At 43.5% G+C, this 144,179-nt stretch overlaps 1 protein-coding gene and 1 long non-coding RNA gene across 2 annotated transcripts; one reads left to right on the top strand and one right to left on the bottom strand.

Annotated features, from left to right (window-relative positions):
• Window positions 1-23,276: 23,276 nt before the first annotated feature.
• Window positions 23,277-69,259, bottom strand: LOC137349284 (uncharacterized). The gene is made up of 3 exons (XR_010969328.1): window positions 69,181-69,259; window positions 57,978-58,093; window positions 23,277-23,364 (listed from the first exon to the last, which is right to left on the bottom strand). It is a non-coding gene; the product is annotated as an uncharacterized lncRNA (long non-coding RNA).
• Window positions 69,260-69,343: 84 nt separating this feature from the next.
• Window positions 69,344-135,656, top strand: LOC137369796 (tyrosine-protein phosphatase non-receptor type 13-like). Its single transcript, XM_068031326.1, has 4 exons — window positions 69,344-69,651; window positions 110,217-110,336; window positions 132,439-132,608; window positions 135,570-135,656. The coding sequence occupies exons 2-4, from the start codon at window positions 110,222-110,224 to the stop codon at window positions 135,654-135,656; spliced, it is 372 nt and encodes a 123-aa protein (XP_067887427.1). The 5' UTR covers window positions 69,344-69,651; window positions 110,217-110,221.
• Window positions 135,657-144,179: the final 8,523 nt, after the last annotated feature.

Below are 144,179 nucleotides of genomic sequence, written 5' to 3'. Positions count from 1 at the left end.
GACAGCCAAAGGCACCTGCAAGACAGACACTAAGGGAAAGCACAAGGTTGAATTGTTGAATTTTGCATGTATAATTGGAAGTGTTGTTGGATAAAGTTATTGTGGAATGCTTCTTTTGTGATGTCTCTTATTTCAGGATTTTGGCTAAGAGGATGCCATGATGATCCATTGCAGAGAATTGTGGAGCAACAGTGATCTGGGAATGTCTTCAGGGGACCTGGAGCCTGATGAATCACTCATGGACAGTCCGTCCAGAGTGATGATGTCCAGGATGCCTCTTCCCCTTCCTCCACCTCCTGTGGTGTTTGCCCAAGGCCTGGTGGCAAGAGCTGCGTCCTCACAATTGCCAGGTTGTGTAGGATGCAAAGGACCACCACGAGTCTGGAGATACATCTGGTGAGTTTTGGAGGGCTCACCCTGAGCAGTTCAGGCAGTGACACCGTTGTCTGAGAACATTGATGGTCTGCTCCACGACGTTTCTGATCACAGTATGGCTTTCATTGTAGCAGCGCTGTACACATGTGGTCAGGTAGCAGAGGGGAGTCATGAGCCAGGTGTGGAGTGGGTAGCCAAGCAGCCACCCTTTGGTGTGACATGGTGGCGCGAAGATTTCGGAAACAGCTGGCTGGCACAGGAAAAAACATTGGGGTTGCTGCCATGATAGTAGGCATTCACCAACATAATGGTTTGTGTATGGTCGCACATCAACTGCACGTTCAGTGAGTGGAACACTTTGCAGCTACAGTACATCTCTCGGTTAAAATATGGCACCCACAGAGCCACAAGTATGCACCATTGGGAATCTCGCTACCCTGGCAAAGCCACATGCCCACTCATCCTGCTTCTCTCCGCTTAGAGAGAAGACAATGAGGTCCCCTCTACTTGCATACAGGTCCTCAGTGACTACGCAGATGCAGCAATGCACAATGAACAGAGTGATGTTGGAGATGCCACTGGCTCCAGCCTGAGAGGATCCCGCAACAAAGAAATTGAGGATCACGGTGACCTTGATGGCCACTGGCAGCACTGTCCTTGCCCTGCTCTGCAGCTACAGATCCAGTTGAAGGAGGAGGCACAATTCAGTGACCAGCTCCTTGGTAAAGCATAGCCACCTTGGACCCTGTGCCTGGCTGAGGTGGAGGTAGGAGAAGTGATCTCTGAATGCCCTGGATGGTTATGGCCTTCTATGAGAGCCCTCCTCCTCCTCCTCCTTCTGCACAAAGCTTCCCCTCTCTGCTGCCTCTGCACCATCTCCCTGTCATGCTGCAGCCCAAGAGGGACTCTAACTATAGTCCCCATAACTGAGAGCAAGCTTTGTGATCAGAGGCCTTCAAAATCCATTCAACTCCTTGCAAAGGTCCAGCATCCCTCCCTTCTGACAAACAACTTTTGTGAGCGCTTCCAACAACGTAGTATCAGTATTTCCATTCACTCTGCAAAAGCAAAAAAAAGTCAAATGTACCTCAGTTGAAAGTTGCATGGTGATGCCTTTAAATATTGTTATTGGGCGGGGCCAATGCTCATACACTCTGCATATTTAAGAGAGGGGACTAACAGGACCAGCTAGGTCCAAGAAACCAGGTTGGGCACCAAATCAACATTAAACGCTGACGGCCAACATGTTCTGCCCACTCTGCATGCTTCCAGCACACACACAGCACACCGGCGCTATCATCCTTCCTAACATGATTATCAGTGTAGGCCACGTCGGAAATCGTTGGAAGTGGACACCCCACATTTTTATCATCCCCAGGCTCCCATAGCGCTGAAACCAACTGTGGTTTTTTAAAATTATGTTGCACCAGAAAGAAACTGTTTCCCAGAACTATTTGTGCAGAGCATGAAATACCATCCCGAGTTTGCAGAGGGAGCTGTTGGCCCACTTGTTTTTCTTCTGGAACGCTATCATCTCTCAGTGAATGTACAGTGTGGGATTCAGTGATTTAATGCTATTCTACTGAATGGTACTTTGTACTGGACAGATCAACACAAGCCCTAATATGAAAGAAAGAATGATCTTAAAGATTTAGATTTAGATATATATCTGTTGAATACCATTGTAACTGTCACAGTTCAATTAGAGGATTAAAGACAGAATAGGCTAGGGGCTCTTTTCCCCGGAATAGGGAAGACTGAGAGGTGGCCTGATAGACGTCTTTAAAATTATGAAGGGGTTTGATAGGATATATATGAAGAAGCTGTATCCACTTGTGTTGGAATCCAAACCTCGGGACCATAAATAATAGATACTCACTAAGAAATCCAATAAGGAATTTAGGAGGAACTTCTTTACTTAGAGAATGGTGAGAATGTGGAACTCATTACATTGAAACATAGAAAATAGGAGCAGGAGTAGGCCATTCGGCCCTTCGAGCCTGCTCCACCATTCATTATGATCCTGGCTGATCATCCAACTCAGTAGCCTGTTCCCGCTTTCGCCCCATACCCTTTGATCTCTTTAGACCCAAGAGCTATATCTAACTCCTTTTTGAAAACATACAATGTTTTGGCCTCAACTGCTTTCTGTGGTAGCGAATTCCACAGGCTCACCACTCTCCGGGTGAAGAAATTTCTCCTCATCTCAGTCCTGAAAGACATCCTTCCCGCATCTACCCTGTCAAGTCCTGTTAGAATTTTATAGGTTTCTATGAGATTCCCTCCTCATAGAGTGGTTGAGGCAACTAGCATTAAGACATTGAAGGGAGAGTAGATAAGTAAGCATGGGGGAAAGGAATAGAAGGATATGGTGATAGGGTGAAATGAAAAAAAGGTGGAGGAGGCTCATGTGGAACATAGTCACAAGCAGAGAGCTGAATGGGATGTTTCTGTGCTGTAAATTCTATGTAGGTTGCACTGTTCCTAAGGGAAATATTTTGTTTCCATTATTGTTTTTCCAATTCAAGTTTAGAATTGGTATTTAAAACATTAGATCAGAAATTTCGTGAATTGGATTTTACGTTCTGAAAATTCACATATGACTGATCAGGATCTGGGCAGCCAATAGTAAACCTGGGAGGAATGCTATGGGTCCTGCAACAGCGGCTTTGGTGGTGTGCGGGGTGATTTAATCAAGTTCAAGTTGTTTTTTTCGGATTTCCAACAGTGGGATTTTTTTAGAGAAATTAAGTCAGCGGCATGTTTGTTGCTTTCCGGGACTCCCTCTGCATGCTGGCAGATTGCAGTTTTGCATTCATGTCATGAATGCTCATTACCCTACACTTAGTTCCAATTAAGTCTTACCTGCCAGATTAAGTAAACAATGAGCGATATTCCCGTGCCACCCGATTCATGTTCGTTTGAACGTGGCGTGGAACAGTCGGCTTTGTGCAGTTGTGTCTGAGGTCAGTGTTTTTCTTTCTTGAACTCATGGGCAAAAGGAACACCAACATTGGAAAGGATGTTTGCCACCAGGCTCGGCACCAACAAGGATGATTCTTCTCAGGGGATGGTGACAAAGGCGTGGGTGGGTCTAGTTGGAGGAGCAGGGGAGGGCACTCGGGGAGGACAAAGGGTGGGGTGATTGGGGGCATGGAGGAGCAGGGGAGGGAGGAGGGGAGCATCCAGTGTACGTAGTGGTTGATATTGCTGCTGAAGCTGGATGTAGGCAGCTGCGGGGGTGGTGGGCTGATTTGGGTATTACAGTCAACAGATGGTCATGAATGGCCTAAAGGAAAGGATGAGTGCTGTCAATGTCAGGGATCTGCGGGGTGAATTCAGGGAACTGGCTGACAGAGGGAACGGTCACAATCAATGAGGGCAAATGGATTCTGTCGGGGATAAGGCTGAGACTTAGGGTTGGGTATGCTATGGCATCATAGGGAGGGGAACAGAACTCAGCAATAATATTCAGGTGGATTTCAGGAGGATCAAGGGTCAGAGTGAGCATTTTGATGGTAATGGGAGCAGGAATGGGGGGAGGGGTGGCATGAATAAATTGATTATGACACTGTGCATGGTAATGGGGTGAGATTCAATGGTAACGGAGGAAAGGGTTAAGGTTACATTGGTTGGGTCAAGGGTGATGCATGCTGGCTGGAAGGTGGCAGGAGGAGGTTGGAAGGTGAGGATACTTGCCTTAAATTGTACATGCACCATTTTCTTGAATCATAATGAAAACCACGTAGCCAATGAGGGATTTCAGGGCAAGTGGGAGGAGACAAAAATGGTGGGTGGGTACTCAATCTAACTGCAATTTTAAGGCACATAAGAGAGAACTACTCATTGCCTCGATGGTTCAGCTGACTGACAGCAAAGGCTGAATTTGAACGTTCTACTCATTTCAGCAACATGGGTGTCTTGCACTCAATTTGTCTAATACCATGGGAAGAAGAACAGAGGGAACGACTAAGGATGGCTCTTTTCACTCAATGCATGATGTCTGAATGCCAGTAACAGGCGGAACAAGAAGGTGAGGATGCTGCGAATGACAAGATCCAAGAATGGCATTATCGAAGACGGGCGCTGGCACGTCATCGTATCGTCAGGACAAAGACAAATCACCTTCAAATGTCAGAGAGGCAAAGCCAGAGATGCCTAAGGATGTCAGGTAAAATGGTCACAGAAATTTATAGGATCTGCAACATGGCCTGCAACCGCTTGGGTTTGGTGGGAAACCTGTGCCACTTGCCCTCAAGGTGACTGTTGCACTAAATGTTTCGGCTAGCGGCATCTTCCAAGGATCAACAAGCGGCATATGTGACATATCACAGTCTGTGACTCATAGATGCACTAAAGAGGTGACCAATGCCATGTTTCATCATGCCAATGAGTTCATCTAGTTAGCTGTAGACAAGGACAGCCAGGCAGCAAGGTCTGCAGCCCTTGTCACCATCATTGGGCTCCCAAGAGTGCAAGAGGTGATCGACTGCACTCATGTGGCTATTAGAACTCCCTGAGACCAGCCTTCTGCATTTGTGAATCGCAAAGGTTTTCAATCTTTGAATGTACAACTGGTTTGTGACCACAGGAGGAAAAAAATGCAGGTTTACACAAGTTTCCCAGGGAGCAGTCATGACTCATACATTTTGAGGAAATCACAAGCTGCCAGGAGTTTTTGATGAACAAGCAGAAATAGACAGCTGGATCCTGGCTGACCAAGGTTACCCCCTGTGTACATGGTTGATGGCACCAGTGCGACATCCCCAAAGCGCAGCTGAAGGGTGATACAATGCTGCTCACACATCCACCAGAGCCATCGTCGAACACACCACTGGCATGCTGAAAATGCACTTAGGCTGCCTTGACGGTCTGGAGGGGCTCTTCATGGCACGCCAGAGAGGGTCTCATGAATAATCATTGTCTGCTGTGCATTACACAACCTGGAAATTAGATGTGGCAATTTTCTGCATGCGGAGGAACACCAGTCCTCCTCACATGAGGATGACTATGAAGAGGGTGAGGAGGAGGACAACAATACCAACAATGCCTTTATAGATATAGGGCCATGGAGAGACATGCAAGGGACATCAGGGAAAACCTCATATTTGCATGTTTCAGCCAACAATAAGCCACTTCAAAAAGGAACGTTGGGAGGAGAAAACAGACATTCTTCAAATATGTTCACATACATCTGATGTCTTAATCATTGCTGTAATCAAAAAGGGCTCTTCTGACAACAGCACATGAACCTGCAGTGAAGATGTGCCAAACAGTCCATATGCCATCCACTTAATTAAAGCAACATGCGTATTGTATTGCATCAAGGCATCAGCCTGCATACATAGGAAGTAAAACGTTGCAGCACTTTGATGTGACTGGCAGATCTAATGTTCACTGGGCTACGTCACAACAGAGAACACAACAATGCAAGGAAAGTATGGGTGTGACTGCAGATCCACGAATGGAAGACATGAACACAGGTGCAGGAGTAGGCCATTCGGCCCATCAAGCCTGCTCTGCCATTCAGATCATGGCTGATCATCTACCTCTATGCCATTTTTCCCCACTATCCAAATATCCCTTGATGTCATTAGTATTCAGAAATCTATCTAATTCTGTCTTGACCATGCTCAATGATTGAGCTTCCACAGCCTTCTGGGTAGAGAATTCCACAGATTCATCACCCTCTGAGTAAAGAAATTCCTCCTCATCTCAGTCTTAAATGGCCTACCTCTTATTCTGAGACTGTGTCCCCTGGTTCTAGACTCAACAGCCAGAGGAAACATCCTATTTACAGTTGCTCTGTCACACCCTGTAAGAATTTTATAACTTTCAATGAGATCACCTTTCATTTTCCAAAACTCTAGAGAATACAGGCCCAGTTTCTGCAATCTCTCTTCATAAGACAATCCCACCACCCCAGGGATTAGGCTGGTGAAGCTCAGCTGCACTCCCTCAATGGCAAGTATACCCTTCCTTAGATAAGGAGACTAAAACTGTACACAATACTCGAGGTGCAGTTTCACCAAGGCTTTATACAATTGCAGCAAGACACCTTTACTCCTGTACGCAAATCATAGCGTCATAGAGTAATACAGCACAGAAGCAGACCCTTTGGCCCATTATGTCTGTACCGGCCATCAAGCAACTATCTATTCGAATCCCATTTTCCAGCATTTGGCCCGTAGCCATGTATGCTATGGTGTTTCAAGTGCTCATCTAAATACTACTTAAATGTTGTGAGGGTTCCTGCATCTACCATCTCTTTAGGCTGTGTGTTCCAGATTCCAACCATCCTCTGGGTGAAAATGTTTTTCCTCAAATGCCCTATAAACCTCCAGCCCCTTACCTTAAATCTATGCCTCCTGGTTATTGACACCTCCGCTAAGAGGAAAAGTTTCTTCCTATCTACCATATCTATGCCCCTCATAATTTTGTATACCTCTTTAAGGTCTCCCCTCAGCCTTCTCTGCTCTAAGGAAAACAACCATAGCCTATCCAGTCTCTCTTCATAGCTGAAATGCTTCAGCCCAGGCAACATCCTGGTGAATCTCCTCTGCACCCTCTCCAGTGCAATCACGTCCTTCCTATAGTGTGGCGGCCAGAACCGTACACGGTACTCCAGCTGTGGCCCAAGGGGAAAAGTGGATTAAATTGGAGCAGGGAGTGGCCCCTTCGTCCTTTCCAAGTACTGTCTGTTACTATGCAAATGCCTTGCCAGTCAAGGGTCTGTTTTTTTTTTAAAAAACAAGTTCTTTCTTTACTCCAAGCAGCTAGTCTAAACAGTAGAGAGTTTCTTAAAGGGGAAACAGCGCAGAGTCAAAGAACAAGTCTTAAAGCAAGTTTTAAGCAAAAGAACAGCAGGAAGATGGATACCAAATTTCCAAGCATGAACTGGATGGCCTCCGATATCCTATCCGAGTAACAACTTTTCAAACATCCCTGTTGCGGAATCCGAGCTGACCCAGGCAAAATTGAAGATGCAAAGCAGATGCCTACCCCACAAGACAAGGAAGGCCAACAGAGATCTTTTGGATTTTTCAACTTCATTCCAAATTTTTCTGACAAAGCATCATCGCTGGGAGAAGACTGAAAGAAAGACGTACCATTTGTATGGTAGGAGGACCATCAGCATATGTATGAGTCTTTCAAACAAGCACTGTCAGTAGAAACCTGTACCCTACATTAAGCATCTGTTGCACACGCGTTCACTCACTTTCCTTTAGTGTGCACATATGACTGCAAGAGTGGAGATGACGCTTCATCTTTATGCCTTGAGGATCCTGCCTCGCCATCTGCGATTGCCCTGCTTCCCTGCTCTCTTACAATTTCTGACACCTCCTCCTCAGCCAGTGTCACTACCTGGATGTCAGGGACACCATCTCCCCTTTCACTTGCTTGCGCTGGTTGTGGGTATGCTTATCCTGCAGAAGACAGTGCAGATTTAATGACGTCAAAAGATGCATCACAACCATTGTATTCATGCATCGACATCACTCTTTCTGGAATGACTTTTAAACGACACAGCCAAATACGTCGTCATCTTGGCGCAAAATCATTTAGTGTATGCCACTAGGTCTGCTCACGCATTCCACTGCATGTCTTGTCAACCCTCTGTCTTAAAATCATGGAGCCAGGGAGAAAGACAATGGAGCAGCTTTGCAAGACCACTTACCCACACCGATCTGAGCAAGGCATTGATACATTTCTGACACTGAACCCAGGTTCTGTGCGTCACTCCACAGTTCAAGACCTCCTCTGCTACCTCCATCCAGGCCACCTTGATCAGACAGGAGGGTCTTCTGACTCCATCAAATTAGTCAGAATACCGTAGAGGAGGAATTCTTGGAGTGTATACGGGATGGTTTTCTGGACCAATACATTGAGGAACCAACTGGAGAACAGGCCATCCTAACCTGGGTATTGTGTAATGAGAGAGGAATAATTGACAATCTAGTTGTGTGAGACTCCTTGGGGATGAGCAACCATAATATGATAGAATTCTTCATCAAGATGGAGAGTGACGTAATTGATTCTGAGACTAGGATCCTGAATCTTAGGAAAGGAAACTACGAAGGTATGAGGTGCGAGTTGGCCATGACGGATTGGGAAACGTTACTTAAAGGGATGGCGGTGGATAGGCAATGGCAAACATTTAAAGAGCGCATGGATGAACTGCAACAATTGTTTATCCGTGTCTGGCACAAAAGTAAAATGGGAAAGGTAGCCAAAACATGGCTTACAAAGGAAATTAGAGATAGCATTAGATCCAAGGAAGAGGCATATAAATTTGCCAGAAAAAACAACAGACCTGAGGATTGGGAGCAGTTTAGAATTCAGCAAAGGAGGACCAAGGGATTGATTAAGAAGGGGAAAATAGAGTTCAAGAGCAAACTTGCGGGGAATATAAAAACTGACTGTAAAAGTTTCTATAGGTATGTGAAGAGAAAAAGATTGGTGAAGACAAATGTAGGTCCCTTACAGTCAGAAACAGGGAAATTTATTATGGGAATAAAGAAATGGCTGACCAACTAAATGCATACTTTGGTTCTGTCTTCACAAAGGAGGACACAAATAAAGGGGAACACAGGGCTTAGTGAGAGAGAGGAGCTGAATGAAATCAATATTAGCAGAGAAATGGTGTTGGGGAAATTGATGGGATTGAAGGCCGATAAATCCACAGGGCCTGATGGTATTCATCCAAGAGTACTTAAGGAAGTGGCCCTAGAAATAGTGGATGCATTGGTGGTCATCGTCCAAGATTCTATAGACTCTGGAACAGTTCCTACAGATTGGAGGGTAGCTAATGTAACCCCACTATTTAAAAAGGGAGGTAGAGAGAAAACAGGGAATTATAGACCAGTCAGCCTGACGTCGGTAGTGGGGAAAATTCTAGAGTCCATTATCAAAGATTTTATAGCAGAGCACTGAGAGAACAGTGGTAGAATCGGGCAGAGTCAGCATGGATTTACGAAGTGAAATCATGTTTGACAAATCTACTAGAATTCTTCGAGGATGTAACTAGTAGAGTTGATGAGGGGGAGCCAGTGGATGTGGTGTATTTGGACTTTCAGAAGGCTTTTGACAAAGTCCCACGTAAGAGATTAGCATGTAAAATTAAAGCGCATGGGAGTGGGGGTAGTGTATGCGATGGATAGAAAATTGGTTGGCGGACAGAAAACAAAGAGTAGGGATAAATGGGTCTTTTTCCGAATGGCAGGCAGTGATTAGTGGGGTACCGCAGGGATCGGTGCTAGGACCCCAGTTATTCACAATATACATTAATGATTTAGATGAGGGAACTAAATGTAGTGTCTCCAAATTTGCAGATGACACAAAACTGGGTGGGAGGGTGAGTTGTGAGGAGGATGCAGAGAGGCTTCAGGATGATTTGGACAAGTTGAGTGAGTGGGCTAATGCATGACAGATGCAATATAATGTGGATAAATGTGGGGTTATCCACTTTGGTAGCAAAAACAGGAAGGCAGATTATTATCTGAATGGCTATAAGCTGAGAGAGGGGAATATTCAGCGAGACCCGGGTGTTCTCGTACACCAGTCGCTGAAGGTAAGCATGCAGGTGCAACAGGCGGTAAAAAAGGCAAATGGTATGTTGGCCTTCATAGCAAGAGGATTCGAGTACAGGAGTAGGGATGTCTTGCTGCAATTATACAGGGCCTTGGTGAGGCCACACTTGGAATATTGTGTGCAGTTTTGGTCTCCTTATCTGAGGAAGGATGTTCTTGCTATAGAGGGAGTGCAGCAAAGGTTTACCAGACTGATTCCTGGGATGGTGGGACAGACGTATGAGGAGAGATTGAGTCGGTTAGAATTATATTCGCTGGAGTTCAGAAGAGTGAGGGGGGAATCTCATAGAAACCTCTAAAATTCTAACAGGACTTGACAGGGTAGTTGCAGGAAGGATGTTCCCGATGGTGGGGAGTCCAGAACCAGGGGTCATAGTCTAAGGATACGGGGTAAACCTTTCAGGTTTGAGATGAGGAGAAATTTCTTCACCCAGAGAATGGTGAGCCTGTGGAATTCGCTACCACAGAAAGCAGTTGAGGCCAAAATATTGTATGTTTTCAAGAAGGAGTTAGATATAACTCTTGGGTCTAAAGGGATCAAAGGGTATGGGGCGAAAGCGGGAACAGGCTACTGAGTTGGATGATCAGCCATGATCATAATGAATGGCGGAGCAGGCTCGGAGGACCGAATTGCCTTCTCCTGCTCCTATTTTCTATGTTTCTATGTTTCATCTGCAGGGAAGAGGATCTCCCACCTTTCCTTGGCAGCCTGGAGGAGAACCTGCAGGGAGGCATCAATCAACTGTGGGGCGGGACGCTGCCTGCTCACTGACATCGGCTTTGCTTTTGCTGCAGGGGGAGAAAATGGGGAGTTGATGCTGGGTTTCATAAACTAAGGGAGGAAAAAGCATTTTCATATAAGTTAAAGATTTAATTTTGGTGAATCTGATGAGACTTACATGACACAAAGGCTGCTGCTCCTTGAAGCTGGAAATACAGAATGCTTTATTTCCATGGTGATCATGGTGATTGACCCGGTGACAGTTGGTTCCAACAATGAAAGGCCATCCACACCGCATGATCCCATGTGTCTCCCATGCCCATTGCCCCACCATTCATTTAAATATGGAATCGCGTGACTTACAGGAAAAATGGCGGAGGCAGAAGTTACGCCAACTTCTGGCCCTGCCATCGGGAACGCGCGGGACTCATACAGTCCTATCCCGTATTCTTTCCAAATAACTGGATAATCACAAGATAAAGATAGATTTCATCTTCTCAAAGTGCAAATTCCTGAAACGTATTAAATTAAACTTAAATGGCACAACACAGTCTGACAAAATCACTCCTGTTAAGTGTTATGTTTTGCTTTGTTGTGAAAATTATGGGGTCAATCCAAATTTATTGTTTTTGGATCAAGATGGGGTAGGAATCAGATTGCACCTGATGCAATGTAAAAACCATATGATCATATAATTTCAGAAAAAAAATCATAAACATAATACTAGTATTCCACTGTTAGTTATCCATTGTTTCAACGCAACTTTCTTCCTATCTCTTATGAAAGTGATGTCTCATAATAAGGGAAGGTCCTGTCCTGACTGGAAAAGATGTAAATGAATGTTTAGCTATTGACTGTTGTGAAATCTATCTTACAATATAACTAGGTGAGGTTCAAAACAAAGTGTTCGGAGTAATTTTAGTTTTCTTTCATGCAGCAGTAAAAGTTATAATTATACACTTAAGGGTGTCCGGTACCCAACAGTAATTACCAAACTGTAATTTCTGTTTATTTCCTGGGAACATTACTGAAACATTTCCTAGATTTCAAGGCAAGCATACACAAACCAAAAGATTTGGGTACTTTGGACTCTCCTATGGCAGGCAACCATAAAGGCGGGGCTAAAGCATGGCAAGTCGAAGAGACTTAGCAGTTGGCAGGAAAAAAGACAGAAGCGCAAGGAGAGGGACAACTGTGTAACAGCCCCAACAACCAATTTTATCTGCAGAACCTGTGGAAGAGTCTGTCACTATAGAATTGGCCTTTATAGCCACTCCAGGCGCTGCTGCACAAACCACTGACCACTTCCAGGCGCTTACCCATTGTCTCTCGAGACAAGGAGGCCAAAGAAGAAGAAGATGAGAGTAGTTCTGAAATAGGATTTATTATCCAACTGCTTTCAATGGAACTGGTTCTGTAATATAAATGGCATTTGAGATGAACAGACTTGAACAATGACATGTAGTGGACCAATGAAAGTTCAAACTCACACTCTTTCTGGTTATTATAAAGTTCCCAGAAAGTTCCTTCAGCATTCCTTCCAGAAATTACAACTCATTCAAAACACCACTTTATCAAGAAGGCACAGAGATGAGCAACATACAAACCCATTGTCTAACAATGGCCACACCATCAAACACCATTTATGAAAACACAATGGGAGAGGAAGTTTGGTCACCTGACAGAAACCAAGTCTCTGATAAGGAGTTTTATTGAGTCGTTTTCTGTGCAGTGAAGGCCAGAAAGCTGGAAGCCAGAAGGGAGACCAAGAAGACAGTCCCTGCCAGAATACCATCTTTAAACTACCTACAGGCAGAGGTGAAAAGTGACCTTGAAACTCCCTACCTGAGAAATTGTAACAGGAATTTTGCCATTGAACTGTGGCTGAGATTTGACCAAAAAATTTTGCAGCAAAGCATCCGTTCACCTGAAACTTTTCAAAGTTTGATGTCAGTGAACCAGAAAACAGGAAAACAGGCCTGCACCATTTTTAAATCTTCCTCCTGGGAAGCAACAAGGTTTCACAACGAACTCTTTGTTAACACTATCAGACCTAAATGCATGCTATCTTTTAATCTCTATCTTTTCTTGTGGGTCTGCATGTGTGTGTGTGTATGTGTGTGTGTGAGTGGGTGAAGTTATGAATATTTTCAGGTATTGTTTAATTAATATTTTTCCTTACACCTACGAGAAAACCTGTCATTTGTCTGTTTATTGACCATTAAAAAGCTCAAGGGTTAAAACACAATGCTAATAAAAAGACTAAAATAAAATAAAATAAAATAAAATAAAATAAAAGCAAAATACTGCAGATGCTGGAAATCTGATGAAAGGTCAGAGACCTGAAACGTTAACTCTGTTTCTCTCTCCACAGATGCTGCCTGACCTGCTGAGTAATTCCAGCATTTTCTGTTTTTATTGCTAATAAAAACACGGTGGGCTGGATCTTGTGCTCAGCCTGAAGGCAGGTTTCGTGGCAAGGGTGGGGGAAGAGGGGGCAGAGAATTGGAGCAGAATCGCCCACCACGGAACCCAATGTCGTAATTCTGGGTTCCGATTTTCCCAGAAGTTCCATGGCAGTACCTTCGCTGCTCTGTGATGGGACTGTACTTTAAATATGTTAAGTACCTTTTTGCAATAATTAGAATGCAATTCACCGCGATCCTAGCAGCCGTTCGCAATCGTGTGCTTGACGTGCTTCACTCCTGTGCCTTCACTCTCCCATCCTTGAAAAGCTAGTGCCACCGAAATGAGGATCAAACTTCTGCTATCATGGGTCAATCCAGCAATGCTGCCATGGAGTTGCCAACAGTTCCACAGTTTAAAGGATGGGCTCCAAGCTCTGTGCAATGCCTCCACCAAGCTGAAGCTGGACTCCTCCATGCTCCTTGCCAGTGAGTGTAGGCTGTCTGGTAGTCCTGCCAAAGCACCAAGCATCTTGGTGTTCACTGTCACCAGCATTCTCCTGAATGTTGCTCCATTGAGGTCCTAACCTGAGCCCCCTGCAGCAGAACTCATCTGCAACCTCACCCTCTGGGGAGTTCACACATGAGCTGACCTTTCCCTCTGTCCTGGCTGCAGCTCACTCATGCCGATCTCGACTCTACACTAGCCTCTAACATCATGCAGTATCTGAGCTGGTGGCTGTGAGTGTAATGTCAAGTGGTGATGTCTCCTTTTCACCGTTGTGGGGTTGCTCTTCCTGTTCCTCATGGCTCTGTAGAAGTTGAGCAGGCATCAGTTCTTGACTATCTGAAAGCAAAAGCGGAAAAGGGGAAGGTTGCAGTGAGGGAAGTGGGTGTGGGGAGGAAAGCAGGAGTTCCACAGTCACACTATCTGCAGTTTACAGTTTATGATGCCATTCAGGATGAGGAAGGTACATAAGGCAGCAACTTACCATCATTCTCGAAGACCTTGGCAGCGCCAGGCGCCACTGGCCCTGTGGCATTGGTCCCAATTATTTGTTGCAGCATCTCCTCAAGGCCTCTGAGGGGATGCAGGTGAGCTGGTCCTTCAATGGTCCTCTGGCTTTCCCTCCTGTTGTGGGTCACCTTCTTCTGCAAGACAGAGGGCAGAATGTCAGTGCTTGGGTGATGTGCCTAACACAATTGAATAGCCGAATTGCAGAGGTGTGGAGAGGAGTGTGTGCGGCTGGCATGTTTGGAAGGTATGTTTGGGCATCGGTATTGTATAAGGATGGTAGGGGTGAATCCTGAGTGCCAGGGTATACTGCTGGATGAGTGATGGGGTTGTGGTGCATTGAGCAGTATGAGAGATGGGTAGTGTGGTGGAACCGAGATGTGATGGGCAGATCCATTCACTCACCTTGACCACCAGAGTGAGGTCATTCAACTTTTTTCAGCACTGCTGCCATATCCTCAGGCCGGCACCCTGGGCATTAACCAGCCTTGCACCTGTTCCCATTCCCTTCTGAGGGTGTGCCTCAAAAGCTTCCTGCCCACTGACAGAAACATGGCATCTCTCCTGGCCTCTACTTGTGCCACCAGTGGCCCCAAGACGGCGCCACAATCTGTGAGCCCTCTCCCTGGTGTGTTGCACCATCTCCCTTCAGCCTGAGTCTTCCACGGCCTTCACTCTATTAGTGCAGCCTCCCTTTTATACGGACTGTGTCTTAAAAAGGGAAAGCTGTCCGGAGCATGTGGTTTGCTCGCAATGCTGTTTCGCCCCCTGCAGTGCACAGAAGCCACTGGCAGTGCTATGGAGAGGAGTGCAGTGAGCGATCTGCTCAAGACTAGGCTACAATCATGGAAAGGCAGTGGGAGCATCAAAATTGCATGCTCCCAGCTTCCATCAGAAACGGTGCGGGCATGCCATGAATTGCAGCCCCTGTGCCCAAAAATGGAGTTAAACCAATTTCTAGCCATGTGTGCAGTAGTTAAAGACTTAGAGATGTTACAAGGCTCTAGGGCTGTAAGTAGTTGAGAAGGGTCAGGAAGAACAGGAAAGGTGTGTTGTGATGTCAGTTGGCACATAAGTCATATTGTGAATTCCCGCCAATACTCAAGACATCAGTTTCGCATTCCAGACATAGTTCACTAGAAATAACTGAAGAGCAGTGGCTTCAGAGGTTGAGGCTAAATAGGGAAGCTATGTCATAGTCGTGAACATTTCTGAATGTAGATCTCTAAATGCAATCAAATATCTCTATTGCATTTTCTATGTCAGCCAACTTTCTATCTACAGATGTATCAAGGAAGTTGCAGAGGCAGAACCAACAATTTCATTGCTTTCCTCAGTAACCTGCAGCAGCATTATAGGGCAACACAATTCTACAAGTTTGCTGGCTTTCCAGTGCCCCAGTGTTGCACCAAGTTGCCTTTGGTCTGCTGTGCACAATGCATTGTCCTATATGAACCATTAGTGTGCAGCTGGAATAGCACAGAATAATGCAGGAGAATGCCTGCTTCTCGGGGATCCCTCACAATGCAGTAATTCTTGACTTTGGACAATAGCATAATACGAGTGATAGTGAGTTGGCAGCCCATTTACATCTCTCCCAATTTTTACTTCCATTGATGGCAAACTGTAAAACAGGCTGCCAACTCACTGTCACCTGTTTTACACTATTGCACAAAAATTCCACCTTGATATTAAAACAATAATCTGCATCACCCTTTTTTGAAGGGAAAGAAAAAAAGATTATTCTAGAAGACAAGCTTACTCTCTGCAGCCATGGTTTCTGATGCTCAAGCACCAACCTCCAGAAGCAGAGGTACATCGATGTTCCTGCTACAACCAGAATGATGACTGAACACATCAGCTGAAATCTTGAATCAGCAAGTCAGATATCTCGGTCAGGAGTAGATCCCCCCCTTTGGTCTTACAAATAATTGTCATCTGCTAGATGTCATTTTCTTCATTCTTTCATGGGATGAGGGTGTCGCTGGCCAGGCCAGCATTTATTGCCCATCCCTAATTGTCCTTGAGAAGGTGGTGGTGAACCACCTTCTTGAACCACTGCAGTCCATCTGGTGCAGGTACACCCAGAGTGCTGTTAGGAAGGGAGTTCCAGGATTTTGACCCAACGACAGTGAAGGAACAGTGATATAGTTCCATGCCGGGATGATGTGTGACTTGGAGGGGAACTTGTAGGTGGTGGTGTTCCCATGTGTCTGCTGCGCTTGTCCTTCTAAGTGGTAGAGGTTGCGGGTTTGGAAGGTGCTGTTGAGAAAGGCTTGGCAAGTTCCTGTAGTGCATCTTGCAAATGTTATGTAACTTTTATCTGCAGAAAGGACTTAGCATAGAGCTTGAGGAACAGAATGCCAACACCATGTAAGAACAGGAATATAAAAATGAGAACTAGAATGTAAAGAAGACTGGTGCAACAAGCATTGTATGGAAAATGTCTCCCAATGCATGCCCCATTTCTTAATCCCACAATGCACACCTATAAACTGATTTCTCCCAAAGAACCTCTTACTACACCTCCTAGATTTTACACCCATTGACTTTGAATTGGCAGACTATTCCATCATCTATTTTCAACTCTTGCTTTGCTTCTGTTTTACTCTACAGCACAGTGGCGCAGTGGTTAGCACTGCAGCCTCACAGCTCCAGCGACCCGGGTTCGATTCCGGGTACTGCCTGTGCGGAGTTTGCAAGTTCTCCCTGTGTCTGCGTGGGTTTCCTCCGGGTGCTCCGGTTTCCTCCCACATGCCAAAGACTTGCAGGTTGATAGGTTAATTGGCCATCATAAATTGCCCCTAGTATAGGTAGGTGGTAGGGAAATATAAAAGGGACCGGTGGAGATGTTATTGGAATGTGGGATTCGTGTAGGGTTAGTATAAATGGTTGGTTGATGGTCGGCACAGACTCGGTGGGCCGAAGGGCCTGTTTCAGTGCTGTATCTCTAAACTAAAACTAAACTAAATACACTCAACACAATGTTTAACTTAAGTGCAATCTTTAGATTTTATCTAGTTTATGGTTTATGAATGCTTCAACATCGGGCTGAATTTAGCCTGGAAATGGGCACTGTTCCCGTCTGTCACGAGGGTGGCCACCCCACCGCGATGCCGTTTTGCATATTGGAGACTCGGCCTTCCACCCCTATCACCTTGAGAAGGCAATTAGGGATGGGCAAGAAATGCTCTCCTTGCCAGCAACGCCCACATCCCATGAATGAATTTAAGAAAAGGCCAGTTAGTTTAACATCAGTGGAGGGTAAGGTTTTAGTTGCTATAGCCTATAAATGCTAGGACTGTCTGTATGAGGGTAACACCACATAGGGCCCCTCTATAGATGCCACAAGAGTTTCCCTGTGCTCCACTGCAGTTTGCACTCCAGACAACTGTAAATATCAGACTTGCCTCACAGTTAGAAGATTGCAGGTATAAGCCCCACTTCAGTACTTGAGTACATAATTTCAGCAGACATTTTAGTGAAATATTGAACAGAACTGCTCTGCCTGCTCAGGTGGGCATAAAAGATCCTAAGCCACTATTTGAAGAGGAGCAGGAAAACTCTCCCTGGTGTCCTGGCTAATGTTCCCTCTAACTTCTGCTGTGCATGGCTGGTTTGTCATACTGCATGCCCCTTTAAGACTGCTGCATGGTCTTGCATGAGCACATCTTAATAGAAACATTGCTTGTGCATGGACTGTTTGTTCCCTGTGCATCACATTCGCGATTGCTGTGTGGCCACACACCCACACAGCTTAGAGGGAACATTGGTCCTGGCCAACACTTATTCCTCAACAATCACCACTAAAACAGATTAAGTGGTTATTCAATTTCATTTCTATTTTGGGACATTGCTGTGAGAAAATTGGCTTCCATGTTTACACACACAGCAGTGACTACATCTCAAAAGCAATTCATTGTCTGTAAAGCATTTTGGGAAATACCGAGGATGTAAAGGCACTATATAAATGCAAATTCATTTTATTCAATATTATGCACATCTAGGTCACAGCCTTCTCCTGTAAACTTGCATGGACACAAGTTACTCATGCAGATGACCCTGCACTCAGACAGAAATTTCCATTTACATGCAGGTCCAAATAGGCCCCAGTTTCTAGGTGCTGTAGAATAGTCGGTAACAATATTGGACTTTCTGTCAGTAACTGCATGACCTTGAGCTGCCAGCACAATTTACTTTTCCTCAGCATACTGTACGTTACGCTATACTCCCCTAGTTCACAATCTACATCTTCTAGGATGTGTGTCAGTCACGCATTGCAGAAGTGTTGATTTTGGCCCAGGATGCTGTGAGGTATAGGCCTGACTGTTGACATCGATTATGGATTCCCATTTCTGGGAAAAAGAGAAACAAAGATCAAAATGCTGCCTATGAACCATCTTCAAGTGCTCAGGTTTCATGATTGTCTCTGTGAGTTATTCAGTAGGACAATATTGTATCACAACATTTTGGAGCAACCTACTAGATATTCCTTCTGTCTTTTCACTGACATGCCAATTGTCCACGTTTCATTTTCATGGCACTGTCTATTTGCCTATGCTGATGGATGAGCATCAGTGTTCTCCCCTCAGCACTGTTTCCACCTCCTGTTGTTGCTCCAGGGGATTGAACACCGCTGCATGCTGTGGACAGGAATTCTTGTGAAATCAGTGGTGCTCAAACTCCCGGAGCTGTAATTTAGGAGACAGGAGGCTCAGTGAGTGGCAGGGCAACTAGGAGTGGCATGGGGTAGAAAATGGGAGCAGCACTGAAGAGGAAGGTGAGGAGAATGTAAGTAACTGTGGGAAGGAGCAAGGAGAGAGCCAATGTGAACCAGGGGATAGGGAAGAACTGCAATATGAAATGAGTTCAAAAAAGTGTTTGGGCATAAACTGGGGGTGGGGAAAGAGGAGGGAATCGCATGTACCCCGCTAGAGGCCTTTCAAAATGACCTGCTAGAAAAGAAGAAAGGGCACACCATAGGTGCATTACTGAATGATGAAAGGAAATTTGAGGACATCATGGCTGGACACCAACAGTTTCAAGCGTTGGGGGTGGCTACGACAATTGGTATGGTAACCAAGGCTCAGAAGTCTGCTAAGCTTTGTGGCAAATGTGGCTTGACTCACCCAATTCACAGTTGTCCAGCATACCAGGACCAATGTAAAGCTTATGGCATGCAAGGACATTGGGCAAGGCAGTGCAAAAGGTTGAGCTCAGATACTGCACATAGGAATAGTGGCAAATCACATACATAGAAAATATCTGCAAAACAGGATGGCAAATGCAACAAAATGTATGCCAACACAAACAAAAACTGAAGCAAGTACATCAGGTCAGCAGAGAGACAGATTGTCAGGAGGACATGGATGAAGAATGCACTCATATGAACAGCGAGCATGCATTTCACATAAATAATTTGGATCAACATGTCAATGCTATAGTGCAATTTGAGGCATTTGCCATGATCGGGATTATAGGTCCGCAGAAGTGTGGCAAGCATAAGCTCAGGGTAAAAATTAACACCACAGCAACTACAAATATTCTGCCCCTCCCTATACTGTACTTAAAGAAATAGTAACCTATGGTGCAACCCACCATGGCTAGGCTGACTGCCTACAATGGTTCTCCAATGATAACCTTCCAGTGCAGCTATGGGAGCTCAGAATGGCTACCATACATTTTATATTGCAGACACAACTGGACCAGCTGTCTCAGGACTTAGAATATGCCAAGATTTATGAATCGTCACAATATACAAGGTCAGCACTGCATCGAAAGGCATGGAAGGTTACAACACAGAGTGCATTGACTCAGTCAGAGTCCTGAAACTACTTTACCCAGGTTTGATGCAATCGGCAATTTCAAGGATGATGCCATATTGCACGTGAGGATGCAGTTCCTACTGTTGACGCGCCAAGGAATTGCAGTGTGCAAATTCAAGAGAAGCTTAACAGATGGAGCACAACAATACATGGACAAGATACTGGAAAATGTCCTGGGCTGTATCTGTATGGCTGACGATATTGCGGCGATGGGGTGGACCAAGGCAGAGCATGTCTGAAACATGCATTTGCTAATGCTGGCTGCTCGTCTTGAGGGCCTTGTGTTCAAAAGCAAGAAGTGGCAGGTCAAAGCTGGGCATATCAACTTCTTTGGGTCAATGTATTCTGCCACAGGAATATGCCCAGACCCAGTTAAGACTGAAGATATCAGAGCCATGCCAACTTCTCAGGACCGGGTAGACCTACAACAGTGTCTAAGGCTGTTCAACATTTTGGCCCCATACATCCCCAATTTCACTGAGCATGCAGCACCGCTTAGGGAACTGTTGCACAAAGATACCCTTTACTTTGGATACCCTTTGGGCGGCACAGTGGCGCAGTGGTTAGCACCGCAGCCTCACAGCTCCAGCGACCCGGATTCAATTCTGGGTACTGCCTGTGTGGAGTTTGCAAGTTCTCCCTGTGTCTGCGTGGGTTTCCTCCGGGTGCTCCGGTTTCCTCCCACATGCCAAAAGACTTGCAGGTTGATAGGTTAATTGGCCTTTATAAATTGCCCCTAGTATAGGTAGGTGGTAGGGAAATGTGGGGATGTGGTAGGAATGTAGGATTAGTATAAATGGGTGGTTGATGGTTGGCACAGACTCGGTGAGCCGAAGGGCCTGTTTCAGTGCTGTATCTCTAAACTAAAACTAAACTTGTGGCAGGAAGACCACCAACAGGTGTTTGAGTCCTTAAAGTTAGCTCTGTCAAGTCAAGACAGTGTGCTACAGTATTACAACCCGACCAAAGAGACCACATTCGAGGTCGACGCATCCCAGAAGGGATCATGCAGAAAGGGAAGCCAATCACCTTTGCATCAAAGAGTTTGTGACAACCCAAACCCATTATTCTAACATTGAACGTGAAACCTTACCTCTGGTTCTTGGTACTGCTAGGTTTCACACTTACTTATTTGGAAAACATTTTACTGTGGAGAGTGACCACAGCCACTTGAAATCATATGGCGCAAACCACTCACGAGTGCTCCTCCTTGGTTGCAGACACTTTTGGTGAACGTCCTGGGCTATGATTGTGACGTTCGATTTAATCCAGGCAGCAAAACAGTCACATTGGATCCCTGATCAGGTCGCCTAACCCGAATAAAGATGCAGATGTCTCACTAGATTTGCAAGTCCATGGTATGGATACTGAGATTGAGGATGTCCTCAAGATCGACCTCATGAGTTTTGGACCCCACAAATGTGAGCAACTACAAGATGAGACAGCACGTTGTCAGCTAAATCAACAGAAGGAACCCTTGATCCTACATGAAACACCTTCACATCCATGGGCTAAGATCGGCACAAATTTATTTCACGTTCAAGGTGATGATTTCCTCCTTGTTACAGATTACTTCACCAAGTTTCCGATCAGGCAGCTACGAGATATGTCAAGTGTAGTGGTTGCTGAGTTAGTACTCTGATCAGCCTATTTGGCGTGCCGGGAGAAATTATCTCTGCTAATGGTCCGCAATATGCAGAATGACCATTCCAAAACATGTGTGCCAGATGGGGAGATTGTCACGTAACATCATTGCCGCATTATCCAAAGTCCAACGGCATGGCTGAAGCTATGGTGTGCATCATCAAATCACTAATTTTAAAGTGTAGGCAGACAGGAGAAGATCTCAAGGTTGCAATGCGGCACCTCTCGGCTACTCCATCAGACATGGATTTAGCGTCGCCTGCAGAGTTGATGTTTGGAGGGCAGGTAAGAACTATTCTGCCCAGTTATCATCTCTCTAGGTTTTCCACAGTAAAGGATATACTTCTGTCTAAACAAGGGAAGATGAAGGCATCGTATGATAGGCAAGCCAGAGCAGAATTAGCTCAACTGCGAGAAGGACAGAAGGTCAGCGTCCTCAATTATGCGTCAGGAACTTGGTATCCTGCACAGGTTGCTAGGACATTTGACCAACGTAGATCGTATGCGGTCCAGACACACAATGATGTGATTCTCCAACAGAACCCAAGTCAACTCTGAGAGCTGTATGATAACACTACATGTGACAACCCTGTGACATCGTGGACATGTTCAAAGACAAAGTCTGAAGACAGAGGCTACAAGCAGAGAGGAAGAACACGCTAATCAGAATTCCGAGTTGCCAGAGTTTCAGAGGAGTTATCAGGACGAGCTAAGCTCTGGGAAGAGATTTACGATAACATGATCGGGACAAATAAGCAAACCTCTTCTATGTTTTAGAGAGTGTTCAACTTATTAACGTGTAAATAATGTTTTGTTTTAATCATGTATAGTTAGTCTGAATCGCAACATCATTGTATATTGTACACATGTTTTTATCTTTGGAAAAAAGGGGGATGTTGTGGGACTACCTTAAGAAGGGACTACCTCAAGAGCGGACCACTTTAAGAGCTGTAAGTGAAGATCACCAGAGGAAGTGATGTCACATCACACCAGAGAGTTGTGGGTGGAGCCCACAGAGTGAGCCGTGTGTAGGTGTGCTTGTGCAGTAACTGTTTGTACATATATATGTTCTAGTTAAGTTATAATAAACCCCAAGTTTTCTTTGGATATTATTCGTAGTCCTGTGAATCTGACAATAGTTCACATACCAAAGGGGCAAGTCATATTACAACTAGTACCCATTAAAGTGTCAACAGGGGAAGAAATTAACAAAAAAATTGTATCAGAAAACTGTATAGAAAGATTTGGTGGCTTTTATTTTGGCATACAGTCATAGTGTCATACAGCACAGAAACAGGCCCTTCGGCCCACTGCGTCCGCAGTGGCCATCAAGCCTATCTATTCTAATCCCATTTTCCAGCACTTGGCCCGTAGCCTTGTATGCTATGGCATTTCAAGTGCTCATCTAAATACTTCTTAAATGTTGTGAGGGTTCCTGCCTCTACCCTTCAGGCAGTGTGTTCCAAATTCCAACCACCCTCTGGGTGAGATTTTTTTCCTCAAATCCCCTCTAAACCTCCTGCCCCTTACCTTAAATCTATGCCCCCTGGTTAACCAAACACATACCACTTGAGGTTTCATGAAAGCTTTGATTGCACACCCTTACAAAAATGGAAAATTATTACAGAGCAAAATTAATCTGACAGAGAATTCAATGTTGCAAAGGAATTTTAGTAGAAGAACGTACTACTGCATCAGGATGTGGAGGTGGTGGCGGGATTTTTATCTGTGGAAGTACGCTTGGTTTAGTTCCACTCTTCAACAAACTTATCTGTTCATCAACCTGATTCTAAGAATAAGAAAACAAATGTCCAAATTACTACAAAGAAAATAAAGATGCAAGTTATTACAATTTATATTGGCACAGAAAGTCTTAACAACTATAGATTTTTATTAAGCTATGAACTTGCAATATGATCGCATTCATAGATTCTCTTAAGATGCATTTTCTTTCTAATTTCCTCCCTCTCTCCTAAAGTCATTCACTTTTACCAGGATACGGTTCCAAAGGAACAGGTAGCCTCTTCGACCTCAGCAACATAGCCTTTGTTGAAGTGTAATCCTAAACACTTGTTCAACCTTGCCCGTCTAAGAGCGAAGTCCAAAGTACGGAAAGTCCTCATCAGAGAACTCCTCTTTGCTGACGATGCTGCTTTAACATCTCACACTGAAGAATGCCTGCAGAGTCTCATCGACAGGTTTGCGTCTGCCTGCAATGAATTTGGCCTAACCATCAGCCTCAAGAAAACGAACATCATGGGGCAGGATGTCAGAAATGCTCCATCCATCAATATTGGCGACCACGCTCTGGAAGTGGTTCAAGAGTTCACCTACCTAGGCTCAACTATCACCAGTAACCTGTCTCTAGATGCAGAAATCAACAAGCGCATGGGTAAGGCTTCCACTGCTATGTCCAGACTGGCCAAGAGAGTGTGGGAAAATGGCGCACTGACACGGAACACAAAAGTCCGAGTGTATCAGGCCTGTGTCCTCAGTACCTTGCTCTACGGCAGCGAGGCCTGGACAACGTATGCCAGCCAAGAGCGACGTCTCAATTCATTCCATCTTCGCTGCCTTCGGAGAATACTTGGCATCAGGTGGCAGGACTATATCTCCAACACAGAAGTCCTTGAAGCGGCCAACACCCCCAGCTTATACACACTACTGAGTCAGCGGCGCTTGAGATGGCTTGGCCATGTGAGCCGCATGGAAGATGGCAGGATCCCCAAAGACACATTGTACAGCGAGCTCGCCACTGGTATCAGACCCACCGGCCGTCCATGTCTCCGTTATAAAGACGTCTGCAAACGTGACATGAAATCGTGTGACATTGATCACAAGTCGTGGGAGTCAGTTGCCAGCATTCGCCAGAGCTGGCGGGCAGCCATAAAGACAGGGCTAAATTGTGGCGAGTCGAAGAGACTTAGTAGTTGGCAGGAAAAAAGACAGAGGCGCAAGGGGAGAGCCAACTGTGCAACAGCCCCAACAAACAAATTTCTCTGCAGCACCTGTGGAAGAGCCTGTCACTCCAGAATTGGCCTTTATAGCCACTCCAGGCGCTGCTTCACAAACCACTGACCACCTCCAGGCGCGTATCCATTGTCTCTCGAGATAAGGAGGCCCAAAAGAATCCTAAACAATAAACGTTACTCCATCTTCTTAAATGTTGTGAGGGTTCCTGCCTCTACCACCCCTTCAGGCAGTGTGCTCCAGATTCCAACCACCCTCTGGGTGAAAAAACTTTTCCTCAAATCCCCTCTAAACCTCCTGCCGCTTACCTTAAATCTATGGTCCCTGGTTATCGACACCTCCGCTAAGGGAAAAGTTTCTTCCTATCTACCCGATCTATGCACCTCATAATTTTGTATACCTCAATCATGTCCCCCCTCATCCTTCTCTGCTCTAAGGAAAACAACCCTAACCTATCCAGTCTCTCCTCATAGCTGCAATTCTCTAGCCCAGGCAACATCCTGGTGAATCTCCTCTGCACCCTCTCCAGTGCAATCACATCCTTCCTATAGTGTGGCGAACAGAACTGTACACAGTACTCCAGCTGTGGCCTAACTAGCGTTTTATACAGCTCCATCATAACCTCCCTGCTCTTATATTCTATGCCTCGGCTAATAAAGGCAAGTATCCCATATGCCTTCCTTATCTACCTGTGCTGCTGCCTTCAGTGATCGACGGACAAGTACACCAAGGCCCCTCTGACCTTCTGTACTTCCTAGGGTCCTACCATCCATTGTATATTCCCTTGCCTTGTTAGTCCACCCAAAATGCATCACCTCACACTTCTCAGGATTAAATTCCATTTGCCACTGCTCTGCCTATCTTACCAGCCCATCTCTATCGTCCTGTAATCTCAGGCTTTCCTCCTCACTATTCTGACACCACCTATTTTCGTGTCATCTGCGAACTTACTGATCATACCTCCTATATTCACGTCTAAATCATTAATGTACACGACAAACAGCAAGGGTCCCACCACTGATCCCTGCTGTACACCACTGGTCACAGGCTTCCATCGCAAAAACAACCCTTGACCATACCCTCTATTTTGTTTATTTATTTATTTTTTATTTTGAGATACAGCACTGAAACAGGCCCTTCGGCCCACCGAGTCTGTGCCGACCATCAACCACCCATTTATACTAATCCTACATTAATCCCATATTCCTACCACATCCTCACCTTCCCTCACTTCCCCTACCACCTACCTATACTAGGGGCAATTTATAATGGCCAATTTATCTATCAACCTGCAAGTCTTTGGCTGTGGGAGGAAACCGGAGCACCCGGCGAAAATCCAAGCGGTCACAGGGAGAACTTGCAAACTCCGCACAGACAGTTCCCAGAGTACCCTCTGCCTCCTGACACTAAGCCAATTTTGGATCCAATTTACCAAATTGTCCTAGATCCCATGGGCTCTTACCTTCTTGGCCAATCTCCCATGCGGGGCCTTATCAAAAGCCTTATTGAAGTCCATGTAGACTCCATCAACTGCTTTACCCTCATCTACATACCTAGTCACCTACTCGAAAAATTAAATCAAATTTGTTAGACATGATCTTGCCCTGACAAAGCCATGCTGACTATCCTTGATTAATCCCTGCCTCTCCAAGTGGAGAGTAATCCTGTCCCTCAGAACCTTTTCCAATAGTTTCCCAACCACTGATGTTAGACTCACTGGCCTGTAATTACCTGGTTTATCCCTCCCACCCTTCTTGAATAATTCACTGTCCTCCAGTCCTCTAGCACCTCTCCTGTGGCCAGAGAGTATTTGAAAATTTATGTCAGAGCCACTGCAATCTCCTCCATTGCCTCACATAGCAGCTTGGGATACATCTCATTTGAGCCTGGGGATTTAGCTACTTTTAAGCCCACTGAAACAGCTAATACCTCCTCCCTTTCAATGCTAATTTGTTCAAGTATATCACATTCCCCCCCCCCACCCCCCCACCTCATCTCTACACCTACATTGACCTTCTCCATAGTGAATACAGATGAAAAGTAATCATTTAAAACCTCACCTACGTCCTCCGGGTCCACACACAGATTGCCACTTTGGTCCTTAATGGACCCTACTCTTTCCCTGGTTATCCTTTTGCCCTTAATATACTTAAAAAACACCTTGTGATTTTCCTTTATCTTGCCCGCCAGTTTATTTTCATGCCCCCTCTTCACTCTCCTAATTACTTTTTTAAGTACCCTCCTACACCTTCTATACTCCTCTAGGGCCTCCGCTGTTTTCAGCCGTCTGAACCTGCCATAAGCCTCCTTTCTTTACCTTATCCAATCCTCTACATCCCTTGACATCCAGGGTTCCCTGGACTTATTGGTCCTACCCTTCACCTTTATGGGAACATGTTGGCCCTGAACTCTCACTATTTCCTTTTTGAATGGCTCACACTGGTCTGATGAAGACTTTCCTACAAGTAGCTGCTCCCAGTCCACTTTGGCCAGATCCTGCTTTATCATATTGAAATCGGCCTTCCCTCAATTCAGTACCTTTATTCTGGTCCATCTTTGTCCTGTTCCATAACTACCTTAAATCTTACATAGTTATGGTCACTATCCCCGAAATGTTCCCCCACTGATACTTCTACTACTTGCCCAGCTTCATTCCCTAAGATTAGGTCCAGTACCATCCTTCTCTTGTAGGACTTTCTACGTGTTGGCTCAAAAAGCTCTCCTGTATGCACTTTAAGAATTCTGCCGCCTTTAAGCCTTTTGCATTAAGACTATCCCAGTTAATATTGGGGAAGTTGAAATCCCCTACTATTATTACCCTATTATTTTTACACCTCTCTGAGATTTGCCTACATATCTGCTCCTCTATCTCTCCCTGACTGTTTGGAGGCCTGTAGTACACTCCCAGCAAAGTGATTGCTCCCTTTTTGTTTTTAAGTTCTACCCATATGGCCTCATTTGAGGAACCTTCTAAGATATCATCCCTCCTTACTGCAGTAATTGACTCCTTGATCAATAGTGCAATGCCACCTCCTCTTTTCCATGCCCCCCCCCCCCTCAGTCACGCCTGAAGATTCTATACCCTGGAATATTAAGCTGCCAGCCCTGCCCTTCCCTCAACCATGTCTCTGTGATAGCAATAATATCATATTTCCATGTGTTGATCAACGCCCTCAATTCATCTGCCTTACTTGTAAGTTACTAAATCCTCTAAGTATACAAACAAAATGCCGAACCCAAATGCACATTATTATTACTTTTTGAGACAACTTTCAATTTGTGCTTGTAAGTGATTAATACAATTACATGAGATTCAAAGCTGTGATTTATTTGGTTTCATAATTGTGTGTATGCCTAAGGGAGGTTTAACCTTCCCCCTTAGTCACTACCTGTTTGATGAATCAATGTCATTGTGTAAAAACAAGTGTAAACATGTTTGCTGCTGTCATACAATTATTAAAGCAGTTAGTTTAACCACTCTCTTAATGGCTCAGTTGTAAAACCATGGCCCAGAATGAAACTTAGGCATATAGATCATGAAAGTCTCACATTTAATTCACAGTCAATGTTGTGCTGGTTAAACTGAGCTGGGACGCCAGTAAGGCACTACAATTGGCATCAGTGGCCCAGAAAAGGGAATAATTCGCCAGTGCTCCACAATCCAGTGACCTATCAAACATGTGGCTATGGGGTGAAAATGAAATTAGGCTTGGCTGTGTCATGAATAGCATTTTGACACTAGGTGGATTTTGCCCGTGTGATAGTGTAAAATAGGTGTGTCATAGTGTAAAATAGGTGTGTGATAGTGTAAAATATGTGTTCGGGAATCAGCAGCCCATTTTACATCTCTCCTGTTTTACAGTACCATACAAAGTCAAAACCTACCCCTCATTCTAGGTCAATGATTTTCAAACTGGAGTCTGCAGAACTTTGGGAGAGCACAGGCAGTCCCAGCACTAAGATCAGCCACCCACACCCTCCACAACCCCTACAACAAACCCCACAACCCGCCCCCCAAATAAAAAACACTTTCTATATTTTTAATATTGGATTTACAGTAGTTTGGTATGATAACGTCTTCTCCAGCACTGTGCAATGTTGTGGAGGGAAAATAAATGGGAAGAACATCGGAACATAGGGGCAGGAGTAGGCCATTCAGCACATCGAGCCGGCCCCACCATTCAACATGATCTTGGCTGATCAACTTCAATACCCTTTTCCCACACTATCCTTATATCCCCTTATGTCATTTGTATTTAGAAATATCTCAATCTCTGCTTTAAACATACTCAATGACTGAGCTTCCACAATCCTCTGGGGTAGAGAATTCCAAGGATTCACAACCCTCTGAGTAAAGAAATTTTTCCTCATCTCTGTCCAAAGTAGCTTCCCCCTTATTTTGAAATTGTATCCCCTGGTTCCAGACTCCGCAAACAGTGGAAACATCTTAGCTGCATCTACGCTGTTTATCCCTTTAAGTATTTTGTAGGTTTCAATGAGATCACCTCTCATTCTTCAAAACTCCAGAGAATACAGGCCCAGTTTCCCCAATATCTCTTCATAGGACAGTCCTGCCATCCCAGAAACAAGTTTGTTTTTTAGACCAGTATTTCACCCTAAACAAACAAAATGCATCACACAGAAAAAAATTAATTCTTAGGTGAAGAGGAAGAGGAAGTGGTATGACAGATGAACATGGGAAAATAACAAACAAAAAAGCAGCTGATCCATCGGGTCTGTTGCAAGAAAAACTGGTACATGCTGTACCTTTTCAGTCAATGAATAAACTCTGTAGGAAGACTAGTCACCTAATATTCAGTGCCTGAAGCAAATAAACTGGAATATTTAAATAGGTTTCTCTCAGGGTAATATCACAGCTTCTCTAAGGGTAATATCATACCTCACAGACAATGTCCCAGACACTGCCATCACCATCCCCGGGTATGTCCTGTCCCACCAGCAGGACAGACCCAGCAGAGGTGGCGGGACAGTGGTATACAGTAGGGAGGGAGTTGCCCTGGGAGTCCTCAACATCGACTCCGGACCCCATGACGTCTCATGGCATCAGGTCAAACATGGACAAGGTAACCTCCTACTGATTACCACCTACCGCCCTCCCTGAGCTGATGACTCAGTACTCCACCATGTTGAACACCACTTGGAGGAAGCACTGAGGGTGGCAAGGGCACAAAATGTACTCTGGGTGGGGGACTTCAATGTCACCAAGAGTGGCTCGGTAGCACCACTACTGACCGAGCTGACCGAGTCCTGAAGGACATATCTGCTAGACTGGGTCTGCGGCAGGTGGTGGGGAAACCAACACGAGGGAAAAACATACTTGACCTCGTCCTCACCAACCTGCCTGCTGCAGATGCTTCTGTCCATGACTGCATTGATAGGAGTGACCACCTTGTGGAGACGAAGTCCTGCCTTCACATTGAGGATACCGTCCATCGTGTTGTGTGGCACTATCACCGTGCTAAATGGGATAGATTTCGAGCAGATCTAGCAATGCAAAACTGGGCATCCATGAGGCGCTGTGGGCCATCAGCAGCAGCAGAATTGTACTCAACCACAATCTGTAACCTCATGGCCCGGCATATCCCTCACTTTACCATTACCATCAAGCAAGGAGACCAACCCTGGTTGAATGAAGAGTGCAGGAGGGCATTCCAGGAGCAGCACCAGGCATACCTCAAAATGAGGTGTCAACCTGGTGAAGCTACAACACAGGACTATCTGCGTGCCAAACTGTGTAAGCAGCATGCGATAGACAGAGCTAAGCGATCCCATAACCAACGGATCAGATCTAAGATCTGCAGTCCTGCCACATCCAGCCATGAATGGTGGTGGACAATTAAACAACTAACTGGAGGAGGTGGCTCCACAAATATTCCCATCCTCAATGATGGGGGAGCCCAGCACATCAGTGCAAAAGATAAGGCTGAAGCGTTTGCAACAATCTTCAGCCAGAAGTGCCGAGTTGATGATCCATCTCGGCCTCCTCCTGAAGTCCCCAGCATCACAGATGCCAGACTTCAGCCAATTCGATTCACTCCACATGATATCAAGAAATGACTGAAGGCACTGGATACTGCAAAGGCTCTGGGCCCTGACAATATTCTGGCAACAGTACTGAAAACCTGTGCTTCAGAAATTGCTGCGCCCCTAGCCAAGCTGTTCCAGTACAGTGACAACACTGGCATCTACACTGCAATGTGGAAAGTTGCCCAGGTATGTCCTGTACACAAAAAGCAGGACAAATCCAACCTGGCCAATTACCGGCCCATCAGCCTACTCGCTATCATCAGTAAAGTGATGGAAGGTGTCATCAACAGTGTCATCAAGCAGCACTTGCTTAGCAATAACCTGCTCAATGACGCTCAGTTTGGGTTCCGCCAGGGCCACTCAGCTCCTGACCTCATTACAGCCTTGGTTCAAACATGGACAAAAGGGCTGAACTCAATAGGTGAGGTGAGAGTGACTGCCCTTGACATCAAGGCAGCATTTCACCGAATATGGCATCAAGGAGCCCCAGCAAAACTGAGGTCAATGGGAATCAGGGGGAAAACGCTCCGCTGGCTGGAGTCATACCTAGCACAAAGGAAGATGGTTGTGATAGTTGGAGGTCAATCATCTGAGCTCCAGGACATCACTGCAGGAGTTCCTCAGGGTAGTGTCCTAGGCCCAACCATCTTCAGCTGCTTCATCAATGGCCTTCCTTCAATTATAAGGTCATAAGAGGGGATGTTCGCAGATGATTGCACAATGTTCAGCACCATTCGTGACCCCTCAGATACTGTCGCAGTCCGTGTAGAAATGCAGCAAGACCTGGACAATATCCAGGCTTGGGCTGATAAGTGGCAAGTAACATTCGCGCCACACAAGTGCCAGGCAATGCCCATCTCCAACAAGAGACAATCTAACCATCTCCCCTTGACATTCAACAGCATTACCATCGCTGAATCCCCCACTATCAACATCCTAGGGGTTACCATTGACCAGAAACATGAACTGGAGTAGCCATATAAATATCGTGGCTACAAGAGCAGGTCAGAGGCTAGGAATCCTGAGGCAAGTAACTCACTTCCTGACTCCCCAAAGCCTGTCCACCATCTACAAGGCACAAGTCAGGAGTGTGATGGAATACTCTCCACTTGCCTGGATGGGTGCAGCTCCAACAACACTCAAGAAGCTTGACACCATCCAGGACAAAGCAGCGCGCTTGATTGGCACCCCATCTACAACCATTCACTCCCTCCACCACTGGCGTACAGTGGCAGCAGTGTGTACCATCTACAAGATGCACTGCAGCAATGCATCAAGGCTCCTTAGACAGCACCTTCCAAACCCGCGACCTCTACCAACTAGAAGGACAAGGGGAGCAAATACATGGGAACACCACCACCTGCAAGTTCCCCTCCAAGTCACACACCATCCTGACTTGGAACTATATCGCCGTTCCTTCACTGTCGCTGGGTCAAAATCCTGGAACTCCCTTCCTAACAGCACTGTGGGTATACCTACCCCAAATGGACTGCAGCTGTTCAAGCAGGCAGCTCACCACCATCTTCTCAAGGGCAATTAGGGTTGGGCAATAAATGCTGGCCTGGCCAGCGTCGCCCGCATCTCATGAATGAATTAAAAAAAAGAATTCAGAGAAAAGATGCATATATGCATTTTGTGAAGTTGTGCTACAGTTTCGTATATAGCCCTTACATGGAACACATTAATTATGTTCTGAAAATTAGTTGTTGATTGTCATACGTAGTGTGATATCAGGCTGACTAACAAATAATTAAAATAATAGAGCAAACAAGAATTCCTTCAAACTATTGAACAAAATACACAAATTTCTACCCTGGCTTTTGAAACCTATTTTAACTAAATGTTTCATATTAGCATTGCAACCTTGCTGGGCATTGTAGTAGTTAAATCGTGATCTATATAAACACATGCTCAATTTATCTAATTTAGCCTGAAATTGATATTTATTATTACTTCCCTCCTGTGAAATAAAACACGAGCCAACAACTGTAGGATTTTAGAAGTTATTTCCTGTTATTTTATAGTGCAAAAATAAACGAAGGGCTTTGATACTTATTTTTTAATTCATTCATGGGATCTGAGCATCACTGGCACGGGCAGCATATATTGCCTGTCCCTAACTGCCCATGAGAAGGTGGTGGTGAGCCGCCTTCTAAAACCACTGCAGTCCATGTGGCGTAGGTACAGCATTCGTGCTATTCGAGAGTTGCAGGATTTTAGCCCAGCATTTCTCCCTAAACAAACAAAATGCATCGCACAGAAAAAATAAATTCTTAGGTGAAGAGGAAGAGGAAGTGGTATGACATATGAACATGGGAAAATAACAAACAAAAAAGCAGCTGGTCCATCAGGTCTGTCCCATAAAGTATTGTTGCAATTAAGTATTGTGCCTCCAATGTTCCCAGAAGCCATGTAATCTTCTGAGAGAGGCAAAAAGTAGATTTAAAAATAACCTGGGCCAGTTCAGAGAAAAGAAAGTGATGGGTAATTCCTCTACAACTCTTAAAGGTGTTCAAACTGAGCTCCAGGAGAGGACATGGACCAGTAGACGTATCACCCAATACCTAATTAATTGATTGTGCAAATTACATTATACTACACTGCCTCTGTGTTGTCAGACTGCTTGCCCAACATTCAGTCCTAGAGGAGCTGAAATTTCCTCAAAATAAACATTGAGAAGACTGAAACTATTGGTCACAAAATTCGGTTGTATTTTTGGTGCTCTGGGTGCCTTTTCAGCTCCAAAATTGTGTCTGCAGTACTTGTGCACACTTCTGGTGCTGGCCATGCTATACTTAATTTTGGATAGGTTGTTAACACAAGGACTGTGTGTGCCGGAAGTATGAAGAGTCGGTAGATTATGACTTCAGTCAGTGTGTAACACTGATTTGACTCTAGCAGTGCTACTTTCGACCTGAATATTCCAGCTAATGCTCTCTCTTAACCTCACACAGCTGGACATGTGTTCAGCAGCAGGAAGGACCATTCCCCACCTCCCAGAGGGTGGGTGGGGGGGGTGGATTTAAAGGAATCATCAACCACTTTCAGGTTAAGTGATGAATGATGTGAAATGGCTGTTGTTGAGTTAGCAGAAGTGTTTGGAGGTTTGTACTGCTATTTAAAGTTGGTGAAGGCTACAGGGAGTGGTGTGGCACAAACTGAAGGCCATGGTTCTCATTTTACGGATTCTGCTCACACCACCCGCTCCCAGTCATGGATGGTGTCGTTTCTATCCCTCCTGGCCTACAGCATGACACAGAGGATGAACAGCGGCAACACAAGCTGCTGGAAGAGTGAGGGGGAGGAGGGGAGAAGGGCTCACAGCAGGAGGCCATATCCACCCAGGATCTATAGGGAACTTTTCTCCTATCTCAAGCAAGGAACAGTGTGAATGCCGTCTCCACTTCACTAAGCAGGTGCTCACTGAAATCTGCCACCAGTTGCAGCCACAACTGCAACCTCAGAGCAGGGTGAGGACAGCATTGCCAAAGGCTGTGAAAGTGACCATGGCCACGAACCTTTAGTTGTCGGGTTCAATCCAGGCTGGAGCAGATGATATTTGCAACTATTCCCAGTTCACCATTCACAGCTGTTTAAGGGAGGTCACTGATGCTCTGTATCCAAAGAGAGGGAAGTACATTGCATTCTCTCTTTCCAGAGGGAAGCAGGCAGTGTGCATATGGGTTCACCAGGATATCGGGCTTACCATGGTGCAGTGTGCCATTAACTGCACACAGTACTGTAAGTGTGGTCAAACCAAGATCCGATGCAGGATTAGTATAACGTCACTACTTTTCAATTCTATCCCTCGAGAAATAAAGTCGAGTGCTTGGTTTGCTTTTTTATGGCGTTGCTAACTTGTGCTATTGTACGCTTTCAGTGATTCAAATGAGGGTGTCTACCTGCACGCCAGAGCTGACAGCAAGCTGTTTAACTTGGCAAGACTGCGTGCCAAGATCAAAGTGCGTAAAGTCCTCGTCCGTAAGTTGCTGTTTGGTGATGACGCTGCGCTGACATCCCATACTGAAGTTCACTTGCAATAACTTGTAGATTGGTTCTCCTGGACCCGCAAGGAGTTTGGACTGACAATTAGCGTCAAGAAGACCAAAGTTATGGGCCAGGACATAGAGACTGCACCTTCCATCAACACCACTTGGAAAAAGCACTGAGAGTGACAAGGACACAGAATGTACTCTGGATGGGGGACTTCAATGTCCATCACCAAGAGTGGTTCAGTAGCACCACTACTGACCGAGCTGGCCGACTCCGGAAGGACATATTTGCCAAACTGGGCCTGTGACAGATGGCGAGGGAACCAACAAGAGGGAAAAACCTTGTCCTCACCGATCTACCTGTTGCAGATGCACCTGTCCATGACAGTAGTGGTCGGAGTGATCACTTCACAATCCTTGCAAAAACCATGTCCCGTCTTCACACTGAGCATACCTTATATCATGTTGTGTGACACTGGCACCGTGCTAAATGGGATAGATTCAGAACAGATCTGGCAGCTCAAAACTTGGCATCCATGAGGCGCTATGGACCATCAGCAGCAGCAAAACTGTCTTCAACTATAATCTGTAACCTCATGACCCGGCTTTTCCCTCACTCTAACCATGACCATCAAGCCAAAGAATGCAGGAAAGCATGCGAGGAGCTACATCAGGCATAGCTAACAATGAGGTGTCAAACTGGTGAAGCGACAACATTTGCTATGCATGCCAAACAATGGAAGCAGCATGCAAGAAACAGAGATAAGGGTCTGTACTAAGTGTGAAGAAGGAAGTTTGGTAAGTATGCCATTTTAAGAATTAATCTCTCTAGTCTAGTTTTTTGTTTAATTTTAGCAATTAACTAAAATTACTATTTAAGTTAAGAGGCAAGTTAAGTTTCTTACAGTTTTAAACAGGGATATACAATTCTCAGAGTCGCTCTAGCTAGTTAATTAGGTAGCTAGCTTAAACAGGTTTCTGAGCTCTTGCAGAGCTCTAGCAAAACTAATTCATCATTGTTTTCAGAGAGTATAAATTCAGGGGTCTCTGGGTGCTGCTTGGCTGGGTGAGACTTCGGAACTACAAACAGCATGAGGGGGAGAGAGAGTGGTGAGGCACATGGAGCCTGTCGGTGTGTATCTAATGGGTATTTTCTTACTTTCTTATTTTCTTTTTTCTGCTGATTTTTTTTCTCTAACACTTAAGTCTATCTACTAAGTAGAAGCTAAAATACCAGTAGTCGATAGGTGGTTATTCATTTGTTCATTCTATTTCTAACCATTTTATTGTGTTCATTTAACTTCCAAGTTTAGTGCAGTAAATAAATAATTCGAGGCATGGCAGGGCTGCTCACACTCATCGAATGCACATCCTATGCCATGTAGGGACTCCAGGACACTACCCACGACCTGGACAACTATGTGTGCAGAAAGTGCCACCAAATGCAAAAACCCAAGTGCTGAATCTTGGAACTCGAGGAGCAGCTGGTATCACTGAGATGCAATCGCGAGGATGACAGATATGTGGATCGCACATTTCAGGAGGTAGTCACCATGCAGCTTAAGAAAGCACAGGCAGAGAGGGACTGGGTGGCTGCCAGAAAGACAAGAAGGACAAGGCAAGTAGTGCAGGAGTCCCCGGAGGGCATCCCACTTTCTAACTGGTATTCAGTTCTGAGTACCGATTGGAGAGAGGGTTCCTTTGGAATGTGCAGCAAGAGTCATGACCAGAGCACCACGCATGGCTCAGCTGTGCAGGGAGAGAGGATAAAAGTCAGGAGAGCAACAGTGGTAGGGGATTCTATAGTTTCGGAAACAGACAGGTGTTTCTATGGTCACAGATATGATTCCAGGAAGGTACCAGCCCTTCGCTTTGCAAGCTGGAACGTCAGAACTATGTGTCCTGGCCTGTCGGAAGACCTTACACAAATCAACGATTCTCGGAAGACCGCCATCATTAACAACGAGCTCGGTAGACTCAATGTGGACATTGCAGCACTTCAGGAGACTCGCCTCCCCGCGAGTGGCTCTCTAGCAGAGCAAGACTACACCTTCTTCTGGCAGGGCAGGGATCCTGAAGAACCAAGACAGCATGGAGTGGGCTTCGCCATCAGAAACTCCTTGCTCAGCATGATAGAGCCTCCCTCAAATGGCTCGGAACGCATACTGTCCATCCGACTGCTCACCACCTCTGGTCCAGTACACCTACTCAGCATCTATGCTCCAACACTCTGTTCCGCACCTGAAGCTAAAGACCAGTTCTATGAACAACTCCATAACATCATTAGCAGCATCCCCAACACCGAACACCTATTCCTGCTGGGGGACTTTAATGCCAGGGTTGGGGCCGACCATGACTCATGGCCCTCCTGCCTTGGGCGCTATGGCGTTGGAAGGATGAATGAGAACGGGCAGAGACTGCTTGAGTTGTGTACCTATCATAACCTCTGCATCACCAACTCGTTCTTTCACACTAAACCCTGTCACCAGGTTTCATGGAGGCACCCAAGATCACGTCGTTGGCACCAGCTAGACCTCATTGTCACAAGGCGAGCCGCCTTAAACAGTGTTCAAATCACACGCAGCTTCCACAGTGCGGACTGCGACACCGACCACTCCCTGGTGTGCAGCAAGGTTAGACTCAGACCAAAGAAGTTGCATCATTCCAAGCAGAAGGGCCACCCGCGCATCAACACGAGCAGAATTTCTCACCCACAGCTGTTACAAAAATTTCTAAATTCACTTGTAACAGCCATTCAAAACACTCCCACAGGGGATGCTGAGACCAAGTGGGCCCACATCAGAGACGCCATCTATGAGTCAGCTTTGACCACCTACGGCAAAAGTGCGAAGAGAAATGCAGACTGGTTTCAATCTCATAATGAAGAGCTGGAACCTGTCATAGCCGCTAAGCGCATTGCACTTTTGAACTACAAGAAAGCCCCCAGCGATTTAACATCCGCAGCACTTAAAGCAGCCAGAAGTACTGCACAAAGAACAGCTAGGCGTTGCGCAAACGACTACTGGCAACACCTATGCAGTCATATTCAGCTGGCCTCAGACACCGGAAACATCAGAGGAATGTATGATGGCATGAAGAGAGCTCTTGGGCCAACCATCAAGAAGATCACCCCCCTCAAATCTAAATCGGGGGACATAATCACTGACCAACGCAAACAGATGGACCGCTGGGTTGAGCACTACCTAGAACTGTACTCCAGGGAGAATGCTGTCACTGAGACTGCCCTCAATGCAGCCCAGCCTCTACCAGTCATGGATGAGCTGGACATACAGCCAACCAAATCGGAACTCAGTGATGCCATTGATTCCCTAGCCAGCGGAAAAGCCCCTGGGAAGGACAGCATTACCCCTGAAATAATCAAGAGTGCCAAGCCTGCTATACTCTCAGCACTACATGAACTGCTATGCCTGTGCTGGGACGAGGGAGCAGTACCCCAGGACATGCGCGATGCCAACATCATCACCCTCTATAAAAACAAAGGTGACCGCGGTGACTGCAACAACTACCGTGGAATCTCCCTGCTCAGCATAGTGGGGAAAGTCTTTGCTCGAGTCGCTCTGAACAGGCTCCAGAAGCTGGCCGAGCGCGTCTACCCTGAGGCACAGTGTGGCTTTCGTGCAGAGAGATCGACTATTGACATGCTGTTCTCCCTTCGTCAGATACAGGAGAAATGCCGTGAACAACAGATGCCCCTCTACATTGCTTTCATTGATCTCACCAAAGCCTTTGACCTCGTCAGCAGACGTGGTCTCTTCAGACTACTAGAAAAGATCGGATGTCCACCAAAGCTACTAAGTATCATCACCTCATTCCATGACAATATGAAAGGCACAATTCAACATGGTGGCTCCTCATCAGAGCCCTTTCCTATCCTGAGTGGTGTGAAACAGGGCTGTGTTCTCGCACCCACACTTTTTGGGATTTTCTTCTCCCTGCTGCTTTCACATGCGTTCAAATCCTCTGAAGAAGGAATTTTCCTCCACACAAGATCAGGGGGCAGGTTGTTCAACCTTGCCCGTCTAAGAGCGAAGTCCAAAGTACGGAAAGTCCTCATCAGAGAACTCCTCTTTGCTGACGATGCTGCTTTAACATCTCACACTGAAGAATGCCTGCAGAGTCTCATCGACAGGTTTGCGTCTGCCTGCAATGAATTTGGCCTAACCATCAGCCTCAAGAAAACGAACATCATGGGGCAGGATGTCAGAAATGCTCCATCCATCAATATTGGCGACCACGCTCTGGAAGTGGTTCAAGAGTTCACCTACCTAGGCTCAACTATCACCAGTAACCTGTCTCTAGATGCAGAAATCAACAAGCGCATGGGTAAGGCTTCCACTGCTATGTTCAGACTGGCCAAGAGAGTGTGGGAAAATGGCGCACTGACACGGAACACAAAAGTCCGAGTGTATCAGGCCTGTGTCCTCAGTACCTTGCTCTACGGCAGCGAGGCCTGGACAACGTATGCCAGCCAAGAGCGACGTCTCAATTCATTCCATCTTCGCTGCCTTCGGAGAATACTTGGCATCAGGTGGCAGGACTATATCTCCAACACAGAAGTCCTTGAAGCGGCCAAAATCCCCAGCTTATACACACTACTGAGTCAGCGGCGCTTGAGATGGCTTGGCCATGTGAGCCGCATGGAAGATGGCAGGATCCCCAAAGACACATTGTACAGCGAGCTCGCCACTGGTATCAGACCCACCGGCCGTCCATGTCTCCGTTATAAAGACGTCTGCAAACGCGACATGAAATCGTGTGACATTGATCACAAGTCGTGGGAGTCAGTTGCCAGCATTCGCCAGAGCTGGCGGGCAGCCATAAAGACAGGGCTAAATTGTGGCGAGTCGAAGAGACTTAGTAGTTGGCAGGAAAAAAGACAGAGGCGCAAGGGGAGAGCCAACTGTGCAACAGCCCCAACAAACAAATTTCTCTGCAGCACCTGTGGAAGAGCCTGTCACTCCAGAATTGGCCTTTATAGCCACTCCAGGCGTTGCTTCACAAACCACTGACCACCTCCAGGCGCGTATCCATTGTCTCTCGAGATAAGGAGGCCCAAAAGAAAGATGTTTCCTCCCTGGTGCAAGGGTCACGGATATCACCAAACAGCTACAGAGCATTCTGGAGGACAAGGGTGCACAGCCAGAGGTTGTGGTCCACCATGGTACCAATGATATAGGTAGAAAAAGGGATGAGGTCCTGCAGGCTGAGTTTAAGGAGTTAGGAAAGCGATTAGCAAAGGTTCTAATCTCCGATTACTCCCAAGATGAATGCATGGCTGGAGAGATGGTGCAGGAGGGAGGGCTTCAGATTTCTGGGGCATTGGGACCAGTTCTGGAGAAAGTGGGACCTGTTCAAGCCGGATGGTCTACACCTGAACAGGACTGGGACAAATATCCTTGCAGGAATGTTTTCTGGTGCTGCTGGGGATGGTTTAAACTAGATTGGCAGGGGAATGGGAACCTGAGGGCAGTTTCACATAGGAAAAATTCAGAGCAGGGAATGGAAAACAGAAAATTAGAAGTGACTCTGAAAGACAGAAGAAGCAAAGGTTAAAAAGTGTAACAGCACAGAAGTTTTGCAGTGTTAAAAGGTATTTATTTAAATTCAAGGTGTAAAGCAAATAAAGCTGATGAGCTGAGGACACAGATGGACACATGGCAACATGGTATCATTGCTATAACGGAAACTTGGCTGAAAGAGGTGCAAAAATGGCAGCTCAACATCCCTGGATACAGAGTTTTTAGGCAGAATAAAGAGGGGGATAAAAGGAGGGAGTGTAGCATTATTGGTTAAGGAATCAAAAGCAGCTGTGAGCAGGGATGATATGCTAAATGAATCATCACATGAGGCCAATGGGTTGAGCTCAGAAATAAAAAAGGGGCTGCCACACTACTAGGAGTGCACTATAGACCCCAAATAGTGACAGGGAGATAGAAGAACAAATATGTAGGCAAATTTCTGAGTGCAAAAACAATAGGGCAATAATAGTTGGGGATTTCAACTACCCTAATATCAACTGGGATACAACAGTGTGAAGGACACAGAGAGAACAAAATTCTTGAACTGCATTCAAGACAGTTTTTTGAGCTAGTAACGAGAGGGGGTACAATTCTAGATTTCGTCTTAGGAAATGAAGCTGGGCAAGTGGATGAAGTAGCAGTGGGTGACCATTTTGGAGGTAGTGACTATAATACAGTTAATTTTAGCATTATTATGGAAAAGGAAAAAGATAGAATAGCAGTAAAAGTTCAAAATTGAGGGAGGGAAAATTTAACGAAGTTGAGAGGTGATCACGTGAAAGTGGTCTGGATCAAGCTACTTGAAGGAAATTCAGCGGCAAACCAATGGGAGGCATTCAAAAGCGAGATTCTATGGGCACAGTGTAGGCATGTCCCCACAAAGATAAAGGGTGGTACTGCCAAATCTAGAGCCCCCTGGCATTCTAGAAGCATGCAGGGTAAGATAAAGCAGACAAAGAAAGCTTATGATAGTCACAAAAAACTTAATATTTAGAAAGCCTTGAGGAGTATAGAAAGTTCAGGGGTGAAGTTTAAAAGGAAATTAGGAAAGCAAAGAGAGGACATGAAAAAATATTGGGAGGTAAAATCAATGAAAACCCAAATATGTCTTATCAGTACATTAAGAGCAAGAGGATAACTAAGGACCTATCAGAGATGTACAAGGTACTTATGTGTGCATGCAGAAGATGTGGGCAGGGTTCTTAATGAGTACTTTGTCTCTGTCTTCACAAAGGAGAGGGATGATGCAGGCATTGTAGTTAAAGAGGAGTGTGAAATATTAGATACGATAAGCATAATGAGAGAGAAAGTACTAGAGCGTCTGAAATCCTTGAAAGTGGATAAATCACCAGTGCCGGATGGATTGTATCCCAGACTATTAAAGGAAGCCAGGGAATAGCAGATGCTCTGAGGATCATTTTCAAATCGTCACTAGTTATAGCCAAGGTACCACAGGATTGGAGGTCTGAGAACGTGAACCATTGTTTAAAAAGGGTGCGAGGGATTGGTCAAATAATTATAGGCTGGTCAGTCTGACCTCGGGCGTGGGTAAATTGTTAGAATCAATTCTGAGAGTTAGGATAAACTGTCACTTAGAAAGGCATGGATTCATCAGGGAGGGTCAGCATGGATTTGTTAAGGGAAGTTCATGTCTTACTAACTTAATTGAATTTTTTGAGGAAGTAACAAGGAGGATTCATGAGGGTAGTGCAGTGGATGTTGTCGAAATGGATTTTAGTAAGGAATTTGACAAGGTCCCACATGGCAGACTAATCAGAAAAGTAAAAGCCCATGGGATTCAGGGGAATGTGGTGAGTTGGATCCAAAATTGGCTCAGTGACTGGAAACAAAGGGTAATGGTCGACAGATGTTTGTGCGAATGGAAAGCAGTTTCTAGTGGCGTTCCACAGGGCACAGTGTTGGGTCCCTTGCTGTTTGTGCTATATATTTTTAATGATTTGGACTTAAATGTAGGAGGCATGATTGGGAAATTTTCAGATGACACAAAAATTGGCCATATAGTTAGTAGTGAAGAGGACAGCTGTAGACTCCAGAATGATGGCAATGGCTTGGTTGAGTGGGCAGAAAAGTGACGAATGGAATTCAATCTGGAGAAGTATGAGGTAATGCATTTGAGGGGCAAATAAAGCAAGGGTATACACAATAAACAGGAGGATATTGAGAGGGGTAGAGGAAGTGAGAGACTTTGGAGTGCATGTCCACAGGTCCCTGAAGGTGGCAGGATAGGTAGATAAAGTGGTGAAGAAGGCAAATGGAATGCTTTCCTTTATTGACCAAGGCAGAGAATACAAAAGCAGGGATGTAATGCTGGAACTGTATAAAATGCTGGTTAGGCCATAGCTGGAGTACAGGGTACAGTTCTGGTCACCACATTACAGGAAGGACATAATTGCTCTGGAGAGAATACAGAGGAGATTTACAAGAATGTTGCCAGGGATTGAAAATTTGCAGCTATGAGGAAAGATTGGATAGGGTAGGGTTTTCCTTACAACAGAGGAGGCTGAGGGGTGACTTAATCGAGGTGTACAAAATTATAAGGGGCCTAGATAGAGTAGACAAGAAAGACCTGTTTCCCCGAGCAGAAAGGTCAATTACCAGGAGGCGCAGATTTAAGATTATTGGTAGAAGGATTAGAGAGGACATGAGGAAAACCTTAAGGGTGATGGGTGTCTGGAATTTGCTGCCCAGATCGGTGGTGGAGGCAGAAACACTCAGTTCATTTAAAAGGTACCTAGACCTGTACCAGAAGTGCTGTAACCTGCAAGGCTACGGAGCAGGTGCTGGAAGGTGGGATTAGAATGGGGGACTAGTTTTTCCAGCCAATGCAGACACAATGGGCTGAAGGGCCTCTTTCTCTGCTGTAACTTTTCTATGGTTCTGTTTCTAAGAGATCCCACAACCAAAGTATCATATCAAAGCTCTGCAGTCCCAATTATCTTCTTCTGCTTCATCAATGGCCATCCTTCCAACATAAGGTCACTGGGGATGTTCGCTGAAGGTTGAATAATGTTCAGTACCATTTGCAACTCCTCAGTTACCAAGCAGTCCGTGTCCATATGCAGTAAGACCTGGACAACCTTCAGGCTTGGGCTGATAACTGGCAAGTAACATTCGTGCCACACAAGTGCCAGGCAATAACAATCTCCAATAAGAGAGAATCTAACCATCTCCCCTTGACACTCAACGGCATTACCATCCCTGAATGCCCCACTATCAACATCCTGGGGTTACCACTAACCAGAACACCATCTGCAGGTTCCCCTCCATTCCACACACCATCCTGACTTGGAACTATATCGCCGTTCCTTCACTGTCGCTGGATCAACACCTTGGACTCCCTCCCTAACAGCACTGTGAGTGTACCTTCACCACATGGATTGCAGCAGTTCAAGAAGGCAACTCACCATAACCTTCTCAAGGGCGATTAGGGATGGGCAACAAATGTCGGCCTTGCCAGCGACACCCACATCCCATGAAACAAATAAATAAAAAATTGTAGACCTCCAGAGTGAGTTTGTCGACAGCTTCACATACCTTGGATCAACAATCACCAGCAATATGTCCCTTGATGCCAAAATCAGCACCAGGAATGCCAAGGCCACAGCTGTCATGTCAAAGTTGAGAATGCGTGTGTGAGCCAACAGCAAACTAACTGAAAATACAAAGCTCTGCATGTACCAGGCTTGTGTTATCAGCACCTTCCTTTATAGTAGTGAAGCATGGACAACTTAAGCAAGCCAAGAAAAGTGGCTGAACAGCTTCCACCTCCGTGCCTCAGATGAATATTGGGCATCTCTTGGCAAGACAGCGTGCTGAATACAGAAGTACACTAGGGTGCAGGGATCCCTGGCATGTTTGCCCTCTTGAGTCAGTGGTGACTCTGTTGGCTGGGTCATGTGAGCTGAATGGATGATGGCTGCATCCCCAAAGATATGATCCATGGTGCTCTTGCTATCGGCATGAGACTAACAGGTTGCCCACGTCTGCGATACAAAGATGTCTGCAAGGATGTCTGCAAGGATGTCTACAAGGATGACCTCAAGTTGACTTGGATCGGAGTTGATACATGGGACTGGAATGCCTGGAGACAAGTGTTCAGGAAGGGCCTTGAAAAAGCAGAGGACAAAAGAAATGACCAGGTGGTAGAAAAGAGAGCCCAACAGAAGGAAAAAACATAAGCGGCCTCGGTCCAATGCTTTTCATCTGTGCCAGCTGTGGAAGGGATTGCTACTCACGAGTCAGCCTCTACAGCCACAACAGATGATGTTCAATCCAGAAGTGACATTATCTGAATATAGACTGGGATAGTCATAGTGTAAAGGGTAGAGAGGGGCAAGAGTTCCTTGAGTGTGTTCAGGAAATTATTCTACAACACTATGTTTCCAGTCCAACAAGACCGGAAGCACTGCTGGACCTGATTCTTGGGAATGAGGTGGGCCAAGTGGATCAAATATCATAGGAACATAGGAAGATAGGAACAGGAGTAGACCATACAGCCCCTCAAGCCCGTCCCGCCATTCAACGAGATCATAGCTGATCTGCAGCCTAACTCCATATACCTGCCTTTGGCCCATATCCCTTAATATCTTTGCTTAACAAAAATCTATCGCAGATTTAAAATTAACAACTGTTCCAGCTTCAACTGCTGTTTGTGGGAGTGAGTTCCAAACCTCTACCACCCTTTGTGTGAAGAAGTGCTTCCTAACATCTCTCCTGAATGGTCTGCTCCTAATTTTTAGACTATGCCCCCTAGTTTTAGAATCTCCAACCAGTGGAAATAGTTTATCTTTATCTAGCCTGTCTTTTCCTGTTAATATCTTAAAGACTTCGATCAGATCACTCCTTAACCTTCTAAATTCTAGCAAAAACAGGCCTAATTTGTGTAATCTCTCCTTGTAACGTAATCCCTGTAGTCCAGGTATCATTCTTGTAAACCTACGTTGCACTCCCTCCAAGGCCAATATATCCTTCCTAAGGTGTGGTGCCCAGAACTGCTCACAACACTCCATGTGGGGTCTAACCAGGGTTTTGTACAGCTGCAGCATAACCTCTGTGTCTTTCTACTCCAATCCTCTAGATATAAAGGCTAGTATTCCATTAGCCTTTTTGATTATTTTCTGCACTTGCTCGTGGCATTTTAAAGATCTATCCACCTGAACCCCCAAGTGTCTTTGGACATCCACTGTACTTAACCTCTTCCCATTTAAAAAGTACCCTGCTCTATCCTTTTTTGGTCCAAAATGGATAATCTCACACTTGCCCGCATTGAAATCCATCTGCCACAGTTTTGCCCACTCACCTAGTCTGTCAATTTTATGCTATTATCTAGACTGTCTACAATGCCGCCTAACTTTGTATCATCAGCAAATTTGGATATATGACTTACTACGCCATCTTCCAAGTCGTTAATGAATAATGTGAATAATTGAGGCTCCAACACACATCCCTGCGGGACACCACTAGTCACATCCTGCCAATCAGAGTACTTACCCATTATCCCCACTGTCTGTCGCCTACCACTCAACCAACTTCCTAATCATGTCAATTATTTGCCCTCAACTCCATGTGCTTCTACCTTAGTTAACAGTCACTTATGTGGGACTTTATCAAATGCCTTCTGGAAGTCCATATAAATAACATCCATAGACATTCCCCTGTTCACCACCTTAGTCACCTCTTCAAAAAATTCAATGAGATTTGTCAAGCATGACCTTCCCATCGTGAATCCATGCTGGCTGTCCCTGATTAACTGAAAATTTTCTAGGTGTTCAGTCACCCTATCCTTGCCTATAGACTCCAGCAACTTGCCCACTACAGATGTCAGGCTAACTGGTCTGTAATTTCCTTGGTTCTCCCTTTCACCCTTCTTAAAAAGTGGAGTGACATGTGCAACTTTCCAATCCAGAGGGGCCACTCCTGAATTTAGGGAACTCTGAAAGACTATAGTTAGGGCATCTACAATGTGCTCCCCTACTTCCTTTAACACCCTCGGATGGAAACCGTCAGGTCCTGGGGATTTCTCACTCTTTAGTTCCATTAATTTCCTTGTTACTGATGTTTTACTTACGTTAATTGTATTAAGTCCCTGTCCCCTATCGGCTATTAATTTTTTGGGGACTTCCGGCAAGTTATCCTCCTTTTCAACTGTAAATACTGAGGCAAAGTAATTGTTCAACATGTCTGCCATTTCCCCATTATCAATGACAATATCTCCATTTTCAGCTTTTAGTGGGCCTACATTGCTCTTGACCACCCGCTTTCCCTTTATGTAACTATAAAATTTGATTTTGATGTCCCTTGCAAGTTTCCTTTCATAATCCCTTTTAGTAGCTCTTAGGTTTTGAAAGAAAGCATGTGATAAGTATGGGTGAGTATTACCGGAGATAACACAGAAGTACACAAAGGATAGAGGGGGACAAAAAGACAGATTAAGGCAAGCTAAGAGATTGTGAAAGAAGATTGACCCCCATCAACATAAAGGGAAATATCAAAGGCCTTTGTGAGCACTTCACATGCTAGGGTAGGGTGCACTCTATTAATATGTACAAAAACTCAAGGCCCACAGCACACTTAAGGTGACAGAGGAGGTTGGAAACATGTGAACAGTCTGTGCAGTAGGCTAATTAGGCCTTGACTTTGATGTAAATGAGGCGACTACCCTGAACAGCACTGCAGCTGTAGAGTGCCCTTTTACAAAGTGGGTAAAGCGAGGACAGCCTGTTGTTTCGGGGACAAAATGCCCACTCATGAAAACCTGCTCCCTGTGCCTGAAAATAACCTGTGCACGTTGGACATTGAGCAATCCATCAACGATTGCTGGCACCGGACATTGTGGCGCTGATGCTTCTAGCACACCATGTGCAATACATCCAGAGTACCATAAAATTGTACACAAGAGCAATCTGGGGGCTCACACTCATGTTAAAGTAACGTTACATTGGGTTAGCTGGAGCAGGCACCTGACAGGCAATGTAATGAGAAGTGGGGGATGCTATATCTTCAAGTTACTCATGAAATTAGTCTATAAATGTGAGTATGGGTGCCAAGTTCAAAATATAATAGGTGCAGCAAAGGAACACCTTTGACAAAGGAAATAAAGTCTGTAAATTAACATTAATTAGAGGAGGCTATTCATACCGTGTAACTCGTCCTTCCGTACAAATCTATAGCATTTCACTGCCTTTTAATTGATTGGTAGGAGGAACATTGGTGAGACAATATAAAATAAAGGGTACAATTCCAAAAGGGGCACAGGAACAGATGGATCTGAGTGTATATGTGCATAAGTCATTGAAGGTGGCAGGACAGGTTGAGAGACCGGTCGATAAAGCATACAGTATCCTAGATTTTATTAATAGGAGCATAGAGTACAAAAGCATGGAGGTTATGTTGACCTTGTATAAGACACTAGTTTGGCCTCTGCTGGAGTACTGTGTCCAGTTCTGGGCGCCGCATTTAGGGAAAGATGTGAAGGCATTGAAGAGAGTGCAGAAATGATTCATGAGAATGGTTCCAGGGATGGGGAACTTCATTTATGAAGATAGATTGAGAAGTTGGGACTGTTTTCCTTGAAGAAGAGAAGGCTGAGAGGAGATTTGATACAGGTATTCAAAAACATGAGGGGTCTGGACAGAGCAGATAGGGAGAAACCATTCCCACTTGTGAAAGCAGCAAGAACTAGATGGCACAGATTTAAGGTAATTGGCAAAAGAAGCAATAGCGACATGAGGAAAAATGTATTCACACGGCGAGTGTTTAGGATTTGGAATGCAGTGGAGGCAGGTTCAATCAAGGCATTCAAAAGGGAATTAGATAGTTACCTGAAAAGAAGGCATGTAGAGGGTTATGGGGAGAAGGCACGAGAATGGCACTAAGTTAATTGGTCACTCGGAGAGACGGTGCAGACACGATGGGCCAAATGTTTTACTTACGTGTTGTAATAATTCTGCGATTCTGTGATACACCCTGGGCACATTGTCTCCCGAGACAGACAGATGCCATAATCATAGCTCTAAATGAGAACAAACCAAGGTTCGATACAGGTTTAGCAGAACCTCTTTACTTTTCAATTCTATCCCTCTAGAAATAAAGCCTAGTGCTTGGTTTGCTTTTTTTTATGGACTTACTAACCTGTGGCGCAACTTTTAGTGACTGGAGATCCCTTAGTTCCACTACTCCACTTACCTTCCAAGTAATAAGTGACCCTATTCTTCCTCGCAAAATGTACAACCTCACACTTATCTGTATTGAACTTCATTTGCCAATTATTGGCCCATTCTGCAAGTTTATTTATGTCCTCCTGTAATTTGTGGCAGTCCTCCTCAGTATTGACTATTCCAGCCCTCCCACCCCAATTTGATGACATCCGCAAATTTAAAAATTGTGTTTTTGATTCCAAAGTCCAAGTCACTAATGTAATTTGTGAACAGCAGTGGTCCCAGCACTGATCCTTGTGAAACACCACTTCCTCCCACTCTCTGCTTTCTGTCTTGAAGTTAACTAGCAATCCATTAGCCATTTGTGCCATAACTCCACATTCTCTGACATTGTTCACTAGTCTATTATGGGGCACCTTATTGAAGGTCTTTTGAAAATCCAGATCTATTATATCTACTGCATTACCATTGTCTATTTTCCATTACCTCCTCAAAAAACTCAATAAGGTTGGTCAAGTAAGATTTCCCGTTTTGGAATCCATGCTAATGATTCATTATTCCTTTCTACATATTCCAGCAGGCAGTGACTAGTGGCGTGCCACAGAGATCAGTGGTAGAGTCTCAGCTATTTACACTCTATATTAATGACTTGAATGAAGAAACAGAGAGTAATGTATCTAAGTTTGCTGATGATACAAAGCTTGGTGGAAAGGTAAGCTGCAGGGACGATGTAGAGAGGCTGCAAAGAGATATAGACAGGTTAAGTGAGTGGGCAAAAAGATGGCAAATGGAGTATAATATAGGGAAGTGTGAAGTTGTTCACTTTGGTCGTAAAAATAGAAAAGCAGAATATTTTTTAAAAGGTATGAGTGTTGCTAAGTGTTGATGTTCAGGGAGACTTGGGGGTACTCGTACAAGGAACGCACAAAGTTAACAAGCAGGTGCAGCAGGCTATTAGGAAGGCAAATGTCATATTGGCGTTTATTGCAAGGGGATTGGAGTACAGGAATAAAGAAGTCTCACTAAAATTGTACAGGGCTTTGGTGAAATCGCACCTGGAATACTGTGTGCAGTTTTGGTCTCTGCATTTAAGAAAGGATATACTTGCGCTGGAGGCAGTGCAGTGAAGATTTACTAAATTGGTCCCTGGGATGAGGGGGTTGTCTTATGATGACAGGCTGAGTAAATTGGGCCTGTATTCTCTGGAGTTTAGAAGAATGAGAGGAGATCTAATTGAGACATACAAGATTCTTAAAGGCCTTGATAGGGTAGAAGCTGAGAGATTGGGTAGGAGCTGAGAGGGCGGCACAGTGGCGCAGTGGTTAGCACTGCAGCCTCACAGCTCCAGGGACCCGGGTTCGATTCCGGGTACTGCCTGTGGGGAGTTTGCAAGTTCTCCCTGTGTCTGCGTGGGTTTTCTCCGGGTGCTCCGGTTTCCTCCCACAAGCCAAAAGACTTGCAGGTTGATAGGTAAATTGGCCATTATAAATTGTCACTAGTATAGGTAGGTGGTAGGGAAATATAGGGACAGGTGGGGATGTTTGGTAGGAATAGGGGATTAGTGTAGGATTAGTATAAATGGGTGGTTGATGTTCGGCACAGACTCGGTGGGCCGAAGGGCCTGTTTCAGTGCTGTATCTCTAATCTAAATAATCTAAATTGTTCCCACAGGTTAGGGAATTGAGAACACAGGGACACAGTCACAGGATAAGGGGCCAATCATTCAGGACTGAGATGAGGAGAAATTACTGCAAAGGGTTGTGAATCTTTGGAATTCTCTACGCCAGAGGGTTGTAGATGCTCCATCATTGAATACATTTAAGGCTGGGATAGGTAGATTTTTGTCTTGCAGGGAATCAAGGGATATGTGGAACTGGCAGGAAAGTGGAATTGAAGCCCAAGATCAGCCATGATCGTATTGAATGACGGAGCAGGCTCAATCAGCCATATGGTCTACTTCTGCTCCTATTTCTTGTGTTCTCTCCTTTAATAAGAATTCCATTATTTTTCTTACTACTGATGTTAAGTGGACTGTTATATAATTCCTTGGGCACATTCTGTCATCCTTCTTAAATATAAGAATTATCTTAGCTATCTGCCAGTCCTCTGGCACTACACCTTTCTCGAACAAATTATTAAATATGTGTAGTATTGCCTCTGCTATCTCTTCCCTAAATTCTTATAAAATGCATGAATGCAATCCATCTGGACTAGGGATTTTATCCTCTCTGTTTGATTAGTTTATTCAACACATCCCTTTTAAAAATTTTATATGCACTTAACTCATTTCTCATCTCATCATTCAATGTCATGTCTACCTATTCTATCTCCAAGGTAAATACCGAGCAAAATAATTATTTAATATTTCTGCCATCTCTCTATCGTTACCTGTGGTATTATCCTGTCTATACCTTAATGGTCCTATTCCCATCCCAAACTTCCTTTTTGTATTGATGTGCCTGTAAAATATTTTACTATTTTGTTTTAAGTTCCTTGATCATTTAATTTCATAGTTCTTCTTTGTCTTCCTAATTTATTTTTACTTTTCTCTTAATTTCTTAACTTCTCTCTGCTGTCTATGTACTTAATGTAAATTCCTTATCTGAGCCTCAATTGGCCACATTGCTGAAATAAAAGCCACCACAAAACAGACATTCCAAATCAACTTTATCAATCAAACCATCCAATATTCCAGACAAAAGTCAACTAATCACCCTCATGCATTCCCTCAGTGCCTGTCTTCTGTGTGCCTTTGCCTGTCCTAATCCTCCTACACAGTGCTACCCTAGTGGCTGCAGCATGGGTGGAAGGCCCGGCTTTGGATTCCACCACCTGAGTGTGGGTGGCAGCAGTCTGGGCTGGCTGGCTGACAAGCAACAGCAAGGTCACTGGCAGAGTGGCAGTGGTGAGAGGATGAATGCTGTCATCCTGAGAGAGGATAGCAGGTTTGTGCTCCATGGAATCACTGCCACTCCCCTGGGATGGTCCCTCAGCAATCCTAGCAATTGTTGGAGGACAGATGGGCTGGGCTATTGTAAGACCCTGCAATGCCCCTTTGAAGACTGGTATCCGCAACCATGATGGTAACAGACTGAGCCTGCCTGGCAGCAAATTGAGCCTGCATGACTACAGTCTGAGCTTCCACTCAGCACTCAGACATCTGGTGGCTTCTGCTCATGTTGCAATGGAAGCTGAGACATCAGTCATCAGAAACTGCATTAGGGTTGCTGCTGGCCTCCTTCACATTCCTTGATAGTGGCCACAGGCTTTCTGGCAAGCCTACAAATGTAACAAGCATCTCTATGTATATATCCATCAACCTTTTTCTGAGTTCTCTGGAGTAGATCCTTTCCTGGCTGCAGGCCACTCATGCCCATTGTATCATCCTGTGCAGATCCTGCCTCTATGTGGGCCTCTTAAGTCTGCGCATTGTGATTATCTGAGCTTGTGTGACATCCAGTGATGGTGTTTCTTCATCATCAGTCTCTTCTTCTTCTTCCTCTTCCACATCTTGATTTGACGCCACTGCCTGGCCAGGTGCTAGTTCTTGCGTCCATGAAAAGAGAAAGGCATAAGGGTAGGGTTGCAGTGAGGAGAGGATGGGAGGAAGCAGTGGTGTAAGCTTACACCATCTGCAGATTGTATATCAGAAGAGATTATGGGATGAGAGGGAAGTGGGATGTGAGAAAGGAGATTAATTATGAGCATACATAAGGAGTATAATGTGGGAATTTGTGAATGTGTCAACTTTTGTAGGAAGAATAGAAAAGCAGTATATGTTTTAAATGGAGAGAGATTGCAGAACTCTGTGGTACAGACGGATCTGGGTGTCTTGGTAAATGAACCACAAAAAGTTAGTCTGCAAGTACAGCAAGTGATTAGGAAGGCAAATGGAATGTTAGCGTTTATCGCAAGGGGAATGGAATATAAAAGTAAGGAAGTTTTGCTACAGTTGTACAGGGCATTGGTGAGACCATATATGGAGTACTGCTTACAGTTTTGGTCTCTTTACTTAAGAAAGGATATAATTGTATTAGAAGTAGTTCAGAGAAGGTTCACTCGACTGATTCCTGGGATGAAGGGCTTATCTTATGAGGAAAGGTTGGACAGGTTGGGCCTGTATCCATTGGAGTTCAGAAGAATGAGAGGTGATCTTATTGAAACATATAAGATCTTGAGAGGACTTGACAGTGTGGATTCTGAGAGGATGTTTCCGCTTACGAGAGAGACTAGAACAAGGGGACACAGTTTAAGGGGTCTCCCATTTAAGACAGAGATGAGGAGAAATATTTTCTCTCAGAGGGTCATCGGACTGTGGAATTTTCTTCCCCAGGATCATTGAACATTTGTAAGGCTGCGTTAGATAGATTCTTGATTGACAAGGGAGTCAAAGGGAATAGGGAGTAGACTGGAAAGTAGAGTTGAGGTCACAATCAGATTTGCCATGATCTTAGCAAATGGAGGAGCAGGTTCGAAGGGCCGATGGCCTTCTCTTGCTCCTAAATCGTATGTTCCTATGTTCATACTGTCACCTTTGATTGTTTCATCCCCACCGTTGGCCAAGGCCTCAGTGATGGTCGCTGTATTGATGGTGAGCACCGTCTTCTCTATCAGGGCAAGAACATGCAACTGTGCCTATCCCCCACCAGTTAGGGACTGTGGAATGCAGTTGTGTGCCACCTTGTCCTGCAGAGAGAGGGAAGTGTGTCAGTCAGTGTGGTGCAATGTTCTTGGGTAATATGCCTGTTGAATAGCTGGCAGTGTGTGCAAACTGAGAAATGTGGATATGAGACATGCAGTAGTGCTAAGTGTGTCAGGGTAAGGAGTCATTGTTGATAGAGATTGTTGGTAGGTTGTGTGACGGGGGTGTGGTCCACTGAACAGAGTGTGAGGCTTGTGGTGCAGTTGGTGGGCTATGACATTTGAAGCTCATTTGTGTGAGCTTATTGATCTTTTCACAGCACTACATCCAGGGCCTTGGGGCTACACGGCCTTCGCAATGTCTGTCTGGAGGACCTCCTGTCTCCCTGTGGACAGTGGACCTCTCTCCTCCTGCACCAAGGTCTCCAGTGCTGCGACAGAAAACCTGGAGCTTGTCCTCTGCCATGTTGTGCCACTCTTTTGACTTTCCCCCAGATCAAACTCACTTCCAGGATGACTTCCACCACCTGCTCTAGCCAAAAATACACACCCCCTGCCCTTTAAGTAGTGCAGGTTAGCTTGAACTTGTGCTCGTCTCTCAATTTTGCACCCCTTGCTCAGGTGGGAAGCTACTCAACAGTGTACTTAGTGCTGACTGCACACTGAAGTCATGTAAATGAGCAGGCAACACAATGTTTGCATGCTGCCTGCTTTGGAAGCAATGTGTGTGGGTTAATTGGGCGATCACTGTGCCTGTTTTCAGTTTTGCTGCCATTGTTTTCTGCCCCCACCATAAACTCCATTCCATAACCATCAATTCCAGCAATATCCTTGGCTACTGTCTGAGCATGAAGTAGACTCTTCGCAATCTCAGCCTCCTATTTGATCCCGAGATAAGTTTTCAACCCCAAATCTTCACCATCACAAAGACCGCCTATTTCCACATCCATTTATATTGTCTCCTCCCCTGCCTCAGCTCAACTGCCACTGAAACTCTCATCTGTTCTTTTCTTACCTGCAGCCTTGACTGTTCTAATGCTCTCCTGTCCAGCCTCCTATCTTATACCCTCCATAAACTTGAGCTGATCCAAAACTATATCCTAACTCACACCAAGTCCCATTTACCCATCGCCCCTGTGCTCATTGTGTGTATTGCGTATGCATGCTAGTGTGGGCGCGTCGTGTACCCATGGGTGTCAACCAAATTAGAGTTTAAGTTCAAGTTTAAGAAATTTCAACTTTTCTTCTTTAAACCGAAGAAAACCTGTTTGCGTTGGTTTCTTTGCCTTATAATTGGAAAGTGTTGAACAAGGATTCACCAAAGGGGAAGTTAAAAACACATTGTATTTAAAATTAAACCCTGTTACGGTAAGTCCAGGTGAAGGCTGAGAGGGACCCTTGGATCCCTTTCTCACCTGGTCGTAACATCAATGATAGCTACAAAGCAACATTTTCAGTATCTGATAAAATTTAAATGGTGAATGACACGAAGGTCAGTGGAGTTGTGGATAGTGCCGAAGGATGTTGTAGGGTACAGAGGGACATAGATAGGCTGCAGAGCTGGGCTGAGAGATGGCAAATGGAGTTTAATGCGGAAAAGTGTGAGGTGATTCACTTTGGAAGGAGTAACAGGAATGCAGAGTACTGGGCTAATGGGAAGATTCTTGGTAGTGTAGATGAACAGAGAGATCTTGGTGTCCAGGTACATAAATCCCTGAAAGTTGCCACCCAGGTTAATAGGGCTGTTAAGAAGGCATATGGTGTGTTAGCTTTTATTAGTAGGGGGATCGAGTTTCGGGGCCACGAGGTCATGCTGCAGCTGTACAAAACTCTGGTGAGACCGCACCTGGAGTATTGCGTGCAGTTCTGGTCACCGCATTATAGGAAGGATGTGGAAGCTTTGGAAAGGGTGCAGAGGAGATTTACTAGGATGTTGCCTGGTATGGAGGGAAGGTCTTACGAGGAAAAGCTGAGGGACTTGAGGTGGTTTTCGTTGGAGAGAAGGAGGAGGAGAGGTGACTTAATAGAGACATATAAGATAATCAGTGGGTTAGATAGGGTGGATAGTGAGAGTCTTTTTCCTCGGATGGTGATGGCAAACACGAGGGGACATAGCTTTAAGTTGAGGGGTGATAGATATAGGACAGATGTCAGAGGTAGTTTCTTTACTCAGAGTAGTAGGGTCGTGGAACGCCCTGCCTGCAACAGTAGTAGACTCGCCAACTTTAAGGGCATTTAAGTGGTCATTGGATAGACATATGGATGAAAATGGAATAGTGTAGGTCAGATGGTTTCACAGGTCGGCGCAACATCGAGGGCCGAAGGGCCTGTACTGCGCTGTAATGTTCTAATTCTAATTCTAATTCTAATGCAATACTAACTTTTTTTTTTGAAAATTGCAATTAGTCCAATATTTGTTATGAATCTCCAGCATTACAATCTAAAACTGTAGTGTCTGAATGAGCATTTGGGAAAAGTTTACAATTCAACATTTTACTGAAAGAGGTAATTCAATTGAGGAAAAGGAGATTACTTTCTGTATTGTTACGACCAGGTGAGAAAGAGGTCTAGGGTTCCCTTTCAGCCTTCACCTGGTCTTACCATAACAGGGTTTAATTTTAAACACATGTTTTTAGCTCCCCCTTGGTGAATCCTTGCTCACCACTTTCCAATTATAAGGCAAAGAAACCAGCACAAACAGGCTTTCTTAGGTTTAAAGAAGAAAAGTGACATTTTATTAAACTTAAACTCTAATTCAGTTAACGCCTACAGATACACGACGTGCCCACACTAGCATGCATACGTGATACACACATGCAGATAGGGACTGAAAAGAGCAGAAGAAATAAAGTGGAAAGGTTTGAGGTAATATCTGAAGAGTTTTTGTTACGGGTCTTCGAGCTCACTGTAGAGTCCTTGCTTGTAGGTAGATCTGTTGGGGTCCAGTATTCTTCTTAAACCTTGGTCACTGTAGGAGACTTTTCTCTCTTGGGGCTCATGTGTCTTCAGTGGGTTTTTGGAGTTCCATGAGAAAGCAGTGGGAGCAGACAGCCAGCCAGGAGAGGTCTTCTCAGTCCAGGAGCAAATAGCTTTCTTCCAGTTCAAACACTGTCTCTATAATTTAAAACTCCCCAAGTTGTCCAGCAGGTTAGTCACGTGACCGACTGGTATAACCATTTCTGGCTTTGTGGATTGTCTTGTCCTTTCAAGCATCATCTGTTAATATGCAAATGCCTTTTTTTCCATCCAAGGTCTGGCAGTCCTTGTAACAGGCCTTCTCTTCTTCCCAGCAACAATTTGAAATTTAATCTCCATGTGGCGAAATTAATATACCTCATTCTTGGCAGCTGGGGGCCTGCATGACAGTATAGATATGTTAATGAAACAAGATCCAATGGTGACAAAGAATCTTATGATGTTTAATCATTAAAACAAGGAGGATGAATAAGCAACAAGTTTGTGCATAAAATGGAAAGGCAGGACTGGTACGGAAAAGAAAGAATATACTAAATGGGGATATGATATATAAAAATGTATAGTTAAACAACTTTACAAAATTTCACAGGTACATAAAAAAATCTTCCTATTATTTTAAAGCATTTACATGAACAAATGTGCTTTATTGAACATTAAGAATAAATAACATTCTTTCACAATGTCTCAAATTAAGAAGTAGCTCTGCTCACTGCTTTGAAAAGATGTTCTTCAAAAAGTTTTAGAAATAAATAAATGGTGTCTGTAAACACTGTAAATAATTTGTAACTTTTGTGTTCTCAATTCATGAAACTTGTTCCATTTACAGATTTACAAAAGACTTGTTGCCTAGTTTTAGAAGGGCCTATCAGAAGAAGACTCCTTCACAGGGTCATAGTCTGGATTTGGTAACACAACAGCTTCACAACTTCCACATCATGGGCTTCAGATCACTCCAGAGACCTTTAAATGGATACATTGTTGAGCTGTCAGGACAGAAATTACTTGTTTCTCATGGATGCTCAGTGCAGAACATGTAAAGAACACACTTGTTCCACCAAACAAATTTTGTAATGTTTCTATGTTACAATTCACTAGACTGTACATGGCCAGGAACATCATGAAAGTGACAAAGTGCAACACACACCCTCCTCTATCATGCTCTGGGTATGTGGTCAGGGTATTGAAATGCCGGAACCTGTTTTCTGTGACTGAGGTGTCCCCATGCCTCTTTTGTATGGGGCAGAATCTGAAGAATCTTGACAAATGTGTAAAGTGCTCTGGCTGCTAGGGAGCATATTGGATAGCCTGAACCCTGACCTGTCTTCTGGTATTCCTTCATTTCCTTTCACGTGTAGCTTCTGCATTTGCTCGTCTGAATTCTTAATAACTTTTGAAGCATAATTTTATGTTCTTATCTGTGTGATGGCATTTGTGTATATGTACTGTATTATTTGTACATTGAGGTCAGAAAAGTAACATTTAATGTTGTGAAGTGCAATTATTGTGATAATTTACTAAGCTTTTAAGAAGGACATAAGTTCCCAGTGACCAAGGTTCCATTCCTCCTTGTGGCTTTTCAAATTCTGTGAGGAAATGGTTGATACAACATCGTGCAATGTCAAGCTGCTTCCCTACAGCAGCATTACTACATAAATTCAATGCGGGTGGCACAGTGGCGCAGTGGTTAGCACCACAGCCTCACAGCTCCAGTGACCCGGGTTTGATTCTGCGTACTGCCTGTGCGGAGTTTGCAAGTTCTCCCTGTGACCGCATGGGTTTTCGCCGGGTGCTCTGGTTTCCTCCCACAGCCAAAGACTTGCAGGTTGATAGGTAAATTGGCAATTATAAATTGCCCCTGGTATAGTTAGGTGGTAGGGGAATTGAGGGAAGGTGGGGATGTGGTAGGAATATGGGATTAATGTAGGATTAGTATAAATGGGTGGTTGATGCTCGGTACAGACTCAGTGGGCTGAAGGGCCTGTTCCAGTGCTGTAAATCTAAATAAATAAAAATAGTATGCAAATTGGCATTATAAAAGCATTGTATTTGCTTACATACTTCAGATTGCTGCTAATCGGGCTGAGTCCGTGTTGCTGGTGGAGAGCACGTCACCTCCAGGAGAAGCACTTCACTGTTAGCTACCATCTGCTCAGGTAGCTAAATAAAGTCTGAAACTTAATGCATGATAAATCAGAGATAGCTCAAAGCCTAACATTATGTAATACAGGTTAATGCACCATCCTGGTGGCCACTGAGCTGTTGATGCAAGCAATTTAACAACATGATTTGAATCCTAAGGTAGTATAACATTTACCTTTCTGAGCCAGTGTTAGTTATTATTGCTATACTTCTGTAGCACTATAAGTTCAATTCATCTGTCACAGATGGCAAATTCTAGAATTTCAACGCCCCCACATAAACAGAGCATGCTGGAATAGGGTGACTGATCTGTTTGAAGTGGGACATTCATAATGATCATGGTAGTATGCAGTCTGATAAACCTCAGATATACAATTATATTATATTATCAAATATGTCTATAATAAATATATTCTCCAGATATTCTGCCAAATAATGACATCTTTATGTATTGGGCTTGCACCCATTAGGAACAAGAACTATGATAGCTAGCAGAAAGAAGAAGCTTTTATTCCATCAGATTGTGCTTGGTTCAGCCTAAAATGAAAGGGTACTATTCAAACTTACCTGGCTAACCCATTTCCGTTCTTTAAAAAGTGCTCATGACTAACAATATATGCATTCAGTTATTGTCAACGCTCTCAGTTTGTTTAATGACTTATTGATTCTGCACTGTCTTAAAGCCTGACTCACCAGGATAGGAGATAGAGGGAGATAGACATTTTCTATCTCTCTTTTCTACTCTTGTGAATCTGTGATTTGAAATAATACAAAATCAGTAAACCATTAATGTACTTCTTGGTGTTGGAACTTTAGGGTCACAGTAATTCACAATAAGTAAATGTACATAGAAACTACTGTAACATTGGCTTCCACCAGAACCTTCTAGAAGTATTTTAATTTCTTCTATAATTGATGCAAATAGCTATGCAACTTTCATCAAACCAGCTAATAATGTTTGCTACAATAATACCAAAGCAAAAAAAAACAATTTTTTTTGGGGGGTGGTGGGAGGTTCCACAATCCAGTGTTCCTACTGGGTCGGAGCTCTCACAGGAAGTGCATACTGGAGGTACTACTGTCACATTTTGAAGTAGCATTGCAGCTTTTCTTTTCTTATTCCATTTACTGTCTTACTTTATAAGATCATCCCTGCTTCTTTCGAAGACTGAAAAGTCAGTTCTTTATAAAAATTCGAGCATGGAAGAGAGGGGGTGGTGTAGTTGGTCAGAAACCAGCCTTTTGCACATATCATCTGGATTCTAATCAAACTCAATCTTAAGGAATGAACGTAAGGTTGCAATGGTTCTTCTTACCATACCCTATAATCCCTTCTATTTTTAGAAATTCATCTCTTTGTTTCTTCAAACAATTTATACCAATCCTTTCAAAGGATTTCCCTAATAACTTATTCTACAATTCTATTACTTTTTGGGTGAAAATATTCCAACTGACCTCACTTTTTACACCTAACTTCCGAAGTTAATAGTTAATGTGTGTTCCTTGGATTTCAACTTCTGACCAATGAATCATTTTTTTGGATCAACTTTCTCAATTCCCTCTATAATTTTATAAACTTTAATGAGATCACCCCACAATCTCTTTTCCAAAGGAGAGAAGCATAACTTCATAAATGTTTCCTCAAAGCTTAAATTCACAATACCTGGAATCATATTTTTTACTTTGCTCTGTAACATCACAAATATCACTCAACATGGATTCACAAGATGATTCTGTCCGACCAAACCTCCCTGATATTTCAAGAAGTGACATCACCATAGATATGGAAAGCCTATGAAGTGGTGTCTCTAAACTTTCAAAAAGCATTTGACAAAGCTCCACATGAAGCTGTGGGGTTTTGGGGTAAATCTTGTGAATGAATGAAGAAATGTTTACCCTTCAGGCAATTCCTTGAGAACAGTGTCCGGTTCTGGTCACCAAGACACAGGGAGACATTGAAGTGCTGGAAACAGTGCAAAGAAAAGCTACAAGGCTAATACTTAATATTAGAAATCTGAATTATTAGGAAAAACTGGAGAATTTGGGGTTTTAAGCCATTTAAAGGTGTCCAAGAGATGATTGTGAAGAGGATATAAGCTAATAAATAGTATGGAAAAGATCATCATTCATCATCATTTTGGCCGTGTTCATCCACTGTCGGATGTAACCTTCTCGTGCCTTTTCCATGTATCTCTATCCCTTGCTGTTCTCGCCCAAGTGGATCCTAGATATGATATTATGTCATCTCTCCATCTTCTTCTCAATCTCCCCTTTCTTTTTCCTGTTCTTGGCTGCCACTCCAATAGCCTTTTTGTCTACCTATTATCATTTCTTTGAGCAACATGCCGAGCACATCTCCATTTGGCTTCTTTTATCTTCAGGATGATGTCCTTAACTGTAGTTTTCTGGCGTATTACATTACACCTGATTTTATCAGAATGAAGATGTGTAACATTTGTTTTTCCATTGATCTTTGATCTGTACATAGTTTTTGTTCTATATATTTTGTATTTGTCCATGATTCCACTCCAAATGTCATGATCAGTTGCACACACTGATCATATACCCTCCCCCTTAATGCCAGTGATATTTTCTTATCACACAGAATATCTCTATCTCTGGAAACAACTCCATTTTGCCCTAATCCTACTCAGTACCTCTTCATTTGTACAATCCTTCATCTTTAATGCTTGGCTCAGATTTCTTGCTGTTCAATTTGTATGGTATCTTCTGTCTTAAAGTTTATCATATCCTTAGTTTCTCCTTTATGCATTTTCAGTCCAATATCTTTACTTCCTTTATTTAAGTTATTTAGTTGTACTTCTAAGTCTTTAGCAGATGAAGCAATTAGTGCAACATCATATGCAATGTGTAAGTCCGTTAATTTTTCTCCATCAATATTTAATCCTCTCTCCTCTAAGGGTGTTTTCTTGAATATGTCTTCCATTATGTGGGGAATATTTTTGGGTAGATTGTATCCCCTGTGCCATTCCTCTTTCAATATTTATCAACTGTATTATGTCTTTGTCGATGTGTATTCTGGCCTTGCATCTGTGTAAGTGCCTTCTTTGATCTTAGCATTTCCCTTATTTATTCCTGTTTTCCTTAAAGCTACAAATAAATCTGTGTTCTACTGAATTGAATGCCTTCTCATAGTCAATAAATCCAACGCACAGGTTCAATTGATGTTCCTTTGCCTTCTCAATGAGTTGGATCATTGTATGTAGATGGTCTGTTGTAGAGTCTCCTTCCCTAAACCCCGCCTGTTCTCTTGGTTGATGTTTATCAAATGTCGTCTTTATCCTATTCTGAATAATTCTAGTTAGAATTTTGTACAAATGAGATAATAGACTGATGGGTCAGTAATTCCTAATGTCTGTTCTGTCTCCTAATTTATGAAGAAGAAGAATTCTTTCTTCTTTCCAACTTTTCAGTATCTTTTTTTCCTCAAATATTTGGTTATATAATACATGGAGCTGTGCGATTGTCTCATATACTCAAGGAGGGAGGTAATCACTTGTTAATTTGTCCTCCCTGGGGCCCCGTTTCTTTTCATCTGTTTCAATGCACTTTCAACGTCTGCCTCAATAATGATTGGTATTTTGTTTGTGTCTGATGACACTGTTGTTTCTTTATCTTCAGATCCTTCAGCTTTGGAACGATACAAGTCCTAGTAGAAGTTCAAACATACCTTAAGCACTTCTCCTCACTTTGAAGTAAGATTGCCATCTGCTTTTTTTAATTGTTGAATTCTAGTTTGTGTCCTGTTTCTTTTAAAGATTTCTTTTGGCCCTCTTCCTGTTTCTAATATTGTTTTAATTTGCTCCTCTCTTCTCATCCTGTTCCTTTGGCGTCGCTTTTTCCTAGTTATTTTAACGGCTTCAGCATATTCAATTTTCTCAGGAACTGTTTTGTGTGATATGCTCCTGAGTACCTTATGTCTTACATCAATAGCATCAATTTCGGTGTTTTCGTTTTTTTGACTGTTTGACTTGTTTGGTGGTGCAATTTTTTCAACTTCTTCCATCATCATTGCAATGACTTTTTTTACATCTTGTGTCAAGGTCCATCTCTTCAAATTCTAGACCATCAAATCTATTTTTGAATCCGAGTTGGAATTCCTCACTTTGTTCTCTGAGCTTGAAGAGATTTACTTCTTTTTCTTGATGTTGATAAATTTCAGGATAGCTAGTTTTTTCATTGATGCTCAGTGTTGCTCTTATCATCCTGTGTTTGGCAATATCCACTTTGGTGATGACTTCACTGTTTTCCATTATTCCTCTGGGTCTGCTCAGTATAAAATCGATTTGATTCTTGAAAGTTCCATTTGGACGTTCCCATGTTTTTGCTTTTGTTTTTCTTGAAATATGTGTTTGTGATAACAAGTCCATGCTGAGCTGCAAATGCAATCAGTGTTTCTCTCTTTTATTTCTTTCTCCAACTCCATATTTTCCTATAATTGAGTCTTCTCCTCCTTTGGATTTTCCTATTTTAGCATTGAAATATCCCATGACAATTGTATACTTTAATTTCTGTTCTATTGCCTTCGAAGCATCTTCATAGAATTGCTCGCCTTCCTCCTCTGTGTGATCACTGGTCCGTGCATATACTTTGACTATACACAATTCCTCCTTCCCTGCCAACTGTATTTAAAGTGAGATGACACTATCTGAGTAACTATCGGCTTGTTTAACATAGTCTGTCATCTTGGGGTGTATGAGGAATCCAATTGCTCTTGCTTCCTTGTCTTCCATTTTTCCTCGATAGAACAACCACACACCTTGAATCTCTTAACTTAATCGCTACACTTAAAGTCCTCTAATTCTTCCATCAAATAATAGTGATTCTTCTGTTCTTAATGCCCTTGTGTTATAGGTGCATAAATGCAGTTTGTTTTGTCCAATCTCTCTACTCTTCTCTGTCACAGAGCTTCCTGCGGTTTTGACTTTAGCATTTCAAACCCACAACTTCTACCACCTAGAATGACAAGGGCAGCAGAGGCATGGGAACACAACCACCTGCAAGCTCCCCTCCAAGACACACACCATCCTGACTTGAAACTATATTGCTGTTCCTTCACTGTTGCTGGGTCAAAATCCTGAAACTCTCTTCCTAACAGCACTGTGGGTGTACCTACCCCACATGGACTGCAGCGGTTCAAGAAGGCAGCTCACCACCACGTTTGCAAGGGCAATTGCAGATGGTCAATAAATGCTGGCCAAGCCAGCGACACCTACATCCCATGACTGAATTTTAAAAAAAATCTTTTTTTTGAAATCGTACCTCTGAGCATTGACTGTCCAATTTACCACTTGTATGGTACCCATTTTGGCTATGGGCTTTATGGTGTTTACTGTTCTTGTCTTGCTTTGCATGAGGGATTTCTGCTGTATACAGTGTTACAACCAGGTGAGAAAAAGGTCTCGGGGTTCCCTCTCAGCCTTTTCCTGGTTTGGCCGTAACAGGGTCTAATTTTTAAACCACCGTGTTTTTAGCTTCCCCTCAGTGAATCCTTGTTCACTGCTCCCCAATTGTAAGAGCAAACCAAACAGGTTTTCTTAGATTTAAACAAGAAAAGTGTAAGTTTGTTAACCTTAAAACTCTAATGCCATTAAAACTACTAAAAATACATGATGCAACCACGCTAGCATGAATACGTGATAAACGTGCACGCAGATAGAGACAGAAAAGGGAGAAAGAATCATGGGAAAGGTTTGAAGCAATACTTGGAGTTCATTTACTGTCTTTTGAGTTCGATGTAAAGTCTTTGATTGCAGTTAAAACTTGCTGTCTCGTTGGGGCCCAGTGCACACTTTCAAACTTGTTTCGATGGTTTTCTGTCTTGAGGCTTAGTTTCTTCTATGGGTCCCTGTCTTTGCATGAGATGGGGAGAGAGATGGAGACAGGGAGATGTTGTCCTCTTGAAGTTCAGTTGCAGTCTCTTATTTTCGTGAAAGAGAAAGAGAGAGAGACAGGGAGAGATGCTCTCTCTTCAAGTTCAGTTGCAGTCTGTTTCTTTCTGTGTGGCACAATTCAAACCAAACCTGGGCCAGTAGGCCAGTCATGTGACTAGCTCCTTTTTTGGAACAACCTGCCCGGCGAGGTTTTGTGGATTCTTTCAATCTTTGTAAACATCCTCAGTAGGGGGCGGCAATGCTGACTTTCACACAACCAATGTCTTTTGACCAAAATCCATTTCGTTAATTGACTCAGGGAGCAGTTCCATTGTCTTCTCCAGGCAACTGTCTTTTAGAATGCAAATGTTTCCAGCCACTGTCCTTTTAGAATGCAGGTGAAGCTATGTTTTCAGTTCAGTAGGAGTTTAAAATTACTGTTCCATATGACAAAATTAATATGTCTCATTCTTGGCAGGTGTGGTTTTCCTCCTGCCTCCACATCCAGTGGAATGAAATGCAATTTTAGAAGAACATTTCATTCAAAAAGACTAGAGAGAAGAGTAAGACCAGGAAAACACACATGCTTTTCTCTCATTCATACTGAAATCCTAAAAACTGTTTCCACCTGTCTATTTTTGGCAGCGGTGCTGCTTTAAACTGCCCTTTTTGGCATCCCAGTAAACATGTGGTTTTTGGGGAGTTTTTCAGTTTGCACATTTACTAGACTGCCTAGGGTATCTTTGTTCCTATTGAGATCTGCAGGGGGAGGGTTAGACTTAATTAGCCCTGCTGTGGAGTTCTGCTCATGGGAGTCAGCAGTGGGTGGTTCCACTCTGAACTCTCTTTCGGTGCTTTGATGAGTCATGCAAGGGCTTTTCACAGTGGATAATTGGTTCCCTTTTCTCCTGACTCTGGGAGAGGATTCTTTGCTAATCTTCCCTTTTCCCTCTGGGACACTCCTGCTTGCAGGTATTTGCCCAGATTCTACTGCACTCCCCTGTGGCATTTAGAATAGGTGAGGCATCACCATCATGGGGTTTCTGCCCTTTTAAGGACTTTCTTTGTCTCTGTGTGTTTCTGAAAATGCTGTAGGGTGCTTTTGGTGTCTGAATTTACATAGGAGGATGTGGGGTCTAATTTTTCCAAATTTTAATGGTTGGCTGACTGGACAGTTGGGGTTTTCAATTGGGATTCCTCCCAGACTTCCTTTAGCCTTCCCTCTTTGTTCCTTTTTCCCCTTTCCTCTCTAACCTTTTGCCAGCCCGGTGCCTTTCTGTCCTCTTTTGTTCTCGGCAGGGGTCCCTTACTATTCACCAGCCCTCTAGTGGAGGATTTCCCAAAAGCCGATACAGGTCTTAGGGGTGCAGGTTTCACTATAGGTTGGGGTTTCCCCTCTACCTGGCACATCTGGCAACTCCTACAGTACTCCACCACATCTTTGTGGAGTATTGGCCAATCAAACTTATGCAGACTTTGGTTTTTCGTATACCAGCATGTACAGCCATTCTTAATATTTATCTCCGGTACCTCTGTGGCACCACTAACTGGTGAACCACTGTCCATTCTTTGTCCTCAGGTCTGTGAGAAGAAGGGTGACCAGGAAGGGTTTTCCCCTGGGGAACCGACTTGTATATTAAAGCAAACCCATCAGCCAAAACTGTGGTTGCTTGACTCTACAAACTTTCTGCTCCTCGACATGAGTCTTTATGGAGAGTGGGAGAGTTTTTAAATTCCTCTAGCAGAAATACCTCTCTGAAGTTTTCATAGCTGGGCTGCACTTTAAGAGCCCTCAACCACTGCTCAAAAGCCAGCTGCTTACTTCTCTCAAACTCCAAGTAAGTTTGTTCAGCTTGCTTCTTGAGGGTTTGTAATTTCTGGCAATAGGCTTACGGTACTAACTCATATGCCCCGAGGATAGCATTTTTTGTCAGTTCATAATTTGATGAACTCTCATCTGGCAACAGGGAATAAACCTCAAGGGCTGTTCCTGTTACCTTGCCTTGTAGCAAGAGAGTCCAAGACTCAGCTGGCCACTTTAACTGCCTTGCAAGTTTTTCAAAAGATGCAAAATACGCTTCCATGTCTCCCTTGTTGAATTTTGGGAATAGTTGGGAGAATTTAAACAATTGACTACCCAGCCTTGAATTATGATCTTCCATATTGGTCATGCTTTCATTGAGGTTACTCTGTCGCACCCCCCCACCCCCCCCCCCAGTTAATTCAAGTTGCCTCAGTTCCCTTTCCTCACGTTCCTTCTGGAAGTTTTTTTTCTTTTTCTCTCTCCTCCTGTCTTCTACTTCAAGTTTCCTCTGTTCCAATTGTATTTTTGTTAGCAATACCCCGTCGGAGTCTATTTCTAACCCTGTTTCTGATTCTTCAGATTCGAGGGAAAAATGGTTGCATTAGTCTTAGGAGTTCAGACTTTCTAGCCTTGGCACGGACAGTGATCCCACACTGCTCAGCCATTTTTCTCAACTCCTCCTTAGACAGTGCTTTTAACGTATCCCAAGTTACTTCACCCTGCCTTGAGGAGTTACTGGCTTCAGTCGCAGACATGTTAGTATTCTAGCACACACAACCAGAAGTAAACCTGTATGGAAATCTTTTCTCTTTTTGACTGGGATCAATTTGACTTCCCACTTCCAATTTCTCATTTGTCCATGGATTAAATCCGGATGCTAGTCTCCAAATTTCTGTTATGACCAGGTGAGAAAGGGGTCTAGGGGTTCCCTCTTCTGGTTCTACCCATTTCCTGGTTTGGCCATTACAGGGTTTAATTTTTAAGCCACAGTGTTTTTAGCTTCCTCTCAGTGAATCCTTGTTCACTGCTCTCCAATTGTAATGGCAAAGAAATCAACCAGATAGGTTTTCTTAGATTTAAACAAGAAAGGTAGAAGTTTATTAACCTTAAACTCTAATTCGATTAACGACTATGAATAGGTAACGCAACCATGCTAGCATGCATACGCGATAAACACACATGCAGATAGAGACAGAAAAAGGGAGAAAGAATCAAGGGGAAAGGTTTGAAGCAATACCTAGAGTTCATTTACCGTATTTTGAATTCAATGTAAAGTCTTTGATTGTAGTTAAATCTTGCCATCTCATTGGAGCCCAGTGCACACTTTCAAACTTGTTTCGATGGTTTTCTGTCTTGAGGCTTAGTTTCTTCCATGGGTCCCTGTCTTTGCATGAGAGGGAGAGAGACAGAGACAGGGAGAGATGCTCTCTCTTCAAGTTCAGTTGCAGTCTGTTTCTTTCTGTGTGGCACAATTGAAACCAAACCTGGGCCAGTAGGCCAGTCATGTGACTAGCTCTTTGTTTGGAACAACCTGCCTGGAGCGGTTTTGTGGATCCTTTCAATCTTATTAGCCATCCTCAGTAGGAGGCTGGACTGCTGACTTTCACACATCCAATGTCTTTTGACCAAAATCCATTTGGTTAATTGAATCAGGGAGCAGTTCCATTGTCTTCTCATGGCAACTGTCTTTTAGAATTCAAATGTTTCCAGCCACTGTCCTTTTAAAATGCAGGTGCAGCCATGTTTTCAGTCCAGTAAGAATTTAAAATTAATGTTCCATATGATGAAATTAATATGCCGCATTCTTGGCAGGTGTGGTTTTCCTCACAAAAGATGCGCTGACAAGGCATGTTTTCAATAGAGTTTTCTGTTGGGGTTACCTCACCCTTAGACTCTGGTCATAATGATGTCCTTCCCCAAAGACAAGGATTTTTATGGATGCCGTTGATTTATTCCATGGAAGTCAACTTGTTTTGATGGCATTTCCTCCATCAGGGGTCCCACTAGCCTACTCAGGTTGTCTGAGTTGGCCTGTTTGTTTGCCACTGCCCGGTGCTTGGTGGAGGTGTTTTCTGGCTGTACTGACTCACCATATAGCGTGGTTTAATGCCACAATCGCAGCAAGACACCATATTATCCTGGACAAGGATCTCACTGGCTAATCTCCGATAATATCCAGAAGATCCTCTATTAATAACCAATACACCTCCTAGTCAAGAAACCTTAGTTAGTACCCCAGTTAATGCTCAGTAAATCCCAGTACATACCCATTAAAACCCAGGTTAATACCCAATAAATACCCAGTTAATACTGCAATTAATACCTATTAAAACCCTGCTTAATACCCAATTAATCTCCTATTTCCAGTAAAACACATGAATGTCTGGTAATATCCAGTAAATCCCCAGTAGATATGTTTCTCTCACTCTCCCTGACTCCTCCTCTCTCCCCATTTCCGTCTCTCCCACCAATCTGTCACACAATCCCACATACAGAAGACATACATCCAGAGATCGCTTCAAACTAAATTGGGAAGGTAGGACAAGGAAACAAATTCAAAGTGATAAAAGCTAAATTTAGAACTGATATCAAGTAGCTCTTCACACAAAAAGTGATCAGAATCTACATGTTTTGTCCTTTGCCCCTTCCTCTTCTGTTCTGTTTTAAATGCTGTTCAGTTATAATATCTCAGTCCACTCTGGTTTCTCTTCAGATTGTATAAATCTTTTGCCTTTCACTAAGGTTTTCCGGTTCAGATGAAAGGTCCATAGCTAAATATTAACTTATCTGTTCTCTCCACAAATGCTGAATGTTCCCAACGTTTTCTGTTTAAGAATGGAATGGACTTTTGGGCAGAATGGTCGAGGTAAAACCCTTAGAAACAACTGGATTCCGTCATGTGGGGTATACTCGATGGATGAGCTAAGATGGCCAAATGGTGCTCCTCAGTCTCAAATATTTTATGAATATATAATTTTGGTTAAAATTTCTGCACAATACACTTCATCAATTAATTTTATCAAAATGACACTATAAATTGTTTTGATCTGACTTGTGTCAGGTATATTGTATTTCTTAAAAAACATAAAAGAATTTCAGATTTCCAGCATCCGCAGTATTTTGCTTTTATAAAAGAATTGAACACGGTGAACTTTTAATTAAAAAAAACTGCTACAATTTCACTTAATTTTGCTTTCCAGGGGGTGAGAGTCATGGGTTCAAACACTCAGATTCGATTGAAATAAAAAAAGTCTTGCATTTATATAACAACTTTCACGACCTTAGGGCGCCCCAAAGTGTGTTACAGCTAACGAAGTCTTTTCGAAGTGTTTTGCTACGTTGGGACTGATCGAGTGTTACTTGGAGTGTCAATTACGCCCCTTTGTTTTTAAAATGCGGCCTATCAATGTGAAAAATAAAATACCTGTGACACTGTGCAAAATGCTTGTCTTATCACGACTTTCCTCAGTATTGACCATCGCCTGCTACAGACCTGGCCAGCTGCCTGGAAGGAAAAGGACTGCATCTCCCAGTTTGCAGCAAGAGCAAAGCGTTCGGTCACGATGCGCAGGCGCTGCGAACCTGGCCGACACAAGCTTTGCTACAATCGGACAGTCTGCAACGACGTGGATACACTGTAGCACGGCTGGAGCAGCGACGCCGTGCAAAGCCCGCACACACAGTTGCAAAGAGAAATGCTCGAGTTGCTACAAGAGTTGTTGGGATCCCTGTAGTGAAAAGCCTTGAGTTGTTGTGAAATGTTCCTCTCCTCCCAGACGAGTCATTGCGGAGATGCGCCTGTTGCTGTGTTGAGTCGCAGGGCTGCGAAGGCTCCGGTGCGCGCCTCGACCGCAGTGCTGCGAGAGCTCCTTGTTTTCTCTTTCTGCCACCGCCGGTAGGTTGGAAGAATTTAAATAGATTGCTCCGAGCTGAAGGGGTTTAAAGTGAACCCGGATAGGAGGTGAAATGCAGTCGACTAACTAGTGACTAAACGGTAGGACACAGTGCCAGTGGTAGCAACAGAAGAACTTGTCTTGGTGATTTGTAAATCGAAAGGGGGGAGAGAGGGGTGGGGGAAGCAACAAGGGAGAAAATGGATTAAATCCATAAAACATACCGCCTCGGATTTTAATTTTCAGTATTGTGTTGGAAATCATATGTTCTTTATTGTATCGGCGTTTTTTGTTCTCACTATTTCTGAGTTGTTCACTTTTTGCCTTCAGAATTTGAGTTTTGGTAAAGAAACTTAATTTGACAGACAAAGCGTCTCGTTAATGGGCTGGTCTTAATGCTTTATCAAATGATCAAAGGGAATGTTTTTATGAAAACATACCACTTTTAAATTGTGATTTTCTTCTGTAACAAGTAGTGCTACTTTTGATCATAATACCCCTGGCATCGTGTGAAGTCAGTTAGATCAGTTGCTTTCTTGAACAATAAACTGGGGTTATGCTCTCCTGCACGTTTGCTACAAAACATGGGTCGTAAAGATCATCTCAATAATGTTCAGGATTGAAAGAGATCAGTGATTTTCAAATGCTCCATTACTCTTTGTGTTTCGGATGAGGGATTTGGTTGGGGTTGGGGGGGGGGGGGGGAGGAGGAGGCGGGGCGGTGGTGGTGAGAGGAGAATGCAGCTTGTCAGAACCTTGTTCTGTGTGATTTTACAAATATATGTTCATGTACAGCTGTGTTGGTCACGAGTTGTGCATTTCAAATCTGGTAGTCAGTAAAACTGGATTTGATCTTTAAGATTGTAGTCCGGTTGGCCAGGCAATGCCATACTCTATGAACTATTGTCCCCATAGCAACAATGCAATTAGCGCAATGAGACAGGAGCAGCCAAACTGCAGGCCTAGTGATGAGTCTTCACATGCCAGATTTTTTAGAAAACAGTGATTTGCATAGTTTTCCTGAAGAGTGCCAGTCGTTTGCCACCAACACCTCACACTCATTTATGACAAGTACTGTGTAATTATTCTGTACAGCTACATCAAATTAAGTCCAGTATTTGAACTTATTTCATTGATTAGCTTTGATTCACCATTTCTTTTGATTCAAATAGATCGCTTATTTCTCTAGCCTAGTGGTCTATACATATAAAAATTTGGTGTTTTCCTTACAATAAACTTTTTGTTTTATGGAAGGGGGGGGAAATTAAGACATTTTTTCTTGTGCTGTAGGTACAGAGATGTGTAGCATTCAATTTTACCGTACACTTAAAATCCTGATTTTGCTAGTATTTGTAATAATTTGTAGATCCTTGTTTTATACAGACTGGGAAGCTATATTGGGTTCAGTGTCCAGTCTCTGATGTAAACCATCATTAGAGAGACAGTAATGAGCAATGGTCTTGTCCTGTACCCTGTGCTGCCTATGTGCTACCACAGTGACGCAGTGGTGAGCACCGCAGCCTCACAGCTCCAGCGACCCGGGTTCAATTCTGGGTACTGCCTGTGTGGAGTTTGCAAGTTCTCCCTGTGTCTGCGTGGGTTTCCTCCGGGTGCTCCGGTTTCCTCCCACATGCCAAAGACTTGCAGGTTGATAGGTAAATTGGCCATTCGCAATTGCCCCTAGTATAGATAGGTGGTAGGGAAATATAGGGACAGGTGGGGATGTGGTAGGAATATGGAATTAGTGTAGGATTAGTATAAATGGGTGGTTGATGGTCGGCACAGACTCAGTGGCCCGAAGGGCCTGTTTCAGTGCTGGATAACTAAACTAAAACTTCACTAAATAGGGTGTGGTCAGGCTATAGCTGGGCGAGGACAGTTGTGCTTGAAAATAACTTAAAATTATTTGGTTTAAAAGGTAAATAATCTCATAGATGAAACTGTATAATAAAACTAGAACGAAAGTTAACGACTTGCTGAACATAATGATATCAGACGAGATGACTTGGTGGGTGCTGGGTTTGCACTGTATGTTCATTTAACGTTGTCCTTCAAACATTGTTCTACTGCGGAACATGGATGAAATTGAAATACAGATGCAAAACTAGAATGATTCAGTTTCTTGACCAGACAGTTGATGTATTCGATGGAGAAAAAATAATCTGAATAGCATTTGTTCAGCACAATGTCAACATGTACTGTACAGCTACTGAAGATGGAAACTGCAATGTTTTTATAATCAGTTTCAATTATAGCTGAAATATTTGATTACCGTACCAGAATAATCTGGCAAGATCCTAGATAAAGTATTTGCTCTTCAGCACTTTTCTGAATTTGTGCCTTAAAACTTCTATGAATTTAAAAGTATTGATTGAAATATTCTTGTCATAAGTCAGTAGGTATTTCGGAAGGGCAGGAAACTAGGAAAAGGTGGTGGGGTAGCTCTGTTAATTAAGGATGACAGTACAATAGAGAGAGGTGACCTTAGTTGTAAAAGTTAAGATGTCGAATCAGTTGGGTAGAGATAAGAAATAGTAAAGGTAGGAAGTCACCTGTGGGAGTAGTTTATAGGCCCCCTAACTAACCACACTGTAGGACATGGTATACAGGAAGAAATATGGGGGGCTTGAGAAAGGTGCAGCGATAATCATGGGTGTTTTAATCTACATATGGATTGGATGAATCAGATTGGCAAAGGTAGCCTGGAAGATAAGTTCATGGAGTGTTTTTGGGACAGTTTCTTAGAGAAAAATTCTAGAGCCAACCAGAGAGCAGGCTACTCCAGATCTGGTAATGTTTAATGAGACAGGATTAATTAATGACCTCATAGGAAAGGCACCCCAAGGTAGCAGTTTTCAGAACATGATTGAATTTCACATTCAGTTTGAGGGTGAGAAGAGTGGATCTAAGACCAGTGTTTTACATTTTAAATAAGGGTAATTATGAGGGTTTGAAGACAGAGCTGGCTAAAGTAAACTGGGAAATTAGGTTAAGGGATAGGTCAATATAGATGCAGTGGTAGACATTTAAGGAGATATTTGATAACATTCAGCAGAGATACATTCCAGTGAGAAAGAAAAATTCTAGGGGAAGGATGCACCATCTGTGTCTAACTAAGGAAGTTAAAGATTGTATCAAAGTGCAGAGAAGGTTCAGTCGACCTGATACCAGGGATGGGGGATGTTATCTTGTGAGGAAATGTTGGACAGGTTGAGTCTGTATACATTGGAGTTTAGAAGAATGAGAGGTGATCTTATTGAAACATATAAAATCCTCAGTGGATTTGACAGGGTGGATGCTGAAAGGATGTTTCTCCTTGTGGGAGAGACTAGAACAAGGGGACGCAGTTTAAAAATAAGCCAGAGGTGAGACATTTTTTTCTGAGGTTTGTGAGTCTTTGGAACTCTCTTCCCCAGAGAGCCGGGTCACTGAATATTTTTAAGGCAGTGGTAGATAAATTTTTGACTAACAAGGGAGATGAAGGATATAGGGGGTGGGCAGGAAAGTGGAGTTGAGGGCACAATCAGATCAGCCATGATCTTATTAAATGGCAGAGCAGGCACGGAGGGGCTGAATGGCCTACTCCCATTACTAATTCATATGTTCGTAAATTGAAAGAAAAAGCATACAATTCAGCGAAGAGTAGTGGCAAGTCAGAAGATTGGACAGGATATAAAAAACAGCAAAGAATGACTAAAAGAATAATGAGAGATAAATTAAGAGTACTGGAGAAAGCTAGTTAGAAATCTAAAAATGGATAGTAAACATTTCTACAGGTATTTAAAAAGGAAAAGAGTAAGTAATGTGAGTGGCCCTCTAGAGAGTGAGTCTGGGGAGTAAATAATGGAAAATAAGGAAATGGCGGAGGAATTGAACAGATTTTTTGCATCTGTCTTCACTGTTGAGGATAAAAATAACATCCCAAAAATAATTGTGAATCAAGAGTTGAAAGGGAGGGAGGAACCTAAAACAATTACCATCACCAGTGAAAGGGTACTGAGAAAATTATTAGAACTAAGAAAGTAAATGCAATGTTGTTGTTTATTGTAAGAGGAATGGAATATAAAGGTAGAGCTGTTTTGCTACAGTTGTACAGGGCATTGGTGAAACCACATCTAGAGTATTGTGCACAGTTTTGGTCTCCTTACTTAAGAAAGGGTATATATTTGCATTGGAAGCAGTTTAGAGAAGGTTTACTCGACTGATTCCCAGGAATATTTGCATTGGAAGCAGTTCAGAGAAGGTTTACTCGACTGATTCCCAGGAATATTTGCATTGGAGGCAGTTCAGAGAAGGTTTACTCGACTGATTCCCAGGATTAAAGGGTATCTTATGAAGAAAGGCTGGACAGCTTGGGTCCGTATTCATTGGAGTTTAGAAGGATGAGAGGTGATCTTATTGAAACGTATAAGATCTTGAGGGGATTTGACAGGGTGGATATTGAAGGAATATTTCCCCTTATGGGAGAGTCTAAGACTCGGGGCACAGTCTAAAAATAAGGGCTCTCCCATTTAAGACAGAGATGAGGAGAAATTTTTTCTCAGAGGGTTGTGAGTCTGTGGAACTCTCTTCCCTGGAGAGCGGTGGAGGCAGGGTCATTTGAATGTTCTTAAGGCAGAGGTAGACAGATTCTTGACAAATAAGGGAGTCAAAGGGTATCGGGGGTAGGCAGGAAAGTGGAGTTGAGTCCACAAAAAGATCAGCATGATCTTGTAGAATGGCGGAGCAGGCTGTTCCAGTACAGCTACGACACTGGCATCTACCCGGCAATGTGGAAAATTGCCCAAGGATTTCCTGTACACAAAAAGCAGGACAAGTCCAACCTGGCCAATTACTGCCCCATCAATCCGCTCTCGATCATCAGTTAAGTGACGGAAGGCGTCTTCGACACTGTTATCAAGCGGCACTTGCTTAGCAATAACCTGCTCAGTGACGCTCAGTTTGGGTTCTGCCAGACCACTTAGCTCCTGACCTCATTACGGCCTTGGTTCAAACATGGACAAAAGAGCTGAACTCAAGAGGTGAGGTGAGAGTGACTGCCCTTGACATCAAGGCAGCATTTGACCGAGTATGGCATCAAGGAGCCCGAGCAAAATTGGAGTTAATGGGAATCGGGGAAAACTCTCTGCTGGTTGGAGTCATACCTAGTGCAAAGAAAAATGGTTGTGGTTGTTGGAGGTCAATCATCTCAGCTCGAGGATATCACTGTAGGAATTCTTCAGGGTAGTATCCTAGGCCCAAGCATCTTCAGCTGCTTCATCAATGACCTTTCTTCAATCATAAGGCCAGAAGCGGGGATGTTCGCTGATGATTGCACAATGTTCAGCACCATTTGTGACGACTCAGAAACTGAAGCAGCCCGTGCAGAAATACAGCAAGACCTGGATATTATCCAGGCTTGGGCTAATAAGTGGCAAATAACATTTACGCCACACAAGTGCCAAGCAATGATGATCTCCAACAAGAGAGAATCTAACCATCTCCCCTTGACATTCATTGGCATTATGATCGCTGAATACCCCACTATCAACATCCTGGGGGTTATCATTGACCAGAAACTGAACTGGAATCGCCATATAAATACCATGGCTGCAAGAGCAGGTCAGAGGCTAGGAATCCTGCAGTGTTATGTCCAGGTGAGAAAGGTGTGTCTAGGGGTCCCTTTCAGCCTTCATTTGGTAATACTGTAACAGGGTTCTATTTTTAAACACGCTGTTTTACTCTCCCCCTTGGTGAATCCTTGTTCACTGCTTTTCAATTATAAGGCAAAGAAACCAGCAGAAACAGATTTTCTTAGGTTTAAAAAAGAAAAGTTGAAATTTATTAAATTTGAACTTAAACTCTAATTCGGTTGACACCTTCGGATACACCATGCTAGCATGCATACACGATACACACATGCAAATCGAGACACAAAAGAGCAGAAGAAAAATAAAGTGGAAAAGTTTAAGACAATATCTGAAGAGTATTTGTTACGGTTCTTCGAGCTCACTGCAGAGTCCATGATCATCGGTAGATCTTGCTTTTTGTTGGAGCCCAGTATTCTTTTTAAACCTTGTTTGCTGTAGGAGACTTCTCTATTGGAGTTCATGTGTCGACAGTGGATTCAGAAGCTTGTGAGAAAGAGATGGGAGGAAACAGGAGAGATCTTCACAGTCCAGGAGCAAACAGTCTTTCTGAGTTCAAACTCTCTGTGGCCAGTTCAAAAGACCCTGGAACAGCCAGTTGGTCATGTGGCCAGCTGGTCTAACCAGTCCTGGATTGTATCACCTGAGCAGTCTCTGGAATGCTCTTCTTACACACAGTACCTGGTGATCAAGGTCCATTGTGGGTTGAATATGTCAGGGAATGGTCCTTTGTCCTGAGCACTGTCTGTTAATATCCAAATGTCTTTTCCAGCCACAACTAATCTGTTTAATAAGTCATTTCCTCACTCCAACAACAATTTAAAATCAATGTTCATGACAAAATTAATGTGCCTCATTCATGGCAGGTGGGGTCCTAGCATGACATGCGGCTAGCAACTCATCTCCTGACTCCCCAAAGTCCGTCCACCGTCCACAAGGCACAAGTCAGGTGTGTGATGGAATACTCTCCACTTGCCTGGATGGGTGCTGCTCCAATAACACTCAAGAAGCTCAACATCATTCAGGACAAGGCAACCTGCTTGATTCGTACACCATCCACAAACATTCACTCCCTCTACCACCGACACACAGTGGCAACAACATGTACCATCTATAAGATGCACTGTAGTGACACACCAAGGCACCTTAGACAGCACCTTTCAAACTCGCATGGACATGTAAATGAAGCTAATAAAGTTGATGAGGATGGGGAAGTAGAGTGCAACTTAGTGTGGGACAGGATGCAACCAGCGGAGTTTTAAAGGAGGTGGAATTTCTATAGGATGAAGCTGGGGAGGCCAACAAAGAAGGTGTTGGAAAAGTTGAGTCTGGAGGGATTGTACTACCATTTGGTAGGCTGCAGAGAAAGGAAATTAATTTTATTTTTGGATGCTGAGAAAATGTAAAACACAAACTCCACGTTGGAATCCATCCTGTACAACATTGAGTGGGTGCTCAGTCCCATGACTAGAGGTACTTAAGCTGAACATTTATTATTATTAGACAATAAATGTTGTATTCCTTGCTTGCTTACAATCTCAGGGAAGCTGAATGTGGAGTCAAGCAGCTAAGCCTGTATTTATCCTCCCTCTGGAGTTTTCCAGTAGTTTCATCTTGGATTGTGCCACAAGTATGCAGAAGTTTAAAGGCAGAGTAACCTGCAACTCTCAGATTTTTGGAACTTTTGTTAGGTCGTGGGGAGGAGCTGTTGGGGTTTGTCCTTCGGCACGCCAACACACATTCTCCAGGCATATCTATGCTTCTAGCAGCCGCCAGAGTCACTTTCTATTCTTTATTACATACACATCTTGGCATGAATTAGTTTGATAGTCAGCTACAAATCAAAATATTACCCTGTTGATACTTTGGAATATTTCCCAGTACCAGGCAAAATGTTTAATAACATATAATTATGCACTAGTGATTACCTATTGTGAAAATTTAATAGTGATAAAAGCCAAATGTAACAAGTGGTGCATGAAAACTGAAGAGATCTAGACTTCTGCTTTCAATGCTTCTCAAAATTGATTGCAATTTTGGATACAAGCTTACCTATTTTGTACATCGGTGTTCTTATGTTACCTGACAGCTTCCACTATGTTTGATTTTTTTTTAAAGTTTAATTTACTAGTCAGCATTCCTTTAATCAATTCAGCTCAAAGTCACAGAAAAAAATAGTTTTAGTATTTTTAGCTGTATTTTAACACATTTTGTAGGCATTCCATCTCTTAGAAAAAACAGATTGAGCATCTTTGGTAAATACAGTAGTGTCCACTGTACTTAGATTAAAGTTTTGTATAGTTCAAACCTGTAGATGCTCTCCTTTTGATCATGATGACCTAAACTGAATATAATACTGCGCTTAAATAGAAGGATGCTGTGATTTCATTAATGATGTGCCGGAAGGAATTACTTTAACTGCTTGATGCACATGCTAACTTTGCTTTCCAGCTGCATAAGATTTGCACAAGAGGAATGGGTTTACATATGAACATACGACCAGGAGTAGGCCACTCGGCCCCTCGAACCTGCTCCGCCATTCAATAAGGTCATGGCTGAACTGATTACTCCACATTTCCACCTACCCCCGATAACCTTTCACCCCCTTGCTTATCAAGAATCTATCTACCACTGTCTTAAAAATATTAAAAGACTCTGCTTCCACTGCTTTTTGAGGAAGAGAATTCCAAAGACTCTCAACCCTCTGAGAGAAAAAAATTTCTCATCTCTGTCTTAAATGGGTGACCCCTTATTTTTAAATGGTGATCCCTAGTTCTAGATTCTCCCACAAGGAGAAACATCCTTTCCACATCCACCCTGTCAAGACCCCTTATTTGTTTCAATCAAGTCGCATTTATTTAACATCTACCTATTTATAAAAACCTGCATCTAACATTGATATGTCATATTACAGAAATAACACTATAATGAAAAGTGTGAAAGAAAGGCAGTCATTTCCCGTTTGTTTTTTCTGACTTGGAACCAGAAATTTTTAAGCACTTGTTCACCTTCAGACTTCTCTTACCAAACTAATTAACTCCAGGATGTGCCTACTTTCAACAGTTAGACTCTGTGGCTCAAATAAACAAACTACATAAAATACATCTTCATCTTAACATCAGAATAATGATATATTAATGTTATTAATGAACAGTGCACATCTGACTTTACCAGGAGTAACACAACAGCAGGTCAATCACTATTTACTCTAATGTTGCACTTTTGTAATACCTTTTCATGTTATGAATGCTGGACCTTGTAACATGATTGTCTTAAAAATTGTGATTTTTAAAAAGTTCAAGATGGAGTCCAGAAGGTCAGGTGACCTCACCTCCACTCTGCAGAAGGTTACCAGGGCAACAGAGAACATAGATCAAAGACTTTCCTTTGAAAACAGATTCTGCAGGGTTAACACCTGAAGATTAATGGGTTTCACCCTCTCAGACTTTTGGGACATAAAACAAGGAGTCAGTAATTGGGAAGATGCAAGTTACCAGGCAAGTGTGAACACCTGGGAATGATGTAAAGGCCCAAGTGGCTTTGTGAACTCAGACTTGTGGTTTCTGCATTTTGGAGCAGAACAATAAGCTGTTGACTCCTGAGTCCAGTTAAATTTAACAAACTTTCTGAAGACAAACAGACTGTCAGAAGGGAACCCATCAGGTGCAGCCTTAAGGCAAACTGTAAGAGGAGAGACTCAATGGTGGCAGCTGGAGAGAGAGAGGGGAATGCCTGCTCTCTGAAGATATATAGTGAAAGGCTGTGAAGACTTGAACCTGTTTTGAGAGTTGAAATTTGCGGAGGAGTGAAGGAGCCCCGGGATCACCAGAAATCACGTTATTCGTGGATGTCCAGATTGGAAGTGTTCAGAGAAGTGAGCGCAGAGAGTATTGCTTTTTGAAAAGTCTGGGAAATCCATTCCATTGCAACTAGGAGGAAAATTGGTGGTGTTGTCAATAATGAGGAGATTACAGTTCACAAAATCCTGACTGAGTTCACAAAGCCTTAGATTACAGGACGATATAGATGGGCGGAGCAGTGGCAAATGGAATTTAATCCTGCAAAGTGTGAGGTTATGCATTTTGGGAGGACGAACAAGGCAAGAGAATATATAATGGATGGTAGGACCCTGGGAAGTACAGAAGGTCAGAGGGATCTTGGTATACTTGTCCATAGATCACTGAAGGCAGCAGCACAGGTAGATAAGGTGGTTAGGAAGGCATATAGAATATAAGAGCAGGGAGGTTATGATGGAGCTGTATAAAACGCTAGTTTGGCCACAGCTGGAGTACTGTGTACCGTTCTGGGCACCACACTGTAGGAAGGATGTGATTGCACGAGAGAGGGTGCAGAGGAGATTCACCAGGATGTTGACTGGCTGGAGATTTTCAGCTATGAAGAGAGACTGGATAGGCTAGGGTTGTTTTCCTTAGAGCAGAGAAGGCTAAGGGGGGACGTGATTGAGGTATACAATATTATGAGGGGCATTGATAGGACAGATAGGAAGAAAATGTTTCCCTTAGCGGAGGGGTCAATACCAGGGGACATAGATTTAAGGTAAGGGGCAGGAGGTTTAGAGGGGATTTGAGGAAAATCTTTTTCACCCAGAGGGTGGTTGGAATCTGGAATGCACTGCGTGAAGAGTTTAGGGCGGCACAGTGGCGCAGTGGTTAGCACTGCAGCCTCACAGCTGCAGGGACCCGGGTTCGATTCTGGGTACTGCCTGTGTGGAGTTTGCAAGTTCTCCCTGTGTCTGCGTGGGTTTTCTCCGGGTGCTCCGGTTTCCTCCCACAAGCCAAAAGACTTGCAGGTTGGTAGGTAAATTGGCCATTATAAATTGTCACTAGTATAGGTAGGTGGTAGGGAAATATAGGGACAGGTGGGGATGTTTGGTAGGAATATGGGATTAGTGTAGGATTAGTATAAATGGGTGGTTGATGGTCGGCACAGACTCGGTGGGCCGAAGGGCCTGTTTCAGTGCTGTAAATCTAATCTAAAGGTGGTAGAGGCAGGAACCATCACAGCATTTAAGAAGTATTTAGATGAGCACTTGAAAAGCCATAGTATACAAGGCTACGGGCCAAGTGCTGGAAAATGGGATTAGAATAGTTAGGTGCTTGATGGTCGGCACAGACATAATGGGCCGAAGGGCCTGTTTCTGTGCTGTATAACTCTGACTCTATGCCTCGAGGAGGAGTTTGGGACTTTAACCGCAAAGGATTTCGTCAGTAAAAAGGACTGTGTAACATGTAAGTGTGATGTGAGGTTTTCAAGTGTTGGAGGGGGCATAGCCTCATGATGAGGGATCGATCATTTAAGACTGAGATTAGGGGGAATTTCTTCACTCATGTCTCTACATCTTTGGAATTCTCTACCCCAGAAGGCTGTGGATGCTTGAGGCTGAGATGGATAGATTTATGGGCTGCAGGAAAATAGAGGGATATGGGGATCGGGTGAGAAAGTGGAATTGAGATGCAAGATCAGCCATGATCTTACTGAATGGCAGAGCAGGCTCGAGTGGCCATACTGCTTCTATTTCATATGTTCCTGTGTAGTCTTAGTGATGAAGCAGATATGAAATGTGAAGTTCAGCTTAGAGTAAAATAAGGTGCAGAGGTTGTGTACCATTGGGTTCGACCTGAGCAAACAGCTGGGAATAGATTTAGAGTTGAGGACTAAAATGTAAAGCTTCTGACTTGCTGATAAGCTGGAAAAAGTTCCTGCACATCCAATATTTACAGTAATACATCTCAAAATGCTTTCTTGTAAGCGGGGTAAGAAAATAATGGGTTTGTTTGCAATTGGAAAGCAACACGGAAGTCAAAAATTTAAATCCCACCATAAATTGTGACATTGAATTCAATAAATTTACATTTTGTCAGCTAATATCAAAAACTTATAATGAAACCTTCAGGACAGTCATTAAAGCCCGACTTGTTCACTGATGTTGTTCAGGGAAAGGAACTTGCTGCCCCTACCAAGTCTGGCCTATATGCAACTCCAATGAAATGTTATTTGGTTGACTCAGAATGTTCTCAAGGTAACTAATGATGAGAAAAAAAATATAGCACTGCCAGTGTCACCCACACCCCAAGGACTCATTTTTAAAAATGGGTGCCCAACATGAGGGGAGAAAATGGAGACACATAGGGAATGTAGGAAATGGGTCAGGACATGATTTGAAGAGAAGGATTTTCAGGTGTTTTAAAAGCTGGAAAGAAGGTAGCAAGGTGCAGAACTGGTTCGTGAATTCTAGAGGGAAACAGCATAGTGCCTGAATGCGCAGCTACCGGTGGTGGGACTCGGCCCAAGGTGAAGCCCATGGACCAAAGTAATTTAGAATGCATGCAACCTTCACTATTTTTCAGGAGAATTTGCGGAGTTGAGGGTTTTGGTACGGATAAAAGGATAGGTATCAGTAATATACGTCGATAATGTGAAATTTCTTACAAATGATGTTTATTTATTTATTTAGAGATACAGCACTGAAACAGGCCCTTCATCCCACCTAGTCTGTGCCGACCAACAACCACCCATTTATACTAACCCTGCGGTAATCCCATATTCCCGACCACCTACCTACACTAGGGGCAATTTACAATGGCCAATTTACCTATCAACCTGCAAGTCTTTGGCTGTGGGAGGAAACCGGAGCACCCGGCGAAAACCCACACGGTCACAGGGAGAACTTGCAAATTCCATACAGACAGTACCCAGAATCAAACCCGGGTCCCTGGAGCTGAGAGGCTGCAGTGCTAACCGCTGTGCCGCTGTGTTGCTGAAAAGGAACTTGTAGACAAAAAACAGGTAGGGCTAAGGATAGGAACTTGTAGACAAAAAACAGGTAGGGCTAAGGATAGAAACTTGGCACAGTGAGGGTGACCATGCAGATCTCGGAGCAGAAGCAATTACAGAAATTGTGGTGGTTACGTTGGGATGGATTGGAAAGGAACCATGGCAGAGTGGGGCCATAGGCTATGGAGGAGGCTTAATGGTAGAGGAGGATGGGATGGTTGAACATGTCAGAAGGCACAAAGAAACCGAAGAGGGGGTGGTACCGTGGTTACAATCACATAGAGCATAATTTGTGACTTTGAATTACTTTAGCCCATTTTCAGCACTGAGTTATAATTAACGGTGATCACAAGCTGATGAAAAAGGTGGCTGTGAAAATAGATGGTGATGACATGTTTGGGAATTTGGTGAGGAAGGAGTGGTTGGAGATGGGGTGGTAGTTGGAGTTGTCCAGAGTGGGCTTTTGATGCAATCACAGCAGTTTTGAAGAGAGAACAACTGATAATGTCGCTGAAGAGAGTTAGTTGAGACATCAGTGGGCTTGGGAGGAGGAGTTGTTCATTTTCCTGAATGAGATGATTCTGGTAAAAGCTAAATAGAAGCTGCAAAAGAAACTACTGATTCTTCTGGGGGTGGTTTTGAGTGGAGGAAGCAGTTGGGCAGAAGGAGGCTGAGGCACCTAGGACTAAGTTTCAGCTTTGCAGATGCAGAATGTCGTGAGGTCTTCACACTAAGATTTGAAGTTAAGGATAGAGGGGATTGTCTTTACCCTCCAAAGATGTCGAAGATTTTTGATTACATTAGGACTTTTGAAAATCTTTAGTGCAGGCCCTAGTAAACTTTGGAGGCATTCGTCCAAGGTTGCATACATCTGCTTGTCGTCCTGTTTACTGATGCATACTAGCACAGTAAGTAGGTGAAAAATATATTGAAATTGAAGGCCCATTATGGGAAATGTTTAGGTCTGGTCACCTTGAGTAAATTTTGGGGAAGAGGAGGAAGGAAAATTAAATATCTACCTCCTATTAAAATTTTAACTTCTTAAATGATTCATTAAAATCAAGATATTAAGGGGAGTAGTCAGGGTAGATTGGGAGAAACTATTTCACCAGTTAGGGAGTCTAGGACTGGGGGGCATAGTCTTAACAATTAGAGCCAGACCTTTCAGGAGTGAAATTACCAAACACTTGTTCACTCAAAGCATGGTTGAAGTTTGGAACTCTCTTCACAAATGGCAATTGATGTTAAATCACTTGTTAATTTTAAAGCTGAGATTGACAGACTTTACTAAGTCAAAGATATTAAGAAATTTGGGGCAAAGACAGGTATATGGAGTGAGGTCACAGATCAACCTTGATGTCATTGCGTGATGGAACAGGCTCAATGGAGTAAATGGCCTACTCCTGTTCCTGTGTTCCTAATAATCTACTGTCTGCAATCGTCAATTAATTAATTAATGAGTGGCATATTCAAAAGGAAAAAAACAGAGCTGGTAACATACTGTACCCAAACAGCCTAGGAGACTCCTAGATTTTATTCATGATCTGTTATGAGTCAGCTGATTTTAGTTGGGACAGTGGTGAGAGTGCAGCATTTAGCCTTGGCAAAGATGGGAACAAAATAGACTATGGGCCTGATTTCAGTTTGTTATCTGGTGGCCCCTGCTAGAATGTACAGCCATGTAACTGTTGGAAAAAGATAGCTGCATTGACCTCTACAAAGAATAGTTTGATGCTTGCGCGTAAAAGACGCTATATAAATGCATGTTCGCTCACCTTTGGGCTCTCTTGCTGTCTGTCTTTCTATCCCCACTCCCCTCGTGACTCTCTCGCATATTGTTTTTAATATATAATCTAAACAGGTGATATAAGTGGGGCTGTTTTGATTTCATTTGGGTTGGTGGATATTTTGGCAGACACAAGGGTGCTGAGTGAATGCTGACAGTTGAATTTTTTGATTTAATCTGATCCTTTTATACCACCTCATTTGAAATATGGTAATATTTCATTGCATATTCTGCAGATCCAGAATATATTCTAGCTTGCAATATGCAAGCCCTGTAAATGCTCCAACTACACACAAGAATGTATTTGTTCGATCTATACAAACGATCAGTATATTATAAATACAATGCATTGAAACTGTTAATGTTCACACCTTTTTATATTGTAGCTTGTTTTATGTCCAATTGAAGACCGTTGCATGTGAAATGATTCTCAGTTACATTACCTCAGCAGACTTGTCACTTACAGATGTGATTTATATGCTCTTCATGCTAATCTTTTCATCTGTTTGCTAATCTGCACACTCTTAATACCATTCACATCTCATTCTTTTCAGTCATAGCTTTCATAATTTTCCTGTGTCTTGCCTTCCATGGCAACATTTGTCAATTCCTTCCTAAAAACTGTTTCGAATTTTTGAACTGAAAATATTAACCACCTGTAGCTGTCTCTGAATTTGTTTTTAAATATGTGCTTGATGGGTTGGTACTTCCAGTGCCCTGTCTTTGATTTTTAAAAATGTGCTGATGGATGAGGAATGTGTACTGTATTGAAAAATGAGTACATTATGTACTGTCATAGTGAGATGACTAGATTTCCTTTCTCCCCCAATGAGCATGATATGCAGTATTGATGCAAATGTGGGTTTCCAGACACAATGATGTGTAATGGGATAATTGTTTTGTTGTTGCAGTGGGATTTCTTCAGATGTGAAGCTGGCATAGAAACAGAATGTGGCGTAGGTTTTGTATTCCAGCAGTAAATATCATATCTGATTTAGTGGCAAATGGTAGCTGAATGAATGAGGGGGCAGAGGAAATGACTCAGTTCCCATTTGCTCCAAACAAAAGTATGTGTGGCTGGGATAGGGATCCATGAGTGGAGATTTTTTAGTCCCCCTTTTTTTTTAGCTTTTAAACTGTTGAGAGGAGCAAATTGGAAGGGTGTTTGGGACAAAAGAGTGTGGTTTTGTTTGGTTCCTGTAGTGCTTGATCCAGATCATCTGACTTGGTCTCTTGCTTGGTAGTGAATTGCTGGCCGTATAGCATGTCCTATTGAAAGTCATAAAACTGGTACATTTTTATTTATTTTATTTATTTAGAAATACAGCAGTGAAACAGCCCCTTCGGCCCACCGAGTCTGTGCCGACCAACAACCACCCATTTATACTAACCCTACAGTAATCTCATATTCCCTGCCATCTACCTACACCAGGGGCAATTTACAATGGCCAATTTACCTATCAATCTGCAAGTCTTTGGCTGTGGGAGGAAACCGGAGCACCCGGCGAAAATCCACGCGGTCACAGGGAGAACTTGCAAACTCCACACAGGCAGCACCCAGAATCGAACCCGGGTCCCTGGAGGGTATGGATGGCATGTCTCCTATCTTAGACTTACATCTGTGCACAATTTAAATGGGAACAATAATTATGGTTGTCTTGACTCTACTATGATTGGAGTAAAACAACTGCATATCCTCCCACAGTCAATTTTCATCATAATTCTGCAGAATTGTACTGAGGAAAGAAGTTTAATTCGCCCTAAATTTATTTCTTAAAAATACAGACAATAGGAAACAAAGTTTTTCTGACAGTATGCTTACCTAATAAGGTAAGTTGCCACTGTGTTCCAATGACTTAATTTTGCTGATTGTTCAGACTAACAATCTGTAGCATGAAATCATAATTGCACCCTGTTCCAAAAATCTTTTTACAATGGGTACAGTTGAATTCCATTCTTAATTTAATTAAAAATGGGGATATTATTTCTTGACCTTTACAAATTGGAAATACTTTTGCAACTGAGCATTATAGGTGACAACATTCTTTTTGGAATGTAAACACAGAAATCACTCCTTTTGTTGTAGCATCTGCTTCTTGGAGATTATAACTTACAAAAGCTCGAACTATTTTTTCCAAAATTTGTAAACAAGATGGGTTTGAAGAATGAAGACCCTCAACAAGACCTGGGTTTAAAATACTGAAGCACTAGTCTGTATTTCAAGATTCGTTCTTACTATTATTTCACATCAGTTCACTTGGTAATGTTACGAGCAGGTGAGAAAGGTGTCTAGGGGTCTTTTGCTGACTTCACCTGGCCTTATTGTAACAGGATTTAATTTTAAAAACAGTGCTTTGAGCTCTGCCTTTTGTGAATCCTTGTTCACAGCTTTCCAATTATAAAACGCTAGTTAGGCCACAGCTGGAGTACTGTGTACAGTTCTGGGCACCACACTATAGGAAAGATGTGCATGCACTGGAGAGGGTGCAGAGCAGATTCACCAGGATGTTGCCTGGGCTGGAGCATTTCAGCTATGAAGAGAGACTGAAAAGGCTAGGGTTGTTTTCCTTAGAACAGAGAAGGCTGAGGGGGGACATGATTGAGGTATGAGGGGCATTGATAGATTAGGTAGGAAGAAACTTTTTCCCTTAGTGGAGGGGTCAATAACCAGGGGCTATAGATTTAAGGTAAGGGGCAGGAGGCTTAGAGGGGATTTGAGGAAATTTGTTTTCACCCAGAGGGTGGTTGGAATCAGGAACGCACTGCGTGAAGAGGTGGTAGAGGCAGGAACCCTCACAACATTTAAGAAGTATTTAGATGAGCACTTGAAAAGCCATAGCATACAAGGCCACGGGCCAAGTGCTGGAAAATGGAATTAGAATAGGTAGGTGCTTGATGGCTGGCACAGATATGGTGGGCCGAAGGGCCTGTTTCTGTGCAGTATGACTCCATGATAAAGAAACCAATTCACACAAGTTTTCTGAGGTTTAAAGAAGAAAGATGAAATTTTATTAGAACTTAAACTCTAATACGGTTAACGCCTACGGATATACAACACATCCACGCGAGCATGCACACGTGATACACGCATGCAATTAGGGACAGAAAAGAGGAAAATATAGCATAGAGGAGTTTGAAGCAATATCAGAAGAGTTTCTTGTTTACTGTGCTTCAAGCTCACTTGATTGTAGGTAATCTTGCTGTTTGTTGGGGCCCACTATTCTTCTTAAACCTTCTTCACGCAGGAGACTTTTCTCTCTTTGAGGTTCACATGTCTTCACAAGATTTCAGTTCTGTGGGAAAGAGATGGAGGTAGGCAGGACTGGAGAGGAGCTTCTGTTCCAACTGGGAGCACAGGGCTTTCTGAGTTCAAATCTTCTGTTCACATTCAAAAACCTCCAACAGTCATGTATCCAAAACTGATCTGACCACTTCTTCTTTGTATTGGGGAAGCAATGAATGGGTCCCCATTGTTCCAACACCGTTAGTTACAATGCACATGTCTTTCCAGTCAGGGGCTTGCAGTTACAAGTTTTAATGTTCGTGTGGCGAAATCATGTGTTCCTCAGTCTTGGCAGATGGGGGTTTTGCCTGACAGTAAGCATATGTCTGGTGTGGTGCTGAACAGTCCAGTCCAGGAAGATCCCAAGTTTGATACCAAATCTGCCATTCCAAAACACATAATGCTCAGTCATTCCTTCATGCAGAACTATGTTCCTGGTCTCTGCTGCATGACCAGGATTGCTTTCTTCCACCTCTTTTTCAAAATGCAGATACTCTGCCATGGAAATCCTTATCCATACGTCTTTATATCTTTTGAGGCTTGACTTCTTCAATGCTAGCCTCCTTCCTACAGGCTTCAACTCATCAAAAATGCTGCAGACTTTATCCTTCCCCATTTTGAGTATTTATCAGGAAATTTATTTTTCTGATATGTGCTGTCTGCATGAGGCCCTGCCAATGGTGTGGAGCCATTTGGAATTTATTTTAAGAGATGAGGCCAGGATTGGACTAGTGAAGTAGTGGAGGGATCTGTACAGGTATCTAAACAAGAATTGATGCTTTTGAGGGAGGAGGGGGAAAAACCTCTCGCTGCTTTGGAATTAACTCCCCATGGTTTGGAACTCCTTCCCTAAATGCTTCTACTGCTCCAGTTCACTTACCTATAAAGCTCTCTTTAAAACCGGCCTCTTCAACCCAGCTTCTGATCGCCTCAACTAATATCTAGTTCTTTGACTTGGTCTTTCTTGTATCTCTTTGACTTTGTGAAGTGCCTTGGGATGTTTTTAATGTTGTTTTTGTTAGCATAACTTAAAGTGAAAATGTGGACCTTGTTAACCTAGTGTTTTCTTGTGTAATAAACCATGCCCCCATGATATGGAAGGGTACATATTGCATATTCTGCTCTTGGAGGTTACAGGACTCATGTCTAGCAATTATCTCAGTTGCTATAAATTGTGTACTGGAATTTACTTAGACTTGCATTATGTCATCAATCTTCTCTGCATTGTTCAAATAATAAATGCAAGACTGTAGTTGAACGGTGAAGATAATTACAGTTTTTACAACTCTAATTTAACATTATGAAGCATAAAAAATCATGATTCACTACAAAGTAGAGAGCAATATTTTCAAAGATCAAAGTGACACCTAACAACGCAGTCCCTGCTCCCTCCCGCGACTGGTCCCTGCTCCCTCCCACTTCTGGTCCTGGTACTGGTCCCTGCTCCCACCTGATTCTGGTCACCGGTACTGGTCCCTGCTCCCTACTGATTCTGGTCACCGGTACTGATCCCCGCTCCCTCCTGATTCTGGTCACTGGTACTGGTCCCTGCTCCCTCCCGCTTCTGGTCCTGGTCCTGGTCCCTGCTCCCTACTGATTCTGGTCACCGGTACTGGTCCCTGCTCCCTACTGATTCTGGTCACCGGTACTGATCCCCGCTCCCTCCTGATTCTGGTCACCGGTACTGGTCCCTGCTCCCTCCCGCTTCTGGTCCTGGTCCTGGTCCCTGCTCCCTCCTGATTCTGGTCACCAGGACCGGTCCCTGCTCCCTCCCGCTTCTGGTCACCGGTACTGATCCCCGCTCCCTCCTGCTTCTGGTCACCGGTACTGATCCCCGCTCCCTCCTGCTTCTGGTCACCGGTACTGGTCCCTGCTCCCTTCCACTTCTGGTCACCGGTACTGGTCCCTTCTCCCTTCCGCTTCTGGTCACCGGTATTGGACCTTTCTCCCTCCCGCTTCTGGTCACCGGTACTGGTCCCTGCTCCCACCCACTTCTGGTCACCGGTACTGGTCCCTTCTCCCTTCCGCTTCTGGTCACCGGTACTGGTCCCTGCTCCCACCCGCTTCTGGTCACCGGTACTGGTCCCTGCTCCCACCCGCTTCTGGTCACCGGTACTGGTCCCTTCTCCCTTCCGCTTCTGGTCACCGGTATTGGACCCTTCTCCCTCCTGATTCTGGTCACCGGTACTGATCCCCGCTCCCTCCTGATTCTGGTCACCGGTACTGATCCCCTCTCCCTCCTGATTCTGGTCACCGGTACTGATCCCCGCTCCCTCCTGATTCTGGTCACCGGTACTGATCCCCGCTCCCTCCTGATTCTGGTCACCGGTACTGATCCCCGCTCCCTCCTGATTCTGGTCACCGGTACTGATCCCCGCTCCCTCCTGATTCTGGTCACCGGTACTGATCCCCGCTCCCTCCTGATTCTGGTCACCGGTACTGATCCCCGCTCCCTCCTGATTCTGGTCACCGGTACTGATCCCCGCTCCCTCCTGATTCTGGTCACCGGTACTGATCCCCGCTCCCTCCTGATTCTGGTCACCGGTACTGATCCCCGCTCCCTCCTGATTCTGGTCACCGTACTGATCCCCGCTCCCTCCTGATTCTGGTCACCGTACTGGACCCTTCTCCCTCCCGCTTCTGGTCACCGGTACTGATCCCCGCTCCCTCCCGCTTCTGGTCACCGGTACTGATCCCCGCTCCCTCCTGATTCTGGTCACCGGTACTGGACCCTTCTCCCTCCCGCTTCTGGTCACCGGTACTGATCCCCGCTCCCTCCCGCTTCTGGTCACCGGTACTGATCCCCGCTCCCTCCTGATTCTGGTCACCGGTACTGATCCCCGCTCCCTCCTGATTCTGGTCACCGGTACTGGACCCTTCTCCCTCCCGCTTCTGGTCACCGGTACTGGACCCTTCTCCCTCCCGCTTCTGGTCACCGGTACTGGACCCGTCTCCCTCCCGCTTCTGGTCACCGGTACTGATCCCCGCTCCCTCCCGCTTCTGGTCACCGGTACTGATCCCCGCTCCCTCCCGCTTCTGGTCACCGGTACTGATCCCCGCTTCTGGTCACCGGTACTGATCCCCGCTCCCTCCCGCTTCTGGTCACCGGTACTGATCCCCGCTCCCTCCCGCTTCTGGTCACCGGTACTGATCCCCGCTCCCTCCTGATTCTGGTCACCGGTACTGGACCCTTCTCCCTCCCGCTTCTGGTCACCGGTACTGGTCCCCGCTCCCTGCCGTGATCTCAGCCGTTTTTCCCCGCACGGGGGATGCGTGGAAGAGATACAGTGACAAGATAAGCACGGGAGGGAGCGGGGGAGCGAGGCCACGGATTCTGTTGTAATGCACACACAATCCTGCACATACAGCTATCCTGGAGCTCAAATTTAAACACACAGTTCACTGAAGTAATGTTGGATCAAGATGTTGATTTGGCTATTACAACACAGAAACAGCTCTCTGCTGATGTTCATACTGAACACGAGCTCCCAGGATTTATCTGTTCCAACTTCCAAAATGTTCGAAATCTCTTTTTAAAATTTGGGCTTTTGTCCTGAAGTAATCATCAATAAAATTAATTAAACAACCCATTGCGGGGAGCAGAAGCGGGTCCAGAAGTGGCGACTTCGGTTTCATTTTGTTGTTGCGATAGATTGAGCAGTGCCATCTTTGTTACTGGCAGCTGCCAAAACGTCTCAGACAGTGACGTTAAAGTGCAAGAGGCTGCATTTGCGCATGTGCAAGTACTGCGTCACCTAGTGGTTGTGTTGTCAGCAGACGCAGCCTTCAAAGATACATTGTAGAAAATTCATTAAAATATAAAACTGTTGTGATATTTTTCATAACTAGAAATAGTCATGTGATTTTCAAAAAAAGTCTTACCAAAACACCACCTGTAGTTACTTTATGGTGCTTGGAAAATGTCCATATCTAGCAGTGGAAAAGCTCATTTTGATGCTAGAATTGCCTATCATACTGCTGGGACACCAAATTATTACTTCAAAATTAGTTAGGTTACTGAAAGTACTATAAAATACTGATGCAAAGCTTCAGCAGGGGCCTCCTTTTTGGTCAGCTGTGAGTGGCACAACATCAGATATACTCGAGAAGTGTCTCATGCTGTGCGTAAGTTAATTTACCCCATCCTAATTAAACAAGATCATGGCTCCAGCTAGACAAATTGGAGTCTGCCAGTTATTTTGGATGTTGCAGAAAACATGATGGTTGTATTTTAATTTCAGTTTCTTAGACTTTACAAATATATACCGCAATCGTAGGCTATATTTTCACCCTTCAGTCAGTAATACAATTCAAACCACCTGGACCTCACAATACTTTAAAAAAAATCTTCAGTCATGGTCCCAGCAGTTTTCCCTCAAAATTGTCCTGCAGTTGTCTGTTACAGCATCTGGTGCAGTGTGATGTGATTTCAGAATAAAAAAAAATTCAGGATGACTGAGTATGTCCAGGTGGTGCTGTCATGAAGATTTGCCAGCTGGCAATGTCAGCAGTTGAAGTTTTGCAGTAGCTTTGGTTTCTATTGAACATCATAAAATGTAAATCTAATGGCAATGAAATTAAAGGGGTGTCGGGAAGGTGCCGAAAATGTGGGATAGCGTGTTGAAAATCTGCAGGGCTTGGAATTGTGAGGCCTTGCAGCTCCTAACAGCAGGGCCCCGTTTCAATACAATATGCAGTTTCCTGCTGAACAACCTCATAAACTGACGGACATGCAAATAAGTGGCAGGAGGCAACAACTGGGGACCCTTTGGGACACTCCTTGGCAGTTAATGGGAAGGAAAACTGGAGGCCATGGTATGGGGGAGCGAGGGGAGTGTTTCAAATCTCGTGTCTGCGATCAGTGGTGGGGAAGGCTGTGCTGTGAATGGATTGGGGGGCGAGGGGGGGAAAGAGTTGTTTTGCTGCGATCTGGGGGGATTTGTGTGGAGGAGGATGGGTAGGACATTACCACGATTCCTTGTGAGGCCCAGAGGAGCACTCCTGCCTCTACTGGTCCACAAGAAACCTTAAGAAAAAAATTAAAACTCTTCTTATTTGGCCTCCTTGTCTCGAGAGACTATGGATACGCGCCTGGAGGTGGTCAGTGGTTTGTGAAGCAGTGCCTGGAGTGGCTATAAAGGCCAATTCTAGAGTGACAGACTCTTCCACAGGTGCTGCAGATAAAATTGGTTGCCGGGGCTGTTACACTTTACACTTCCCCTTGCGCTTCTGTCTTTTTCCCTGCCAACAGCTAAGTCTCTTCGACTCGCCTTTAGCTCCGCCTTTATAGCTGTCCGCCAGCTCTGGTGATCACTGGCAACTGACTCCCACGACTTGTGATCAATGTCACAGAACTTCATGTCGCGTTTGCAGATGTTTTTAAAATGGAGACATGGACGGCCAGTGGGTCTGATACCAGTGACGAGCTCACTGTATAATGTGTCCTTGGGGATCCTGCCATCTTCCATGCGGCTCACATGGCCAAGCCATCTCAAGCGCCACTGGCTCAGTAGGGTGTAGGATGTTGGCTGCCTCGAGGACTTCTGTGTTGGAGATACGGTCCTGCCACCTGATGCCAAGGATTCTCGCTGCCGTAGAGCAACGTACTGAGGACACAGGCTTGATACACTCGGACTTTCGTGTTCTGTGTCAGTGCGCCATTTTCCCACACTCTCTTGGCCAGTCTGGACATAGCAGTGGATGCCTTTCCCATGCGCTTGTTGATTTCTGCATCGAGAGACAGGTTACTGGTGATAGTTGAGCCTAGGTAGGTGAACTCTTGAACTACTTCCAGAGCCTGGTCGCCGATATTGATGGATGGAGCATTTCTGACATCGTGTCCCATGATGTTCATTTTCTTGAGGCTGATGGTTAGGCCAAATTCGTTTCAGGCAGTCGCAATCCTGTCGATGAGTCTCTGCAGACACTCTTCTGTGTGGGATGTTGCTGCAGCATCGTCAGCAAAGAGGAGTTCCCTGATGAGGACTTTCCGTACTTAGGTCTTCGCTCTAAGACGGGCAAGGTTGAACAACTTGTCATCTGATCTTGTGGGGAGGAAAATTCCTTCTTCTGAAGACTTGAATGCATGTGAGAGCAGCAGGGAGAAGAAAATCCCAAACAGTGTAGGTGCGAGAACACAGCCCTGTTTCACACCACTCAGGATAGGAAAGGGGTCTGATGAGGCATCGCTATGCTGAATTGTGCCTTTCATATTGTCATGGAATGAGGTGATGATACTTAGTAGCTTTGGTGGACATCCGACCTTTGCTAGTAGTTTGAAGAGACTACGTCTGCGGACGAGGTCAAAGGATTTGGTGAGATCTAGGAAAGCAACGTAGAGGGCCATCTGTTGTTCGCGGCATTTCTCTTGTAGTTTGCGAAGGGAGAACAGCATGACAATGGTGGATCTGTCTGCTCGAAAGCTACACTGTGCCTCAGGGTAGACACGGTCAGCCAGCTTCTGGAGCCTGTTTAAATCAATTTGAGCAAAGACTTTCCCCACTATGCTGAGCAGGGAGATTCCACGGTAGCTGTTGCAGTCACTGCGGTCACCCATGTTCTTTATAGAGGGTGATGATATTGGCATCTTGCGTGGCCTGTGGTACTCCTCCCTCATCCAAGCACTGGCAAAGCAGCTCATGGAGTGCTGAGAGTATAGCAGGCTTGGCACTCTTGATTATTTCAGGGGTAATGCCGTCCTTCCCAGGGGCTTTTCCACTGGCTAGAGAATCAATGGCATCACTGAGTTCCGATTTTGTTGGCTGTTCGTCCAGCTCATCCATGACTGGCAGAGACTGGGCTGAATTGAGGGCGGTCTCAGTGACAACATTTTCCCTGGAATACAGTTCTAGGTAGTGCTCCACCCAGTGGTCCATTTGCTTGCGTTGGTCAGTGATCGTTTCCCCTGATTTAGACTTGAGGGGGGCGATCTTCTTGATGGTTGGCCCAAAAGCTCTCTTAATGCCAACATACTGATGTTTCTGGTGTCAGAGACCAGCTGAATACGACTGCATAGGTGTTGCCAGTAGTCATTTGCGCAGCGCCTGGCTGTTCTTTGTGCAGCGCTTCTGGCTGCTTTAAGTGCTACGGATGTTAACTCGCTGGGGGCTTTCTTGTAGTTCAACAGTGCAATGCGCTTAGTGGCTATGACAGGTTCCAGCTCTTCAATGTGAGATTGAAACCAGTCTACATTCTGCTTCTCACATTTGCCATAGGTGGTCATTGCTGAGTCATAGATGGTGTCTCTGATGGGGCCCACTTGGTCTCTGCATCCCCTGTAGGAGTGTTTGGAAGGGCTTTGTCAAGTGAATTTAGAAACTTGGGTAACAGCTGTGGATAAGAAATTCTGTTAGTGTTGATGCGCGGGCGGCCCTTCTGCTTGGAGTGATGCAGCTTCTTTGGTTTGAGTGTAACCTTGCTGCACACCAGGGAGTAGTCGGTGTTGCAGTCCGCACTGTGAAAACTGCATGTGATTTGAACGCTGTTTAAAGAGGCTCGCCTTGTGACAGTGAGGTCCAGCTGGTGCCAACGACGTGATCTTGGGTGCCTCCATGAAACCTGGTGACAATTTCAATTCAGCCAATTTAAATCTGGTCAACGAAGAATTTAATGTTATCAGCTCCATATAACTGAAACAGATAACTTTTTTTCCCAGTTAATCATTCTCTCCCCTCTTTCGAGCAGGAAAGTCTAGATCTTTGTCGGCCACAAAGGGGCACACCACGAAACTGCGAGGCTCCATATAAATGAGTCAATCATTAATTCTGTTATGTTCCATATATATCGAGTATCTGATTTAGGATTTATTCAATAATGAGGCAACAATCCTAATAACCCTTTCCATACCTACAGGTCCACAAAATCCAATCAGAGAAACTACCAGTTAAGAGATACAAAAATGTGTGAAAACAGAAATGTAGCAGGAGGGCATTTGACCCTTTATGTCTATACTGATATTCGGCCCCTCTTTGAGAGCTGATTTTACAGTTTGTTACGGCCAGGTGAGGAGGGGGTCTCAGGCTCCCCTCTAGCCCCTTCCTCTTATATCTGACTGCAACAGGGTTTATTCCTTTTAAACAGTGGTTATGCTTACCACCTCTGGGTGTTTTACATTTTTCGTTGATTGCGAAAGAACCAATCGGACAGGTTTTCTTGAGTTTAAACAAGAAAGAAGTAAGTTTACTTTACTTAACACTCTAACCCGATTTAAAAATACTAAAAATATGCCACACATTCACATGAGAATCTCTCACACCCAAATAGATTACAGAGGGAAACAGATTTGGTGGTTGGATTAAACTCCTGAATAAATGGAACGTAAATACAGTCTGTAAATCCAGTAGTCCTCGGTTGAAGCTGTATTCTTGAAGTCCTCGCTGGTCAAAGTGCACTTTGGTTGGCCTGCTTTGCTCAGCATTGCTTGAAGGCAGAATTTGTAGTTGGTTCTGTTCCCCTGGATGCTGGCTGTAGCAGTCTGTAGGCTTGGAGTGTCCCCTAGTCGCAGACAATTTTCAGTTGATGTTTTCTGGGGAGAAGGTGGGAGAAGGAAAGAGACGGGGGCAGCAGCCTTCTCAGCTACTGTCCACCTGGTTACTGCTCGTCAGCTTGACTGTGTAACAAAACTTATTTCTTCAGAGATGAACAGGCAGTCATATGGTTTATCTCAATCCCCTTTGTTTCTAATGAGGTTTTTCTGGAATCTTCTAATGAAATTCAAGGTCCTACATGCCCCAGGATGTCTATTCACACTTGGAGGGGGTTGGCTCTTTCTAAGTCAGTGGGTGGGGATGGCCTTGATGGCCTTGCTAACGAATCCATTCTTGGTAATTCAAGCACTTGGAGCAAGCCATTGCATTGGTTGGGCTTCTTGTTAGACTTTTTTATTCCAGTCCAATCTCCTGGTATTGCAGATGTAAGTGACAGTGGCCAGCTTGGCTGCTAGTTTTTTTTAAACGTTATTTGTAGAGTTTTATTCCATTAAAAGTCTAAGGTAAGTTTCCAACCAATGAAATTAACATTTCCCATTTGGCATATAAGGTTTTTCCTGACAAGTTAAATTTTCCTGCTTGTTCCCCTTACCTCTAAAACCAATGCTGGAATCCATTTAATCCCAATCTCCACATTTCTCATTCCGATAACCCTTTTTGTGTGCAAAGTAAACATTCGGTAATTTTGGGTCCGTGGGATCTTGTCTTAAGTCTATTTACCAATAATATTGGCTTTGTTAGTCTATTCCTTATATTATTTTGAACACCTCTATCAAATACTCCTCTCAATCTTCTGTTTACAGTATTAGAACCTTAGTTGCTCAGTCTTGTAATTCTGATCTCTCAGCCCTGGTATCATCATAGTATCAGCCCTAGTATAGGTAGGTGGTAGGGAAATATAGGGACAGGTGGGGATGTGGTAGGAATATGGAATTAGTGTAGGATTAGTATAAATGGGTGGTCGATGGTCGGCACAGACTCGGTGAGCCGAAGGGCCTGTTTCAGTGCTGTATCTCTAAACTAAACTAAACTAAATCATGGTCAATCTGTGTTTCACTTTCTCCAGTGCTATTATAACCTTTCTTAAAGAAATTAGCCCAAAATTGATTATAATATTCCAAATGTGGCCTGAGTAATCTTGACTCTTTAGTTTTTCTATTTATTCCCTCGTAGCATAAACCTCACCTGGGTTGTTGCTTGATCTTCAAGAGCTGCTGGTGATGGCTGAACAGGGCAGGTGTGACTCCTGCCCCACTTAGCGCGGCTAGTTTTTTTGGTGGGGTCTTTCAATAAGCTTACATAAGTACGGAAAGTCCTCATCAGAGAACTCCTCTTTGCTGACGATGCTGCTTTAACATCTCACACTGAAGAATGCCTGCAGAGTCTCATCGACAGGTTTGCGTCTGCCTGCAATGAATTTGGCCTAACCATCAGCCTCAAGAAAACGAACATCATGGGGCAGGATGTCAGAAATGCTCCATCCATCAATATTGGCGACCACGCTCTGGAAGTGGTTCAAGAGTTCACCTACCTAGGCTCAACTATCACCAGTAACCTGTCTCTGGATGCAGAAATCAACAAGCGCATGGGTAAGGCTTCCACTGCTATGTTCAGACTGGCCAAGAGAGTGTGGGAAAATGGCGCACTGACACGGAACACAAAAGTCCGAGTGTATCAGGCCTGTGTCCTCAGTACCTTGCTCTACGGCAGCGAGGCCTGGACAACGTATGCCAGCCAAGAGCGACGTCTCAATTCATTCCATCTTCGCTGCCTTCGGAGAATACTTGGCATCAGGTGGCAGGACTATATCTCCAACACAGAAGTCCTTGAAGCGGCCAACATCCCCAGCTTATACACACTGCTGAGTCAGCGGCGCTTGAGATGGCTTGGCCATGTGAGCCGCATGGAAGATGGCAGGATCCCCAAAGACACATTGTACAGCGAGCTCGCCACTGGTATCAGACCCACCGGCCGTCCATGTCTCCGTTATAAAGACGTCTGCAAACGCGACATGAAATCGTGTGACATTGATCACAAGTCGTGGGAGTCAGTTGCCAGCATTCGCCAGAGCTGGCGGGCAGCCATAAAGACAGGGCTAAATTGTGGCGAGTCGAAGAGACTTAGTAGTTGGCAGGAAAAAAGACAGAGGCGCAAGGGGAGAGCCAACTGTGCAACAGCCCCAACAAACAAATTTCTCTGCAGCACCTGTGGAAGAGCCTGTCACTCCAGAATTGGCCTTTATAGCCACTCCAGGCGCTGCTTCACAAACCACTGACCACCTCCAGGCGCGTATCCATTGTCTCTCGAGATAAGGAGGCCCAAAAGAAGAACATAAGAACATAAGAAGTAGGAGCAGGAGTAGATCCTCTGGCCCCCTCGAGCCTATACCGCCATTCAATACAATTATGGCTGATCCTGTGCCTCAACTCCACTTTCTCACTTTACAGTCATTGATACCATCTATGTGTTGCCATCTAAAATTGGCTCCTCCTTTTTCAAAAGATTAAACCAGGACTTGTAGATCTGCATGGTTCAGTGACAAACAATATTGATTGGTATACTTAAATTCTGAGAGGTGTTGTGACTGGGGAAGAGCGAGGCTAAATTTCTTACTTGATGATACTGTTGTCAACAACGCAGAAAACTGCAAGAAGTTGTAGATTATAACTGGAATGAAATAAAAGTTAGTCTGTCACTCCAAGGTGGGAGTTTATGACGGGGTTGTTAATTCTTAGTTTAGCAAAAAAAACTGGTGGTCTAATAAAAGGCAGAATACCGAGTTTTTGGTTGAAATATGCTTGACAAGAAATAATTCCTCTGCTTTGATTAATTATAGCTGCTGAGTTTAATCTGTGGTGGTGCTGCTAATTGCCTCTATTTCCTTGCAAATATGATTTGCCATTTAAATTCATAAGTACTTATGAGTCTAATGTACGTGTATGAAAACTGCAATCCTAGTTATCTGGAAAACTGTGGTTTGGGGGGGGGGGTGGTGGAGAATGGCACAACAATGAAAGATTAAAGTGAATTGTTCCATCTATTTTTTGTACATTGTCTCAAAAACAAAAAGTTAGAAATGCACAAGCAGCAAGTTACGAAGTATTGCAGTATAATTCACTTGATGTTTTATCGGTATTTGGCTTTAATTCTCTACCTAGGGTATGTAATATTACTTGTCTCTTTGGTATGTGAGCAATTGTAAGATTCACAGGGCTACAAGTAATATTCAAAGAAGATGTGGGTTACTGCATGAGCACATCTAAACACATCTCACTCTGTTGGGCTCTACCCCATAACTCCCTGATGGTGTATGAAATGATATCACTTCTTCCAGTGTCCTTCACTTACTGCTCTTAAGGTGGTCTGCTCTTAAGCTTGTCCCTTTTTTCCAAAGCTAAAAACATATGCACAATCTACAATGATGTTGCGGTTTGGGCTAACTATACATGATCAGAACCAATTATTATGACCAGGTGTGAAAGGTGTCTAGGGGTCTGTTACTATCTTCGCCTGGTCTTATTGTAACAGGGTTTAATTTTAAACACACTGTGTTTTGAGTTCCCCCTTTGTGAATCCTTGTTCACAGTTTTCCAATTATAAGGCAAAGAAATGAGCACAAACAGGCTTTCTTTGGTTTAAAGAAGAAAAATGAAATTTATTAAACCTCAAACTTAAACTCTAACGTGGTTAACGGCTATGGATATACGATGTGCTTATGCTAGCATGCACATGTGGTACACACATGCAAATAGGGACAGAAAAGATATGTAGAACGCTTTGAGGCAATATCTTGTTAATGTTTCTCAAGCTCGCTGTAGTCCTTGATTGAAGATATGCTTTTGCTTTTCATTAGGGCCCAGTATTCGTCTTAAACCTTGTTCACATAGGAGACTGTTCTCTCTTTGAATTTACGTGTCTTTGTAAGATTCAGTTCCGTAGGAAAGAGATGGAGGCAGGCGGGAGAGAGGTCTTCTTCAGTTCCATGAGCACACGACTTTGTCTCTCTTCCAATTTCTTGGTTGGGAGTTCAAATTCAAAAAAATTCCCAGGTTACCCAGCAGGTTAGTCATGTGACTAGCTCATTATATAGAACGGTCTCTCCTGCAAGGTTTGTGGATTGTACCTTAGCAGTCTCTGGAATGCGAGCTCCCCCACCTTCAACGTCTGGTAATCAAAAGTTCATTTTTGGTTGAATAAGTCAGGGCATGGCCCTTTGTCCCTTGTTCCAATGCTGTCGGTTACCATGGAAATGTCTTTCCGGTCAGGGACTTGCAATCTTAAATTTTAATGTTCATGTGGTGAAATCATATGTGCCTCAATCTTGGCAGGTGGTGTGGGAGGTGGGGGTGGTTTGCCTGACACAATTTTATTTACTGTCTAAAACCTAAAGGAGGCTTGCTTATTTGTCCCGATCTTCTCATCATAAACCTCTTCCCAGAGCTGAGCTCGTCTTGACTCCTCTGAGACTTTGGTGACTCAGAACTCTGGTTAGCATGTTCTTCCTCTCTGCTCGTAGCCTCTGTATGTTCATCTTCAGATTTTGTCTTTGAACATGTCTGCAATTCCATAAGGTTGTCACATGTAGTGTTGTACAGCTGTAGGAGTTGACTTTGGTTGCGTCTGAGAATCTGCAGCATTGGGTGTCTGGAGTTCATACGATCTGGGCTGGTTGCATATCCTAGCAACCTCTGCAGGGTACCAAGTTCCTAATGCATGATTGAGGACTCTGACCTTCTGTCCTGCTTGCCTGTCATACGATGCCTTCATCTTCCGTTGTTTAGACAGAAGCATATCTGACCGGGCAGGGTAGTTCTTACCTGCCTTCCAAACATCAACTTTGCATGCGATGGTAAGCCCTTGTCTGATGGAGTAGCTCGGCCCAGCATTGTAACGTTGAGACCTTGTCCCATCTGCCCACACTATAAAAGTAGCGATTTGATTGTGCGTACCATATATTCAGCCATGCTGTTGGACTTTAGATAATACTGCAACAATGCCGCGTGTTGAACTCCAGATCTGGCACGCATCTCTTGGATTGATCTTCCTGCATATTTGCGACCCATTATCTGAGATTTCTTTTGGCACACCAAATAGACTGAACAGGGCACTGACTGTATCAGCAACCATTGCACTTGACGTATATCATATTAGTGTTTAAGTCCAAGTTTTAATAAATTTTATGAAGAAGTATTGACACATTATGACCAGTTGAGAAATGTGTCTAGGAGTCTTTTGCTGTCTTTACTTGGTCTTATTGTAACAGGGTTTTATTTTTAAACACATTGTGTTTTGAGCTCCCTTTTTTTGAATCCATGTTCCCAGCTTTCCAACTATAAGGCAAAGAAACCAACACACCAGGTTTTTTCAGCTTTAAAGGAGAAAAGTGAAATTTATTAAAACTTGGACTTAAACACTAATATGGTTGACGCCTACAGATATACAACACGCCCACACTAGCAACACACGTGATATACACATGCAGATAGGGACAGAAAAGAGAAGAAAAGATGAAGTGGAACAGTTTGAGACAATATCTTGTTACTGTGCTTTGAACTCATGGTATAGTCCTTTTGTAGGTAATTCTTGTGTTTCGTTGGGGCCCAGTATTCTGCTTAAACCTTGTTCATGTAGGAGATGTTTCTCTCTTTTGAGGTTCACGTGTTTTCATAAGATTCAGTTCCGTGGGAAGGCGATGGGAGCAGGCAGACAGGAAAGGATTCTGCTTCAGTCCCAGGAGCATACGGCATTTTCAAATTCCGTTGGAAGTTCAAATTCCATGCGACTAAAACTGGTCTGACCACTTCTTCTGTGTTTGTGGATTCTGCTGTCTTAGCAGTCAGCCTGGAATGCTAGCTCCCCCCACCTTCAACATCTGGTAATCAAAAGTTCGTTGTTAGTTAAATGAGTCAAGGCATGGCCTTTTGTCCCTTGTTGCAACACTGTCTGTTACCATGCAAATGTATTTCCAGTCAGGGGCTTGCAATTTTAAGTTTTAATGTTCATGTGGCGAAATAATGTGTGCCTCAATCTTGGCAGGTGGCGGCTTTCCTGACAACATGTAGATGTGAAACCTAATGATACCAAAAACCATAGCTAAAGTTTCATATTCTATTTTCGAATAATTGGATTGGGTTTGTGACAAATTCTTCGGGAAGGTGATTAGCTTCCCTTCCTGCATGATCCCTTCTAGGACACGTTAAACTCGAACGTGATTTCTTTTTCCGGTTGTAATATTGTTGCACACTGTCTTGACTTGACAGAGCCAGCTTTAAGGACTCAAACATTTGTTAGAGTCATAGAGTTATACAGCACAGAAACAGGCCCTTCGGCCCATCATGTCCATGAAAGCCATCAAGCACCTATTTATTCTAATCCCATTTTCCAGCACTTGGCCCGTAGCCTTGTATGCTATGGCGTTTCAAGTGCTCATCTAAATACTTCTTAAATATTGTGAGGGTTCCTGCCTCTACCGCCCCTTCAGGCAGTGCGTTCCAGATTCCAAACACCCTGTGGGTGAAAACATTTTTCCTCAAATCCCTTCTAAACCTCCAGCCCCTTAGCTTAAATCTATGTTGGTGGTTTTCCTGCCACAAGTAAGGGTATCTTTGCGCAGCTTTTCCCTGAGCAGTGCTGCTCGCTCAGTGAAATTGGGGATGTACGGGGCCGAAAGGTTGAACAGCCCTAGACACCATTGCAGGTTTATCCTGTCTGGGGAGTTAGCATGGTTCTGATATCTTCGATCTTAGATGTTTGGGCATATTCCTGCGGCAGAATATATCAGCCCAAAGAAGCTGATGTGCCCAGCTTTGACCTGCCACGTCTTGCTTTTGAACACAAGGCCCTCACGACAAGTAGCCGCTATTATGAGGGGCTTTGATAGGATAGATAGGAAGAAACTTTTTCCCTTAGCGGAGGGGTCAATACGCAGGGGACATAGATTTAAGGTAAGGGTTAGGGGTTTTAGAGGGGATTTGAGGAAAAGTTTTTCATCCAGAGGGTGGTTGGAATCTCAACACACTGCCTGAAGGGGTGGTAGAGGCAGGAACCCTCACAACATTTAAGAAGTATTTAGATGAGCACTTGAAATGCCATAGCATATAAGGCTACGGGCCAAGTGCTGGAAAATGGGATTAGGATAGATAGGTGCTTGATGGCTGGCACAGACACGATGGGCCAAAGGGCCTGTTTCTGTGCTGTATAACTCTGAATCTATTAGCAACAGCAAGTTTTGGGCATGCTCTGCCTTGGTCCACCCCATCACTGCAGTATCGTTGACTATACAGATACATCCCAGAACATTTTCCGTTATCCTGTTCATGTATTGTTGGAAAATGTCCTGGCAAACACACAGATCAAATGGTAACCGTATGAAACAGTATCTCCTCATTGGCATTCTAAAATTTGTGAGTCGTTGGGACTTGGTGGCTAAGTGAACACACCAGTAGCCATGCTTCACATTGAGCTTTGAAAAATACTTAGCAGCTCCTCCAGGGCTGGGATTTTATGCGGGCATCTCTTGAGGGCTAAATTCAATTGTCGTGGGTCTAAGTAAATCCTGAGATTGCCATCTTTCTTCAGCACGCAGGTAATGGAGTTGCACCAGTCAGAATGCTGGTGCACTTGGCGGATGACTCCGTTGCGCTCCATCTCATCAGCACCACTTTAAGCTTCTCTTGAATGTGCACGCTACACTTCCATGGCCTGTCGATAGTAGGAACTGCATTGTTCCTCGCGTGCAGTGTGGCATCTTCTTGAAATCGTTGATTGCCTCAAACCTGGGAAAGTAGTTTCAGGATTCTAACTGACTCAATGCACTTTGTGTTGCAACCTTCCATGCCTTTCGGTGTGATGCTGATCTTGTATATTGTGACATTTCATAAATCTTGGCATATTGCAAGTCCTGAGACAGCTGGTTCAGTTGTGTCCACAATATAAAACATGTGGTAGCCATTCTGAGCTCCCATAGCTGCACTGCAAGGTTAGTGCTCCAATGCACTTGATTGGAGAACCATTGTGGACAGTTAGCCTAGCCATGGTGGTTTGTACCATAGGTTCCCTTTTTTTTAAGACATGTCCTTCAGTATATGTAGAGGCTGAATATTTGCACTTTCTCCAGTGTCAGTTTTTAAGCTGAGTTTATGCTTGCCACTCTTCTGCGGACATTTAATCCTAATCATGGCGAATGCCTCAGATTGCACAATAGTATTGACATGTTGATCCAAGTTAACTATGTGAAATGCTTGCTCACTGTTCAGCCGAGTGCCACGAGGCTTAGCGGGCTTTACCATACCAATTGTCGTGACTGTCCCCAATGTAACTTAGTGCCCAGCCATAACGGCTTCAAACTTCCTTCCATCATTAAGTAGTGCATCTATGTTGTGCTGTTTCTCCTTTCTTTTCTAGCTGGTCTTTATGAAAGGCATGTAGGGGGTAGGCACGATTACCAGCTCTATAATCAATTCTGACATTTCGCTATCTGCGATGTCACAATGTTGAGCTTTGTCTTGGCACCTGGCAACAAACTGGTCAATGGACTGATCTTGCCTTTGCCGGTAGGTCATAAGCTCAAGCCTATGTACTCAGAAATTTACCTTTCCCTTGAGTTGCTGCTCAAGGAATGTCCATAGCTTGCTAGGGTCCTTCTGATACTCGGTTGACAATCCTGATGTATTGATCTGTTGCAAGCCGTCATTGCCCAGTGCGATCTTAATTTTGATAGCTTGTTTTTCTGCTTCACTCGCTTATTGATCCAGGAAACACCGTTCCATTTGTTGCCGAAAGTTTAAATTCGGGCACTATGTCTGACACCTTCCAGTCTACAACTGGATATCTGAAAGCCATTGTCTTAATCCTGCTTTTTTAGAATTTTAGGACTTTGTACAGTTTTCCTTTTCAAAGGCACACTTTTTGTTTCCTTTTTAAGACTTTTTTTTTGCAGGGCTGCCCATTTTAGGAGTGAGAGACTACAGCTTTCGTTGTTTACATAGCTTGGTTTTTTTAACCAAGAGATCAACTTGTTGTTTACACAGCTGTTCATTTAAAAAAAACCTCAGAGCTATTTTAAAAAAATATTTTGAGAGCGCTGCAGCTTGCAGTACCAGCAGCTGCCACAACCAACCTTTTACTTTTCATTGGACCTCCAGTGACGCTGTTGAGTTCTTCCCACTATTTTCGGTTTGGGCCCTGCCCACGAAGCAAAAAACCGAGAAAACTAAACTGTAATGCTTCTGCTACTGCTTTTCAAATTTTTTGACCCACTGCCATATTAGATGAAAGCTCCGATCTCCTGACAAATTGCCTCCTGTACTCAGAGTTTCAACACCTCCCAGGGTCCTGTCTGTAGTGTAGCTCGCTGCAATGTTGTGGTGTTTTCTGCTAACTGCTCGCCTGCCAGATCCTCAGGTAGGCGATCGGCTGTTCTTTTTTTGCTCTTGCTGTGTTGTTCAGGAAAAATCAAATGTTGCCACAGTGTAATATTTGGTGGTCTTCAGAAAAAATATATCACAAACATTGCCACAATATAATATTACTTGTCCCTTTGGTATGTGAGTTATTGTAAGATTCACAGGACTACAAGTAATATCCAAAGAAAATGTGGGTTTTTATTATAACTTAACTGAAACATTATATATACAAACAGTTATTGCACAAGCACATCTAAACACATCTCACTCTGTTGGGCTCCACTCACAACTTCGTGGTCATGTGTGAAATGACGTCACTTTCTCCAGTGACCTTCACTTATAGCTCTTAAGGTAGTCTGCTCTTAAGGTCGTCCCACAACAGGGTATTGCTGTACCGTATGTGTAAGACCAGAATTTACAGACTCCATTATAGGAGAATGTCGCTTTTTTTTGGGTTGGCTGGGGTGAGGAGGGGAGTTCCATCTCTCATCGTGGCTAAGGCAAGTTCCACTTTATTGTAATACATTAAACACAAGACACTGAACTATCTAGATCAGAATATGAATGTTTAGAATCCTCTTATAAATCAGTGACACCCTTATGAGTCAAGAAATGATCAGAATGTTTCCATTAGGATTTTGTTCTGTTCTGAATAGGAATAATAAAATGATTTTCCTACCACTTAGGAGTATTTGGGGTTAAAACTGTGAGCAAATAATGTGTAGCATGTCTACATTTTTATGAAAATGCAGAAAACCAATTACATAATAAGGTGAGAAGGAGGGCAAGGTATTGTTTAGGCAATAGAGGTGATTTTGTAGTACCATTTGCTTTCTGTTCAGGAAGTTTCAGTTTTCCAGAGTGTCTCACTGCATTAGTCAGAATGTTTTGCTACTGGAGACGAATGCCTCAGCTATCTTGCATCAAGTGACTGCTTGCATCCTTCTTAGCAATTAATCAACTGTAGTTATAATATCTACTTATATTGCCGTCTAGCTGGGGAAAGCAGAGTTCCGTACATGCTTGCTTTAATATGCATATTCTGCTCTGTGTCCTCAAACTAATAATACAGTAAATATTGAGTCTATTCAAGCATTCAAAAGGAAATTGAATCAATTTCTACTTTAATGATTAGTACAGAGAAATGGAGCCAAATTTCTCTCTCTCCTGTGAGCGAATGTACCAACCCTTTATTACATTTGCACTTGCCCATAGACTTTCTTTGGGGTTTGTCCTGGAATCTATTGTAATTAGAAAGCCATTTCAGTGCAGCACCATCTACAGGCAATCTGGGACCTTTGTGAACATGACAAACAACTGCATCTCCTTAACCGATCAGATTAAAGAATAGTTAGTGAGTCGCTCAGAGTCTGAGCCAGGAAGTGTCCCTGGAATTTTTAATTCAATCAAATCAGATGCAAAATGCAAAAGAAAGAGAGACTAGTTCAAGAGAGAGAAAAAAGGCAGTTAAAATTTAAAAAGAAACTTTATATTTTTAAAATCAAATGAGTCTGCACATTATAAAAGTTAATTTTCAGTGCCGGGGAGGTAGTCTAGCAGTAATTAGAACATATCACACCATTAAAAAATTACTTTCACGGGAATGGACAAGGCCTAATAATTTATAAAGTATTACAAAGCATCTACAGCACAGAAACAGGCCATTCAGCCAACAGATCCATGCAGGTATCTGTGCTACACCTGAGCATCCTGCCACCCTTCTTCACCTAACCCCAACAATATATCGGGTCAGTGACCCTTCTTCGGAAGGGTCACTGACCCGAAACGTTAACTCTGCTTCTCTTTCCACAGATGCTGCCAGACCTGCTGAGTGAATCCAGCATTTCTTGTTTTTGTTTCAGATTTCCAGCATCCGCAGTATTTTGCTTTTATCCCAACAATATATCCTTCTATTCCTTTCTCCCTTCTGTGTGCTTATCTAGCTTCCACTTAAATGCATCTATACTATTTACTGAACTACGACTTGTCATAATGGGTTCTACATTCTAACCAATCTCTGGGTAAAGAAATTTCTCCTAAATTCCCTACTGGATTTATTAGTGACTGTTTTATATTTATGGCACCTAGTCTCAGTTTGCATATCTTAGTAATTTTTTTTTTACACCTTCTCCAGTGCATCCATGTCCTTTTTTTTTATAATATGGGTCCAGTGCTGTTCACTGTGCTCCAAGTGTGCTCTAACCGTTGTTCTATATAAGTTTAATAATTGCTCTGTTTCTCAAATCTGTCCACCCAGAATGAAACCCAGTGCTTCGTTTGCTTTTCTTATGGACTTATTAACTGATGTTGTAACTTTTTAGTTCTTGTATACCTGCACCTCCAGATCCCTCTTTCTCTACTCCATTTAAACACACATTTTCCGAGGCGTATCTGGCCTCCTTATTCTTAATGAGATACACTACCTCTCACTTTTCTACTGAAGCCTGTTTTGCAAGTTTATTAATGTCGTCCTGTATTTTGTCACGGTACTCCTCTGTATTTAACTGCATGCCACAATTTGGCAACATCCTCCAATTTAAAGATTGTACTTCTGATTCCCAAGTCCACATCATTTCTGTAAATTGTGAACAACAGTGCTCCCAGCGCTGATCCCTGTGGAACACTGCTTCCTACCATTAGCCAATCAGTAAACATCCTTAAGCCCCTAGTCTCTGTTTTTTTGTTTTATAGCCAGCTTGCTATCAAATCTGCTACTTGTCCCTTGACTGCTCATGCTTTGAAACCTTAGTTATGAGTGTACAATGCAGTACCTTATCGCAGGCTTTTTGGATATCAAAATATATTGCATTTACTGCATTATCCTTATCTGCTCTTACTCTTCAAATAATTTAATAAAGTTGATCCAGCATGAACTTCTCTTTTGGAATCCGTGCTGACTACTCTGTAGTAGATATTCAGTTTCTAGATAGTTTTCTATTCCATCTTTGATTAAGATTCCATTATCTTTCCTACCACTGGCGTTCAGCAAATTGGTTCTGGCGAGTTTAGTGGGTATATATGATGTCATGTCCAGTAAAGGCATATCATATTCCTACTTTTAAGATATGAACTTTATTCAAGGTAGACTCTTTAAAATTGACTTTACCTTTTTTTAAAAAAAAAAGTGGACAATGCTGCAAAAAATGGCCTCCAAAGGGCAGACAGCCTGACCTCTGTATTCAAACATTGCCTGTCTGATAAGGACAAAGAGATGCATTCCAGGCTAAGAGGTGTCAATTACACTCATCCTGACACCATCAAGAGACATTCCTGAATTGAATGGGTTCTTAAACAAAGGTGTGAAGTAGACATATCATAACAGAATAATTCCCACTCAAATGTCAAACGAAGGCCATGGTTATCATATCTTGTCCTTTTTTTTATTCTTTCACAGGATGTGAACATCGCTGTCCAGGCCAGCATTTATTACCCATCCCTTATTGCCCTTGAGAAGGTGGTGATGAGCTGCCTTCTTGAACCACTGCAGTCCATTGGTGTAGGTACACCCACAGTGCTGTTAGGAAGGGAGTTCCAGGATTTTGACTCAACGACAGTGAAGGAATGGCAATTATAGTTCCAAGTCAGGATAGTGTGTGGCTTGGAGGGGAATGTGCAGGTGGTGGTGTTCCCATGCATCTGCTGCCATTGTCCTTCTGGATGGTAGAGAACAAGGGTTTGGGAGGTGCTATCGAAGGAACCTTGGTGAGTTGCTGTAGATGATGCACACTGTTGCCACTTTGCGTCGGTGGTGGAGGGAGTGAATGTTTGTGGATGGGGTGCCAATCAAGCTGGCTGCTTTGTCCTGGATGGTGTCGTGCTTCTTGAGTGTTGTTGGAGCTGCACCCATCTAGGCAAGTGGAGAGTATTCTATTACACTCCTGAATTGTGCCTTGTAAATGGTGGACAAGCTTTGGGGAGTCAGGAGGTAGGTTACTCACTGCAGAATTCCCAGCCTCTGACGTGCTCTTTTAGCCACAGTACTTTTTTGGCCAGCCCAGTTCAATTTCTGGTCAATGGTAACCCCCAGGATGTTGATAGTGGGGGATTCAGTGATGATAATGCCATTGAATGTCAAGGGGAGATGGTTGGATTCTCTCTTGTTGGGGATGGTCATTTCCTGGCATTTATGTGACAAAAATGTTACTTGCCACTTATCATCCCAAGCTGATTGTGTGGTTACAGCAGGGGAGAGGGCCATGATTCTCCTAACAGAAGGTAATGTGAGCGATTTGTACCTTAAAATGTTGCTCTTGAGAGAGCGAGGGAAAGATCACAGCAATATCTCAGAAGGCAGTCGAGCTAGAGGCTGTGGAAAGATCCAGCCAAATTAGGAAGGAACCCTGCTGTGAATTCTACCCTTCAACTTGGTGTGGCAGAGGATTGAAAGTGACCCACCACCTCCAATCTGAAACCTTAACCACCAGAAATGTACAACACCTCAACAAGTCAAGACTACAAACAACCCAGGCCTGCATCTTTAAAAAAGACTGTCCTACTTGGAAGATTCAGCAGGTTTACCGTAAACCACGAAGACCTACCACACCTTGAATTCTTACCCTTTACCTTCTATCTATCTTCTCTTGAGAGTGAATGTGTGCATGAATCGTGTTGAGAACATTTCAGGGAATGAATATTGTTCAATAAATAGTTAATAGCTAGTTTTAAACCTACAAGAAAACCTGTCACTGTCTGTTTATTTGGCAAGTAAAGCACTCAGGCTAACTCATCATTTCAAACAAAACACGATTTGCGGTCACTTGGGAGGTGAACAGTGGTAAGCCCACTGCCCTTACCACCTTTTCATAACCATGTATTTAAATGTTGAGTGTCTCAGTGAGATAATGGTACAGTGCCACCTCAGGACCGTGATAGTCTCACTGTTATTACTACAGCAACATCTGTCCCATTGGTTTTTGGGAGGAACGTATATTTTTCAGGCCAGATCCTGAAAAAGACCTTCTCTGATCTTGAGCTGGGTGGACTGAATGGTCTTGTCTTGCTCCTTTATTTTAAAGTTTGTGTATTTCTCAAGCAATCCCTCATATTTTTATCTCAGAATAGGTGAAATTGTATAATATACTGAAACCATTTATGGATTTTAAATTTTGTTGTGTCTTTTGGTATACATCATACAACCATACAATCACCTCAGTGTAACTCTTAACCGGTTTTGTTTTGATTATCAGATAAAATGCATGTCTCACTGGCTGAGGCCCTGGAGGTTCGGGGAGGACCACTTGAGGAAGAGGAGATCTGGGCTGTGTTAAGTCAGAGTGCAGAATGCCTACAGGAGCTGTTTCACAAAGGTATGGGACCATTGAATTTTAACATGCTGATTGATGTGGATGATATAGAATATCCAGCACAGAAGCCAGCCATTCAGCCCAACTGGTTAATGTTCCACATAAGCATCCTGCTGCTCCTCTTCACCTAACCTTGTCAGCATAGCCTTCTATCCCTTTCTCCCTCGTGTGTTTATCTGGTATTTCCTTAGATACCTCTATGCTGTTCACCTCAACTACCCGTGGTAGCCTGTTGCATATTCGAACCACACTCAGGGTAAAGAAGTTTCTCCTGTACTCCCTATTGGATTTATTAGTGATGATCTTGTATCTGTAGCTCCTAGTTTTGGCCTCCCCTGCACTCAGAAATATCTTTTCCACGTCTACCCTGTCAAACCGTTTGATAATTTTAAAGACTTCTGTCAGGTCACCGTTCAGTTTTTTTTTTCTAGAGCAAATTGTCTCAGTCTGTTCAATCTTTCCTTATAAATGATCTTTTGTTAATTTGGGTTTGTTTTTGTGTGGAAACATAAATGAAATAATTCAAGGACATTATAACCATGGCAATTCAGTGTCTGATAGACAAGTTAAGCAGTAGCAGATTTTTTAAAAATTGGATCTGCTGCAATTGGTGTTATTCAAATTAGTTTAATGGTCTGGAATAATTTCATAGTACAACACCACTCGTTTGATGTGGACCTATGTTGGAAAATGGATTGGAATATTTCCTGTTTGTGAAAGCGCCTCACAGGATAAAGAAAGGAAGAAAGATAGCTGTGGTAACAGAAAAGCAGTCTTCTGTTTTCCAACTTGTGCCCTGGCTGCTCTTCAAGCGGTTTTTATGAGCGTTACACAGGCCATGGCTTCTCTTGTGACTTTTGAAAAATAATTTAAACAAATTGTTAAACTCTGCTTTTTTAAGGTTCCTCTATATTCATGCAAAAGAGCTATAGCTACAGATCCCTGTGAAAACTGCATGAGCTTGCAATGGATATGTAAATTCACTTCTGATGACAGCCAGTGTTTCTCATACTGTGAACTCAAATTTCAGAAAACTTGGCATAAGCAAAGCACTCCATGATACAAAAGTTTATGGAGAACAAAATTGTTCATTTTACTTTGAAAACTGGCCAGTCTGTTAGTATTTCTGGCTTGAATAGGAGCTGAATCATCCATGTTTTTAAATTTAAAGTTTGGTTCTTCTTTGAGTACAAAGAAGGTATTCCACATGTTTTGATCTAGTTTTCATTTTTTTTAAAGGGCATGTCACATTGATGAATTCTGTTGTAGGATAGTCCTCTAGTGCTGGAACCTTAAGTAATTTAAACAAAGCGAGATTTGTCTTAAATCTTAGCTCAGTTTGTTACCATAAATGACCTCGAACTGAATAACATCCACTTTAGGGATTTGTCTCAGTGTTGTGCTGATTTGGACATAAAGCTATGTAGACTGACAACTATCTGAATCCCTGCCTTTTGCTTTCCTCTCCTCCACTGCTTATTCAGTTGCTGCCTCAATCAGCAATAGCTATTCTTTATAGTCATACATTACAAATACCCACAGCATCTGTTGTGCAAGTGTTCACACTCTTAAGTTTATGCAGCAATTGTTTACTTGGGAATGAGGATAAACTACAGGTGTTCAGTGCAAATGTTCATCTGTATAGTTGAAGCAGCTCCACTGAATTTGGTGCTATGGTGGGCCCCTACCTACCAAGAATGAGGCACATTAATTTTGTCACGAACATTGATTTTAAACTGTTATTGGAGTGAGGGGAGGACTTGTTAAACAGATCAGCCGTGGCTGGAAAAGACATTTGCATATTAACAGATGGTGTTTGGAAGGACAAAGCAGCCATTCCCTGACATACAACCCACAATGGACTTTTGATCATCAGACGCTGAAGGTGGGGGAGCTCGCATTCCAGGCTGACTGCTAAGATGGCCGAATACAAAAACTAACATGGCCAAACCAGCTAGTCACATGACTAACCTGCTGAGCAACCTGAGTTTTTTGAATTTGTACAAACAGTTTGGGAGAAAGCTGTCTGCTTCAGGACTGAGAAGATCTCTCCTGTCTACTCCTATCTCTTTCTCACAAGCCTCTGAATCCACTGAAGACACATGAATCTCGAGCGAAAAGCCTCTGACAGTGAACAACGTTTAAAAAGAATACTGGGCCCCAACGAAAAGCAAGATCTACCTACAATCAAGGACTCTACAGTGGACTCAAAGAACCGTAACAACAACTCTTCAGATATTGCCTCAAACCTTTCCACTTTATTTTTCTTCTGCTCTTTTTTGTCTCTTTGTATGTGTGTATCGTGCATGCATGCTAGCTTGGGGCTCGGCAGATATCCGTGGGTATTAACCGAATTAGAGTTTTAAGTTTAATAAATTTTAACATTATGTTTTTAAACCTAAGAAAGCCTGTTTGTGCTGGTTTCTTTGCCTTACAATTGGAAAGCGGTGAACAAGGATTCACCTAAGGGGGAGCTAAAAAAAACCAGTGTGTTTAAAAATAAAACCCTGCTACAGTAAGACCAGGTGAAGGCTGAAAGGGAACCCGAGACATCTTTCTCACCTGGTCGTAACAATGTTTATTATGTAATGGAGCATGGAAGAGAGACCAGACATGACACTCTTGGACATAGGTACATTGAGAGTTAATTAAAATGGACTGGTGACCTCAGGAAGGAAAGATAAGAGCCTAAAAATGTGGAAAACAAAACGATGGAAAATGACGTTATCTACAGCCATGCAAATCAATAGTATTTTAACCATTGGCCATACATATATTTTGTAGCTAGAGAAGTAAGTTCCATGATTTTTAAATGCATTTAGATTGATGATTTGTAGTTGAGCAAAATACATAAACCAATGAATTTTAACTGGACTTTGGATTTGAAGGAATTTTTTTTAGTCCCCAACTTGAATCACCTGGTGTGTGATTGTAAGGACTATTTTTAGTGTATGCTTAAGTAGTATATACTTAATAAGTCTGTCAGTGCTTGACCTCAGTGTTTCAAGAATCTTATTGATTTTTGAGGAATAGATAGAACATCTTATAATACATTATGTAATACTGGCGTAATTGACTTTTTCTTGCTGATATTTACCAGTGCTTAGTTGGCGGGACATGCGATTGCTGTTGGTTAAGTTATGCATCACTTCCCCTGTTCCAATATTGTGGCAAAGAACCTTACTGAGATTGGAAACTTGCTCGAAGGAACAATTTAGATCCGAGTACTGTGTCGTGTGATCAACGGTATCTCTTAAAGGCAGAACAAAGAACATGACAGCACAGGAACAGGCCATTCGGCCCTCCAAGCCTGCCTAAACTAAAACCTTCTGCACTTCCGGGGTCCGTATCCCTCTATTACCATCCTATTCATGTATTTGTCAAGATGCCTCTTAAACGTCTCTATGGTACCTGCTTCCACCACCTCCCCCGGCAACAAGTTCCAGGCACTCACCACCCTCTGTGTAAAGAACTTGCCTCGCACATCCCCTCTAAACTTTGCCCCTTTCACCTTAAACCTATGTCCCCTAGTAACTGACCCTGGGAAAAAGCTTCTGACTATCCACTCTGTCCATGCCGCTTATAACTTTGTAAACCTCTATCATGTCGCCACTCCACCTCTGTCGTTACAGTGAAAACAATCCGAGTTTATCCAACCTCTCCTCATAGCTAATGCCCTCCAGACCAGGCAACATCCTGGTAAACCTCTTCTGTACTCTCTCCAAAGCCTCCACGTCCTTCTGGTAGTGTGGCGACCAGAATTGCACGCAATATTCTAAGTGCGGCCTAACTAAAGTTCTGTACAGCTGCAGCATGACTTGCTTATTTTTATACTCTATGCCCCGACCGATGAAGGCAAGCATGCCGTATGCCTTCTTGACTACCTTATCCACCTGCGTTGACACTTTCAGTGACCTGTGGACCTGTACACCCAGATCTCTCTGCCTGTCAATACTCCTAAGGGTTCTGCCATTTACTGTATACTTCCCACCTGCATTAGACCTTCCCCAAAATGCATTACCTCACATTTGTCTGAATTAAACTCCATCTGCCATTTCTCCGCCCAAGTCTCCAACCAATCTATATCCTGCTGTATCCTCTGACAATCCTCATCACTGTCCGCAACTCCACCAATCTTTGTGTCGTCCGCAAACTTACTAATCAGACCAGCTACATTTTCCTCCAAACCATTTATATATACTACAAAAAGCAAAGGTCCCAGCACTGATCCCTGCGGAACACCACTAGTCACATCCCTCCATTCAGAAAAGCACCCTTCCACTGCTACCCTCTGTCTTCTATGACCTAGCCAGTTCTGTATCCATCTTGCCAACTCCCCTCTGATCCCATGTGACTTCACCTTTTGTATCAGTCTGCCATGAGGGACCTTGTCAAAGGCTTTACTGAAGTCCATATAGACAACATCCACTGCCCTTCCTTCATCAATCATCTTTGTCACTTCCTCAAAAAATTCAATCAAATTAGTGAGACACGACCTCCCCTTCACAAAACCATGCTGCCTCTCGCAAATAAGTCCATTTGTTTCCAAGTGGGAGTAAATCCTGTCCCGAAGAATCCTCTCTAATAATTTCCCTACCACTGACGTAAGGCTCACCAGCCTATAATTTCCTGGATTATCCTTGCTACCCTTCTTAAACAAAGGAACAACATTGGCTATTCTCCAGTCCTCTGGGACCTCACCTGTAGCCAATGAGGATGCAAAGAATTCTGTCAAGGCCCCAGCAATTTCTTCCCTTGCTTCCCTCAGTATTCTGGGGTAGATCCCATCAGGCCCTGGGGACTTATCTACCTTAATGCTTTGCAAGACACCCAACACCTCCTCCTTTTTGATAATGAGATGACTGAGACTATCTACACTCCCTTCCCTAGACTCATCATCCACCAAGTTCTTCTCCTTGGTGAATACTGATGCAAAGTACTCATTTAGTACCTCGCCCATTTCCTCTGGCTCCACACATAGATTCCCTTCTCTGTCCTTGAGTGGGCCAACCCTTTCCCTTGTTACCCTCTTGCTCTTTATATACGTATAAAAAGCCTTGGGATTTTCCTTAATCCTGTTTGCCAATGACTTCTCATAACCCCTTTTAGCCCTCCTGACTCCTTGCTTAAGTTCCTTCCTACTGTCTTTATATTCCTCAAGGGATTCGTCTGTTCCTAGCCTTCCAGCCCTTACGAATGCTTCCTTTTTCTTTTTGACGAGGCTCACAATATCCCGCGTTATCCAAGGTTCCCGAAACTTGCCAAACTTATCCTCCTTCCTCACAGGAACGTGCTGGTCCTGGATTCTAATCAACTGACGTTTGAAAGACTCCCACATGTCAGATGTTGATTTACCCTCAAACAGCCGCCCCCAATCTAAATTCTTCAGTTCCTGCCTAATATTGTTATAATTAGCTTTCCCCCAATTTAGCACCTTCACCAGAGGACCATTCTTATCCTTATCCACAAGTACCCAAAAACTTATGGAATTATGGTCACTGTTCCCGAAATGCTCCCCTACTGAAACTTCGACCACCTGGCCGGGCTCATTCCCCAATACCAGGTTCAGTACAGCCCCATCCCTAGTTGGATTATCTACATATTGTTTCAAGAAGCCCTCCTGGATGCTCCTTACAAATACTGCCCATCCAAGCCCCTAGCACTAAGTGAGTCTCAGTCAATATAGGGGAAGTTAAAATCACCCACCACTACAACCCTGTTACCTTTACATCTTTCCAAAATCTGTCTACATATCTGCTCCTCTACCTCCCGCTGGCTGTTGGGAGGCCTGTAGTAAACCCCCAACATAGTGACTGCACCCTTCCTATTCCTGAGCTCCACCCATATTGCCTCGCTGCATGACCCCTCCGAGGTGTCATCCCGCAGTACAGCTGTGATATTCTCCTTAACCAGTAATGCAACTCCCCCACCCCTTTTACATCTCCCTCTATCCCGCCTGAAGCTTCTAAATCCTGGAACATTTAGCTGCCAATCCTGTCCTTCCCTCAATCAAGTTTCTGTAATAGCAACAACATCATAGTTCCAAGTACTAATCCAAGCTCTAAGTTCATCTGCCTTACCTGTTATACTTCTTGCATTGAAACAAATGCACTTCAGACCACCAGTCCCGCTGTTCTCCGCAACATCTCCCTGCCTGCTCTTCCTCTTAGTCTTACTGGCCTTATTTACTCGTTCCCCTTCATTTATTTCACTTGCTGTCCTACTGCTCTGGTTCCCACCCCCCTGTCACACTAGTTTAAACCCTCCTGAGTGACGCTAGCAAACCTCGCAGCCAGGATATTTGTGCCCCTCTAGTTTAGATGCAACTCGTCCTTCTTGTACAGGTCGTATCTGTCCCTGAAGAGATCCCAATGGTCCAGATATCTGAAACCCTTCTACACCAGCTGTTCAGCCACGTGTTTAGCTGCACTATCTTCCTATTTCTAGCCTCACTGGCACGTGGCACAGGGAGTAATCCCGAGATTAGAACCCTAGAGGTCCTGTTTTTTAACTTTCTACCTAACTCCCTAAACTCCCCCTGCAGGACCTCATCACTCTTCCTGCCTATGTCGTTGGTACCGAAGTGTACCACAACCTCTGGCTGTTCACCCACTCCCTTCAGAATGCCCCCTGTCCATTCAGAGACATCCTTGACCCTGGCACCAGGGAGGCAACATATCATCCTGGAGTCTCTTTCACGTCCACAGAAGCGCCTATCTGTGCCCTTGACTATAGAGTCCCCTCTAACTATTGCTCTTCTGCGCTTTGTCCCTCCCTGCTGAAAAACAGTGCCAGCCGTGGTGCCACTGCTCTGGCTGCTGCTGTTTTCCCCCGATAGGCCATCCCCCCCAACAGTATCCAAAACGGTATACTTGTTAGAGAGAGGTATAGCCACAGGGGATTCCTGCACTGACTGCCTGCCCCTTCTAGCGGTCACCCATCTATCTGCCTGCACCTTGGGTGTAACCACTTCTCTAAAACTCCTGTCTATGACACTTTCTGCCACTTGTATGCTCCTAAGTGCATCCAGTTGCCGCTCCAACCGATCCATGCGGTCTGTGAGGAGCTGCAACTGGGTACACTTCCTGCAGATGTAGTCGTCCGGAACGCTGGAAGAGTCACGGACTTCCCACATCTCACAGGTGAAGCACTTCACCCCTCTGTCATTTCTAGCACTAATTGTTAATTAATATAAAATAAATACTTATTAAATCCTTACTAAATTGTTATAATTAACTATATGGTCCCTAGTGCTAGATTTCTACTATAAATATTAAATGCTAACTAAATGCAGTAATCTCCTCCCTCTGGTTTAGTTACTCTACTTATTAATTAGTTAATTAAGGGTTTTAATCAATTTTTATCAATGTTTTATTTTCAAATTCGGTACAACAAATTAAGATTAAGTGCATAAGCATAATGCGGGCTCGCACTAATATTTTGATCGGGAGCACGTGGTTATCTCACCTGTCTCGCTATATTGGCTGCAGATATTAAGTATCAGAAGTCATTTTTATAACATTAACTGTTCTAGGTTTGATGGAGCTGATGACTCTTGTGTATTCCTACAAATTCTTGTACCTTCCAATGCAATTCTTGGCCCATAGTAACTCTGATGCAACAAGAGAGTGGGTTGGGTCGGAGGATTTTTGTACTGGAAACCCAAAAGTATGATTCGAATTTAACCTGTTAAACAGGATGTGTTTTAAAATTTTTCAACAGGTTTCTGACCTGATAGTCAGTCAATTTGACAGGCTGGGTGGCTGTTGGGTCAGAAAGCAGCCAGGGAGCAGATCAGAGATAAACCTGACATCATGTTCAGGGTTGGGGGAGTGGTGGTGGGAGCCAGACATTGCTAGGGAAGTGAGGGCTAGGTTCAGCCAATTGTGGGGGAGTCAGACAGGACAGGACGGGGTGAGGTGGGGGAAGGTTTGGCTAATCCTGGGGTTGGGGGGTGTGGTGTGGGTGAGTGGGAGGAGGTTCAGGAGATCCGGCTAATCGCGAGGAGGGGAGATTTGATCAGTCACGGTGCGGGGTGTCGGGCATGGGGGTTAGGTTGTACAGAGGGAAATTTGGTGGAACTGGGGGAAGCACTCCTGCTCCCCCTGGCATACAAGCAGTGCTGGAAAGGCATTTACCTAAAGGATCCAGCCCATCATGCCTCCTTTCAGCTGTCAGGTTTTCTGGGGCCCGAGAAACTGGCCTATAAGTGTTAATGAATAAAATTTACTTTGAAATGAAAGCAGGCAGCCTCCTTAAAGTATTTTTGTGACTCATCCACCTCTTCAGGACAAGTTGGTCACCCACTCCTGACCTGCCTTCATTAAAAACAGATTGAGGTCAGGTTGCTCATTTCTTTTTATTTATATCTCTACACCCACCCCATGTTTTCTAATGTTTAAATTTCATGGTGCATTTGTGTAAAGTTTATGTAAAAATAATAGCTTAGTAGTAATGTTCCAAAATAAGATGCCATTGCTAGTATTTGTTGCATGCCATATGTTTGTTTTTCAGTAAATTCAATTTCTATGGGCAATATAAATTTTGTATTCAAGATATAATAGATTTTTGGATGCTAAGGGAAATGGGAATAGTGTGGGAAGGTGGAGTTGAGGTTGGGGATCAGCCATGATCTCACTGAATGATGGAGCAGGCTCGAAGGGCCAAATGGCCTACTCCTGCTTCTATCTCTTATGTTCTTATGATGAGTAATAATTTACACAGACAGGAGGGGTATGGGGCACAAATGTTTCCAAATCTGTTATATTTGTATTTGGGGCTTAAATGCTTTTGTGTTTTTTTGACGAACAAGAGATACCAGCAGATAAACTATAATGAAACACAGTAAAATATATTAAAAGTACTACTTTATCTGCATCAACCTTTATTGTATTGCATGTCCCAGTTGATTCAGATGGAGTTTTTTCTAATAAAACCAGATCAGCTGTCATTGGCAGAGTGGAATGCAAATGGCCAACTCATCTTTAACTATTATCACACTAAATAGATACATGTAGAATAATAGAATTTCACAGCACATGAACTGGCCATTGGTCCATCATGGCTGTGCTAGCTCTCTGAAAAGCTGATCCAATTAGTCCTATTCGACAACAAGAACTCGTATTTATATAGCACTTTAACGTCCCTAGGTGCTTCCCAGGTGTGTTATCATACAAAATTTGACACTGAGCCACATAAGGAGATGTTAGGACTGATGACCAAAATAGGTTTTTAGGTGCATCGCAAAGGGGGAAAGAGAAGTTTACGGAGGAATTCCAGAGCTACCAGTGGCCAGCTAAGTTAAGGATGGTACCAAATTAAAAGAAAAGGCATGCAGTGTTGTGAAAATTAGTGGTAAGTCAGAAGATTGGGAGCATTTTCGAAACCAGCACAGGATGACTTTCTCAAAAAAAAAAGAGAGAAAATAGATTGAAAGTAAACTAACCAGAAATATAAAAACAGACAGTAAGAGCCTCTGCGAGTATATAAAAAAGAGTTGTAAACGTTGGTCCCTCAGGGCTGCATTTTATTCTAGCGAAAGGGTTCCTGTCGGTGGACTGTATGGTGGGGGGAGACCCCGCTTTGGTTCTCCGTCAGACCCCCGAAGCAATTTAATGGCGGGCAGCCAATGAACTGCCTGCTGTCGAGCGCTCGTCCCTTTAAGGGTAGAACTGCTGGTCTTACGAGCTGCCAGCCAATCGGAAGTCCGGCAGCTCTACAGTACCAGCAGCAATGCCACTGGAAGCAGTGGTGACTGCTGGTACTGCAGGAGGCCATGCAACACCTCAGACTGGAGGAGACCCTAGCACAGGCAGGTGGGGTCAGGGTCACTGGGGCCATTCAGGCAGGCTTCAGTGACTGGGTAGACACTGCTAGGAGGCCGCCAGGGTTTACCAGGCCGTGTCTCCCATGGTGGCGGACCCTTCCATCTTCCACAAAATTGGGGTGGAGCCAGGAAGAGGCCCTTAAATGTCCATTAATTAAACACTTATGGGCCTCAATTGGCCTGGGGTGGGAAAGCTGTCCTCTGCCTTCCCTGTACTGGACAAAATGGCAGGGGGCCTGGGCAATGTTGAGAATGGCACCCCCTGCCATTTGTTTTTTTCCCCTCCCCACTTTGTGCCCACAAAATTCTGCCCTTAGAGGATGAGACTGGGCAATTAATGGGGAACAAGGAAATGGCAGAGACTTTGAACAAATATTTTGTATCTCTCTTCATGGTAGAAAACACGAAAAGCATCCCAATAATAGTAGAAAATCAGGAGCAAAGGGGAGGCAGGAACTTCAAACAATAACTATCAGTAGAGGAAAAAGTACTAGGTAAACTAATGGGACTAAAGGCTGACAGGTCATCTGGACTTGATGACCTGCATTCTAGAGTCTTAAAAGAAGTGCCTGCAGAGATTGTGGATGCATTGGTTGTAATCTTCCAAAATGTCCTAGATTTTGGAACGATCCCAGTGGATTGGAAAATCACAGATGTAATGCCCCTGTCCAAGAAAAGAGAGAGACAGCAGGAAACAATAGGCCAGTTAGCCTAACATCTGTTATTGGGAAAATTGAAGAATCCATTATTAAGGAAGTAGTACCAGGACATTTAGAAAATTAAAATACAATCCAGCAGAGTCCATGTGGTTTTATGAAAGGGAAGTCATGTTTGACAAATTTATTAGTTTTTTGAGGATGTAATGGGCAGGGTATATAAAGGGGATCCTGTAGATGTAGTGTATTTGGATTTCCTAAAGGCATTCGACAAAGTGCCACATAAAAGGTTACTGCACAAGATAAGAGCTCGTGGTTTTGGGGTTATATATTAGCATGGATACAGGATTGGCTAACTAACAGAAACAGAGTGACAGAATAATAGGTCATTTTCAGGTGGGCAAACTGCAACTTGTGGGGTGCCACAGGGGTCAGTGCTGGGGCCTCAACTATTTACAGTCTGTATTAATGACTTGGATGAAGGGACCAACTGTATTGTAGCCAAATTTGACGACTATTCAAAGATAGGTAGGAAAGCAAGTTGCAAGGAGGATGTAGAGGGCTGAGTTTAGTTGTGCCAGCGGGGCTCCCGGCACTAGGCCGAAAAGGTGGTGAGAATCCCGCCTCAGCCATTTGGCCCTTTTAAGACGGGGATCCCACCTGCAAGATCTGCCGGCCAGTCAGAGGGCTGCCAGGTCTATAGTATCAGCAGCACCACCTGGAATGGTGGCCACTGCTGGTACTACAAGAGGCCTTGGAACTAGGTCCAACGCTGGAGACCCAGACCCAAGGTAAGTGAGGCGGGGTCTCCAGGGCCAGACCAGCAGGCCCTGACAATGGTAGGGGCAAGGCGGACATTGAGATCAAGGGGAGAGGGTTCAGGGAGGTGGGTTGTTTGCCAGCGGAGTCCCTCCATGGCCACAGATTGCCTATGGAGCGCCCCCTCCCCTCAAGCCTGTAAGGAGATCTCTTCATTTCACTGGGTGACCTCGCCGTGTGGTGGAGGTCTCCCCCTGCCGCTGGCTTAATCCCAGCGGGGCTGGGAAGAGGCTCTTAAGTGGCTGATAATAGGCTGCTTAAGGGCCTCAATTGGTGTCTGGGTGGGAGGGTGCGTCAGCCTATCTTGCCCCTGACTTAATCGCGCTGCAACGGGAAGGCAATGGGCCCTGAGCCCAACCCTCACCCCCCCACCCCGCCTCCCACTACAATTCTGTGGGCCCCCCGACTCCTAACCCATCTCCGGGGGGACCCATTAAATCCAGTCCAGAGTCTGCAAAGATAGGTTGTGAGTAGGCAAAAATTTGGCAGAGTATAATGTGGAAAATGTGAGGTTATCCACTTTGGCAGGAAGAATAGGAAAGCAAAATATTATTTAAATGGAGAGAGACATGGGAACGTCGCAGTATACTGGGATCTAGTTGTCCTCGTACATGAAACACAAAAAAGTTAACATGCAAGCACAGCAAGTAACTAGGAAGGCAAATTGAATGTTGGCCTTTTTTGCAAGGAGGATGGAGTATAAAAGCAGGGAAGTCTTGCTGCAACTTTACACTGCTTTGTGAGATCACACGCACTGCAGTTTTGGTCTTGTTTTGGTCTTGTTTAAAGAGGGATATACTTACACTGATGGTAGTTCAGTGAATACTCACAAGGTTGATTCCTGTAATGAAGAGGTTGAGCAATTTGGGTCTGTAGTCATTGGAATTTAGAAGAATGAGAGATGAACTTACTGAAACGTATGATTCTAGGGGGTGCCTGACAGGGTAGTTTCTGAAAGGATGTTACACCTCATGGGAGAATCTAGAACTGGGGGGCATAGATTCAGAATAAAGGGTCTCCGATTTAAGATGAGGAGGAATTTCTCTTCTGAGGGTCATGAATCATTGGAATTCTCTACTCCAGAGAGCAGTGGAGGCTGAGTAATTGAATATATTCAAGACTGGGATAGAACGATTTTTAAACTGTAGGGGAGTTGGGGGTTATGGGGAACAAGTAGGAAAGTGGAGTTGAGGTCAAAATCAGATCAGCCATGATCTTATTGAGTAACAGAGGAGGCTCGAGGGGCCATATGGCCTCCTCCTCCTATTTCTTATGCTCTTGTGGCTTCAGGCTTAGGGCCTAGGCAGCTGAAGGCACTGCTTCCAGTGCCAGAGTGATTAAAATTGGGGGTACTCGAGGCCAGTATTATAGGGCTGGAGGAAATTATAGAGATAGGTAGGGATGAGGCCATGGAGGCATTTGAAAATGGGGATCAGGATTTTAAAATTGAGGTATTGCTTAACTGGGAGCTGATGTAGATCAGCAAAAAATGGGGGATGTGGGTCAACAGGATTTGGTGCAAGTTGGAACACAGGCAGCAAAGTTTTGGATGACTTCAAGTTTGCAGAGCGTAGAATGTGGGGACCAGCCAAGAGTGCATTCGAATAGTCAAATCTAGAGGTAACAAAGGCATGGAAGAGGGTTTCAGATGAACAGAAGCAGGGGTGGAGTCGAGCTATGTTATGGAAGTGGAAATAAGCAGTCTTGGTAATGTCATGGATATGTGGTCAGAAGCTCATTTTGGGGTCAAATATGACACCAACGTTGTGAATGGTCCGGATTAATCTCAGACAGCTGCCAGGGAGAAGGAAGGAGACAATAGCTAGGGAACGGAGTTTGTAGTGGGGACCAAAAACAATGGCTTCAGTCTTCCCAATATTTTGTTGGAGGAAATTTCTGCTCATTCTGTACTTAATGTTGGACAAGCAGTCTGAAAATTTTAAGGCGGTGGAAGGGTCAAGAGAGGTCGTGGTGAGGTGGAGTTGGGTTCCATCAGCGTACATGTGAAAACTGGAGCTGTTTTTGGATAATATCGCTGAGGGGCAGCATGTGGTGGAGAATAGGAGGGGCCCAAGGATGGAACCTTGTGGAATACCAGAAGTAATATTGTGGGAGCTGGAAGAGAAGCCATTGTAGGTGATTCTGTGGCCTTGAGTGATAAGAATGGAACTAGGCAAGCGCAGTCACACCAAGCAGGAAGATGGTGGAGAGACGTTGGAGATGTCAAAGACTGCAGAGAGGACAGGTCAGGAGGGATGAGGAGGAATCGTTTAACTTTGTCACAGTCACATAGGATGTTATTTGTGACTTTGATAAGAGCCATTTAAGTACTGTATCAGGGTGGAAGCTTGCTTGGAGGGTTCAAAACCTGGAGTTTCAGGAAAGATGTGAATGGACTTAGGCGGTAACATGCTCACGATTGGTCGGAGCTGGGGTGTTACTTTGCAAGGATGGAAGAGTTGATTATTCGAGGAGAGGGATGATGACAGATTTGAAGGTGAGAGGGACAGTACCTGAGGAGATTGAACTATTACCAAAATCAGCTAACATAGGAACCATGGATGATTTAGTGGGAATAAGGTTTAGGGAGCAGGAGACGCGTCACATAGACACCATAGACTTTCTTACATGGTGCTCGCACCCATCCTAAAGTCGGGTCCCAAAAACAGGACACAATACACAATATTCTAATGGCACAACAAATTATTTGAGAGATTTGTTTTTCTTGTCTGTTTGCTCTTCAAATAGAGTTGTTAGCAGTGGTAAATTAATTATCTATCCTATATTGGCATTCTATCATCATCAAGTACTTCAAGCACAACTGGTGCAAATGAGGAAAAAACAGTGGTGCGGGGCTTCTTTTTTCATGCCCAACTATGTGCATCTTTGTTCCAAACTTAGTAAAGGACCCCATTTCCTGCAGAAGCCATCTTTATAGACTCTTTGGGCACAACACATTTGCATAGGATTCTTGCAGCCAGCAAAAAGAGGAATCATTCAGCCTCTAATTGCATCGTTTGAGGCCAGAGGTGAAAGACCACTGTATAGTCCATTACATCAACTCATCTCCTGACCATGTCTGATACTGTATCATAGCTGCTCTGTACACCTGCATGTACATGAGGTGGTCATAATCTAATTAATGAATTCTCTGATTTGATATGAAATTAACTTGTACAGCTCTTACTACTTACTAGCTTAATGATGTAACTTTTTAAATGATTGAACAAAATTATAAGATTTTTATCTACTGACTCCCAATTCTTGTCAACAAGAGTTAACACTAAAATGCTTAGTAAACATTGTGAAAACAGGTTATGATTGGATTATGTCAGTATCGGGCTACCTACAGTAGGACCAGTTTTAGTAACTAAAGCTGATCAGTTTATATGGTTGTTTTGAGCATGTTGGGACTTGACCTGTCTATAATTATCTCAGAATTTGCTCAGCAGTGAAATAAGTAGATATCGAGGATTAACTTTACTGTGGAAATGTGTTGATGATGCAGATAGCCTCTTGTGCAATTAAAGTGACAGTCCCCTGCTGCTTTGTTCAATGTCACTTACTACTCCTGCTGATGGTTGGGAGAGGGTAGTTTGCATCATTATTTTTTCTGTGGCCATCAATGCACCTTTGTGATTCTCTGGGAAAAATATATGCTTCTGGAGGGTGTGGCAAAATCTGTGCTCCTGGAGGGTGGGTCCAATTTCTTACTGATATGGAACACCTATTCCCTTGGTTTGCTTTTTTTCGGGTAACCTAGCCATAAACTGACAAAACCAGTTCATCATAGACTGGCAAATTCAAGTAGCAATTCAGGCTGGGACTGAAACTTTAAAGGCTTCAAAGTTCTTAGGTTTGTCTTTCCTTGTCTGTCACAACTCTTGCATTTTTTTTTTTGTAAGTGACCTTCAAAAACGTCTTCAGTCTAAAGATACTTTTTTATTTTATTAGTCTTCTGTTTAGCAGGTTACATGGTACTTGCAGATACATAAATTAAGTGCCGTGTACAGCTCTGCACTTCATACTTGGGCAGGACTGCTAATTGGCAGGTTCAGGCTTTACACTCATGGGGCAACTTGGATCAAATGGAGGAAGGAGAGTAAGGGGTAAGGTTGGGTCCTTCCTTCTGAGAATAGTGTACAGTTAGCTCTCCTACAGTTTTTTTTATTATTAAGAACATAAGAAAAAGGAGCAGGAGTAGACCATATGGCCTCTCAAGTCTGCTCCACCATTCAATATGATCATAGCTGATCTTCTGCCTCAACTCCAATTTCCCACTCGTTCCCGTATTCATTGATTCCCAGAGACCAAAATTCTGTTTATCTCAGCCTTGAATATACTAAATTATGGAGCAGCCACAACCCTTTGAAGTCGAGAATTTCAAAGATCCACAACCCTCTGAGTGAAGAAATTTCTCCTCATCTCAGTCCTAAATGATTGATCCCTTATCCTGAGACTATGCCCCTGTGTTCTAGATTCCCCAGCCAGGGAAACAACCTGTCGGTGTCTACCCTATCAACTCCTTGAGAATCTTGTATGTTTCAATGAGATCACCTCTGAGAGCAAGGCTGACACTCCAGTGCAGTACTGAGGGAGTGCGACAATGAGAGCTGGTGTCTTTTGGTGAGCCATTAAACCAAGGCACCCATATTTCTGCTTGGATGGATGTGAGAGATCCCATGGCAGTATTTGGAAGAACAGCAGGGGAGTTATCCCCAGTGTGCTAGCCAATATTTATCCCTCAATCAACAAGACAAAAACAAATGATTTGGTCTTTAGCACATTGCTGTTTGTGGGAGTTTGCTGTGTGCAAGTTGTCTTCCACATTTCCTAGATTATAACAGAGACCATACTTCAAAAGTACTTAATTGGCTGTAAAGTGCTTTGAGACATCCAGTGGTCATGAAAAGTGCCATATAAATCCAAGTCTTTTCTTTTTCTTTCATTTCTCTAAACTCCAGAATGTATAGGCGCAATTCACCCAGTCTTCCTTCGTAGGACAATCCTCTCATCCCAGGAAACAATCTAGTGAACCTTTGCGGCACTCCTTTCAATGCAAGTATGTCTTACCTTAGATTTGGAGACCAAAACTCTGCACAGTACTCCAGGTATGGTCTCACCTAAGCCTCATACACTTCCTTATTCTTGAACTCCATTCTGCTTAAAATGAAGGCCAGCATGCAATTTGCCATACCTGCATGCTAATTTTCTGTGTTCTTTGTACAAATACACCCAAGTTTCTCTGAACCTCAACATTTAGAAGTTTAATGCCTTTTAAAAATATTCTATTTTTCCATTATTACCAAAGTAAATAACCTCACACTTCCCACAATATACTCCATCATCCACTTTGTTGCCCACTCACTTAACCTGTCTATATCGCTTTGCAGCCTCTTTGTGTCATCTTCATAGCTTACATTCCCACTTAGCTTTGTATGGTCAGCAAACCTGGATGCATTACTCTCTGTCTCCTCATCTAGGTCATTAATATAGATTATAAATAGTTGAAGCCCCAGCACTGAGATAAACAGAATTTTGGTCTCTGGGAATCAATGAGGCACTCTACTAGCTGCACCCTGCCAACTTGAAAATGTCCTGTTTATCCCCACTGTCTACTTCCTGTCTGTTAACCAATCCTCCATCCATGCTTATATTACCCCCAACTCCACCCCTTTACCCTACTAATTACATCCTCAAAAAACTCTAAGAAATTTGTCAGACACAATTTCCTTTTCCAGAAACTGTGTTGACACTGTCTGAGCATACTATGATTTTCTAAGTGCATTGTTAAGACTTCCTTAATAAGATTCCAGCATTTTCCACATGACTGATGTCAGGCTAACTGGCCTAAAGTTTCCTGTTTTCTCTCCCTCCTTTATTGCATGATGGTATTGCATTTGCTAACTTCCAATCTACTGGGACCATTCTTGAATCTCGGGGAATTTTGGAAAATCTCTGCAGCAGCCTCTCTTAGAGCCCTAGGATGTGGGCCATCAGGTCCAAAGGATTTGTTGGCTTTTAGCTCCTTGAGTTTCTCTAATACTTTTTCTCTGATATTAATTACTTTAATTTCCTCACTCTTATTAGCCCCTTGGTTATCCTGTATTTCTGGTATGTATTTTGTATCTTCTGCTGTGGAGACGCACACAATATTTGTTCAACGTCTCTGCCATTTCCTCATTCCCAATAATTTCTCCTGTCTCTGCCTCTTCCCCTAAAAGATGATGTTTACTTTAGCTCCTCCTCCTTTTTATATACTTGCAAAAGCTCTTACAATCTGTTCATATTTCTGGCTAGTTTACTCTCATTTTATTTTTTTCCCCTTTTTATCAATCTTTTAGTCACCCTTTGCTGATTTCGAAAACTCTTCCAGTCTTCTGGCTTACTACTATTCTTCAACAATATAAGCCTCTTTTAATCTAATATGATCCTTAACTTCCCTTGTAAGGCCTGAATGGATCTTGCTTGCTGAATTTTTGTTTTTTAATGCAATGTATTTTGTTGAACATTTTGATCATTTCTTTATATGTTTCGCACTGTTTATTTACCACCATAGCTTTTAGTCTATTTACCCAAACGACCTTAGCTAGCTCTCTTCTTGTAGCTATGTAATTGGCTTTCAGTTGAAGATTCTTATTTTGATCTCAAGTATATTGCTCTGAAAGCTAATATGGAATTTAGTTGTATTATGATCTCTTTTTTTTCCCCCAGAGGATCTTTTACTGTGAGATTACTGCCACATTACACAATACTAGATCTAAAATAGCTTTATCCCGAGTTGGTTGAACAATGTGTTGTTCAGGAAATTGTTGCAAAAGCATTCTACAGGCTCATCTTCCAGACTCCCTTTGCCAGTTTGATTTGTCCATCTATATGAAGATTAAAGTCCCCCATGATTATTACATTGCCTTTGATATAAGCTCCAATCATTTATTACTGAATTCTCTGTTCATTGGTATAACTACTCTTAGTAGAATGGGGGTGGCAGGGTGGTGGGTGGCCTATAAACTACCTTCACCAGCATTTCTGACTCTTGTTATTCCTAATCTCCACCCATACTGATCCTACTTCCTGATCTTCTGAGTCAAGATCTTTTCTTACTACTGTCCTATGTCATCCTTTATTATCAGGGCTACTCCTCCTTTTCCATTTTGTCTATCATTTCAAAATGTTGTATACCCTGGAATATTTATTTCCCAACTTTGGTCACCTTGTAACTATGTCTCTGTAACGGTCATTGGATCTAAACCATTTATCTTTTTGTGCCGCTAGTTCATGTATCTTATGGATGCTTTGTGCATTCATATAAAGAGCTTTTAATTCTATTTATTTACTACTATTCTCTGTATGGACATTATTTGCTGATGCATTATTATATTTAAACACTCTGTCCTTCCCTATTCCACTCTACTTGTCTTTATCCAAATCGCTACACTGCTCTGGTGCCTCAACTTTTCTCTTTAGATTTCTAAATCTCCCTTCATTTGATCCCTCCTCCATTTTTAGTTCATAGCCCTGTCCACAGCCCTAGTTATATGAATCGCCAGAACACTGATAACAGCCCAGTTTAAATGGAGTCCATCACAATGGAGCAGCTCCCTCTTTCCCCAGTACTGGACTCTGCCCATGAATTGAAACTTCTTCCCACACCACTCTTTGAGCCAAGCGTTTAATTCTCTAATCTGCTTGACCCTATGCCCATATGCATGTAGCTCGGGTAGTAATCCAGAGATTATTATCCTTGATCTGCTTATTAATTTAGTAGAACCCAGTTCCTCAAGCTCTCGCCACAGAACCTTCCCCACAGTTCTGCTTATGTCATTGGTTCCTACATGGACCTCGACAACAACTTCTTTCCTCTTCCACTCTAAGTTAGTCTCCAGCCTCGAGGCGATGTTCTGAACCCTGGCACTGGGCAAGCAATGCAACCTTTGGAACTCCTCGTCTCAACTGCAGTTAACGACATAATGCCCCCTAACACTGCCACATTCCTTTTCACTCCCCCCACTTGAATGTACTCCTACGCCATGGTGCTATGGTCAGTGTGTCCATTCACCCTGCAGTCCTTGCTCTCACCCACACAGGCAGCAAGTACCTCGTATCTGTTGGACAAAGATGAGGGTTGCAGTTCCTCCATCACTATATCTTGGATCCCCATACCTGTCTGACTCTCAGTCACACCCTCCTGTCCCTGACCATCGACCAACTCTAAAGTACTACTTAACCTGCCATGCTGCATTTAATACAGCACAGTGAATATGTGCATATTCAATTTTTCCAGGAGCCATGTTGTCTGTGTGCAAACAGTAAATTTCAGATTTATTCATGTCAGTACTGCATCCATAAATAGATTGGGAGGACTAGTTTGTCTGAGAAAAATAACAGTACCCTGTAATTTTGAACCTTGAGGATGTAGTTTTGTTCATTTTTCATCCTAGTTTATATGTTCGATGGCTTTAAAAAGAACGTTAAGTTGACTTCTGTAATTTTAAAATTAATGATATGACATCTTACTGTCTGATAAAATATTGCAGATTTATACCAATTTCTTGGATCCCAACCATATTTGTTTGTGTACATGCTACCTATTGTATGGATGTTATAAGTGGGGCATGATGTTTAACGTCTGAACTTAGAGATCATATAGGTTGGGGGTTTAAGTGTCCATGGCAAAGTAGAAGTAATTTTATGCTGTTTGAGGTATAAGATTGTTAGTTAGGTTCTCTTGAGTGTAGGATTGCAAAATCCCAACTGATGAATTACTTGCTGCCAGGATAGGAGTTGCCACTTAGAGACCTGTAGCACGAGTCAGCAGTCGATGGAAGAGTAAATGAGGAGGAAGTTATTATAGTCTGACTAAGACCAAAAGTTCTCTTGCAGTTTAAAAGTCTTTTGAAGCCTGGCGGTTTCTGCCCAGTGCAGGGTAAAGCAATGACTGGATATTATGTTTGTAAAAGTCTTGTCACTTTTATATGTACCACACTCATGGCTAAGATCGGAACACGTGGAGTTTTATAACTATAACATTTGCTTTAAGGATAAAATATTTTTAGAAGAAAGTATATGTCGATTGTCAAGTCATACTAGTTTCTGTCTCCCCAAAATACTTGTGTGAAGATGGTTTCTATTCAAGGTCTAAAATGCTCACTAGGGATGTCTGTGTACTGATGGCGAGTTTCCATCAGGAATGGTTAACACTTGAGCTTTGTATTTAGGAAGGTAACCCGTCAGCAGTTGAATACAATGGAATGTGATATAAGTTAATATTCTGGAACTTTTGCTTGATTTCCTTTTGAAGTGGGGGGGGGGGGGGTGGGAGAAATGTCAGTTGCATCTGCTTCAAAATTTTATTTGTGTTTTTCACTCTCTCAGGGCACTTTGGTATATGCTAAATTGTTAGATGTAGTGGGCTGTGGTCAGAGTAGCTTTTTTATGTTATTTTGCTCATGTTGTTTCTTGCTGTAAAATTTATCCTTGCTCGTTCCTAACTTTTTCTCATTTTTTTTCTTTTGAAGGGTGGGAATTTCTGCCCAGTGCAGAGTAAAGTGATGCCTGGATATTATGTTTGTAAAAATCATATCACTCATATATACTACACTCATAGCTAAGATCAGAACTTGTGGAGGCAGAATGGATAGCAAGCTGGATGCAAAACAAAAGACAGATTCGGGGTTAAAGGTAGTTACTCAGATTGGCAAATGTTGATCAGTGGTGGGCTAACTTCCTCACCATTTATAGAAACAATTTGGACTGTGGAGTCAGGAGTACAATTTCAAAATTTGCAGATGACAAATTTTGCTTCTTCCCTAGCCTTTGGGTGCCAAATTCAGTTTATATATCCCTTCTCCTGTCCTAGCTAAGATCTGTTAGCTCATCATAGACCAAAGATCAAACATAGGAGCTTCCTGGTCTATATAGCACAGTGATCCACCATATTCATTTATCTTCCAAGCTTTTGGGGTGGGACAGTTTTGCCCATTTTAATGTGGGTGGAGATTTAGTTACATACTGTCAGTTCATTTTCTATCCACTAGCAAAGTATCACTAACAATATATTCAACTTGATAGTTTGTAATGGCACAATATTTGATTCCATTGTCATCTTGATGTTTAATTGAGTTTTGACTTTGCCAGTACAATCTTGTCATAGAGTCATAGAGAGATATAGCACTGAAACAGGTCCTTCAGCCCACCGAGTCTGTGCCGACCAACAACCACCCATTTATACTAATCCTACATTAATCCCATATTCGATACCGCATCCCCACCATTCTCCTACCACCTACCTACACGAGGGGCAATTTACAATGGCCAATTTACCTATCAACCTGCAAGTCTTTGGCTGTGGGAGGAAACCGGAGCACCTGGCGGAAACCCATGCGGTCATAGGGAGCACTTGCTAACTCCGCACAGGCAGTACCCAGAACTGAACCTGGGTCGCTGGGTCACTGATATTGCAGTAAATAGACATTGCAGAGTATGAGTAATAGTTAAAGTGAGCAGCTTGAAAGAAAAATGCAGTCAGTGATATGAAAATTGAAAAGATGGTTGTTCATGAAGAAAAGAAAATTGCTATTATATATTAAAAAAAAAAGTGGAATGGTTGAACAAACATGGTACTGCTCAAAGTACTCAGTTTAATAAGATGTCATTTACCTTTTTCCTCAAACTCAGAATATCTAATTTCCAGATGTGGGGAGCCATTGGTATATGTTAGCAAGGGTGGGGGTGGAGTGTGGTGGGTGTAAGATAGGTCAGTTGTCTATGTAAATGATTTGTTGGTGTTTTTTCTTTTCTACAGCTGACCCTATTGCCCTAGGTTTTATCATCTCTCCCTGGTCTCTGCTGCTGTTACCCTCTGGCAATATTTCTTACACTGATGAGAATGTTTCCAACCAGGATCTACAAGCATTTACAGCCCCTGAGGTTTTGCAGAGTCAGACTTTGTCCTCACTTTCACATGTTGAAAAGGTATGGAACTAAATTTTCAGTTGTGTGGGAAGCTATATTTGCTTAAATTCACTTTGTGCATCATCATAAAGCTGAAATGTGAATGCTGTAAAAGCATTCTGTGTATCTGGCTCAGACCAAGGCGTTACATACTGTTTTGCATATGAAAATAAAACTAATGGCATCATATAATTCCACAGGCAGAATTTTACTGTATACTAAGGCAAACTAATTTAGAGGCAACATAACATTTGGAATTATTGAAATACAAGTCTTAACTACCTAGTTGTAAGCTGAATTTAAATTGCTGAATGATGTTTGCACCTGTTTCAAGAATTAATTGTGCTTAGCTTTAAACAATTCTGGCACAGGGAGGTCTCCCTCATCAGAAGTACATTTTGAGAAATAACGAGTATGCGCTCAGTCAAAATTGATGGTCACAGTATTGTGGGGATGCGTCGATACAGTTAGCTGTTAAAGGGGGGGCGACACTCCTAAACTTTGCCTATTGGCAATGCTCAGAGCGGTCAACATTGAACAAATCCTCAGATGAGATGTCAAGTCAGAACTCAACCACTTACAATAAATGTAAATCTGATTAATCGCTTCTAGCTGCATATTTTTCATTGGTAATGGGCATGGCCTGTTTGTGCCTTAATCAGAGTTTGTTGTTCTATTACTGCTATTTCTATTGCCTGGAACTTGCTGCCCACAAGAGTGGTGGAAGTGGAGATGATCAATGACTTCAAAATGAAATTGGATGGTCACTTGAAGGAAATAAACTTGCAGGAGGAGTGGGACTGACTGGATAGCTCCGTGAAGAGACAGCATGGACTCCATGGGCTGAGTGGCCTCCTTCTGTGCTGTAAATGACTCGGACTCTGCCTGCCTGCAGAAGCAACATCATAATGAAAATATGTATTATTGTTGTTGTCAGGGTGACAAAGCTAATTGGCAGTCACTCCATCATGGCATTAATATATTTGTTTCCTCTCTTTTTCTGTTTCCTTTCTCTTTATTACTTTCACTTTTTTGGGAGTGGGAGCACTGCTGTATTTTTGTTCCCTAACTGAATGACACTGAGGTCAATTGTGAAGCCTCTACTGCTGCCTCAGTTCAGATTGGCTAACTCATCATGGGCCAAAGTGGACTTTGATATTCTCCTGTTTTACACGACTCAAATACTCACTACCTAGCAGGCTGTGCCACTGGGGGAGTTGAAGCATTGCCTTGATTATTTTCTGAAGTGCCTGTAGTTAAATATTGAATAAATATGTCTTCAGAGTGCCTCAGAAATTTGACCTAGTTTGCTGCCTCAGAAATAATTTACAGTTTATTGAGTTTTAATCCACAACCCGTATCCTGGGCTTGGGGGGGTGGTGGTGTGGTGTGGGGTGGGGTGGGGGGGGTGCGGGGGAGGTGGGGAAGGTGACTTTAAAGTGTGAATTTCTAATTAATACTTGGTCAATTACTAACTTGGATTTCTTTGTCTGGCAAATAGTAACTTAAAACTATAGTTATATAAAGTTCTGAAGTTGAAGGAATTTGCTAGCTTATGGTGGTATTTGATTGCCTTAAAGTGATGGACTTAAAGTGTCATGGACAATAATATTATTCCAGCCAGTGTCCCTCGGTCAGGTATAGAATGTGCTCCCTCTAATCTTTTCTCCGTAACTTGCTTTAACCCTAATCTTAAATGTTAAAGTAATGCTGTTAGTTTCTTCATTTCCCTTATCCATCCTTGTGGTCTCTCCGAGGTTGGTGGTGTTTTGTGCAACTTGGGGTACTTCTGTGGCATCTGAACCAATTTGCATTCCGTTCATGTTACCCAAACTCATTTCGTATAGGAGCCTTGGAAAGGAGAGAGAAACACAAATGACAACAATAACAAGTTGCATTTTTAAAGTATCCTTCAAATTTAAAAAAAAATGTTCCAAAACACAGCACAATTAGAAACAGATGAATGAATGAACACCAAACCACAAAAGGAGTTGGAGGCACAGCCAAAAAGATGAATTTTGAGAATATTTTTAAATATTAAGAGAGATGTGGAGGGATTTGGGGAAGGAGGTCCCAGAGAATAGCCAAGACTCAGCCAACAGTGATGGGGTGAAGGGAGGGTGGTTGCACATAAGGCCAGGTTCTGAGGACGGAAAGGTGCAGGAGTAACATTAGGCTGAGTAAGATACAGTCCCAGGTCCATGAGATGAAAATATGTGTTAATTCACTGCATTATCCACTTGCCAACGTGAACTGAATGTCTAAAATTTCAAAAAAGAAAATTGATTAGTTATCTCAACATGGTGTGTATCACTGTTGTGTTCAAGAATGCAGCAGGTGCTAAGCAAGGTTATTTGGAGTGGTGTGATGTTTAAACATAGTCTGTAGCCTGGACTGCCGCGTGTGTTTAAAAAGACAAGATCTTCATGTTCATAAGGAAGTTCAAGTTAACTGGTTAGCCCCATCATCATAACTTTGGTCCTCTGCAGTTTGTTAAGTTAACACTGGGTCATAGGTAGCTGATTTTAAATTTATTCAAACGTTTTTTTGGAAAAGAGCATTCTATATATTGCCAAGTTGTTTTGATTTGTGACAATTTAAGATGAATCATGAGAAGCATATTAATGTGAAAATTTTCTGGGTAATATACAATAGAAATCTTTATGAAGGACAGCTTCCCATTTATCATCTTCGCCATTGTTGAAGAATAACAGTCAGACTAAGCTGACTTCATGCTCCAAAAATGGAACTGTAAAGATTCCTTTTGTGAGCTATTTGTCCCAATATGTTTGGAGAGTAGGATCTTTTTATTTAGGATCTCAATGTAATCAGTAAAAAGAATTAATGAAAATTATGATCAACAGGAGCTGTGTATTCTGAATGCTTAATATTGTATTGATATTAAAATGTAACTGATTCCCAACTTCACCATAATTGTAATTATTTTGTAAACTGTACTGAACTGTGACTTTTTATTTGCAGATGCATGTGTATTCTCTTGGTATGACTTTGTACTGGGGAGCCGATTATAAAATACCTCTGAACCAGGTGAGTGTAAAGTGCTTTTAAACCAGAGACTTTAGATGTATGCTGCTTTATTTTAAGAAAGTGTCCCAACTACATTTGGGACTAATGGCTAACACAGTCAGGGGGAAACCTCCTTGCTTCTGCACAGTTTCTGCATTTATAAAGATGCATTTCCTTTATATAGTGACTTCCCACCTAAACCCCCCATAATGCAATGGGAAGGCACCAAGTCTGTATTCCTCAAGAAATTTTCACAGCCATTCTCAAGCACCAGACAGATGAGGATCAGCTTGCTGGAGTTTTGTAGGTTCTGTTGTTTGGACGCTGCAGTTAAGAAATATATCCACAAGTTCATCATTGAGGTCTTGTCTCACTGACCTGTGCAACTTGGCAGCAGGCCTACTTGGCCCACAGCCTCTTTCGCCGCAGGCATATTTTGTATCTGCCACTGCAGCTGTTGTTGTTACTTGAATTGAAAGATAAGAGTTATTTATTTGGCACTGTAAAACCATGCAGCCTATTTTATTTAACAGTAGTTTTTAACATTCCTTTCAAACTTCACAAATACGTGAAGCATTTATATTCTTTTGTAAAAATGCTGGATAGATATTGGTCTGAAGCTGCAGTTATTTTTTTCATTAGAGATGTGAATTGGCTTAAAGTACTAACCAGCAATGAAGGAGCTTTATTCTTTGGCCACAAGCAGCTGTATTCTTGAAAAGAATACAAGAGATTGCTCTGCTGACAGCAGCAAGACATAATTACAGCTAAGGAGGGGTTTCATTTGGTAAACAAGATTTTGGAAATTCTGAGGCAATAAAATGAGTGTCTGCCAGGAAATTAGCAGTGCAGTTTAAGCTTATTAACTTCTTGATTGCTTTGTAGAGTCCATATTATATACCTTCAAATATGTGTCACCAAACCAAAAATTTGTGTGTTCGCAATGCATTTATTATAGATTAACATAGATTATGCATTTACCATAGAAAACGTCCCAAAGTGTCTTTGTGGGGGCGGAGGGGTGCAGCTGTGTGATGTTTATGACTGCACAAGGTAGATACAATAGATGGGGAAGAGCTGTGAAAATTCTTTATTGATCATTAATGCTTGAGGAAAAGGTTAAGATCTCGGAGTGGAAGTTACAGGCGCTTAAAATGAGCAAACAAAAACAAAACATATCCTCGAATGGTTAGACTCAGCAAATGAGTCATCACAGGCCAGGGAAATAGAGACCAAGTCACCATGGACTGAAGCTGAAGACCACTGCAACTAGGTAGATTGTTGCCATGAAAAGGAGACGTGTAGAGGGAACCCAAGGAAATGGGAATATTGGATAGATTAAAGATGTAATAAGTAGAAAAATGTAAGGAAGCTTGTTACTCGCGAGATCGTACCAATAATCAAATACCAGACACTAATAATGTAGGATGAAAACATGACATAGAAGAAAAGCAAGTTCTGGAAGAAGAGGCAAATACCAGAGAAAGTGGATGGAACAAAGGCACCGACTAAACAGTACAGGGATATTTTAGTTCTTGAGGAGTTTTGCTCAGGAATGTGAAGACCCATTTGTTGTAAGTGAAGTATCTATAGAATGGGAAGTTGTTAAAGTGCGTATTGAAAGAAGATCAGAAAGGGGACATGAAAGGACCCAGTGATGGTAATAGATGAAGGAGTAAAGGATGGTGAAGAAATAATATAAGGACTTTAAATGCCTCATATGCGAGGGTTGCCTTGCAAATCAAAGGGTGCAAAATAATGTTCTCTGGTTTGCTTCCATTGTTGGATAAAGTAGAGAAGATCGGCAAGAAAATTGAGGATGTAAATAAGTGATTTGCAGCCTGGTGTGAAAATAATGCTACCTTTTGAGGAGTAAATGGGAATATTTTTGGGATAAAAACTAAGAGGAGAACTGCGATGCACGTAGTCAAAGCAGGAACAGTGTGTTTAGGAGAATTGTAGAGGCAAATATCAAGAATTATCTAAGTTAAATAGACAGGAAACAAGAGCATATGGCAAAGCAAATGGATCCCAGATGAGACTGAGCACAGAGTGGAAGGTAATCAACAAAACAGGAAAATCGTTGCAGTTGTGAAGCGTAGAGGAGCCAGATAGCAGGCACAGCAGTTGTATTTATGTAGCACATTTCAAACAGAAGCATCCCAAAATGCCTTTGGAAGGGGAAGGGAGGCTGTGGAGAGAGAGAAAAAAGTAATAGATGGGGATTGGACACCAGAAAGAGGGATTAGCATAGGTGACTGAAAACTTGATTGAAAAGATGAGACTTGAGAATGTTTTTTAAAACTGGGGTGAAAAGTGCAAAGATAAAGGGGTTTAGTGAGAGAATTCCAGAGAGTGGGTCTGAGGTACCAGAAGGAAGGCTAACCTATGGTAAAATGCTTATGCATGAGCTCTCCTAACTATTAGAAATGTAGTACTGGTTGGAGGCTGTTGTGGAGGTAAGAATATCAGAAATGTGACTGACCATCGAGGATAGTAAAGGATACAACATGTAGGGGTTTAGTGTTAGGAAAGATAAACAGACAGGAAAGGAGTTCGTGCAGCCCTATATGTCCGGAACAACTGGGAGATGAAAAAATGTGATCCCGTGTGAGGTAGAAAGTTACAAAATAAACTACTCTGGACATTTTAATGTGAAAAAATCAAGCTAACACCTGCTACAAACCACTAGGTCAGAAAAGGACAGTCATGTGCACTATGATGAGATAAGGATATTTTTGAAATTAGAATACATTTCCATCAATCACATATAATTAGAGTACCTCAATGGTTCGAACACCAAGTTGGTGAATGTAATAATGAATGACTGCTTCATGATCCAGTCTGTCAAGGAGTCAATGGGAGACAGTGCATATCTTCACTTGGTAACGGTAAGTGATCCAGCTAACATGCAAGAAAAGAAAGTTTTTTAAATTCATTCATGGGATGTGGGCATCACTGGCTAGGCCAGCATTTATTACCCATCCCTAATTGCCCTTGAGAAGGTGGTGGTGAGCTGCCTTCTTGAACCGCTGCAGTCCATTTGGGGTAGATATACCCACAGTGCTGTTAGGAAGGGAGTTCCAGGATTTTGACCCAGCGACAGTGAAGGAAGGGCAATATGGTTCCAAGTCAGGATGGTGTGTGACTTGGAGGGGAACTTGCAGGTTATGGTTTTCCCATGTATTTGCTGCCCTTGTCCTTCTAGTTGGTAGAGGTCGCGAGTTTGGAAGGTGCTGTCTAAGGAGCCTTGGTGCATTGCTCCAGTGCATCTTGTAGATGGTACACACTGCTGCCACTGTGCGTTGGTGGTGGAGGGAATGAATGTTTGTAGATGGGGTGCCAATCAAACGGGCTGCTTTGTCCTGGATGCTGTTGAGCTTCTTGAGTGTTGTTGGAGCTGCACCCATCCAGGCAAGTGGAGAGTATTCCATCACACTCCTGACTTGTGCCTTGTAGATGGTGGACAGGCTTTGGGGAGTCAGGAGATGAGTTACTCGCCTCAGGATTCCTAGCCTCTGACCTGCTCTTGTAGCCACCTTATTTATAAGGCTACTCCAGTTCAGTTTCTGATCAATGGTAGCCCCTAGGATGTTGATAGTGAGGGATTCAGCGATGGTAATGCCGTTGAACGTCAAGAGGAGATGGTTAGATTCTCTCTTGTTGGAGATGGTCATTGCTTGGCACTTGTGTGGCGCGAATGTTACTTGCCACTTATCAGCCCAAGCCTGGATATTGTCCAGGTCTTGCTGCATTTCTACATGGACTGCTTCAGTATCTGATGAGTCACGAATGGTGCTGAACATTGTGCAGTCATCAGCGGACATCCTCACTTCTGACCTTATGATTGAAGGAAGGTCTTTGATGATGCAGCTGAAGATGGTTGGGCCTAGGACACTACCCTGAGGAACTCCTGCAGTGAAGTCCTGGAGCTCAGATGATTGACCTCCAACAACCACAGCCATCTTCCTTTGTGCTAGGTATGACTCCATCCAGTGGAGGGTTTTCCCCCTGATTCCCATTGACCTCAGTTTTGCTGGGGCTCCTTGATGCCATACTCGATCAAATGCTGCCTTGATCTCAAGGGCAGTCACTCTCACCTCACCTCTTGAGTTCAGCTCTTTTATCCATGTTTGAACCAAGGCTGTAATGAGGTCAGGAGCTGAGTGGCCCTGGCGGAACCCAAACTGAGCGTCACTGAGCAGGTTATTGCTAAGCAAGTGCTGCTTGATGGCACTGTTGATGACACCTTCCATCACTTTACTGATGATTGAGAGTAGACTGATGGGGTGGTAATTGGCCAGGTTGGACTTGTCCTGCTTTTTGTGTACAGGACATACCTGGGCAATATTCCACATTGCAGGGTAGATGCCAGTGTTGTAACTGTACTGGAACAGCTTGGCTAGGGGCGCAGCAAGTTCTGGAGCACAGGTTTTCAGTACTGTTGCCGGAATATTGTCAGGGCCCATAGCTTTTGCAGTATCCAGTGTCTTGATATCATGCAGAGTGAATCGAATTGGCTGAAGTCTGGCATCTGTGATGCTGGGGACTTCAGGAGGAGGCCACGATGGATCATCAACTCGGCACTTCTGGCTGAAGATTGTTGCAAACGCTTCAGCCTTATCTTTCGCACTGATGTGCTGGGCTCCCCCATCATTGAGGATGGGGATATCTGTGGAGCCACCTCCTCCAGTTAGTTGTTTAATTGTCCACCACCATTCATGGCTGGATGTGGCAGGACTGCAGAGCTTAGATCTGATCCGTTGGTTATGGGATTGTTTAGTTCTGTCTATCGCATGTTGCTTACGCAGTTTGGCACGCAGATAGTCCTGTGTTGTAGCTTCACCAGGTTGACACCTCATTTTGAGGTATGCCTGGTGCTGCTCCTGGCATGCTCTCCTGCACTGTTCATTGAACCAGGGTTGGTCTCCTGGCTTGATGGTAATGGTAGAGTGGGGATATGCCGGGCCATGAGGTTACAGACTGTGGTTGAGTACAATTCTGCTGCTGCCTCAGCATTTTTAGGGGATAATGAACATGGAGTACTCAAATTTAACATAAGATGAGATTCAAAAATATTGAGAACCAGAAGTTAGGTGATAAACATTAAAAGGGGTAACTTCAAACTGATGAGGGCATTTTGCTTAAGCAGCCTAATTGCCGATTGGGTTGGTGGCCTGGGGAAAAATATTTAGCTGCTGTTAAGTAGAGGACAAATGGAAAAAGATGGAAAATAAAAAAACAGTGCTGGAAATACTCAGCAGGTCTGGCAGCATCTGTGGACAGTGAAGCAGAGTTAACCGAAGAAGGGTCACTGACCCGAAACGTTAACTCTGCTTCTCTTTTCACAGATGCTGCCAGACCTGCTGAGTGGTTCCAGCATTTCTTGTTTTTATTATAGCAGAGTTAACCTTTCAGGTCAGTGACCTTTCAGCAGAACTGGCAAAGGTTAGAAATGTAATAGATTTTAAGCAAATAAAGCAGGGGTGGGGGAAAAGAGAATAAAAGGGAAGGTGTGTAATAGGACAGAGGGCAGGAGAGATTAATTGACAAGGAAGGCAAAGGCAAAGAGAGTGTGCTAATGGTGTAGTGAAAGGCAAAGCATTAGTGCAGAGGGAGTGTTAATGAGAGAATAATGAGCAGCTCTAGCCAAAAGCACAAACATGAAAAAACTAGTCGGCAGGCACATGGTGAATAAAAAAAAAATATAAAAGGGCTAGTCATGCTCTGAAATTATTGAACTCAATGTTCAGTCTGGTAGGTTGTAGCATGCCCAATCAGAAAGTGAGGTGCCGTTCCTTCAACTCGCGTTGATGTTCACTGGAACACTGCAGAAGGCCCAGGACAGAGATGTGGGCATGAGAGCAGGGGGGTGTGTTGAAATGGGGGGTGTGTTGAAATGGGAAGTGACCGGAAGCTCAGGTTCATGGTTTCGGACTGAACGGAGATGTTCGGCAAAGCAGTCACCCAGTCTGCGTTTTGTCTCCCCACTGTAGAGGAGCCATATTGTGAGCAGCAAATACAGTATACTAAACTGAAAGAAGTACAAGTAAGTTGCTGCTTCACCTGAAAGGTGTATTTGGGGCCTTGGAAAGTGAGGAGAGAGGAGGTAAAAGGGCAGGTATTGCATCTTCTGCGTGTGCATGGGAAGATGCTGTGGGAAGGGGATGAGGTGTTGGGGGTAATGGAGGAGTGGACCAAGTTGTCACGGAGGGAACAATCCCTTTGGGATGCTGACAGGGGAGGGGAGGGGAAGAGGCGTTTGGAGGTGGCAGAAATGGCGGAGGGTGATCCTTTAGATGTGCAGACTGGGGGATCATTCTGCCTCCACCTGGACCCCTCCCTCTGGCCTCTTACCTGCTCTTGATCTTTTCATTGAGAACTGTCAACCACACAGCGGCCGTCTCAATTTCTCCGCTGTCCTCGCTCACTCTAACCTGTCTCCCTCCCAACTTGGTGCACTCTGTTCTCTCCGGTCTAACCCCGACATTGTGATCAAACCTGCTGACAAGGGTGGTGCTGTTGTTGTCTGGCGTACTAACCTCTACCTTGCAGCATCTGCGCGCCAACTTTCAGACACTTCTTCCTACCTTTCCCTGGAACATGACTTCACCACTGAACATCGAGCTACTGTCTACACAGCTGTCACTGACCTTATTTCCTCCAGAGATCTTCCCTCTGCAGCTTCCAATCTCATAGTCCCACAAACCTGCACTGCTCGCTTCTACCTCCTACCCAAAATCCATAAACAGGACTGTCGCGGGAGACCCATCGTTTTAGCTTGTTCCTGCCCCACTGAACTTATTTCTCCCTATCTTTGCTCTCTCTTTTTTCTCCCCTGGTCCAATCTCTTCCCACCTACATCCCTGACTCTTCTGATGTGCTACATCATTTGGATAATTTCCAGTTTCCTGGCCCTAGCTGCCTCCTCTTGACTATGGATGTCCAATCTCTTTGCACCTCCTCCCCCACCAGGATGGTCTGAGGGCTCTCTCCTTCTTCCTTGAACAGAGGCCCAACCAGTCATCATCCACCACCACCCTTCTTCCCCAAGCTGAACTTGTTCTCACATTGAACAACTTCCCCTTCAATTCGACTTACTTCCTTCAAGTAAAAGGTGTTGCTATGGGTACCCGCATAGGTCCTGGTTATGTCTGTCTTTTTGTGGGGTATGTTGAACATTCCTTGTTCCAGTCTTACTCAGGCCCCCTCCCCCAACTCTTTTTCTGGTACATTGTTGACTTTATTGGTGCCATTTCCTGCTCCCGCCTAAAACTTGAAAACTTCATCAAATTTACTTCCGATTTCCACCCTTCTCTCACCTTTACGTGGTCCATCTCTGAAATGTCCCTTCCCTTCCTCGACTTCTCTGTCACCATCTCTGGGGATATACTGTCCACTACGTCCATTATAAGCCCACCGACTCCCACAGTTACACTTCCTCACACCCTGCTTCCTGTAAAAATTCCATTCCATTCTCCAACTTCTCCGTCTCCGACGCATCTGCTCTGATGATGCAACCTTCCACAACAGGAAGGCATGTTGTGATGAGGACACAAAGAATTTGCAAAATGATATAGATAGGTTAAGTGAGTGGGCAAAAACTTGGCAGATGGAGTTCAATGTGGGAAAGAATGAGGTCATCCACTTTGGTGGGAAGAATAAAAAGGCCGATTATTATTTAGATGGAGAAAGACTACAAAATACTACAGTACAGAGGGATCTGGGTGTTCTTGTACATGAAACACAAAAAGTTAGCATGCAGGTGCAGCAAGTAATTAGGAAGGCAAATGGAATTTTGGCCTTTATCGCTAGGAGTTTAAAAATAGGGAAGTCTTGTTACAACTGTCCAGGGTGTTGGTGAGGCCACACCTGGAGTACTGCGTACAGTTTTGGTCCCTGTATTTAAGGAAGGATATACTAGCATTGGAGGCAGTTCAGAAATGGTTCACTAGACTGATTCCTGGGATGAAGGGGTTGTCTTATCAAGAACGACTAAACAGGTTAGGCCTTTATTCATTGGAGTTTAGGAGAATGAGAGGTGATCTTATTGAAACATATAAGATTCTAAGCGGACTTGACAGAGTAGATGTTGAGAATATGTTTCCACTGGTGGGGGATTCTCGAACTAAGGGACATAGTTAGAGAATAAGAGGTCACACATTTAAAATTGAGATGCGTAGGAATTTCTTCTCTCAGAGGGTGATGAATCTCTGGAATTCTCTACTTCAGAGATTTGTGTGAAGGCTAGATCACTAAACGTATTTCAGGAGGAGGTGGATAGATTTTTGAAATTGCTGGGAGTCGAGAGTTATGCAGAGCAGGCCCGAAAGAAGAGTTGAGACCTGGAACAGATCAGCCATGATCTTATTGAATGACGGGGCAGGCTTGAGGGACTGAATGGCTACTCCTGTTCCTATTTCTCATGTTCTTTTCTAACAATGCTTCTGATATGTCTTCCTTTTTCCTCAACCAAGGATTCCCCCCGCTGTGGTTGACCGGGTCCTCAACCCTGTCTGACCCTTTCCTGCACTTCTGCCCCACCCCTTACCCTCCCTCCCAGAA

The sequence above is a fragment of the Heterodontus francisci genome, chromosome 1, assembly GCF_036365525.1.
Source record: "Heterodontus francisci isolate sHetFra1 chromosome 1, sHetFra1.hap1, whole genome shotgun sequence".
In the NCBI taxonomy this organism is placed as follows: Eukaryota; Metazoa; Chordata; class Chondrichthyes; order Heterodontiformes; family Heterodontidae; genus Heterodontus; species Heterodontus francisci.
This window is presented reverse-complemented; position numbering and strand designations above follow the sequence as displayed.

What these genes read in the sequence shown, in the direction of transcription:
- LOC137369796 (XM_068031326.1), top strand. Translation starts at nt 110,222, where the DNA reads ATGCATGTCTCACTGGCTGAGGCCCTGGAGGTTCGGGGAGGACCACTT. An exon ending in ACAGGAGCTGTTTCACAAAG is followed by an intron (nt 110,337 to 132,438) that starts GTATGGGACCAT and finishes TCTTTTCTACAG; the next exon opens with CTGACCCTATTGCCCTAGGT. An exon ending in CACTTTCACATGTTGAAAAG is followed by an intron (nt 132,609 to 135,569) that starts GTATGGAACTAA and finishes TTTTATTTGCAG; the next exon opens with ATGCATGTGTATTCTCTTGG.